The sequence below is a fragment of the Sander vitreus genome, chromosome 13, assembly GCF_031162955.1.
Source record: "Sander vitreus isolate 19-12246 chromosome 13, sanVit1, whole genome shotgun sequence".
In the NCBI taxonomy this organism is placed as follows: Eukaryota; Metazoa; Chordata; class Actinopteri; order Perciformes; family Percidae; genus Sander; species Sander vitreus.
The window spans coordinates 3,917,122-4,060,679 of NC_135867.1; the positions used below are offsets into that span (position 1 = coordinate 3,917,122).

The 143,558-nt window shown below is 40.8% G+C and overlaps 6 protein-coding genes across 8 annotated transcripts in view; 2 read left to right on the forward strand and 4 right to left on the reverse strand.

The window, feature by feature from the left end:
* The window catches only part of ttc3 (tetratricopeptide repeat domain 3), a 35,446-nt gene extending 3,722 nt beyond the window's left edge, over positions 1-31,724 (forward strand). For both annotated transcript variants that reach the window (XM_078265455.1, XM_078265456.1), the window contains exons 4-46: positions 2,714-2,873; positions 3,109-3,187; positions 3,748-3,801; positions 4,175-4,307; positions 4,571-4,656; positions 6,913-7,007; positions 8,389-8,451; positions 9,328-9,382; positions 9,839-9,995; positions 10,477-10,507; positions 10,596-10,683; positions 11,745-11,775; positions 12,045-12,096; positions 12,712-12,796; positions 13,081-13,233; positions 13,884-13,964; positions 14,426-14,535; positions 14,625-14,751; positions 15,943-16,065; positions 16,155-16,256; positions 20,897-20,989; positions 21,085-21,149; positions 21,500-21,636; positions 22,072-22,392; positions 23,147-23,422; positions 23,505-23,548; positions 24,316-24,366; positions 24,439-24,530; positions 24,628-24,783; positions 24,900-25,494; positions 25,611-25,679; positions 25,871-26,020; positions 26,332-26,471; positions 26,588-26,656; positions 26,745-26,841; positions 27,805-27,908; positions 27,999-28,083; positions 28,460-28,561; positions 29,407-29,606; positions 30,214-30,328; positions 30,466-30,591; positions 30,692-30,784; positions 31,456-31,724. In XM_078265455.1, coding sequence (XP_078121581.1) covers positions 2,714-2,873; positions 3,109-3,187; positions 3,748-3,801; positions 4,175-4,307; positions 4,571-4,656; positions 6,913-7,007; positions 8,389-8,451; positions 9,328-9,382; positions 9,839-9,995; positions 10,477-10,507; positions 10,596-10,683; positions 11,745-11,775; positions 12,045-12,096; positions 12,712-12,796; positions 13,081-13,233; positions 13,884-13,964; positions 14,426-14,535; positions 14,625-14,751; positions 15,943-16,065; positions 16,155-16,256; positions 20,897-20,989; positions 21,085-21,149; positions 21,500-21,636; positions 22,072-22,392; positions 23,147-23,422; positions 23,505-23,548; positions 24,316-24,366; positions 24,439-24,530; positions 24,628-24,783; positions 24,900-25,494; positions 25,611-25,679; positions 25,871-26,020; positions 26,332-26,471; positions 26,588-26,656; positions 26,745-26,841; positions 27,805-27,908; positions 27,999-28,083; positions 28,460-28,561; positions 29,407-29,606; positions 30,214-30,328; positions 30,466-30,591; positions 30,692-30,784; positions 31,456-31,566 — 5,156 coding nt within the window. In that variant the 3' untranslated portion in view covers positions 31,567-31,724. The remainder of the gene's footprint in view (positions 1-2,713; positions 2,874-3,108; positions 3,188-3,747; positions 3,802-4,174; positions 4,308-4,570; positions 4,657-6,912; positions 7,008-8,388; positions 8,452-9,327; positions 9,383-9,838; positions 9,996-10,476; positions 10,508-10,595; positions 10,684-11,744; positions 11,776-12,044; positions 12,097-12,711; positions 12,797-13,080; positions 13,234-13,883; positions 13,965-14,425; positions 14,536-14,624; positions 14,752-15,942; positions 16,066-16,154; positions 16,257-20,896; positions 20,990-21,084; positions 21,150-21,499; positions 21,637-22,071; positions 22,393-23,146; positions 23,423-23,504; positions 23,549-24,315; positions 24,367-24,438; positions 24,531-24,627; positions 24,784-24,899; positions 25,495-25,610; positions 25,680-25,870; positions 26,021-26,331; positions 26,472-26,587; positions 26,657-26,744; positions 26,842-27,804; positions 27,909-27,998; positions 28,084-28,459; positions 28,562-29,406; positions 29,607-30,213; positions 30,329-30,465; positions 30,592-30,691; positions 30,785-31,455) is intronic.
* A 705-nt stretch (positions 31,725-32,429) lies between these two features.
* Positions 32,430-39,467, reverse strand: vps26c (VPS26 endosomal protein sorting factor C). Its single transcript, XM_078265357.1, has 8 exons — positions 39,246-39,467; positions 38,206-38,349; positions 37,328-37,477; positions 36,116-36,196; positions 35,453-35,527; positions 33,793-33,943; positions 33,552-33,704; positions 32,430-32,718 (listed from the first exon to the last, which is right to left on the reverse strand). The coding sequence occupies exons 1-8, from the start codon at positions 39,375-39,377 to the stop codon at positions 32,636-32,638; spliced, it is 969 nt and encodes a 322-aa protein (XP_078121483.1). The 5' UTR covers positions 39,378-39,467; the 3' UTR covers positions 32,430-32,635.
* Positions 39,468-39,946: 479 nt separating this feature from the next.
* On the reverse strand, positions 39,947-47,424 carry kcnj15 (potassium inwardly rectifying channel subfamily J member 15). The gene is made up of 2 exons (XM_078265356.1): positions 47,182-47,424; positions 39,947-45,725 (listed from the first exon to the last, which is right to left on the reverse strand). The coding sequence occupies exon 2, from the start codon at positions 45,655-45,657 to the stop codon at positions 44,635-44,637; it is 1,023 nt and encodes a 340-aa protein (XP_078121482.1). The 5' UTR covers positions 45,658-45,725; positions 47,182-47,424; the 3' UTR covers positions 39,947-44,634.
* Positions 47,425-54,255: 6,831 nt separating this feature from the next.
* smg8 (SMG8 nonsense mediated mRNA decay factor) lies at positions 54,256-63,182 on the reverse strand. Its single transcript, XM_078266028.1, has 5 exons — positions 62,522-63,182; positions 60,578-61,481; positions 60,046-60,191; positions 56,977-57,861; positions 54,256-55,442 (listed from the first exon to the last, which is right to left on the reverse strand). Exons 1-5 carry the CDS (start codon positions 63,143-63,145, stop codon positions 55,230-55,232), a joined length of 2,772 nt encoding a protein of 923 aa, XP_078122154.1. The 5' UTR covers positions 63,146-63,182; the 3' UTR covers positions 54,256-55,229.
* Positions 63,183-68,221: 5,039 nt separating this feature from the next.
* ppm1e (protein phosphatase, Mg2+/Mn2+ dependent, 1E) lies at positions 68,222-114,805 on the forward strand. Its single transcript, XM_078265263.1, has 8 exons — positions 68,222-68,462; positions 68,586-68,779; positions 97,968-98,089; positions 103,757-103,956; positions 104,648-104,836; positions 105,760-105,903; positions 106,450-106,543; positions 106,697-114,805. The coding sequence occupies exons 2-8, from the start codon at positions 68,595-68,597 to the stop codon at positions 107,629-107,631; spliced, it is 1,869 nt and encodes a 622-aa protein (XP_078121389.1). The 5' UTR covers positions 68,222-68,462; positions 68,586-68,594; the 3' UTR covers positions 107,632-114,805.
* A 2,683-nt stretch (positions 114,806-117,488) lies between these two features.
* Positions 117,489-143,558, reverse strand: part of trim37 (tripartite motif containing 37) — a 28,218-nt gene continuing 2,148 nt past the window's right edge. Inside the window, exons 2-25 of one of the 2 annotated variants that reach the window (XM_078265846.1) lie at positions 143,533-143,558; positions 142,069-142,170; positions 141,004-141,044; positions 140,755-140,871; positions 139,758-139,845; positions 139,267-139,389; positions 138,594-138,717; positions 136,509-136,576; positions 135,399-135,523; positions 134,685-134,735; positions 133,373-133,454; positions 133,171-133,247; positions 131,865-132,044; positions 131,572-131,686; positions 131,233-131,424; positions 128,975-129,108; positions 128,621-128,703; positions 125,629-125,862; positions 124,521-124,829; positions 123,108-123,260; positions 122,256-122,457; positions 122,072-122,163; positions 121,011-121,121; positions 117,489-117,830 (exon numbers count right to left, since the gene is read on the reverse strand). The exon at positions 143,533-143,558 is cut by the window's right edge and continues 57 nt beyond it. In XM_078265846.1, the coding sequence (XP_078121972.1) occupies positions 117,778-117,830; positions 121,011-121,121; positions 122,072-122,163; positions 122,256-122,457; positions 123,108-123,260; positions 124,521-124,829; positions 125,629-125,862; positions 128,621-128,703; positions 128,975-129,108; positions 131,233-131,424; positions 131,572-131,686; positions 131,865-132,044; positions 133,171-133,247; positions 133,373-133,454; positions 134,685-134,735; positions 135,399-135,523; positions 136,509-136,576; positions 138,594-138,717; positions 139,267-139,389; positions 139,758-139,845; positions 140,755-140,871; positions 141,004-141,044; positions 142,069-142,170; positions 143,533-143,553 (2,877 nt within the window). In that variant the 5' untranslated portion in view covers positions 143,554-143,558 and the 3' untranslated portion in view covers positions 117,489-117,777. Of the gene's footprint in view, positions 119,568-121,010; positions 121,122-122,071; positions 122,164-122,255; positions 122,458-123,107; positions 123,261-124,520; positions 124,830-125,628; positions 125,863-128,620; positions 128,704-128,974; positions 129,109-131,232; positions 131,425-131,571; positions 131,687-131,864; positions 132,045-133,170; positions 133,248-133,372; positions 133,455-134,684; positions 134,736-135,398; positions 135,524-136,508; positions 136,577-138,593; positions 138,718-139,266; positions 139,390-139,757; positions 139,846-140,754; positions 140,872-141,003; positions 141,045-142,068; positions 142,171-143,532 lie in introns of both variants that reach the window. The other variant, XM_078265847.1, reaches the window with a different exon arrangement.

Below are 143,558 nucleotides of genomic sequence, written 5' to 3' on the forward strand. Positions count from 1 at the left end.
AGTCTGTTCGGTGTGTTCCGTGCCGTCGTCCTTCATTTTGGCTGATTTGACATGTATAATCAGCGGGGCGGGCACTGCCGGCAGTCGGGCTCAAATGACCCATCTGATTGGTGGAGTGCTAACCTGGAAACGGGGAGCGGAATGAGCGTGACTAGAGTCTCTCAAAATCTGACAAATCTTTTAAACTGACCTTTGTCGATCTGAAATGAAGACAGATTCAGCAACTGCACGGCCTATTTCTCGCTTAAAATGTTTTCAGAAACACGTTTCAGTGAAGTATTTTAGTAAAATATGAGATCGTATTCTGAACGAGCCGCCATGATAGTCTGGCTTTGAATTTCCGGAGAAACCAGAACCACGTGACGCGTTCGTCCAATCAGCTGCCAGTTTTCCTTTTTGGGCGACAATACAGATTAGCGCCGCCTGCTGTTATGGAGGCATATTATGTCTCGTCGCTTTGGTGTGTTCTGAGGCACTTTTTGGACCAATTTGGGGAGGCTGATTAGTCCAACTGCCTTTTCTGCCGATGTTTGGCCGTTGGCTCTGTGTCTGGGCCTTTACAACATAAGGTTTATTTCAACTGAACTGGTCACAATTGGACTGGACCAACATGAATAAATAAATAAAAGGACCATGTCTACAGGACATGTTTTACTGGTTGTACAGTATAAAATAAATAAAGAGAACAGGACACAACTTTTCTTTCGCTTTTCTGATTCGTTTTGTCTGTCTATTTCTTCACTTACACGGCCACTCTGTCAAAATAGGCACACACGTGGTGCAGTCCATAGGGTTTGTCACGTAGTGGACTAGGGCTGAATGATTTTTGAAAATAATCTAATTGTGATTTTTTTCAAAAAATATTGTGATTCAATATGCGATTGTTTTTTAAGCTCTTTGTCTTCTGTATTATTCAACAAAGACAAGCATCTAGAACATCATTCTATAGTATGAACAACACAAGATTAGATAGATTAAACAAACGGTTCTTTCCTGGAGGCCTGGATGTGATGATGCATGAATTTACATGAATGACATCTTTTATTGAACTATTTCAGTCACAGTAGTATACTGAGCACTGACCGCCTGGTGGAAACATTCATATTAAAGTCAGAAACAAATCACACTCAAGTGCCGATTGCAGAAATATAAAAACAAATATGTGGCTTTACCACACTTAGTATTTAGATTATTTAGTTGATTGCACATTTTAAATACTGTCTTTGAACTAGACAGTTAAATAAGTAAATACTATATATGAAACAGTGTATTTTTTTTACAGCGTTACACAGAGGAGCTGCCTCCAGCCCCTCTCCTCGTGAAGTTGCGTGCCGTGTGCATGACAGCATCACAACGTTGCACTTTCTCAGAAAGGCTAGTATCGTTACGTTAGTAATAGCATGTTGCTGTTCTTGCCGTGGGATTAACTGTACTAATAAAACCGTTGAAACACTGTGGCCACGCTGCTGTGAAAGCTCCCCGAACGTCATTTATCAGAGTCTGGTTGTTACCCCTCTCCTCCACTCCATAGATTTATAACAGAGCTAGCTAACTGGAGCTAACCGCTAATCGTTGCTAACCGAGCCTTCGGTTCTGCGAGCCCGTTTCCATTAACTGCATGTATGGACTCGAGCCTGAATAAAACCCTTAATTTTATTAAAATGGCTGTAAAAAACAACTCAAAGTTGTTTGAATGACCGAAATCTGCTCACGGTACAGCGTAGTGTTAGCGTGCTAAGTTGATGCTTTCTCTGCGGAGTGCTGATTTGCTCTCGCGAGTCGTGTGACCAAATCGCAGCCTTTGCGATTAGGAAATTGCGTTTCAACATATCGCGATATAATTGCAAATGCAATTAATCGTTCAGCTCTATAGTGGACCCGTGCTCTGACGTGCAAGTGGCACGGTAACTGGCCAATGAAACAGGATCGTTACAGCGTTTCAAGCGAGCTCTAAATCAAACGCAACTAAGCAACACAGCCAACGGACGGGACTCAGCTCTCCACAAAATAAACAAAATATTGCATACTTATTGCGACACTTTCGATGTAATATTGCGCAACGTGATATCGCGATAACGATATTGAGTCGATATATCATGCACCCCTACGATATGCCCTAATGTTGAATATCGCGATATTACTTTTACATTACAGATTAAAATGTACTCAGTTCTGCCTTTCTGCTGCTTAGTATAGTGTAGCCATGATGTGCTTTGTCAATTAAATCTGTTTTTGCCAAATGTTAACAGTTCAGCAGATAAAACACCTGATTACCTGGATCCCAAATGTTATTTACAACTTAACCCTAACAATCCGGTTAGCTCCGTTATAAAGATATGGAGCGGAGGTGGTGTGTCTGCGGTGTTACTGCAGTTTTATTAGTACAGTTAATCCCACGGCAAGACCCCCAGCAGCATGCTACTCCTAACGATAGACTCTGGGCCTGAAATGCAACGTTGTTGATGTGGTCATGCACGCGGCGCAAGACTTCACAAGGGGAGGGGCTGGAGGCCTCTAGTATGTGTGCGCTGTAAAAAATACACTGTTTGGAGAAAAGAATTAATTCAGATTTTATCTACGCCCACGTAGAACCTATGTATGGGAAACGCTGCTGAATATTTGGAGCCTCTCTTGCTGGCGGTTGACATAGGGAATTCTCTATGCTGCTCTCAGGCAAAACTAAGTGTATTTTCTGCATGTTTTTGTTTTTTAGAGGAGGTGTTTGAACGATGGAGTCGTATTGCTGTTGATATCAGAAGAGATGCTGGGGAGCGAATGAGAGTTTGTGCCTTCTGGCTTCCCATCCTGTTGCAATGGGAAGAATCCAGTATTACTGCCTGCTGGGCTTCAGAAATAGGCTTGATCAACTCAAAGTAAGTAAATATTGGCCCGCCGATATATCGGTCGGCCTCTAAAGTAAAGTTATGATTAGGATTTGAATTTTATATATATATATATATATATATATATATATATATATATATATATATATATATATATATATATATATATATATATATATATATATATATATATATAAAAATTCAAATCCTAATCCCCAGGATCCCCACTTTCAATGTTTAGACCTTCTGTTCCATCACCTTCTAGGGACACTGATCTAACTATGAAGCAGCTGTCGAGGATCGAAACGTTGGAAGCAATCCTTAGAGCCTTGGAGAAAGGAACTGTAAGTTTACTTTTTTGGTATGTCAGCCTAATCCAGGAACTAGAGAACCAGAGGAACTTAAACAAGGAACTAAGATTGTTCTTTTGGGATAATAATGAAAGTTAATAATGCAGGAATACATAGTCTGATAATGGAATTTATTTGAGATAAGGTACTCTATTTAGCCCTGTAGCATTACTGTTTCATTGCATTACTGTGCAATATTTAATTTTTAATACTCTTGATAACACCGATAATTCTGTGCAATTTCATTACTGTTCAATATCATTGTTTCACACTGTATACAAACCATATTTATCTTTCTATTTTATATGTATATAGCGTCTCAGAACCTTGCACCTTACCCCCCCTTTGCACTACTACAACAACTCATGTTGGTACATTTCTCTTACGTATATGTTGACACTGGAAAAGAGTTGCTTCAAACTCGTTGTACATGTGTATAATGACAATAAAAGGCATTCTATTCTATAGAGAATGAGACTAGATTTGGTTCGACAGTCTAGCAGACTGCCGTTTGATATTTTGACACTAAACTACTTGTTTGTTCTCTGTTCCAGGTGAAAAAGAACCAAACAAAGCAGGTTATCTTGATAAGTAACATGTTTAACTTGGTAAGTTTGCAAAAGAATAATTATGTGCAGTGAATATGCAAGAGGTTTACAACGAATACAGTAAAAGCAAATGTATTTAAAACAATGGCAAAGGGCCTTTGTGATAAGTAACTCCATTTGTTTATTTATACATCATAAAACCAATTCTAAAAGAGACAGGAAGCACATTTAAAGATGCTAAAACAGCTCAAATATACTCTTTATTTTTTATTTATTTTTTAAACTTGTTTTTTGTTATAACTCTGGTAGCTCCATTTTGTACCTTTTTTAGTGTCGTAAATACCTACAGGTACTATCATGGCCTACGTAATGGTCAGTAGAGATAGTTGAATGGTTCTCTATTTAACGCATTTATCTGACTTTGTACCATCAGCGTTCCCCAGAGGTTTTGGATGATGCGCTGCGTTGGTTGGAGCGAACAGGAGAACCTGGTATCCGCCATTGCGTCACGGATCTCGGCCATACACACACCTGCTTCCAAGCCCTGCATCTTATCTTCACAGAGTGTAAGACACAAAACCATTCAATAATGCATCTGACATTCTGCTCTGTTTTATCGACATTTCTAGTAATTCATGTAAAGAGGAAAACCTAATTTTTGGGGGCATTTAGTGGATTTCAGGGTCTATTTGTTATTCTAAACTCAAATAAATCTCATATTGTACAGCACATAAATATGAAGTGTTTGATCATGTGTGCGAACCCTGAAGCCGGTTAGAGCTCGTATGTTGATAGTAAACGCACACACACTCCTTTTATTTTCAATCAGTTGCCAAGTATATTCATGAAATGGGTACCAACTTGGAGAAGACGATGAAGTCACTAATGGCTCAACCGCAGGAGTATCAACTAGAGGTAAGACACTACAACATGATGTGATATAACTGGACGTTTGTTTACTGGGAAATCATTTACAAATTTCTGATAGTAACTGCACATGGTTTGAAAATTAAGACATGGAGTAACTAGTAATTATGTGAAACGTTTTTCACTGTAGATGTAAGTATTTGCAATATTTTAAAGTGATACACACACACACACACACACACACACACACACAGTGTCTAGCATTGGTAATTACAATAAAACCTAAAGTCACAGTCAAACTGCTTCTTTAGCTTCAGTAATGTGACATGAATCTGCAATACGGAGCTGTAGATGGCCTCCACCAGGGTGGGAAATTGGCACCAGCTAAACTTATAGCTTATAGGAGTCGCCAGAGCCTATCACTCTGGGAGTCGCGTTACGTTACTGCTAATGAATACCCAACATTTCCGGATGTTGCTGCTTCATAATAAAAACATTCAAATGCCAAAATAACGGAGGACTTTTATTGTGAAGAACTTATAGGAAATGAAACCGTTCACAGACGGGGCTTTGGCCACGCATATTTCCGTTAACGCCAGACTTTTGTCAAGTAGTTTCAGCGCTAGTCCGTGACACCATGTAGCTGAGCTGAGGTACAGACGAAACGAAAATTATCGGTTAAAAACGTGGTGACATATCGCTGGTGTTAAGAGGCCTGCCGCGGAGTCAGCATTAGCTATGAATGTACAAACTGTTGAGGGCGAAGTAAAGAAAGAGAAGGTAGCCTACTTTTCCGCATTGACAAATTGCTGAAAGCTGCTGCTGTTTTAATCCTGTCGGCTCTCTGCTGCTCAGTTCCACACACACACCCCCCCCCCCCCACACACACACACACCCACCCCCACCCACACACCCACACACACACACACCCACACACCCCCGCCACACAACCCTCCCCCCACACCCACACAAACACACACACACACGGTGGATGCAGGAAAAACCGGAGATGAGACGTACACGATAACCTAAATTAAGGACAGCTACGGTCGTTATTGTAAGTGCAATGATAAGTTAAAGTCCAATAAGTACTTTATCAAACCGTATGAATGTGTGTCCCAGGCCAGGTTAGGAAATTAACTAACACTGTTAAGATCAACAAGCCACTGACAAAAATGTTCACATTTGATTCATTCAATAAATTATTATATTTTTTGTCTTAAATCCACCAGCCATTTTCATATTATACCAACATTTACAGCATCCTGAGCCGTTTTGGAAAGGTTACCAGGAAAACTCAGCCCAGAGTAATTTTATTCTCCCCAAAATAAGTTTCCTTTTTATTTTTAAAGAACTATACAAAAAAGCAACTTTCACTGTCTCTCGCAACTTCATTGCAACAAAAATACAAAAGACATGGCAACTTTTATCGCAATTTTTTACAAAAGCTCCCACAAAATCAGACATTTTGGGCCGCAACAATCTCAAAAAAAAGGCCCCGAAATCCTGGAGGGACTGTTTAGTGCTATGTTACTGAGAGATAAACTGTTACTGAGAGATCATTAAACATGTAGGCCTGCAATTACTGCAGAATATGACCAAACTGACCAAACACAATTGTACCATGGTCTCGCAGGCTTTTTTTCACATCACTTATTTGCCTATATTAATAAAATATGTATTAATAATAAAAAAATAATGTATTGAAGCAATTCAAAATATGCTAGTGCACTTTCTTCTTTAAATTTGAATTCCGGAAAAAGTGTCTGGTAAAAAATATAAGTGGCTGGTAAAATTGGGCATCCACCAGCCACAGTGGCTGACGGCATATATACACGGGTACATGTAAACAAACACTTTTCTGAAAACTGACAGCTGTGCACGATGTTATTTTTGAAAACGGAGAGGTTGAAATGTCTGAAAATAGCCGGCCATGTGTAAATGTAGCATGAGGGGTATTGCACAAAACCAGGATAAGGGATTAAGCCGGGATGTTCCTGTTATCCTGGATGAATTGACTTGGTTGCAGAGGTACCTAAGTTACCATGGAGATTTATTCTGTGCAGCTAGCCTGCTCCTGACCAGGCTAACGTTTGGCAAACCGTTATGATGTGGTTTGCAAGGCTCCATTTCCCGTATAACAATAGCCTAGTTCATAGAGCAACAGGGATTCAGTGAAGCTGCATGAATTTGGACACAACCTACAGATCAAATGTTTGATTTTTTTTTTCCCATGTTTGTCCTTAAATGTTTGTGGGGTAAATGTGGGAATAAAATATTTGGTGTGTTGTGTTCCTTATCCAGAAAAGTGAAGAAATGAAGAAGAAAGGAAATGAGTTCTTTCAGAAAAAGCAATATGAAGATGCTGTGAAGTTTTACTCCAAAGCCATCAAATATTAGTGAGTACTATTTTAATATTATCTTTAAAAGATTTTCTCAGATATGATTTAATCAGTGTTGTTCTATTCAGTACACATAATGCATTTAAAGGTCCAGTGTGTAACGTGTTTAGTTGTTCATTATCAAAATCTGTGTTGTCTATTCACAAACTTTTGTGAGTCTTTTTTCATGAATATTTACCACCACCATCAATTCCAAGTATTCCTTTTGGCTTGAAATTTCACATTTGCATTCACATGAACTGGGGTAGACGCTCCATATTCATGCTCCATCTTGAAATACGTTAGCCGGTAAGGGACATACAGGACATACTGCTCCGCCTTTTGCGTTTTTGCTGTCTCCCCCTGGGGGGGTTTAAAGAAATTTTGTTTTTTTTAAAAGAACCTAAAATAAAAATCTGACTTCGTTAAAATAAACGAAGGTAGGCAGTTTTTTTTAATTTTATTTTAATTTTATTTTTTTTAATAAAATCTTTTAAATAGAATCATGTTTTCAATATCTTTTTAGATGAAGTTGTTACATTTCATTTAGGCTAAATAAAATGTAATCACATTTGTAAATAAACAACTTATCATAAAATTCAAAACAAACTGTCTGGCCTATTTCTAATACCATGTAGGATATCCGTCTAATAGCGAAAAAAACAACCATGTTAATTGTCTCAAGTTCTTTTTAGTGATAATATATTTGTTGATTTCTGCCAGCTGTTGCACAGCTTCGGCAGCGTCCTCAGACAGACACATGGACAGAAATGTGTGTAGGCGTCCCGAGATACACTCTAGACAGCATAACACAAACTTAGTGCTTCAGTTAACATCAACGTCTGGCTCAGGTCGGGTTGGCACGTAAAAAACGGAATGCTTGTTTTGTTTGGGCTTAGTTAATACTCTCTAATTCAGACAGAAATATGCAGCCCAAGCTGTTCACTCTCACTGTCGCCACTCCCATGCGCTGGTTCACACGGCTCTGCCATAGAACGTCAGCCTTGCTGCCAGGTAGCCCCTGGTGCTGTTAATGTAGATTTACATTTAAAAGTCTAGAACTCAAATATACATGCCTCATCTTTTTAGGCATATTTCCAGAAATCTTATATTCAGGCTTATACAGTATAATGGCACTGTCTTTGTAAAGCTTAGGTATTTCTGTTTTTGTTGGCACTGTCTAATTAATTAATTAATACATGAAGGGGACAGATTTTTAGAAACACCTCAATAGTACAAAACCACCCAAAAAAAATGCTTGATTTAATACAAAAATGTTTGAGTATTTTAACATAAGTTTTACAAAGACATGATTCATTGCAGGGCAGTTGTATAGGTGTAACTAATTGGCAGATCTGTGTACTTTTTTTAAAACTAATTTTATTTCTACTCCATCCAGCCCTGACAACCACATAATTTATGGAAACCGAGCCCTATGCTATATCCGATGTAAGAAATATCTGTAAGTACCATTTGTTCCTTTTTTTTATTTAATACTTTATCCACACTATATTATACTTTATCATATACTATTCTGGTGTACAGCGTTTGGGTTATGTGGGTTATCTTTGGGTTGGTGGTATCGTATTACTCGATACTGAACGTTGCTGCTATTTACCTCTTTCTGCACTAATATTTCAAGTACATCTCTGGTTGTGGTTACTGTTTGTATTAGGGGTGGGACAAATACCACAAACCAATACCGCAATTCATCGTTGTCCATCGTGCAATATGAGAATCAATACGCTGGTGCCAAAAATCTATATTTTAATTAATAAAACTAGTACAGTGATTTATTAGATAGTTATGCACTCTAGATTTCCCTGCTCCCTGCGTCACTACTTCAAGGCTTCTCGAGGTAGTGCTCAACACATGAATGAGGGAAACTTAAACATAAGTTAACTGGCCAAAGAGGTTTTTAACTGCGGACAGCAGTTTGAGGACAATAACAGATGCCCCAGCCATGTTTAAGTCCAAAGTTTGGACCCATAGTTGCTCTATAGTTCTTTAATTTTATTTTACAGACTGAAAAACTGCTTCTGCAGAATGCTGTTTTTCTAACAGTTTTGACTTGCAGTGAGTAAAGAGAGAAAACCTGCACTTAACCTTTTTACGGGAATTTTGTATTCATAGTTGGACCGATTATCGTGTTGTATCATTATAGGATTGTCTAGCAATATGTTGCCTATGGCAGAATTACTGTATCGTGATATAATCAGTATCGTGATGTACCCTCTGGTTCCCACCCCTAGTTTGTATATTGCTTGCATTGTAATTGTGAGTCTAATTGCTCTTTTATTTGTTCTATCTTTATTCTATTAACTTTTGGTTCTTACAGAAAAGCGGTTAATGACGGAAAACGTGCTACGCTGATAAAACCACGCTGGACAAAGGTACTAATCTCTTTTATGATCCGGTTACATTAATGTAGGACATGTAACACGGAGAAATTTGTGCGACATGTATTACAGACGTTAAGGATGTCCTGAGTCAAATAGCAGTGTCAGTACTAATGCGGAGAGGAGGTAAATTCAGTATGTTTAAGTTCAGAGTCAGTACAACGTTTCACACCCCAGTATCAGGTACCCAGGTATCAAACAGACCGGTGTCATGTCACTGAATTTTTGCATTGGATCGTTTCCTTTATGACAGCTTTTTGTTTCTGTAATTTGTATATTTTGCCATAAGTTAACTTTGTGAATGCTAATGAGGGAGAGAGATTCATATTGAGCAGTATGTCTGAAGTCACAACGGGAACTGTACTGCCTGCTGCTGTTGACACCAACTGTACTTCATGTCAATCAAACAATTATTTTGAGTTAGACGTTAATGACGGTTTCTGTTTGCAGGGTCACTACCGCTACTGTGAGGCTTTGTTCTCCTTGGGAGAGTTCAGAAAGGCAATTGAAGCCAACATTTCAGCCCAGAATCTTTGTAGAGACAACCACGAGGGGGTTAGAGACCTCGAACAGCAACAGCAGAAATTCTTCACTGAAATGCCCGAAGGTATTTTCACTGCACTCGTGTCATGCTAACAGCAGCACCCTAAATCCCATTATCTGAAACAACTAGTGCAGGGAAGAGCGAGAGTTTCCTGTAGATTTTAAACACATTTGTAACTGGTTCAAAAGTTTTGCAGCCTTCGCATCTACACAAGTAGTACAAAACATACATTACATTGTGTTTACTAGGCAGATTTACACAGATGTCAGTAAGCAGCCTCTATACTGAAGGAAGTCCACATCTTCTCATTTCGATACAGCTCAAAAATCAAAGGTGGAAAAAAGTAAAGAAAAGCAGGAATATTAAACAACTATACTTCTTGCAGTCTTGTAGGTTTGTTTTTCCATTTGAAGTTGGAGTGTGTCTTATTTTTTGCTTGTCATGGAGGACAAAAATAACTAGTTATTTAATCTGGGTGAAATCATCCATTCAACTTTTGCCGTCGGTCATAAACGAAAGCTGTGTTTCTGTGCTTTGATTTCAGTTGTACACCCTAAGAAAAAACACATTAAAAGGTATGTGTGCTACCTTACACATGTTATACAAACTTGATTAATAAATGCTGATAAACGTCTTGATGATTTTGTTTTTGGTTTTTTACAGATCGGAGAGCGCTAACAGAGCACGTGCAGTGGAGCCACAACTTTTTGTGAAAACTACTAAAAAGATTGATCCTCCTCCACAGAATAAAGTTAGTAAACCTTTTTGTTCATGTTGAATTAGCAGACGGTGTCAGCATCAGTTTATTTTTTTTAAGAGTTTTGTCTAGATCTGAAATGTCTAATCGTTAAGTTGATCGAAAGAATTATTAAATATTTTGATAATTGATCAATCAGTTAAGCCATTTTTTAAGCCAAGTGTCAAACGTATCTTATCTCCAGCCCCTCAGTTTTGAGGATTTGCTGCTCTTCTTTCTTGTGTGGTAGTAAAAACAAATAAGGAAATCAAAAGAAGGAAAAAAAAATGGATTTTAAAATGACAAATTGATATTGTAAAATGGCAATTTGAAAATGAAAAGTGAAGTTTAAAATCCTGTTTAAATCTTAAATATAACAACTCAAATTGTCATTAAAAAGGAAAAGATTGTGCGTGAGAAATTAATTACTAAGATATAAAGTTGTTTTTCTTCATTTAAGCATTTACATTTAAGTTTTTCTATTTCAGGATTTTAAATTTCACTTTTCACAATATCAGTTTGTCATTTCCACATATATCAAATTTTCTTTTAAACATTTATACTGTAGTACTAAAACATAGATGTATTTTGTTCGCCCTTTTCTCTTTTTTCTCTCTTTTTTTTTCTCTTTTTTTAAATTTTAATTTTGGGTAAATTATCCTGCATACCAAACCAAATAAATCGAGAACATGATCTTGAATGAACGGATCGTAAAAACAATCATTAGTTTCACCCATTAGTTTAGTCAGTGTGAAACACTAGCTTTAGAATATAATTCACATGTAAAAGACACATGAGTGTATTCAATGATTTGTATGGACTGTGTTTGTGTGGCTTTACCTGAAGTATTTTTCTTGCAAGCCAATCAGAGCAGATTGGGCTTTACAGGAGGGGGGGCTGAAAGAGACAGGCGCTAAAATGAAGCGTTTCAGACAGAGGGTGAATACAGGTATATTCAGACAGACAGTATGAAGAAAAAGGAGGTGTTTTTTGGAGATTAAAGCATGTAAACATGTTGTAGTTGAAACCCAAAATACAAGTGTGAACCTGTAAATGAGCATAATATGTCTTGACAGGTCTCCGACGTTAAATTGGAAAAGCAACAAGGTGAGTTTGTTTCAACGCCTTCTGACACACCTGACACTTTATCTGGCCCAGGTTCAGATCCTGGTAGCAGTATCTCTTGGTTGTCCAACGCATACAAGCTGAATATAACGTGTATTAGGGTGTACACAGTATGTTGCCCATATCCTTAACTACACATTGATTGATTTTTAAAGGTGCTCTGTGGAGTTTTGTTTTTTATACCCACCCCAAAATATGGACTCATGTTCATGACACTTAATGACTTCATGCCTAATATTTTCTCTCTCCAGTGAAAAATGAAAGGACTGCACAGTCAGATGGCACTACTAAAAACTCAAAAAGGTTAGTGGAATATTAATGCTTTTATAAAAGATGCCACTGCTTAAAACATCTGCTTATATAAGGAATATAACCACCTATAACCCTGCTTTCATGACAAACACACATTTGTTTGCCTTCATGAATAACGGCAATTCACCGCTTACTTAAAGTGTCATTCCCCCTGTTGCCTGTGCACGTTTGTTATAAGCGCATTATAGTAGTTTCTGATAAAAATCGCAATAGTGTTTATAGATTATATGTAATAATACAAAGTGTAAAGCCTTTGAGTTGGATAGGCAAGGAAACCCCTAAATTAGTGTGTTTTTTTTTTTTTCCTTTTCCCCAGCCAGCTAAAGCAAAGAGAGCCTGGACGACATGTTTTTCACTTAAAACAGACACTCTTGTAGCCGTAATTACTTGTATTTTCCATAAATCTGACTATATAAGAGCGGTGTGCATTTATTCAGTACAGACTTGTTTTTGTTTCTGCTGTGGGTCTGACCAACACGCGTGTTGAAATAAATCAGCTTTTAATAAGAATCAACATTGTGGCCTGTTTTATAGATTTCATCTCATCCAAAATCAAAGAATCTCCCTTTCAGACTATGTAGCTGATTAACAAGTCTGTGCTTCCAGTGAGCTTTCTTCAAAGAATGGGAAAGGAGAGCCCAGCACCCCAACAAAGAAGAAATCTAAGAAAAGAAATCCGTCTGAAGATGAGGTAAGGCTCTGCATGTAATTTTAGGTTGGGAGCTTGGCTTCATTCAACATGTTGCAACTGTCTTTAGTCATGGGTGTGGTGTTTAATATTGTAAAGCTTTTCCAGCACACTGTATCAAAGAAACCTCTGTAGAGATGATCATATCAGTCTCTCTGACACTTGCTGGATGGTGATGTACTGTGTTAAAAGATTGTATTAAATAGTATCTCAACTTTTTAGCACTTCCAAAAAGTATCATTAAATGAAATAACTGACTGGGTCTGTGCTTTGTTTCATCTGTTCAGAACCAGAAACTGGATGACCGTAAAGCGGATTTGTGTGAAGAGTTGAGATCGTTGGTGCAGGACGGACACACTGCTCTGGCCGACCTCCGCAGCCACAATGCAGAGCAGGCCTTCAGGAAGGCACTGGCTATACTTGGAATCAGCTCACCCAAGGTAATCCTATCACTGATGTGCAAACCAGTGCTAAAGTTGTAGCACTTTACACTGTCAACATTGTGCTAGTAGATTCAGAGAATTGTCACGTTTTTGATTGTTGTAGTAGTCACTAGGGGTGTAACGGTACACAGGAGTCACGGCTCAGTTCAAATTTGGTAAAGTGGGGGGGGAGAAGCATAAGAAATGCAGACAACGTATAACCATGTTAATCAATCAGACTTTATTTGTATAGCATTATTCATACATATAACATGTAACACAAAGTGCTTTACAGAATCTACACAAAGCGATGGGTGGCTTTGTAATGAATAAAACACTCAATAACAGCATTCACTACAAATAGAAAACCGCAGCTAAGAAAACGCTTTGATAAATCTCATCAATAAACTGCTTTATTTCCAGCTGGAAACCTTTTTTTTTTTTTTTTTTGCAATTCATCCCCTCTCTCTACACCATCAACTATCAAATACAAAAAGAATGCCTAAAATGTTGTAAAAGGCCTGTGAATTTATTCTACTGTGGCATGTTCCTGTTCTCTTCAAACACATCTTCTCAAATGATCTGCTGCAGTTTAAGAACCATATCAAAGCTACTGGATTTGCCATGAGCTGTAAAAGACATAATTAATTTTCCTTTTGCTTTCTCAGGAACTTGGACTTTCTACGCTGGATGTACTTTTGTTGCCGTATGGCCGCGCTACAGCCCTAACAGAAATCGGCCAGCCTGAGGTAACTCGTAGATAAATGTAGGCTTGTTAGCCCTGAATGGCAACAGCTATCTAGTTAGACCACTTCATGATGTCCATGTCTTAGCCTCTACCAAGACAGGAGAAGATAACTGAGTCCCACCGGGGGGGGGGATTCAGTTGTTGCAGCAGCACAAAGACAGAACAAATACAGATAAATGGGGAAGTAAAAGAGAGAAATAATAAGAGGTACATAAAACTAAAATAAGAATTGAATTAAAAAAAATGGAAACATGTATACAGGCACACATGGGAAAAAATAACCAGGTAGGGGGACAATAGTATGATTAACAGCAGCAGAGTCTCCAAACTAATATTATATAACCACTTTTTCCCCAGTATTTTCTTTCTTCCTGATGTAGCGACATTCTGCTTTGATTAATTACTGTGAGGCGAACATTAAGAATAGAATGTTCATTTCCTGTGATGCTTTGTTAAACACAGGAACTTAGAGAAGCACAAACACTTCTGGAGAAGATCAAATCATTTGAGGAGAGGACGTTTCAGTGTCTGGTTTACTACGCCATCGGGAGGGTGCATCTCAAAGAGAACAGGTACAATGGCTTCTAGTTTTTACCCGTTTTTGTGTCATTGATTCACACCTTTTGCTGTTTCAAACATAATGCTCTTCTGCTTCGGACAGGTTTGCAGTTGCTCTGCGGCAGTTTTCAGATTCACTGCAAATGGTCAAGAATCAAATAATCCCGGGTAAACTCACCTGGCCTTTAACGAAAGAGATTGTCAAAGAAACGCAGCCGGACTATTTCAAGGTATGTTGTCATTTTGGTTTGTGTTTATATCCGTTTTTAAAGATTATTCAGTTGCATGTTAGTGTTTGAACACCTCTGCTAATCAACTGAATGGAATCACATTATTTTTTTTACACTGATTAACAGAAAAGACTTAATGTAAAAACAAATTTAGCTAAATGGCAAATGTAGTATTCACCCAATTTACTGTTCAAGGTTCAGCTTTATTATCTTCTAACAATACAGGATTGCAGTTGTAGCCCCCTTTAAACCATTTTAACCATCATATATTCAATTATTTAAATAGCATAAATTAGATTGGATAATAAAATTAAAACATTAAAATACAACACCGTATATAAAAGTAGGGATGCACTGAATCCATATTTTTGGGGTTCGGCCGAATAACAAATCCACTGTTTAAGATTCTGCCGAAACCGAATCCTTAACTCCCATCCTCAGTCCATTAACACCGTAAACACATTAATGAAGTAATGAAGCTGGTAATGGTCGTCTGGTTAACGCACGTTTTTAGCAGTGACTGTCCTTCCTTTGCCGTACCTGAAGTTGCTGCATTTTGGCTGCTGTCTGTAGATTCCTTCATGCACAACTCTTATTCTTTCGGACATTTCATACGCAAATGTTTCAACAGCGGTGATGTTGTGTATTGTTTAGGGTCCTTGCCACCTAGAGACAAATCAGCATTGCAAATTGAACATGTATCTCGACTTGAATTGTCTTCTTTTGACTGAAAGTACTGCCAAACACATTTTCTGCTCCTGAGTTCCATTTTCACTTTCTCACAGCCTACTGCATTGAGATAGTACGTAAACGCATTCCCGTAATGACGGCGGCGTAATCAACGGCACCGTCATTACGTCGACCAGCATAGTGCAAGCGTAGGGTTCAGTGGAAAACAATTCTAAGGTTCGGCAGAAACCGAACCCCGTCAAAAAGCCCAATATTCAGCCGAATCCGAATCCTGGATTCGGTGCATCCCTGTATAAAAGTAGCACTAAGTTAAGAAATAGAAAGCAAATTTTAATTATACTATGACACCTAAATCACGGGTTTGACCAGTTCTTTTAGAAGTCTGAAAACCGTTTATAATCAAGTTAGGGTGATCTCGTGTGTGTGTGTCACATAAATACATACAATAGAATACACTAATTTTGATTGCATACTGGGCTTATCTTGTATTTTCTCTTTTAGGACATTTTGGAGCAGGCTATAGAGTTTTGCAGATTTCCTCCTAATCCGGACGCCATTTGTCGACTTGAGAAATGCCTCGGCCATTTAAAAGCTGAAATCTACTTTACTGACCCAGATTTTAAGGTAAGTGGCAGCCGTGAAACCCAGCTAGGTTAGTTTTGGAATTCAACTATTAACGTATCGTAATAACGAATGTGCCTCTTTTTATATAGGGCTTTATTCAAATATGCTGCTGTCGGAGCTGCATTGTTGAATACCACATCGCCTGTTGGAAGGCCCTCAAGACATCATCTTTCTGTGAAAAGAATGAAAAGGTACATTTTCCATATTTCAGTCATTTCAGTATTTTCAGTCATGATCATCAATCGAAAATGTCCAGAGTAAGTACTTTTTTCACTTGACAAAGCTTTAGCTGTTTTTTACGATGGCATATAATGGCCTTTTTGTAGGTTTAAAAAAAAAAATTCACAGAGCTGGAAAAAGTTGGGTAATATTCCTAGAAAAATACTCCCAGGTTAAATTAGTAAATTTCCCAGATCCAAATTTAGAAAAAATCTAAACTTTATGAGAAAAAAACTCAAATTCTCTGAGATTTTAAAGTCATAAATCTGCAAGAAAAAACTCTGGACTTTTCTGAGATTTAAGGGGAGACGGTGACGCGGTCCAGTTGGTCAGTTAGGACAGAAGACAACAACTTCTCTCATAAGGTGGTTTATTAAAGCTAGAATAATAATAGAGACTTGTATACAAGGATCTTTCCTGTTTGAGAATCCACAGGATTTGCTGTTTCTGTCTCTTCTTGCCCCAAAAAGAAGAAAGTCAGGTCCATAAATATTGGGACATCGACACAATTCTAATCTTTTTGGCTCTATACACCACCACAATGGAGTTGAAATGAAACGAACAAGATGTGCTTTAACTGCAGACTTTCAGCTTTAATTTGAGGGTATTTACATCCAAATCAGGTGAACGGTGTAGGAATTACAACAGTTTGTATATGTGCCTCCCACTTTTTAAGGGACCAAAAGTAATGGGACAGATTAACAATCATAAATCAAGCTTTCACTTTTTAATACTTGGTTGCAAATCCTTTGCAATCAATTACAGCCTGAAGTCTGGAACGCATAGACATCACCAGACGCTGGGTTTCATCCCTGGTGATGCTCTGCCAGGACTCTACTGCAACGGTCTTCAGTTCCTGCTTGTTCTTGGGGCAATTTCCCTTCAGTTTTGTCTTCAGCAAGTGAAATGCATGCTCAATCGGATTCAGGTCAGGTGATTGACTTGGCCATTGCATAACATTCCACTTCTTTCCCTTAAAAAACTCTTTGGTTGCTTTCGCAGTATGCTTCGGGTCATTGTCCATCTGCACTGTGAAGCGCCGTCCAATGAGTTCTGAAGCATTTGGCTGAATATGAGCAGATAATATTGCCCGAAACACTTCAGAATTCATCCTGCTGCTTTTGTCAGCAGTCACATCATCAATAAATACAAGAGAACCAGTTCCATTGGCAGCCATACATGCCCACGCCATGACACTACCACCACCATACTTCACTGATGAGGTGGTATGCTTTGGATCATGAGCAGTTCCTTTCCTTCTCCATACTCTTCTCTTCCCATCACTCTGGTACAAGTTGATCTTTGTCTCATCTGTCCATATGATGTTGTTCCAGAAATGTGAAGGCTTTTTTAGATGTTGTTTGGCAAACTCTAATCTGGCCTTCCTGTTTTTGAGGCTCACCAATGGTTTACATCTTGTAGTGAACCCTCTGTATTCACTCTGGTGAAGTCTTCTCTTGATTGTTGACTTTGACACACATACACCTACCTTCTGGAGAGTGTTCTTGATCTGGCCAACTGTTGTGAAGGGTGTTTTCTTCACCAGGGAAAGTATTCTTCGGTCATCCACCACAGTTGTTTTCCGTGGTCTTCCGGGTCTTTTGGTGTTGCTGAGCTCACCGGTGCGTTCTTTCTTTTTAAGAATGTTCCAAACAGTTGATTTGGCCACACCTAATGTTTTTGCTATCTCTCTGATGGGTTTGTTTAGATTTTTCAGCCTAATGATGGCTTGCTTCACTGATAGTGACAGCTCTTTGGATCTCATATTGAGAGTTGACAGCAACAGATTCCAAATGCAAATGGCACACTTGAAATGAACTCTGGACCTTTTTATCTGCTCCTTGTAAATGGGATAATGAGGGAATAACACACACCTGGCCATGGAACAGCTGAGCAGCCAATTGTCCCATTACTTTTGGTCCCTTAGAAAGTGGGAGGCACATATACAAACTGTTGTAATTCCTACACCGTTCACCTGATTTGGATGTAAATACCCTCAAATTAAAGCTGAAAGTCTGCAGTTAAAGCACATCTTGTTCGTTTCATTTCAACTCCATTGTGGTGGTGTATAGAGCCAAAAAGATTAGAATTGTGTCGATGTCCCAATATTTATGGACCTGGCTGTAGTTTCAACAGTCACAGTTCAATATATGAAAAATGTGCAGGCTATTGTGATTGGTTAATACTAAGGCGGGAGGCAGCTGTGGATTTAGACTTTGGCGCCTCCTCGTTGGTGCACAGGCTGGTCCTAGCCTCTTGGCACTCGATCCATCCAATGGTAGAGGACAACACCCTGAAAAAAGATTTACCGCTCTCCCTTCCACCACGGGTATTGTTCAGTCTACGAGGATGGTGGACAGTCTGTTTACTTGAGAGGAATTCAAACTGATTCTAACCAGTCTGACTGTCACCTCACCCTCAAGTGTCAGCGCTCTGTCACTATGTGTATGTGTCATTTTGCCAGGAACAGCCATTCTTTTAAGATGAGTGTTCTCTACTGTACTAGTAAATATTCCTAACAAATCCCTCGCAAACAACGGCAGGCAAAAACATTGTTTTTTTTATGCACTGGTCAATTTTGAGATTTTGGGCTATTTGTCTTGCATAACATGTCTTCTTTCGGACTTGGTGAAAAAATAGTCCAAAATGCACATTTAGGTCTTTATTTTACTACACTTTGTCTATTTGCGTCTGTAGATTTCTCCTAAATTCAACAAAATTGGCGTTCTAAGTAGAGATGGTCCGATACCATTTTTGGCTTCCCGATTCCGGTACCTGAACTTGCGTATCTGCCGATACAGAGTACCGATCCGATACCAGTGTGTCATATATTTTATTATGTTATAACAACTGTATACTACTATCCCTGTATGGATGATATATGATTTCTATCTTTGTTGTCAGTCTGGCTCAGGTTAAACTCTTTGTGAAACATGAACAAACACAAACGATGAACGCCACAGAACTTTTTTTTATTATCCAGTTTGACAGTCAGTTATAACGGAAAAAGAACACAAACTACTTAACGTAGATATCTTTAGGGCTTTGTTACGTGGTATCGGATCGGTGCATAAACTCCAGCACTTCCCGATACCAGTGTTTTAGGCAGTATCGGAACATCTCTAGTTCTAAGTCAACATGCTGCTCCGCGATCGCTGTCTGCACCCTGTCGTCACATACACCGTTAGAAAGCTCGCTCTCTCCTGTGCAATATTGTTGGATCCAAATATGGTCATTTCATTCTTATAAGCAACCAATTGTGAAAGTACGATGGGGGATTTAACTTTAACGTGATTCGTCACGTGACATGCTCTGACATTTCTGCGGGAGTTCAAAATGTCGAAAGAAGTGCGTCAAATCATCTTAGACGAAAACCGTTGTCATTAGCAAGAAGACACTGGGGATTACAAACTACGACAGCAGATGATGAAATGCCTTCACAAAGTCCGTTGATGCGTAAACTGTCGGACGACAGGAGTGTTCAGACAGCGGAGGTAATCGGAGCGCCACACAGTAGTGGCTGATAGTTCATGTAGTGCATTTGAATGAACTGATCAGTGGTTAATTTGTCCTAATGGAGCAGGGACAGGGCTTAAAGTTAGCATCGATCCACAGAATCATGGGTTCTGTAGCAGTTTACTACTAGAGTGCAGTCTTTGCAAAGATGTGTACAGGCAAAGTGTCTACACAGCTACGCGTCTTCAAGACGTATCGCGGAACGATGTAGCGTTTGATGTGAATGTGCGAATGGTGCTGTTAGCGCACGAGTTAGGCTTGGGATATGCTGCTCTCAGAAAAATCAGCAAAGTGTTAAAATGTATCAGACACCAAAGGAGAGTAACAGGTATGGAAACGCTCTCGCTCGCTCTCAAAGCAGTTTACATAAATTCATAGCCTACATGTCATATATTAAATATGTAAGTGTCACATACATACTACACTGTACTGATCGCGATACAACACACTAGATTACAAAACAATTACATTACACAGTTTTTGTATAATATAATTACTATACAATACTAAACAAATTTTGGGATCCTAAAGTGGTTGTGAGTCCCTCAGGCTGTGGCAGGCAGATACATATTTAGCTGTCAGTGGAGCTGCTGTCCCCTCTCCTAAGAGAACTTCCAGCTTCTTTTCTGGTGTTAACATTTGGAAGTTTTATTTTTTTCAAGGTGTAAATCTCTTAGTGAACATGCTTTTTCACTGACCCAGTTGGTGGTCACTGAGCCTGTATTTAGTCAGGATCCGTCTCTTCTTCTTCTCAACATTAGCTGACTGAGGGGACTGTTTTTAGGATTTGGCACTTGTATTTTTAGTGCTTCGAAATGGAATGTGTCTTTTTGACACACATTTAGATGTGTCCAAAATGTTACCGCTTGTTTCTGTATGTTTAGCAGTAATAGAGCAAATGTATGCCTTTTTATAATCTGAGAAAATATTAAGTTTTTTTTTTTTTTTCTTTAATCTTGGACAATCTGAGTTTATTTCTCGGAATATTAACCCCCTCCCCCGGCTCCGTAAATCTTTTTCTTTACCTACAACTGCCCTAATGCGTCACCGTAGTCTGCCCCTGCTGCTTCCAGTCTAATTTATTGTTGTGTTGCAGGATTTCCTGCAAGAGCCGTGTTTGACTCCAGACTGTGTCGGCCAAATCTGTTGTATCAAGATCTTTGGTCCGACGGGGTTGGTGAAGTGTAAGGTAAGATGATTCACTGCAGGTGAAGTGAAGCTTTTTAGAGTCACTGCTCATGAATCACAGGATCAGTGGTTGACCTAAGTCCTTTCTCTCCTCAGTTTGAAGCTGCCATTCCAAAACCACAGAATCCAAAGAAGCCCAAAGTGAATCAGAAATGTACAAGGTGAGTTAAGTACAGTTCATGCTGGTGACTGAGTGTAGCTGCAGGGGTTAGTGGGCCATCACAGCAAGTCATCCTGATTGGTACTGTTACAAATAACACTGAAAGAAAAACAGGTTGCTTATTTGGCAAGACATGTATTGATTCTGATTGAGTGACTGTATTATTGTTATCACTGTTACAATTCTGTAAAAACTGGTTTGACATTCAAATGAGGTGCTGCTAGAATTTAATTCACAGACAGTGATGTGTAAATTTGGTTCAGTTTTTGCAGACTCACTTTAAAGGGTAATATACTAATAAAGTACTTGATTTCAAAATAACTACCTTTGTCTATTATGATTTATTTTCAGTCTGAAGAAGTTAAAATCAAAGGAAGAGCACAGACTCAAGAGAAAGCAGCATAAGCAGTCATTTCAAGAAAAGCAGGCGATCAATGATGAGATTCTGCAGCAGAAAGAAGACTCCGCAACCGAGAGTCAACAGAAAGGTACTGCTTCAAATATCCTCATTTCTGAAATGTTTCTCTGACTGCACTTCTTCTAATTGTGGACTCCAGTCTTGTTAAGTCTGTAATTTTTCATCAGGGGATTTAATTAAATACATGTTTATAGTCACAATAGATCGTGATGATATTTCATATTACACCATATTGCACGATCCAGAGATTTGGTGGCTAGCCTTTGTTCTTAACTTTGATTGTTGGAAGAGTTTTGTAAGATTTTTTTGAACTGATAAACATAACTTGGTTCTTTTACTACCAGTTTTTCTGATGTCCACGATAGAGCCTGCCAACTACATCATAACTTACTAACCAGATTTGGACACTGTCAGGCAGCGGTTGGCTTATTAGAGCCGCAGATTTACTTTGTATTAGCAAAACAAATGTTGATCAGTCACCTTTTTGTTTTCACTGTGTTGTCAGCCTGGTTGCTGTACAGGGATAGAGTTCTTCTTCAGATCAGCCAGAACATGGAGCTGCTCAGAGAGGAGAAGGGCCTCCACGTGTCGGTCCTGACCGGCAGTCTGAAGCCCTGGCTGGAGCTGGACTCGTCGAGGGGGAACCAAGTAGCCGCGAGGATATTGAACTGGCAGCTGGCGCCGCTGGAGAATCTAGGTCAGGCCGTTGAGCTGCTACTGGAGAGGAAGAACCGGGTTTGGGCTCGTGTACTTATTCAACTACTCAGTACCTGTCAGGATATAAATCCTAAACTCAGCAACTGGGCGTGCCAGCTCAACAATGCAGGTCAGCATTTATCAGTAAATCTCTCTTAAATATGTGAGTCCTCTAGAGTTCAAGTTCAAATTTGTACAACTTAAACGATGTGTGACACGAAACATGGAAGGAACATGTGGATGCTAAATGGATGAAGAGTTATTTTACCAAAAGTACACTTGAATGTTTACCTGGGAGAAGTGACGCACACATTTAAAAGTTTGGAACCAGCTGTTGGTTTTTTTTCTTTCCTTCAATAACTACTTTAACAGAGATTAAAAACCATATAATGTAGACACCTATTTCTATTGTGATGTTTGAAGAAGAGCTTTGCTAAAGAAACATGTTGCCTGTTTACTCCAGCTTGTTATAGGCTGCCTTATAGTGCACTTGACACTGAAACAGGAAGCTGTTCCTATTTAAATCTGCACACATTTTGATGCTAAGCTTCCCATTTCTTTTACCAATGACTGCTGATTTCTTCTTCTTATTCAACTGTCGCTCAGAGGGATCTTTGTCTCTTTCTGCCCTTTCAGTTGTCAGTCTGGTTGAACCATTGTACAGTGTTTTCTTCTGTACAAAACAAAAGAACATACATTTGTAAAAAGGACTTTCTGCAACCTCAAAGCATCAAAGACCATTCAAACATATAGAGTAGTTCTCTCAGACTGGACCCAATCAAAATTTTGTGGCAGGAGATTCCAAACTTTCCAATGGTAGTGTATATTTGCGCAGATCAGTGCCATTTTGTGGAGTGTGACCAACTACTTTCTGCTTTCTTCAGGTCTGAATGCGGCCAAATCCTTCATTGAGCGCTACGCAGGACACTTGGAGCAGCTGGATCTGGCTTTTCTGCTCAACTTTGGCCCATTGCAGGACGTGATTATAGAGAAGCTCGGTACTAGGCCGGAGCTTTTTTCAAGCATTGGCTTGACTGTGACTGAATACCTAAAACAGGCCCCCCCACGTGATATGAGACTCTTTATCTGGACTCTGGAGGAGCATAGAGACGGGTATCTCTCCTGCCACCCTATACTTGATGAGTATTTTGATATGATGGGTATGTATATTTAACTTGACTTAACATTTGATTTGAAGGCTTCTTTATTTGTTGCTCATCACTCTAATTCTTTTATTTTCAGATGGACATTGTTCGGTCTTAAAAAAGTCTGATGAAAATCAAAATGTAAGTCTTTAGAAACTTAACATTTTGTTCAGTTAAGTTAGTTGCCTCATAAACTAAACCTTAAAGGACTAGGTCTACATTTTTGGGAAATGCACTTTGTTTTGCCTTCTTGCCGAGAGTTAGATGGGACAATCGATGCCAGTGTCAGGTCTGTACGGATACCGCCAGTTAGCGTGGCTTAGCATAAAGACTGGTAACAAGCCAACATCTGCTATGTTGCATTGTTGCCACCTTTTGGACTAGTTACTGTGTCATCAAGAAGTCAAACAGAACAGGACAAAGTGTTAACAGCAACCACAGTGCATATGAAGGGAGAAAACAAAGCTGATTTAACCCGCAATTCTATTTCATTTTGGTTTTTGAATGTTCATTGTAGTTTCAGTCGCTTTTATTTAAATAAACAAAATTATTTTCATTGTTTAGTTTTAGTCTTATTTTTCGTTAACTACAATAACCCTGATCTACAACAACAAAATGTAAAAAAAAATTGCATTATTACATTATTGAAGCCGTCTTCAGTATATTCAATATTTGACATGTCACATGTGTCATGTGACATGCTAATTCAGTACACTTTAGGAACAAATATTACTGGGACCACCGCAACAAAATGTAACGTTTAATATCCAGGAATTTAAAATATATTATATCCCATAATTCCTTTTTAAGTGATTTATTGTGAATGTGCCTGATCCTCATGGTAATAATACATGAATAAAACTGAAAGAAACTTGAGTAAGATGTCAATGAATTTGTTTTAATTTCAGAATTCTCCTATGAAGAGTCGAGGTCGGAAAAAGAAACAGAAAGAGCCAAGGGTGAGGAAAAAATGTGATGTCTAGTCGTTGCTTGTAAAGAGAATGTCTTATGTCTTATTTATGTCTTTGTAGCGTCCCTCTGAAGTGTGTCCTCTCAAATTCCTGATGAAAAGAGTAACTCCGAGAGATGACGGGGACCAAGACTTTTTTGAAGATGACTCTTTGTAAGTTCTCATCCTCCCGATTGGGCACACCGATTGTTATTGTATACATACTACAATAACTGTTTTATATAATAACGTTGAGATTTGCTGTCAACAGATCATTCCTTCACCCTGGTGATCCGTTCAGCGTACCGAGTCACCTTCGAGAGCAAGTGGCCGAATTTGAGAACCAGTACAACGGCACCAGACACAGAAGTCACTATAAAAACATTTTGGACAACAACCCTGACCCAACAAAAGAGAGTTTGTATGAGTAAGTGCAAGCTGCAATTCAGAGTAAATCTACTTGGTTAATCTCCACCCCTGTATATAGTAGTCCTCATGCATATTGTCCTTTTTTGATTTGAATATTTGGATGTCTCTCTGCAGCTACTTTGCTCAGATCTTGGAGGAGCACGGCCCGCTGGTTGCTGAGGACCCTCTGCTGGTTGGGGAACTAGGGAATTTCCCTTCAGTGGCTCAGCTAAAGATGAAGGAAGCGGGCGGCTTCGAGCCCTTCCTCCTGGAGTCCCTTCGCTTTATAAAGATGGGGAGGTGTATCGGCCTGGCAAAGCATGCCGTTACGCTGCAGCAGGCTGGACACGGGGCCAGCCTGGATGACCTGGATGAAATCCACTCAGACTCTCCCTCTCCTGATTTTGAAGCGGGTCAAGAATCTGCTTTCACGGGCTATCTAGACGCTTTTTCATCTGCACAGACTGCTGTCTATCCCATCCTCCCAAGTCCTTATGTATTTGGCTCCCAGTCTCCTCTGCTTGGTCAGTCAGCTAGTGGAGTTACTCTGACTAGGAATGATCATTTTTCCCATTGGTCTAATGGTGACGGTCAACAGCAAGCCTCTTTCTTTTTACATAATGGCTACGAGGAGCTAGATCTACCTACTAGTGAGTTGGATAATGGACTTTTGGAAACCTCTTCAGTGACAACTGAGGAAAGCTTTTTAAAGAAACATGCAGCAGTACAGGTTAATACCAAACATTTCACTGCCTTTTTAAATAAACTAGATGGAATATGTAAATACATTAAAGTGTGCTGAATTAGGTGTTAAGTTCAAAATGCTTTTTTGTTTTGTTCTCTCAGACGTGTCAGGAGACCATGAGGAGTGTAGCGGTGAATACAGAGATTCATGAGCGTTTTGAGAGCTGCCAGGTGAGTGGCTATAGCTTCATGGATTACCTGTAACTGTTTTTAAGTAGAGCCAGACCGATAGTGGATGTTTTGAGACTGATTTATTCAGATATTGGCTGGCCTGGCTGATTTTATCAGCTCGGTGTTTAAGTTGTTTTTAACTTTATCTGAGTTTTGCTGTTGACCCTTTTTGGCCTGGTTTGTTATTCCAGGGTGACCTCAACAAAAAGCAAAAGGGCAACAAGAATTTGGAGCAGCAGATCAAGAAAATGGTGAAAGGCTGTGACAAAGTCAATCTGAGACATGAAGAAGACATCGCTCTCCTCGAGGCAGAAGTTCAGAATATCACTGCCAATATACAAGTAGGTCCATAAGCAGTTATAATTAGACTGAATAGTCTTCATAAGATAAGCCTTTATTGACCCCCCAGAGGGGGTGCAGCAGCACAAAGACACACAGGGTAGAAGTAGTAGACAAAAGTACAAATAAATATAAAGTTTTAAGCTTTTGGCTCAAAACTCTGCTTAAAAACCAAAACGTAGCAATATAAATGTAGCCTAAATGGACGTTTGAATCATTTTATTCTTATTCTTTTGGAGCCAAAACTACTTACAACGCTTTTGAAAAGTGATGAGCTGAATCTGAAAGTGTTTGATTGTTTTCTGTTGTCCAGGTGACCAATAAGGAGCTGACGCTGTTCCAGCAGAAGCTGGAAGAGGAGGTGAAGAAGGACCAGAAGGAGAAGAAAGCCAACCAGGAAGGACTGAAGTCCCTGAAGTTGGAGATAGAGGAGCTGGTGGAGCAACACGGCAGGTGAGACTGAGGCCGATGAGGGTGGAAAGTAACTAAGTACATTTACTCCTGATGGTTTATAGTCTCAGCTAGTCACATTAAACAAATTATTCTGTTTTGTCTTTTTACATGCACAGTCTTACCCGAAGCATCCGAGAGAAGAAAACCAGCTTTGACGCAAAGTTGAGTGATTTCCTTGAGCTGGGGTAAGTGATGAACAAAGAGTTGATGAAGCATGAATTGAAAGCCTCGCAGACTTTGTTGTTCACTTCTTTTCTAATTGTTTCCTTTCAGCAATCAGTCAGCAGCTGAGAAGATGAGTCTGGAGGATGAGATCAAGCGCTGCAAGGTCTCCTTTACCTCGGCGACCAGGAGATCTCACACCGCTCAGGTAGGGCTTTAATTCTTTACACCAATCGGAGACCTTTCATTTAGAGTTAGTTGTTTTTCTTCTTGTTCTTGTGTGAAGCCCTGATAAACGTTTTACAGTCCTTCCAGAAAAATGCAGAGTTTTTTGTGATTGTTGCGGGCAAAAATCCTTGATTATCCAGCACGTTTTCTTAAAAAATGCGTTGGGATATTTATGCAGGATATTTATGCGATGAAATTGCTTGAACTTGCTTAAACTGCGGCTTCATCGCGGGGTTTGAAGCTTTTTGATCACGTCGCGTAATTACGTCACTTCATAACGTTACTTCATAACGTTCCCATGGCAACAGGGGAAAATGGCTGCTCTTGTGTGAAGTAAACGCAAAAATTTTTTGCAACGAAAATGCGGGGATTATGAAATCATGCAAGCCCTGCATATTTTGTGCGGAAATCTGCAATTTATGCGGCGAAAGTGCGGCGTATTTGAGAAAATGCGCCCCCTGCATAAATATGTGTATGCGGACTGTGGCTGATTATGCATCGAATTATGCGATAAATAATGGCTAACGTTAGCATTAAGCAAGTACAAATATGGGACTTTAATTTGCTAAAATGCTTGATTTTGAGTCTGTCGTCAGAGGTGTCCTTAATTAAAATGCATCAGTGTTTTATACTTTATACTGTGAATATAATCCAATTCATCTTATTTTGAAAAGCGGACGTAGTCACGCCTGTATCCTTTACCATAAAGGTCAGAATACGTGTGCACTCCAACTTTAGCAGCAGCTAGTTTGACCACAGAGATGCCAGAGACCGGGTTTCGGTACCCAACCCTAGCCCTAACTGCCACTACTATAGGAGTGAACACAACATGCCAAGCTTCCAGTCAGAGTGAAGCACAGCTTACTCTTTACAGGTTGTTCAAACTATTACTGCTTTTCAAGTTCAGTAAATGTCTTAACCCTCATCGTTTTTGCTCCTCCAGGTGTCTGTAGTGGAGAGCAGTCGGGATCAGGGTTTGTACGGCCTCTACAGAGAGCTGGCCAATGGCAAAGCTCTGCTGACCAAACTGGACGAAGCAGCACACAGGTTAAAAAGAGTGAAATCCCAGCTTTCAATCAGAATAGACCAGTTTGTGTTAGATTTATTTATTGTGTGACGTACGTTCATCTTTTCCAGATACCCATCTCCAGAGCTGGAAAGAACTAGAAATGGCTGTAGAGTTGATGTCCAAGAAGTTGAAAAGAAAATCGCTGCTGCTGAGGTACATGAATCCATCTCATACAGCAACACAAGTAGATCATCGCACACTGAGACTTCTGATAATGTCATATTGTACTTGAGTATAATTTTGACGTACTTGAGCATTTTCCTTTTCTGCGACTTTATACTTCTTCTCCACTACATCTTAGTTAAAAATCACAAGTGCAACAGGCTTCATCAGCGTCACTTTACAACCTACATCATGGTATGGATTTCACAAGACTCAGTTTTAAATGATCTATTTGAGCTGAAATGATCATTTGATCTACAGTTATTAATCTGAAACTACTTTTGTAATGGATTATTTTAAATCTGCCCAGATGCCATGTGTGTGTGTGTGTGTCCAGATGTTTAATAATACTTGATATGCTCCACAGGCACAGTACCAGGAGCAGCTGGATCAAGTGAGGAATGGTAGAAGAGTCAGCGAGTTGTCTCCAGTCAACGTCCACAACCAGCCGGCGCCTCCAGCTGCACCAGTAAGACATTAAGCAATTTGAAGACATTATTTTGGACTTTTTGTACAATTGTTCTATTCAGTGGATAAAAAGATTCAAAGTTAAAAAATTAAAAATTCCCATCTACTGCCACAACTACTACTGCTACTTCAGTTACTACTCCCACTATGGTATTTACTTTAAAAAAATATGTAATATATTGTACTGAAATACAAGTTTCACAAATTAATCATTTCTAACACTTTGGGTCATATTCATGTATATTATTGACCAAAAATCAGGTTTATTTATAAAGTCCGATAATAACCATTAATAGAGGAACTGTTTTACAGAAAACCCTTGTGTTGTTGGGAGGAAATAAACAAACACCTTAAGAAATAAGTAAATAAGTCATGTCGAAGAAAAAGTCAAGTCATAGTATGTTGAAAAAAAGTTTTAAAAATAACAGTTTAGTGTGTCGAAAAAGTCATAGTATTTACTAAGTCAAACAAATAAAATTAAAGTAATAGTATGTCAAAGTAAAAAAACAAAGTCATAGTATTTTGAAAAATGTTATGTCGGAAAAAATCATAGTATGTTTTTTAGAAGTTTTTAAAAAGTCATAGTATGTCAAAAAAAGTGAAGGGGGGAGAAAAAAAAGTGACGTCAAAGAATCATAGTATAGTATGTTGTGAGAAGTTTAAAAAAAAAAGTCATAGTATGTCAAAAAAGGTACTACTACTATAACTACCAAACGGGCCCATATTACTTTGTGTATCTCTAATAGTAGAATATGTCTATCAGAAACCATACAGTTGCAAAATCAATAATTTACAATAGAAAGGACTAATTAAATGTAAACTCTCTCTCCTGTCTTGATGTTGCAGCCGTCTGTGGCAGCCAAAGAGCTCGCTGCTCCACCTTCAGCCTCCCGCAGAGCTTCACCGATCATCCACCCGTCTGCAGCTGAAGCTCCGGCCTCTCTGCCTCAGCACAAACCTCCGACCAGGCCGCTGGAGTCGCCGCACAACACTGTGTTCGACAAAGCCATAGAGCGCCTGACCACCATTTTTCCTGAGAAAACGAGGTAACGCTGGACCACTGATGCCAAGTTATACACACTTCAGACCGGCTATACTTTCTACTAAAGGAGAAAGTGCTTTTTTGTTCATTTTCTTCAGGGTTCATACGTTTTCAAAAAACCTGGAAAAGTTTTGGAATTTGAAAAATGCAAATCCCAGGCCTGGAAAGGTTTTGGAAACATTAAAAGACCCAGAAAGTTTTGGAAAAGTCATGGAATTTTTTTTATAATATGTGATTAATCGATGTACGGTCTCTTCGGGGCGCGTTATTGCGAATCCCACTATGAACCACAGACATTGTCATTCATTTTATTGTTAAACCTCCGAGGGTAAACTGTAACAGATTTTTATTCTTATTGTATAATGTCGACTGACGTTTTCAGGAATACATAGTCATGGAAATTTGCGTATGACCCCTGTTTATTACACACAATGCATTTATTTTTATTGCTTAATTTTGATGTCCCATTATAAAATACCGAAACTGAGGTGGTTTTGGAAACATTTTTTCACAAGCAAAAGGTTGAAACACGACAACGGTGATAATTTAGACTGAAAATGTCGAGGTAGGTGGTAGGCATTCAAATGAATGTACTGTGCGTTTGTGTTCAGGTCTGACTTGATGAGGTATGTTCAGGAGTTGCGTTCATCCAGCGGAGGCAGCCTGAACAGCATGGCGTTGCAGGATATGGTGGGCGGAGTGACCCAGCTGATCCTGGACCATCAGGTAGGTTTTTAAAGGTCCAAATGTTTGGACCTGGTCGGGGTCAGAGGCGACCTGAGAAGACCTCTAGTATTGATTGGCCCAGTCATTTTTCATTTGAAAACGCATCACATGGATTGTTTCTCCTTCTTTACTCTCAGGAGAAGCTTAATGCTGCCAAATCGAACATGAGACGTGAGAGTTCAGCCAAGTATGTCACCCCACCTTTCGCGGCGCAGGTCTGGCAGCCACTTGGACCCCCCCAGAGAGCCACACACACCAATGCAGTAAGTCCAAAAATCTATTGGTGTGAACTGCACAAGAGTTTGACCTGAAGCAACACAAATGTTCTCCAGTCTTGACCTGTGTGTCTGTGTGTGTTTGCAGCTGAATGTCGAGGATCCTTGCATCATCTGTCACGAGGACATGAGTCCAGATGACATCTGTGTGCTCGTGTGCAGACACAGCTTCCATGACGAGGTGAGCGAAGCCACTCTTAGTGCTGCTTCATGTAACTGAAGCTGTGAGGAGTAAAATGTGTTTTAGAAGTTAAAATGAAATGCCTAGAAAGGGTATTTTGGTAAGTCCAGCTTGATGAATCTTTCTTGACACAAGTCCAGGGATTTAAAAACAGATCTCGTTTTCTCAGCACAGAATCAAAGGTCATTCAAAAGGTTTTATATGTTAAAGAAATATTTAAAAAGCATTGGTATAAATTAGTTAATTTATCATATAACGGACGCAGAGTAAAATTTAAGCATTTAATGAATTTCCCTCAAAAAGAAGTATTAAAACATTAAGTCATTTTAAAATATAAATTATAGCAGAAACTAAATGTGGTTCCAGGGTCACATTAATCGTTTGATTTATATTACAAAGACTTTTTGTTATTTACAGCTGACAAAAAATGCGAGTCAAATGTCAGTAAATAAATGTACTTTATAAATAATTGTAGGCCTTAGTGTCCCCTCTGGTTTTCGGTCATTTTGTCAGGTATGACCCTGAAAAAGTACTGAATTGAACTCTGGTCTTAAAAATATACTTTTGTTTATCCTTGAGGTATAACAAACTGTTAACTCTTTAGCCAATGGCTGCTGTTCTCGGTTTCTGCTGCTGGTGTTGATGTGCGGCCTTGCTGTGTTTGTGTTCAGTGTATACGGTCGTGGCTGAAGGAGCAGAGCACCTGTCCCACCTGCAGAGAGCACGCGTTGCTGCATGATGATTTCCCCGCGCTGTCCGCCAGAAGACGCCAAGCTCCATGATGTCTTAACCCTTTTCCTTCATGTCTGCTTTTATCTTCTTTCTTTTTTTTTTTTAATCACTTATTTCATTATACTCTAAAAACACTTAGATTTTTGTATCGTTGAAATGTTGACATTCAATTTCTATCCTTTGAATAAACAAAACGTCTTGTTTTGAACTCGTCTCTGCCTGATGTTTGTCACGTTTGGAAATTGTAAGAATTACAAAAACACTTTCAATCATATTCATGTATATTATTGACAGAAAATCAGGTTTATTTATGAAGTCCGATAACAAGCATTATTAGAGGACCTGTAGCATTATACAGAAAGTCCTTGTGTTGTTGGGAGCATCCAGTGCTGATGAGACTTCAGGGTTTCAGATTCTGCACAGCTTCAGAGGGAAGTTCTCCGTGATGAGGTGATCATCATGAAGCACGAGGACTCGTATTCTTCTGATATATAATCAAATATCTGAATCTGAAATATTGCTTATTTTTTTAAGGTGGAATTCATCAAGTTAGTCATAGTATATTATGTCGAAAAAAGTAATTCATAGTATAGTAAGTTAAGTTAGTCATAGTATGTAATTTTTTTTTTAAAGTCATAGTATTATAAACACGGAAAAGTTTTAAAAAAGTCAGTATGTCAAAGTCAAAAGGTTAGTTTATCAAAAAAGTCATAGTATAGTATGTTGGAAAAAAAACTTGCCTGTTTGAAAATTAATAGAATTTCTGCTCTTTTACCTTGAGTCGTGATTGTTTTCTTAAACTGTGAATATGAGCACTTTTAGGCACAACTAGTATATTAGTTTGATATGTAGATTTGTTTTAAAAACTTTGCATAATAACACTTATCATGGTCTGCAAAAATATTTCCAACAATTTACTTTTGTCATTTATTGAACTGAAATACAACTTTTTACAAAGGCATAATTTCAAACACTTTTGGTCATATTCATGTATATTATTGACAGAAAATCAGGTTTATTTATAAAGTTCGATAACAAGCATTATTAGAGGAACTGTAGCATTATACAGAAAGTCCTTGTGTTGTTGGGAGCATCCAGTGCTGATGAGACTTCAGGGTTTCAGATTCTGCACAGCTTCAGAGGGAAGTTCTCCGTGATGAGGTGATCATCATGAAGCACAAGGACAACGTTGACTTCAAACTCTAAAAAAGGACGTAAACATCTAAACGTCATGAGAACAGTAGTGCTTGAATCAAATATTAGTAATTTAAGGTGGAATTCATACATTTTGGGAAACATACCACTCTCATATCTGTCAAATATTAAGTTACAGCTAGCCTGGCTCTGACAAAAACTGACTTCCACCATTGGCTTTAAGGGCAAATTATAGTATGTCATAAAAAGTCATAACAAAGTCAGTATAGTATGTTAAATTCACAAAAATGTCACAGCATAGTATGTGGCGAAAAGTAAAAAAACATGTTAAAGTAAAAAGTCATAGTATAGTATGTTGAAAAAAATCAAAAAAATAAGGTCATAGTATGTAACAGTCATAATATAGCATGTCAAAAAAGTAAAAAAGGTTATATAGTATGTAGAAAAAAGTTAAAAAATTGTAGTATGTAGAAAAAAGTCTTAGTATAGTATGTCATAAAAAGCAGCATTCAGTCAGTCGGTGGATCAGTGATCGTGCTAATGGTTGTCCTTTTTGGATGACGTCAAATCTAACAGGATTCCACAAACTACACAGAATCCCACTGCACGCCTATTATTCTGAAATGGGCCGTTCCGCATAATGAGTTCTTCCACTTGGTACTTTAAGTACGTTTTGATGCTTATACTTTCGTACTTCAAGTAAGACTTTGAATGCAGGACTTTTACATGTAACAGTATGTCTACACTGTGGTATTAGTACTTTTACTTAAGTAAAAGATAGAAGTACTTTCTCCACCACCGTTTACGGCCCGTTTTTTAAGATTTACCAGTGGAACCGGTGGACTTAGGGACTTAAAGCAGACTGGGAGGCTTCACTGACCGACTTTGAAGTTGGTGGTCTCCAGTGTGGGGCAGGTGAACAGCCTGGGGAACACCATGTAGATGGGAATAGGGAGGCCGTGGCAGACATCGCCTTCAGCTATCTGGATGTTCTGGATCTCCGTGGCATCTCTGGCGTAACCCTCAGCACAACCTGAACACAGCGGACGCTTAGGGAAAAAAAAAAAACAGCAGCTCTGCCGTTACGACAGAAATCCAATCGTCTCACAGCATGAACTCACCGCAGGTCTCTACTCGCACGAGCTGCAGTTCAATACTCTTGATGGGGACGTCGGAGTTCTCCACCACCACCTCTCCGGTCAGCGGCTGGCTGACCACACAGTTGGTGGCGTCTAAATGGCCTCGGACCAGAAACTTTGGCAGTAAACTCCTCTGAAGACGGCAAGCAAGTTCATAGTCTCAGTAAAGATTTAAAGAATAGTTAACCCCAAAACAATACAAATATATATAGATATAATACTTGTCTCTCTATGATCCCAGAAAAAAAGTTTTCTATTGAATGACGTTGAGCAGAGCGGAGCACCCAGTAAAATGAAAGCATATCAGTGCAAACAGACCTCGACGGAGTCCGAACAAAAAACAGCAGAAAAGGTTATAAAACATTAAAAAAAAAAAAATCTGAAAAATTCCTGTACAGCATAACAGAAGGCCCCATCTTGTGCCCGGCGCAGCACAAAGCCCGACGCAAGTGTCTTTGCTAGTTTAAGACTGACGCAGTTGTCAATTTCCCATCCAGCGCCCACGTTGTTTAAATAGCAAATGCACCTGCGTCCGTCTGTGCGCCTATGGGCGTGCTGGTCTTACAGGGAGGTGTGTTCAGGTGCATTCTGGGCGTATTGCTATCTTGAGGCAGCGGGAAGTGATCGCACCATTGACCAACAAAAACCTGGTCTAAAGTCAATATATTGCGCAGCATTTCATTGTTATTTTAACAGCGCATTAGCAAAATGCGCCTAGGCTCGTGCACAGCGCGAGCACACTATGCTTGTTACACACACACACACACACACACAGGGACGTGCAGCAGCACACAAACATGCAGAAGATAAAAAATTTAAATATTACAATGTAAATTAGTATTAAGTATTATTCTTCTCCTGAAAATCTCTCCTTCCTGCTTAGCAAATCCTCCATCATAATAGCTTTTAAAGGGAATGGGATATGAATCTCTGATTGGTTTATTGCATGTTACGCCCAAAACACACCTATGATTAATGAAGACACTAAGTACAACCCTTTTGAACCATGCACCCGGCGCACGGACCCTTTTTCCTGCTGTTAAACTAGCAAAAGTGGATTCGTGCACGCCCTAAACGCACCTGAGATCATTAAAATAGGGCCCAAAGTGTTCCATTTCCCGTGATAGAATTTGCTGTGCACGTGAAATCCGAAAATGCTTTGTTTAGCGATGGTCAGGGTTTTCCCTGCCATTACATGGCTAAAACGTGTTTCATGCTTCTTGCGGACAGCGCGGTCGGGGCGATGCGATGTCTTCCGGTCTGAGCGGCGAGCCGTGCACCTCCAAGATTTTGTAACGACCTTGAAGGTGGACCAGCTATTCTCATTTTAAGTGACAAGCTGCTCCTCTGAAGTATTGCTTCAGTGATCTCTCCCTCGCTGCAACCGACAACCACTTAGCTTTATGAAAATGATTGTGCGATGACGTCACTAATAAGCAAACGAGCGCATGACATGACATGACAAAACCCAGGGAAAACCCTAAACGGTTTATCGAAAATAGTTGTATTTGGATTTCCATGAAGTCATGAATGGATACAAGTCTAGGGAGTCTAGGGAGGCGAGTACTTCATACAATTGATATTGTTTTGGGTGAATTATTCCACAAAATGAGGCAAAAAAAATGAACTTTTCTTTTCTCACCTCACGGATGTTCTGCAGCGTATCTGGAGTGATGGTGAACTTAACCGGAGTGGGGACAACTTTAGCTTTCTGAGGCTGAAAATCAAACAAAATAAAAAGTTTTTTAAACACAGCTAACATCTCATCCGAGTTCTTTTCTCCATTAATATTAAGTCAATGACGTGTTCCCAGAGCCCAAGGTGACTTCTTCCAAATGTCTTGTTTGACCAAAACCCAAAAATATTCAGAAAAAAAAAAAAAAAAAAAAACATCACATTTTAGAAGCTGCAACCAGAGATTATTTGCTTTGCTATTCTGTCTGTAATGCTGATTAATCTAATTCATCTGTAAGGATCAGTGAGGTTTTGATCTAATCATTAGGACGGAAGTTCAACCCTGCTAACATCTCAAAAGCGAGAGAGAGAAACGACAACAAAAAAAAAGGACAGAAATACAAAAAAAGCTTAAGTAATTAACATAAGAGACCTGAGATCAAATTGAAAAGATACACGTACAAGTACTTGAGTAAATTCCACCACTGATCCAAACGCAGTTTGTAACGGTAATGTAAATAGTACAATGGTTTAAACCTTGATTACAGGTATATAATCCTAAAATCATGTCGGTTCAAACAACACATCGTCTTATTCACATCACCGCAGTAGTTTATCTAAATGAACTCACCTGACAGTGCACGATGAACTCACAGTTCCTGCTCAGGTCTTTGGCCAGCAGAGAGCGCTTCATGTCACAGCGGAGGGTGTACTGAGAAGAAAACGGGACCATGTACTGACAGGAAAATGTACTTGAAATGTACCACAACTATTTGAACAAGGGCTGTACCGAATAGTCCAACCTTTTTATGACGTTGATATTGGAATCAATCAACATTCAAATGCTGCACAGCTTCTTTTTTTTTTTACATGTCTATTCATTCTCTTTAAAGCTATAGTGCGTAGTTTCTGTCGCCCCCATGAGGAATTCTAATTAATGATAACAACACTGTCGGCGCGTCCACATGATACAAGCCTTCTGTGATCGCTGATCCGTTTATCTTGCATTGCAGTTGGATTCTCGCGGGATCTCATATCACACGAAAATCCATCTTTCTTTCAGGCTTCAAGTAATGCGTTTGTGTCTGAACAGCAGCTCATCAAACCAATCAGTGTCCGGTGAGGAGCTACTGGCAGCTACAGGTGTGGTTAAGGTGTGTGTGTGTGTGACGCGTTATTATTATGGAACCCACGCAACTTTTAGGCAAGACCCGCCCTTCAATAGCATTCACACACTACTACTGGCCAGGCGTCCATGCTTACGCAAGGTAACGTTACCTGATTTGTTCAGGTCCTATCCCCTGACCAATCAGCTATCCTAACCTTAACATGCCTAACTCCAACCAATCGAGCTGCTTTGTAGGGCGGGACTTGCCTAGAAGTTACGTGGGATCCATGATAACACGTGTGTGATGGCTGCGACTGTTGGTTCAAAACAACAATGGCGGAAGTGATAGACAGATGCTTTATCCAATCACCTGCCAGGTATTTTTTTGAAAGTGCCTGCCCTTTTCCAAACAGTTTCCAATGACGGCTTCTCAAATGGTTCTGGGTAACAGACCATCTGGAGCATCGGGTTACTGATCTGTATGAGTGGAAAGTTTCTCCCGATATATCAGAAGGTGAAAAGGAGTTAAACTAGACGCGTGTTGAATTTGTGTCCTACTCCGTTTATATAAAAGTGAGTAAAAAGACTGGAACACAGAGACCACTGTCCTGTATTATTACAGTACAGAATGTCTTTTTTGTCCTCTCTTTTTCTGGACTAAACATGCTCATAAACAGGAATTTCTTAGTGAGCTCTTGTGACAGCAGATTCAACCTCTGTGCCCCCCCCACTCACCTGAATGTTGACGAAGACGCCGTGGTAGGTTTCGTACAGCACTTTGTTGCCTTTGGTGTTCAGAGGGAACTCAAAGGGGATTTCAGTCTTGCCTCCTGGGATCTTTCCTGCCTTGGCCACCTCGATGTTACTGCTGATCAGCTGGATGGGCTGCAAACATGGCAGGCAGGGAGGTCGGATTCATGTTAGCAACAGTTTATTGACTGCTGTGTGCAGACATTTTAAATAAGAAATATCAAGGAATTTTTACTTGATAAAATTACTGACATGGCAGATTCGCACGGGATTAAGATCACAGACGACCTCCACAATTATTACAAGTTACTAGAGGTCCCCAGCTGATACTCGTCCCGTGCACATAGGGCTTTAGTCAACACACAAATGTAGTGGCGAAAATGTACAACATTTTCACTTGTAGTGGAGTAGAAGTATAAAGTGGCATAAAAAGGGCTGTAACTAGGATTTATTTTTCATTAGCCATTAATATACATAGCCAATTATTAATATAAGGTCCATCACCTGTTCCCAGAGCCCAAGGTGATGTCTTCAAATGTCTTGTTTTGTTTGACCAAAACCCCAAAAAAGTCAGTTTACACTTATATAAAACTGAAGACAAAATAGAAAACCCTCACATTTAAGAAGCTACAACCAGAGATTCTTTGCTTTGCTATTCTGTTTGTATGCTGATTAATCTAATGTATCTGTGTGGATCAGTGAGGCTTTGATGTAATTATTAGGACGGAAATCATCCATTTAGACTGCAGAGGGACAGTGCATATTACTAAACAGGTCGGTAAATATGCCAAATTTAGCCAAAAGGCAAGTTTTCATCTGCAGTCTCTGGCCAGATGTTACAACAGGCTCCCTAAAAAGCAAACCTTGACAGAGTTGTAGAAAGCCTCGAAGACGCCGACGCTCTTGGAGCTGAGCTGCAGGTTCACCAGCCCCTCCATGCTCAGAGAGATGCCATGGTGCTGCAGCGCCTCCTTACACACCAGCAGGATGACACCGGCCACCACTTCCTGCACACAAAACAGCACTGCATTCAAAATCTTACTCCAGTAAAAATACAAAAAGTATTTGCATCACAATACACTTTAAATAACAAAAGTAAAAGTACTTAGTATGCTGAAATTGGAATGGCCCATTTCAGAATAATATATTTATTATATTACTGTGTTCATCGCTTTAATGTCATAATGGCAAGTAACTTGTCATCTAAATGTAGTGAAGTAAAAAGTACAATATTTGCTTTCAAACTGTAGTTAAGGGTATACGTGCAGTTTAGTGTCCCAAATTCCCCATACAATGTCCTTAATTAATTATGAACCTGCTAAACCACCTGTGGTACCCTACCCCTAACCCTTACCCTACACCTACCCTAACCCTACCCTACCCCTAACCCTTACCCTACACCTACCCTACCCTACGCCTATCCTGGGCGTTGCGTTATGGTTTTAACCCAAACCTAACCCTAACCTTAACCTGTCTCAAATAAGACCCTCATAATGTGGGACACTCAGTTTTTGGAAGATAATTTGTGACACTAAACTGCACGTAAGCCGTAGTTAAGTAGAAGTATAAAGTAGCATAACATTTTAATACTTAAGTAAAGTACAAGTACCTCAGAATTGAATAAATATATAAGTAAATGTACTTAGTTAAATTCCACCGCTGATATTTGATCAACCGGGTGACAGATTCAGTAGCAACAACCCGCTAATCAGCTGATGGTCATGTGCGAAGAGGAAGACGACTCCTAGCTAACTTACCTAGCTTACTATTATCTTAAAAAAAATACACTCTTTTACTAACAGTTACGCTAAACACTATGAGAGTAACATTATTAAATAAACAGCACATAGAAGCAGCTTGTTAGCTAGCTAACGTTAAGCTAACTGTGGTTAACGTTACTTACCCCTTCATGGTAAACTTTGTTGGCTCTTTTCAGTCTTATATCCAAAGTGACGCTCATCTCTGACAATCGCACATCAGACAGACATTTAAAATAAATGGTCCCAGTCAGGCTCCTTTTTGTTAATACAAACATACAAACATCGTCTTATGTTTACATCCTCTTTTAATCTCCTCTGGTTTGTGTTCCGCTCGGCAGCAACAACCAACAATACGACTTCCGGTCCAAATCTTTCAAAAATAAATGCGTCATCTCAGCCAAAAATACTTCCTGGACGGAGTCCTTCAAAGTAAAAAAGTTTTACTGTGAATAATACACATATATTCCCAATGAAACCTGTTCAGGTAAAAGTGAGTGTTTCAAAACCAATACAGTCATAACCAAAACAATCTGCATGGCTACATACCAATCGAGGTAAGCAAGAAAACATGTTTTTTTTTGTATATGGGTGAACCAACCCTTTAAAATGTGCACGTAATCTGCCAAAATGACACTTAAAAATACTCCTGCTGCAGTTGAAAAGAAAAATAATTTAGATTAAAAGTTTAAAGATTAAAGATAGGCACAATTACTTTTTGATGGTTAATGCACTAAATGTCAAAAGGTTCCTCTTTACCTGTAAAGTCAAAAGTTTTCTGTACAGTGGTGACATTGTTGACATTATTGTTTTAATAGAAAAGAAAGAAGAAAGAATATTAACTCACTGGCTGTAATCTCCATTTATTTATTCATTGTATGTTCTGACATTAGGACTGCAACCTCGAGATGCATTTTCTAGCTAAGCTATTTTTTTAACTAAAGTTCAAATTGTGACCCCTATGTCTAAAAGATAAGTTGTGTTTTGTATTTAAAGATTGTTTTTACCCGATACAGTCGCCGCACAGCAGTGTGTTGCCACAACAAAAGCTGAAGCCAACACGAGACAGGATAGCAGGTGGCTGAACATGTTTTATCTTTCATTCATCTGTTCTCGAAACACGTGTCCATACTGGGTTACTGGATGCTATTCCAGCATAAACTGGGAGGCATTTATTTTTGCAACAACAAAATAAATGTCATTTTAACTTCAAAGAAATATTTATTTACAAAACAAAAACCATTTGAAGTCGACATTGCATAGCCTACCTCTCTTGTACCACCATGAGCCGTGAATTACTACTTCACTATCTGTTTGTCCATCCTAATAACATAACAAGCAAAGCTAAAAAAAAAAAGAAAATTCCCAGGAATCATGTCATGTGTAGATTTCTGCTGTCCCCATAATGGCTTTTTGTCATCATATAGAGACCCATGGCATGTGTATGTGGGCAGCGTTATTATAGTGAACTGAAACTAAAACGAAAATAAGCAGTGAAAAGTATTTTGAGTAAACTGGAACCAAATAAAAACCAAAACCATCAAGAAAAACTAAACTCATTTCAGTTTTTGTTTTTTACAGAAATTGAACAAACTTAATATTGACATTCCAGGTGAGGTCGCTGTGCTGTAAGTTCTTCACATCAGACACTAAAGTAGCGTAATGATTAAACACAAAACATCATGGCCATTGCTACACATTTCTCCATCCCTGTATTTTGTATACATATGTAGCTACATACGTCTGAGTCATTATACCTGACCATGACAAAAACAAACTAAAACTAAATGTAAAAAAACTAAACCCTTCTGAAAAACAAACTAGCAAACACAATCTGAAAACTAAATAAAATAAAAACTAATAAAAAAAATTCAAAACTCTAATAACCTTGTATATGTGCCTAAGGTTAATGTGGCCTACATGTATGCAAGTTAACGAGGACCCTGTGTAAGTGCTCTGATGTATTATTCACTTCTCTTATCTTTGAAACTGTTCTAAATTATTGCGCTACATCAAAAGAAAAAGAAGTCAATGTGAATATGTTATTTCCAACACTGTGTGGTGCTTCATTGCCTCGTCCAATGAACACCACAGGATGGCGTTAACACACAAGCTGCAGAAAGTAAGTCACACTGCTCCTCACTTTGTTTTACAGTGAGTAACGTTATCTCCCGTTCGCGGTTTGCGGAATTTTTTGCAGGGGAAGAACCTGCTCTACTCTCCCTCTGAATGGCTAGTACTCGTTGCCTGCTCTGGTTGGGTTGGTTAGGTTTAGGCAAGAGGAGTGGGATTGGTTATGGTTAGGGTAAGAATGTCAGGGCTAGCCAATCAGGGATGAGTTCCCTAATGAATATTCATGAGTCTTCCCCTACCACCCTGTAAAAAAAAATATCGCTCGCGGTTCAGGTCGCTAACGTTACTTCAGGCCGCGGCCGACAGTACACATGGCGGATAATTGTTCGTAAAAATATTGTTATGGGGACAATGACATGGTTGGGTAGCTAACTTGTCTTGTTTTAAACATACTGTCAAATTATATTTACTGATTGCCAACTCTACACAATGTTATTGACTTTGAATCTTGCTCGTAGCTGTCTGAGCAGAAGGATTCTATGAGCTGAGCAGACTATAAATATCTCCCGTTGCTAAGGGTGTCAAGTCATCTACGGCCCGTCCTATTGCATTGCATAAGAACCTTATGGGATGGGAATGATTGTTCCAGGTATTATTCAAACCCTCAGGCATAACCACAGAAACAGAGTTACTGTTTAGAAAAACGTTTAGATTTTGATTGTAAAATGCATTAAAATATAAAATAATGTGGCCATGGTATAAGCGGTTTAATGCCCTTCACGGTGTCCAATGTTAGGTATTAATGAACTTCGGCGGAGGCATCCCAACCGCCACGCAACAGACGGTTCGCACCACGCCGTCGTCCATTAATACCTGAAGAAGGTACCTCGAAGGGCATTAACCCTTACTTACTTAGGCGGAGGGTGATGTTATAGGCCTATGTGTGAGGGGGAAGAAGGGAGGAAGGGTGGCAAAGAGAGATGGGGGTTCTAATGTTTAAGTAACTGTATAAAAATTCAATAAAATAGTATGTGTTTGAATAATGGGTCATTTCCATGAGGAAACACTGACTAAGTAATGCCGCATTTCCACTATACTTTAGTATCGATCCGCACATCACTAGTTACCAGAAGAAAACATTAGCTAGACAGTGACAGTAGACCGTTATGATGGCAGAGATGAAGTTTACGAGGTGTTTGCTGGAGTTGCCTAAAGTATCTGTTAATGATATACGGAGGGTCGTCCGGTGTTCTGTCGATCTATGCTACCTATCGAGATGTGCTACTTAGCGGTTCTGCTCATGCGCACGACCTACAAGTGTGGTCTGATTCCCCGCCCATAAATCTATGCAACCTTGCGGTCGGACATGCGGTCGATACTGTTACGTTTACGTTATAGAAATAACACATTGTACTGTGTTTGTGGTAATAATAAATGTTTTAATAGAATATCAAAATATGCTCCTTATCTCCTGACAGTACACATGGAGTGAGTAGTGGTGCAATATATAATGATTCTGTTGGGGGAGCATTATTTGATAGGGTATATTTGTCTATCAGAATACGCTACCACTGAAATATTCAATAAAGATATAATGGAGTATCAAAATATTCTCAAATAAACATAAGATGTCAATACTGTTAGAGTTATACCTCTATGGGATTCAGCCTGCCTGCACAATTGGAAATGGGAACACATAAGGAAGCACATTTCGATAGGGCAGCGCGACTCGATAGACTCTACTATCGATTTGCGCTACGGTAGCATTTTTCAACAAGGCAGCATATATCGCCAGAACACCGGCCATCCAGTACAACACCATAGCAAATTAAATAAAGGCTTAAAATTTTACGTTTCATCATTTCTTTGCAACTTTGAAGGTAATTTGCTAACGCTAGCTAGCCTGAGCTAGAAGCCTTGCTTTTGTGTTTTAAGTCATGAATCCGTCCTGCTTCAGGTTAATCATGCTTTAAATAAAGTTTAAGCATGTGTATACCTCTCACTTCATGTGTTTGTACTTCTATGAAAGTGTCAGGTAAAAACAGGGCTACAAATGAGATATCTGTGAGAGACCAGCAAACTCCTATCAAACTATTATGTAGCTCAATGCTGGACATTTCACCCCAAATTCCGGTCACTTTACTGTATTTGTATTTGTTTAGTATTTGGTTTAGAAGCCTTTATTGGTGATTTTTTACGGTACAAAGTCCTGCTACATACGTACATATATAGCTAGCTATATATGCTCCGCTATGTCGCGTTAGCATGCAGCTACAATAGTTAGCTATGTATGCTAACGTTAGATTGTAGTGGAACGAAGCAGCACTTTCTAACGTCAAAAATCGCAGATAAAGGCTTCTGAACCAAACACTACACAATCAGACATGTTTCAGCAGGAATGTGACCCGGAATTGGGGAGAATTTAACAACACTGCCAGCTAATATGACATGTTTACTGCCGTTAGCATGTAGCTACTGTAGAGGTATACAGCAGTGGTGGCTGGAAGAGCTGTCATCCCGTCTTCAAAAGGACACTTATGTACGTTTACACTTCATCGCATTAATAATAGACAGTCTATGGTTATTAGTCAAGACAAAGTATTAAAAGTAAAAACATGAACATAAATGACACAACAACGACGTCGCTACATGGTTTTGGATCAGTAAGTCTCGATTGTTTGTAGCTATGACTATTGTAATAATAAAAAAGTTGTGATGTTTGGTCGTAAAGTGTTTCAACGCATGCGTGGTACAAATCGCACAGGGACATTGTTAGTTTTCTACTACGTAATTATGCGCATGCGCAGAACGGCTTTTTACAGGCGGTACAGATCGGGTACTGACAGAGATGGGCTTGATTCCTGCCGGTTACATAGTGAGAGCGTCGCGTCAGAGAAATTTTGGGCGCTGCGGCATATTAAATATATTATAAATACTTTTTCCGCGTGAGAAATACAATGTGTGGCGGGAGTGCGTGACAAAAGACCGAAATGAGTGACTGTCACGCTCAATGCGTGATACTTGAGAGCCCTGTATTTGGTTTGTGGAAAGTTCCTGGTACCACCTCGGTCATGTTCACGGAAACGCCTACTGAAGTGAGAACAACAGCTCGGAAACTCAGGAAAGATTTTGGTGCCCGAATTGGTAATAGCTAGTGTTGAACGGTGTACTGCTACTAGAAAGTTAACATGATACTCCATCGTTAAACAGCACCTAAACATTCCGACTTTGACTTTGATGAATGCACAAGATGTCAGTTCAGAATCTCGCCTACACTAAGGGGGGGGGGGGTACAATCCACAGTGGAAAACGAAATAGAGAAAAGCATCTGGTACCAAAAGTGAGTTGAGTCGAGCCGAACCATGCATAGGAATAACTACTATAACGTATACTGGTCAAGGCCAAACTAACATATCACTGTTACATCAAACAGGAGCAACACAATAACAACACATGCATCCTTTATTCTTTCTTAAAGCCCTCTCCCAGTTTGAGCTTCTCTGTGTTGTGACTGAGGAAGGCTGCATCGTTACTCCCTTGCACCTTGTCAAAAAAGTTGAAATCTGCCACATAACGGCCGCCTGTGCTGCTGAACAGCACCGGCTTGAACTCGTAGCCCCAGAGGATCTCCTGAGGGATGTAGGAGGTGCGGCTCTGGCACGTGGCGGCCGTCGACTCCATGGTGGCGTTGAGGGTCACCAGCAGTTCAAAATCACGAGTGTGCAGGTTTTCAGCATTGAGTCCTGCCAGCGGGCTGTGCTCGTCCAGAACGTGGTAGAAGGTGAGCGGAAGGATGAGGAAGGGGCACTCTGCAGTGGAGTCCATGTGAAAGTCCACAGAGCTCTGGTGGATTTGTGTCTTCTCACCTTCCTCTGTCATATTGGAGTGGAGGAGCTTTCCTGTTAGCTGGCACTGGATCAGAAGGCTCTTCCTCATGTTGGCCACTCTCACCATCAGACACAGCTTTCCCTGTAACCGGCAGATCACCGCAAACTGGCTGAACTTGATGGTCTCTGCCCGTTTCTTGGGGCGAGCAAGTTTGGCCAGGAAGGCCCCGGTGATGAAGATCTCTGCCAGGCCGGTGATGACGAGCTGAGCCACCAGAGTGAAGATAGCCAGAGGGCACTCTTCTGAGATATAACGGAACCCATAACCGATGGTGGTCTGAGACTCCAGCGAGAACAGGAAGGCTCCGGTGAGGGTCTCCACGTTCACCAAGCAGGCCGTGTGGTTGGCGTTCAGAACGGGCTCAAAGTCTCCGTTGCCCATGCTGATTAAGAAAAAAAAGACCCCGAAGATGAACCAAGTCGTGACAAAGGTGGAGGCAAACAGAGTGAGTTTGTAGCGCCACTTCATGTCCACAACGGTGGTCCAGATGTCGTGCAGGTACAGCTTCACCATGCCCTCCACGTTGTCGATCCGCACATTGTTGTGGCCGTCCTTGGACACAATCCTTCGCTGGAACTCAACCTTCCTGGTCGCCATGTTGTTCTGGGTCAATTAAAACTGATAGTGACTTTTAAGGTCTCAGTATGGCATCGCCAATGTTAGGACTGACAAAAGACACAAAAACAATGTGATTAATATACAGTACAAATACTCAAGTAATTTACTTAAGTGGTACTTTATAATTATACGGCACTAAATCTCAGAGGGAAATATCATACCTTTCACTGCACTACATTTATCTGACAAATGTAGTTACTTTGCAGATTGGCACACAGAACATACACTTCTAAAAATTTTAAAGCAGAGAGGCCAAACATTTCATGGTTCACAAATAATCAGATTCAGAGGCATCGTTAGACCTGGGTGTCCGAGGCTACAGCCCCTGAATGTTTTCTGAACAGCCATGGATCTTAAAAAAGAAGGATATACTGTATCTATAGAGAGAAAGAGAGAGAGCACACACCTGTGAATGTGTGATAATCTTAGTAACACAACAGCCTGTCAAAATAAATGCAGATCTTTGTCTCTGTGTGTGAGTGTGTGTGTGTGTGTGTGTGTGTGTGTGTGTGTGTGTGTGTGTGTGTGTGTGTGTGTGTGTGTGTGTGTGTGTGTGTGTGTGTGTGTGTGTGTGTGTGTGTGAGTGCGGATGGCAGACGGTTAGCACTGATTGACACAAATCACTGCAGGAAGAGTAAAGGAGAAATAACAGAGGTACAGGTCCAGGTGGAAAAAAAAACAACTCAGTCTTCTTGGTTATAAATTTATATTTCCAAAAATAAGGGTAAGAAGTTAGAAATTGCCTGTTGATTTATACTATGAAGTGCATTTCTCTTTATTATGATTGTAGGTGGTGTTTTATTTTATTTTACAAACCTTACGTTGCATAAGGTTATGGTGTGACCCCCCCCTACAGAGGTCCGGGCTAAGCCCCCCCATGTTCTCAAATCCTAGATACGCCCCTGATCAGATTAGCTGCTTTTCCTTTTAATAACGGTAATAATAGTAATGTATTAGTAATAATGTAAGGTTTGGACTGTTGGTTGGACAAAACTAATTTTGTAAAGGTGTCACTTTGGGCTCTGGGTAATTGTGACGCCATTTCTCACTATTATCACTGTTTTTACAAACCAACAATCAATCGATTAATGGAGAAAATCACCAGCAGATGAATCCATAATGAAAATAATCATTAGTTAATAGTTTTATAATGAGCTCCAGCTCAACTAATCTAATGTTAGAATATATAATAGTATAACAGTCACAGGGGACGTTTGTATTCTTTTAATACTTCAACTACATTTTCATGATTAAACTTTTGTACTTTCACTGAAGTAACATTTTTAATGCAGGACTTTTACAGTGTGGTATTAGTACTTTTACTGGATCGGAATACTTCCTCCACTGTGTCTACTGTGTGTACAGATCGCTGCGTGTCACGGTTAAAACAATGACAAAAGTTGAAAGTTAACCTCTCAGTAAACCATTGCAGGAGCCCGAGGAACATTCGCTGAAACTTTAAATAATCTTTGATTCCTTGATAAATCTGTGTATTATACTCACATCCAGCTGCACTGTTGAATCGTCTCAGGGCCTTCACCTGTCTCAGGCGTGTCACACACAATCTGTAAGATGAAGCTGCTAGAGAACATCTAGTTCATTGTCTTCTTTCTTTCTATTGTCCTGAGTTGTGAGCACTGAACTTTGGCACAGTCGTATTCAGGGTCGAATAGAAATGAGAGACAAAAGCCGAGCTGTAAAGTCTGATCTCCATGTGGGTTGGCTTTAATTCCTCCACCTCCCCTTCTTACACGTCCACAGGTGGGAACACTTAAGTTTGTTTTGATCACTTTAATGGCTGATGTTGATTTAGATAACACACCCATATTTACCGTTTCCAGTTACCTGAAGGCCATGGCGACATCTTGGGAATCTTTTGGTGTCAGTACAAATTAAAATAAGTACATAAAAATGACCTGACGCTGTAAGTGAAAAACTAGAAAATGATTTTAAAAAATGTTGAAATTTGTAGTTTCTTTGTTGCTTCTGAAATGTCTTTGTGTGACAGTAACAGCTGAAAATGAAAGTGACCGACTGAAAGAAGTACTAAAGTAGTGAATGACGTTTAAATAAGTTAACGTTCCAACACTGAAAGGAGTTAAAGTGAAGGCACTGAAGGAAGTTGTGATGTCAGTTGAAGTGAAGTCCTCAAAAGAATTGGTGGCAGTTGAAGTGTCATTTGAAGTATGTGAATCTATCACACATCATAATACTTACAAAATAGAAATCAGTTTAAGTTGACATGTTGAATGACATTCATGCGTTAGTTTAAAGAGCTGAGTGAAGTTGAAGAGTCAGTTGAAGCTCCAACACTGAAAGGAGTTGAAGTGGAAGCGCTGAAGGCAGTTGTAATGTCAGTTGAAGTGATAAAAGGAGCCAGAAGTGCCAGTTGCAGTGTAAAAACTTATAGCAGATGTAATTTGAAGTAAATCTATCAAATTATACATATCACGTTAAAACAAGCAAGCACTGAATGAAGTGTCAGTTTAAGTCACACCGTGACCATTTTTATTTATTACAGTGTACACTGAATGTTTCTTTAAATCTTGACCACTGGATGTTAACATTTATGACCTTGAATCACACGTCTTACTGTAGCTTTGTTATTAACCTCATTAACATTACCCCCATTCCTGAAGGCTCGGTGTGTGTGTGTGTGTGTGTGTATGTGTGTGTGTGTGTGTGTGTGTGTGTTGCTAAGGTACGAGATCACTAATTGATTTCCCTGTTCCTACACATTAATCTCTCCGTTTCAAGTAGCAAAACTATCTTACAGTGTAATTTCATTGTATGAATAAGGTACCATAAAATACTGAATCAGTTCTACTCAAGATTTGAAGAACAGAATGACACAGTAGCGAGGAAAGCCACCCCTCCACCCAACGACCAGGTGCTATATCTGTCCACCTCTGAAGTGAGGAAAACTCTGCTCAGAGTCAACCCGCGGAAAGCTGCTGGGCCAGACCAAATACCAGGTTGAGTGCTGAGAGAATGTGCAGACCACCTGGCTGACGTCCTGACCGATGTCTTCAACATCTCTCTGAGCTCCACTGTTGTTCCTACCTGTTTCAAGACCACCACCATCATCCCCATACCAAAATAATCCACAGTGACCTGTCTCAATGACTACCGCCCAGTTGCACTTACATCCACCATCATGAAGTGTTTCGAAAGGCTAGTCATGAGACACATCAAATCCCAGCTACCTGTCACTCTGGACCCCATGCAGTTTGCGTATCGTCCCAACCGGTCCACGGATGATGTCATCACCACTGCTGCTCATCTGGCTCTCACACATCTGGATACAAAGGACACTTATGTCAGAATGCTGTTCATCGATTTCAGCTCAGCATTCAACACCGTTATTCCTCAGCAGCTGGTAAAGAAACTGGATCAGCTGGGTTTGAACACCACCCACTGCAATTGGGTCCTGGACTTCCTGGTAGGAAGACCGCAGGCAGTCAGGAAACAAGACCTCCATGCTGAACACAGGAGCCCCTCAAGGCTGCGTGCTCAGCCCCCTGCTGTTCACACTTCTAACCCATGACTGTGCAGCTACACACAGCTCAAACCACATCATCAAATTCGCTGATGACACAACTGTGGTGGGTCTGATAAGCAGAGACAATGAGGCCCTGTACAGAGAGGAGGTGACACAGCTCAGTGGGTAGCTCACACAGAACACTACATACATCACAAAGAAAGCCCAGCAATGCCTCTACTTTGTGCGGAAGCTGCGGAAAGCACACCTCCCCTCCCCCATCCTGACAACCTTCTACAGAGGGACTATTGAGAGTATCCTCAGCAGTGCCATCACAGCGTGGTTTGGTAACTGCACTGCTGCAGAACGAAAGGCCCTGCAGCGGATTGTGAGGACGGCTGAAAAGATCACTGGGCCCTCTCTTCCCTTCCTCTCTGACATCTACAACACCCACTGTCTGCGCAAAGCCATACACATTGTTAAGGACACAACCCACCCGTCCCATGCACTCTTCTCTTTACTGCCATCAGGTAGAAGGTACCACAGTATAACTGCCCGCACCTCCAGAAAGGGGAAGAGCTTCTTCCTTCCTTCCTGTCCCTTGTCTGTCTTAAATGCTCTACTTTAAGTAGTAATTGCACTTTATGTAAAGTCTATAATGTGTGTGCACTAAATGTAGCCTGTCTCAAATGTCATTTGTATATTCAATTCAATTCAATTCAGTTTTATTTATAGTATCAAATCATAACAAGAGTTATCTCGAGACACTTTACAGATAGAGTAGGACTAGACCACACTCTATAATTTACAAAGCCCCAACAATTACAATAATTCCCTCAAGAGCGAGCATTAGCGGTAGCTATTGCGACAGTGGCGAGGAAAAACTCCCTTTCGGGAAGAAACCTCGGACAGACCCAGACTCTTGGTAGGCGGTGTCTGACGGTGCCGGTTGGGGGTGTGATGAACAGTGGTAGTAATAGTCACAATAAAGATAATGGAACAGTAACTACAATGGTAGTCGTAGTAGTTCATGTCATAGTAGGGCACAGCAGGGTGTTACGGGGTGTAATGTGGCACAGCACAGCATGGATGGACGCGGTAGGACGCAGCAGGACGCAGCCGGACACTGCAGGGAATTGCAGAGCGTAGCAGGGTGTAGCAGATCCCTAGTGACAGCTGCACCCAAGACCCAGGTCTTGGTGCCACCCTAATCCAAGGCGATATTCTGGGTGAAGAAGAAACATAAGGACTCCGGGGAGTAAACTCCCCAGAGCTACAGTAGGTTAGTAACAAGCATTTCTGGGAGAAGAATGCACATAAAAGGAACAAATGAAAAGAGAGATGAAAGAGCAGCTCATTGTGTCATAGGGAGGAAGGAAATTCCCCAGCAGTCTAGAATTATAATAGCATAACTAAGAGAGGCAGGCTTAAGAGAGGTGCCGGGTCGGGCTTGAACTCTCCCCTGCCGGAACGGGCTGTACTTCCTGCCTCCCTCTACTCTCACTATATTATTGATTATATGATAGGTAGATCTGATGACTATGAGGAGAAGCAGAGGGAAGCTGGGGTGCTGTGTCTGTAGCTATACACCCTGCCCCGCCGGTCTACTCCTCACTCCCTAACTATAAGCGTTCATTTGGGGAGATTGTTTTTGAGGAACGTTGTCGTTTGGCCGATCCAGGCAGTGTAGGCCACCGGACCGTCTGACTACTGCATCCCTCAGAAGCTTTCGCCGCGTGGTAGCAATTCTCTTCTGTGACGACGGCTGGTCAGACGGCGTTGAAGGGGGGCGAGCCCGGCGAACCGCATCGGCCGCTACCGGTTCCGACTCCGGCAAGGATAACCGGTGTTGAGCAAGAAGATGGACATTGGCAGGCGGCTGAGTCCCATGGCGCAGTATCCTGGGAGGCCGCCGGGAGAGATGAGATCTGGAGCGACTGATTATGAGCCACGTCCCTAACTATAAGCTTTATCAAAGAGGAGGGTTTTCAGTTTATTCTTAAATGTGGTGAAGGTGTCTGCCCTCCGAACCCAGACTGGGAGCTGGATCCACAGGAGTGGAGCCTGGTAGTTGAAGGCTCTGGCTCCCATTCTACTTTTAGAGACTCTAGGAACCACTAGTAGCTCTGAGTTCTGGGAGCGCAGTGCTCTAATGGGACAATAAGGTACTAAGAGCTCTTCTAGATATGATGGTGCTAGACCATTTAGAGCTTTGTAGGTCAGGAGAAGGATTTTAAATTCAATCCTGGATTTTATAGGAAGCCAATGCAGAGAAGCTAGTACAGGGGAAATATGGTCTCTTTTCTTAGTTCTTGTCAGAACACGTGCTGCAGCATTCTGGATCAGCTGGAGAGTCCTAAGGGACTTATTTGAGCATCCTGATAGTAAGGAATTACAGTAGTCCAGCCTGGAAGTAACGAATGCATGGACTAGTTTTTCAGCATCGTTTTTAGATAGGATGTTCCTGATTTTGCCAATGTTACGAAGATGGAAAAAGGCTGTTCTTGAGGTTTGTTTTAAGTGGGCGTCAAAGGATAAGTCCTGATCAAAAATAACTCCTAGATTTCTGACAGTAGTGGTGTAGGCCAGGGCAATGCCATCTAAGGTAGCTATATCTTTAGATAATGAAGTCCGGAGGTGCTTGGGTCCCAGGACAATAACTTCAGTTTTGTTGGAGTTTAACATCGGAAAATTGTAGGTCATAAGGTATATAATGTCGTTTTCATATATTTTAAATGTGTAACACCACTTGATCCATGCTGAAACATTGTCTCGTTTCACTGTATACAGTGTATATGGTTGAAATGACAATAAAACCCACTTGACTTGACTTGACTTAACCGGCCCTACTGGTACTTAAATGTAACAATTTGGTATTTTAGAGAAAAAGAGAAAGTATTTTGTAAGTACTGGGGCTGCCTCTTCTTAGTCAATTATTCGACTAAGATCTCTTTTTGTGTGAAATAATGTATTTTTTTGATGTGTTTTACATGCTTACTGTATTTCCAAGAAACTTATGAGCACATCTCTGGTAAACACAATATCTAAAGTGGTGCTTTTGAATGATTCTTTGTGAAGAAACTCAGTTTCACAGATCTGTCGATGAAATTAACTAATTGATTATTGGACAAAATCGTATGAATCGACTGAGAATTTCAGCCGTAGTAAATACTGCGTACCTACCCCAGTATTTACAGAAATACTTGCCATGTATTTTACTTTTTCTCTAAATTGTTACTCCCTTTTATCTTTTCTTCTTGTCTCTACATTTAAGGAACCAGTAGGAACTCTTTTTTTCTTGGTACATGATTCATACAACAAAATTACTTTTTCTGTCTGGCAGGTAAAATTAAAGTTCAATATCAATCTTATTGATTTAACATTTTTCAAACTATTATTCTTATATCATTATTATCCGTACTACTCCCTACTACTACATGCCTCTGCAAATAGCCCCCTGGGGACAAATTAAGTGTTTTGAGTTAACTCTTCCAGGTTTAATTTGTTCATAAAGTGGTTATTTTTTCAATGTGTTGTGTCATCTAATACAGAAATATCATAGAGAAAGATGATCGCAGCCCACCATTTAATGTAAATATTTTTGCAGCACATCAATAAAATGTTTCATGTAAACTAAAATTATTATTAATAAGGAGTTGTGTTTGAAAAGGGGTGAGAAGTCACCACTCAGCCAGTAAAACTTCTTCTGGGGCTCTGAAGGGGGATTTCAAAAGTTAAGGCAAAATCTTAAGGCCTTACAATTACATATATAAATACATTAATAAGAAGGATTTTTTATTCAATTAAAAGGAAGCCGACGATATGGGAATGCTGTGGAGTTGAAGAATTTTGAACTCACTCTATAACACTGCATGCGTGTGTGTGCGTGCACGTTGCGTGCATGTGTGTGCGTGCATGGGTGCAGGTGTCTGTGTGTATGTGTGTGCATGGCGAGGGACAGATGTGTCAGATGTTTGTTCATATTGTGTCATGTCTTTTTGATAATTGCAGGTGGGTGACCTTACAGATGTTTATATGTTATTCTGTCAGTTGTTAGAGCAGGTGATGAAAGGGAATGTTCTGTGTGAACAGGCAATAAAGATTTATCTTATCTTAACTATAAAAATATGTACTGGGGAATAAAATATTACAACAAGGGCCATCTCTTTGTCAGTGGGTCCAAACTTTAAAAGGGTAATTTGTCTCCACCGATGGCTGTTTTAAAAGAGTCCAACACCCCCATCTAGGGGAACTAATTTATACTGAACAAAATTATAAACACATCACTTTTGTTTTTGCCCCCATTTTTCATGAGCTGAACTCAAAGATCTAAGACTTCTCTATGTATACAAAAGGCTTATTGTTAATATTGTTCACAAATCTATCTAAATCTGTGTTAGTGAGCACTTCTCCTTTGCCGAGATAATCCATCCACCTCACAGGTGTGGCCTATCAAGATGCTGATTAGACAGCATGATTATTGCACAGGTGTTCCTTAGGCTGGCCACAATAAAAGGCCACTCTAAAATGTGCAGTTTTACTGTATGGGGGGGGGGGGGTCTGAAAACCAGTCAGTATCTGGTATTAGGGTTAGGGTTCATCCGTGAAGAGTACACCTCTCCAAAGTGCCAGACGCCATCGAATGTGAGCATTTGCCCACTCAAGTCGGTTACAATGACGAACTGCAGTCAAAGAGAGAGAGAGAGAGAGAGAGAGTGATGGACCCCCCCCCCAATACAGTAAAACTGCACATTTTAGAGTGGCCTTTTATTGTGGCCAGCCTAAGGAACACCTGTGCAATAATCATGCTGTCTAATCAGCATCTTGATAGGCCACACCTGTGAGGTGGATGGATTATATCGTGCTCACTAACACAGATTTAGACAGATTTGTGAACAATATTTGAGAGAAATAAGCCTTTGTGTACATAGAAAAAGTCTTCAGCTCATGAAAAATGGGGGCAAAAAGAAAAGTGTTGCGTTTATAATTTTGTTCAGTGTATAAGGCAATATACAATGGTGAAAACCTGAGGATTTTTTTCTTTCAGGCTGCCATTAAATTAAATAAAATTAAATAAAAACATCTGAAAAAGAATGTCAAACAATTATTTTTATTTACAGAAAACATTAACATGTACAGTAATCATTGTAAGAGTAGTAGGATACATGTGTTGTGATACCATACTACACATGATGCAGAATACAGGTAACACTTTACTGGAGGTTTCCCTATTTTTGTACTTACAAGCAGTGCACAAACCTTTAACTAAAGGTTTATATCACACTACAATGCAGATATGAGGTTATTTTTATTAATGTACAATATTCGTCAGCAATTATAACTTCTCCTATGAAGATATTTCATATTACAAGTTTTACTATATTGTCATAACGTATCTGTTTGTACAGCAGCTTCCACTTATGTGAGCCCACAAGAGGTTGTTTACAAATACATTAATAAACAATTATATCTGCAACATATCTACAACTACATTATAGTGTGTTATAGACCGTTTATTAAATGTTTATATACTGCTAATAAATGCTAAATAGCTGGACTTAAAGTAAAGTGGTGCAGAATACACATCAGTTTAGCATAATTACTGACCCTCGACTTTAGCCTCTGTCTTATTGGCTACTCTAGCTCACTGCTGCTGACCTTTGTTATTTGCTACTGTACGTCCACATTATGCTTTTGCAAAACCTGTAAACCTTAAAACGTTGGCTTGGTGTTTGAGTTTGTATGGGGTAAATAGAGCTTTTCCAAAACCATGATGTAAGCTGGCCACGGAAAGTTACAGAAATGGGGGGTTTAAAGCACTGCAGAATGTGTTCTTCTTCTGGGAGCATGAAAGTAAACTTGTTTGAATTATGCAACAAAACTTTTAGAGATCATCAAAATCAATGGGATTTAATGTGTAGGAACTGTGAATATCAACAGCTCTTTAAAAAGGAAATCCAACCAGATTTTGACCTGATGAGGTCTGGGGGTCACAGACTGACAAACAAAAACATTCTCAGCCTACATCAGGAATAAATAATAAAGCCTTCATACTGTGAAAGGTTTAAGTTTACTGTGGTGGAGGGTTAGCAGTCGTGGCCTTCAGGATGCCTCGCAGCACCTTGTAGTTGTTGAGTGGTTGGTTCTCTTTGGGGGGGTAACAGGGGCCGCGATCTGTTGCGTAGGAATAAGGGAACCGCAGAACCCAAAGACCATCAGGTGGCAACACTATATCTGTCTTTTCTGGGTGGAAAACTGGGCAGGGAGGAGGACCGGGCAGTACCTGAAAACACAGCAGGAAAAAAGCACATTCATTCATACATCTCTATTTTTACTAAAACGTAAATACATATTTTGCTACCAGACATCTTACAACTTGAGCCCCGTTCATTTAGGGTCTTTATCGGTTTATGGTATGGTTGTACAGAAAACTATCACTGGATTACTTTGATACTGAAGAAACGCGATGATTCTTAGGCAAGTCCTGGAGTTATAAGGAGTGTCTTTTTTTCCATGATTTCTAAGCAGATTTACAAACGTTTATCATCAGAAATAAGAATATCTTCGGAAAGTGTAAGTCACACTGAATCTAATAATCGTTCAGATTTGACTGAGTTATAAGTCCAAGAAGATGTAACTTAAGTACCTCCATAAGCTTTCACATCCACACTTCAGCAGGTCAAACTCAAGAAGCAACTTCCGTGCCTGAATAGTGAAGCCAATGTGGAAGTGCCTTAAAGCTGCATTCAATCTAATTTGAGCAGGGGAGACTCCACTGGCTCCAAAAAGAAATCTGTTTCTATAGAAGTCTATGGGAAGTCTCACTTTGCCAGACCCTCCTCCAAAGCGCGCTGAGGGAGGGTCTGGCTACTCCACATAGCATTCAGGGATGGGAGGAAAACATGCTCTGGTTTAATGGCATTTCTTTAAACCAATCAGAATCATCATGGCCTGCGCTAAGCTCCGCACAGATCCGCTGCAAAATAGTCGTGCGAGAGAAAACTCAGATTGGACAGAGAGTCTAGCTAACTGGATTTACCCTGCAGAGATCTGAGGAGCTGTTAACCATAGTCCTCATGAATCCACCAAATTTAAAATTCTAACATAGAGAAAGCGGAAGGAAACGGAAAATCCATGCATCCGGCGGAATTTCCTTTAGCACCGGAGCAATCCCGGAAGTGGAACATCAAGAATATAGACTAATGAGAAAATGACCCTACCTCTGCCTCGATTTATTACCTCATTAAACATTTTCATAATGAGTTTATGGTCTCAATACAGCATGATGTTCGTTTTATAAATTATGGTCCCATTTATCTTAAAATAGACGATAAAGTAGGGGATGCTTTAGGGCGTGGGTACACGCCGGCCTGTCAATCAGGACAAAGGCTTAGCAATGCTAACCGTGGCACTGTGAACATTGAAATTACCTAATCTTGTTACAAAATACCAAGATGGTGAAGGCCAAAATGCAAACTCCTGGCTTCAAAACAGCAGTCCACAAACCAATGGTTGACTTCACGTCACCGATGCTACGTCCATCATTTTTACAGTCTATGGTCAAACTACAATAATTAACTTCCTGTTGTGTTTACCTGTCCCTTTGACCTCGCTCAGTCTCTTTTACAACAGCCATATGATGCTGGCTGAGAAATATGAACTTTTCCAGGGTATCCGCTGGCTGCCTGTTATGAGGATGCTTCATTTAGTGTCTTTATTTAGTGCCTTTATTGTTAAAGATTAAATACTTGCAACTGTAGTAGCTTAATTGACAAAGAAGTCATAGAAGTGAAGTGGAGTCACATTCAACTGTTTACCTGTGGGTTGAGGGTAACCTCCAGTGGGGCGTCCGGCACCACAACAAAAAGGCGAGCCAGCTGGGCAAAGTGAGGCTTCAGGCCGCGGCCCTGTGAAGGGGACTGGATGTTCAGCGGCATGTCGGTGTTTAGCACCCTGGTGGCAGGTTCTTTGGCGCCCCCTGGCCCCAGCACCTTCACTATCTTATCCGGCCCGCAGCTGATGAAGCGTCTTCCTCTGCTGTCTTCATACTCAAACCCCACAAAGATCCGAGCCATGTCATCCCTCCTGCGACTCCTACCGAGCCCTCCGGTGCTCCCTCGCTTTCCCACCAGGGTCTTGTTTGGGGCTGGCCACGAGGAGGTGCCTCCATCCAAAGGCTCTGTCAGTCCGGTGTCCTCCTCCGACCGAGAGCGGATCACCAAGTCCCACGGTAAGAGGAAGGAGGAGCCAGGTAGGAAGCCTGGCTGTTCCAGACCGGTGTGGCAGTTGTATGACTTGGCTGGGCCCAGTTTGACCAGCGACCAGCTGGAGAACTTGGGTAGCAGGCCCTTGTGGCAGCCAGAGTGCATCATACCCGGGAGATACTCCACAGTGGAGGGCTGGCGGTCAACAAGGCTTGGCCTCTTTTGCTGGACTTGGGTTTCGGTGCCATCTCCGTCCGCGTAGGGCCCCAGGCTGTCTGTGGACTGGCCTAGACTGAGAGCCAGGCTGAGGCTGGGGTCTCCAGGTGTGTGGCTCTGAGCAGTGCTTGGCTCCTTCAGCCTCTCTGCCTCACCAGACCCTGAGGCCTCACTTGGGAGTCGCTGAGCTTGGTTGCAGGCCGGAGCTGGGTCAGGAGTGCTGGGCTGGAACACCGGAAACTCAATCCTCTCCAGCTTCCCGCAGCATTTCTCCTCCAGTATCTATTTAGGAAGAAACCCATTAGAGAACATGTGAAGACGTGGAGAAACTGATATTTGAGTGTGAGCAATGTGACGCTATACGTGTTGTGTCTCAGATTTTATTTAAAAGAGGCAATAACCAATATTTGTGTGAATGCTGATTGATTTTCAGCTACAAAAAACATTCAAATATCAAAATGTTCAGCTCTTTAAGCACATGATGGGACTTCTTTAACATTTGTTTAGCTATTTATACTTTTTAAAATATTAAGCTTTTTTCATTTTTTTTTCTTTTTACAATTAAAGTCAATGAGAGCAGGCTTCAAATCCTTCAAATCCTCTTCTACTTCAAAATGTATCTCCTCCTTCATACTTTCACCTACAGACGCAATTCAAACTTTAAACCATTCATGAAACATTCAGCTATTAGGCTATATCTCAGCAGTTTGATATCTTTTACAGTTTTTGTGAAATCACTGTCAAAGTTTAGTGTTCATTTCAGGATTTTTCTGTGTTGATAATGGGTGTGTATTGCGTGACTTTAAGTGGGTGATGTCATCGCTAGAGCACGGAGCCTTAAAAAAAATCATCTTAGTCCCTTCTCTATAAATTGCTCTCACGCCCACAATTTTTACTTGTCATACATGATTTACATTTTATTTAGGACTTAATAGTTTTTGAATTATCTGCCTCAGAGAGACAAGACGGTCGGTGGATCTTTCATTGACGATAATGTTATTTATCCTCATCCACTCTTGAGCCAAAACGCAGAGTATTTTGAAACTGCGATTTCAGTCATTTTTTTATTTTTATCTACACAAATGATATACCAATACGTTCGCAAAGGCCTTCTGGCACTCACTATGAGGTCATGTTACTTATGCCGCCTATAGTTTAGGCTGTCTGAGGCAAACCCTTACGTTTTACACAGCATCAGCTTTTTTTAATACAGCCAGTACTTGTCAAAAACCGTAGCTCACACTGCGAGCTGTGTACACTGTGTTGTTGCGGAGATAGGTCTGGCAATGCGATACACAGATGTCCTGCCCCTTATACCGCTTTCACACCAATGACCAGGGTTGTCTGATCAGGGTTCAACCCTCCTTTTGGAAATTCAAACCGAGCCAGTCAACATGGGTATATCCCTGGTATGACAATTCAGAGATCACCTGGGTCAACCTGGGAGCACTACATAACAATTACCTCAAGTTCTAGAAATGGGCGGGGCTTTACACGTCATATTCAGTGAACAGCTAACATCACATACTCCTGTCCAGCTGTATACCAGCAGAACTGTTTTGTAGCTACTTGAAATTGTCATTGTACATTAGAGAGAGAGAGAGAGAGAGAGAAATAAAGCTATTTGATGATGGTTCCGCAGTGATTACATTCTGATTTCTCCTCCTCTGCATATTTATTGCAGCAGCTGAAGGTTACTCTAGTGTCGATTTTTGACCATTTTAAGACGACGGGAGAACATTTCTCTTTGTTTGATTTCATTTAAAGTAAAGATGGGCTTTGCTGTTGTCTTCACGACTCATTTTTTAAATAGACAGAGAGAAAAAAAGAGAGAGATTTGCGCAACGCAGCAGCCGCACTGAACTGCAGTCTGCAGTTTACCACTGTGGTGCCGCGATGTGTGCCGTATGGATGTTGCTCACTTGCCACTTCTGTGCCACTGTGGGGGCCCACACCTACAACTTTCATACAATATGGCTATTATTCAACTTTTAAAGATATCATATTATTAGAAAAATTATCACTTTCCCACATTCTTACAACTTCACCTTCTTCTTCTTCTTCTTTTAACCAGCAATCCAATTTAGCTTTAGCATTAGCTTTTCAGAAAAACCATGAATTATTCCACATCTTTTTTTTACATTAGTGGTGTTATTCAACTTGTCAATGAAATTCATACTTATTAAAACCATTCCCACTTTTCCAACTATTCTCACTACTAACTTCTTAAGGATTTAAGCTATTAATCCAGTTTAGCTTTAGCAATTTAGCTATTCAGCATTCACGCGCATTTTCTGCAGGAAATGCATTTTCTAGTTTACAATAAAAATCTGGCGAATAAAAGAGGTGATGAACCACTCGACACTGCAGCTCCCCTCAGCTTTACAGAGCTTTATAGAGAGTTACAGTATGTCATATTTGTCAACCAGTAGAGAGAAGCAGCTGCTCTGCTGTGTGAATCCTGACCTGGTAGAAGTCATAATTGGCAGCCTGGATGTCAAACGGATCCTCACGAGGAGCCTGTTTCCTGCCGCAGTTACAGGAGCTGGTGGAGCGCCCCCTGCTGTTGTGGTTCATGATTGGTGGATTGCGATCCAGGTCTGGCTTCTCTCCTACAGAAATAAATGTCAGATTTCATGCGTGTTAACTAGGGCTGTCAAAATGAACACGATAATAATGAGTAAAGACAAATTCCTTTTAAGGCCACTAATTCTTGGTGTTTTTAGAAGAGAAAAGGACCGGAGTGCTCGGAAATTCAAACAAATAAGAAAGGTGCTCTTTGGAAGAGAACACAAAAGGTCAAAGGCACTCTTTTGGGAAAACAATTCTGGAATAATAAAAGGGGAAGAAGGTTGTTTGTACCGCTATGTGTGGGTTGTTACTCAGCTCTATTTTAACATGTAATTAGCATGAAATAGCTATCTAAATAAAGGCTTTTTAACGTTTTGCCAGAAGAGTGCCTTGGACCTTTCTTCTTTCTTTAGTAGAAGGTGTTCACCTGGCTGAGGCAGCAGGTGGAACTTGTGAACGCAGTGTTGGTCAGTCAGGCTTCGCTCCTCACACAGCTGGTGGCCGTTGCTCCAGAACTTGTAGCAGTCCTCATGAAGCTGCAGTGCGTAGCGCTGGAAAGCGACTCCTCGGGCATGCTGGCTGTACACCCGCAGAGCCTGCGCCAGCTGGTTTTTGTGCACTGTGGTGGTGTAGTTATGGGGAAGGTTGGACTGGTAAGCGCTGTGAGCCAGTGGCAGAGCTTTCTGGCACCTGTTCTCAGAGAACTTTGTGTCAGCATCGAGAAAAGCCTCTAAAACCTTCAGCTGGCCTTGCACTTTCGTGGCTAGCTCGGCTAAGTCTTCTTCTGTGTTGCTAATCAGGACTTGGTGGAGCCTGGAGGCGACCTGGACCCATTTGGAGTAGGTCGGCAGCTCAAAGTGGGAAGGTTGTGGGTTGCGGCCGACGCTGTCGTCAAAGCCTTTCTTGGTGAGCACCAGCTCCACGTGCTGCCAGAGGAATTCCTTCAGGCTGCAGTCCACCAGCTGACCGCCCATTGACATGCCGCCTTGGTCTCCGCTGAAGCTGGACTGCCGAACTGAACGTCGCATCTGCTGATAACGCCTCGGTCCTGACACCACCGTGACGGTGTCTTGTTCACACAAGATGCAGTTGGACCGCAGCTGACCAAGCAGGGCACCCACAGGGTCCTCGTCTACTGCCGGTATGACGTACACAAACGCTTGGTTGGCGGGCACAGTAAACAAGCAGTTGCTGCTCTGGTTGGTCAGGACTCTGCTTTTACGGAAGATCCGATAAATTTGGTCCTCCAGGGCATGCTGTAACCTCCTCCTGGGAGAGTGCTTTTTGGGCTTGTCTGGGTTTCCCCCAGACTCTGAACCGTTTGCAGCAACCTTTGGAATAACAAACAAAAGAGATGTCAATTAAATTCATATAAAACTCAACCAACCAACACAATGCAGTTTAAGTGATAGTAATATATTTTACCGTGGTCAGGGCTGTCACTTAAAAGAATAGTTTGACATTTTGTGAAATACGCTTGTTCACTTTCTTGCAGACAATTAGAGAAGAGGAGGGTTTGTGGTTTTACTAATCTTCTCTCCGATCTTAAGTAACTAAGTAAAATGTATTCATAGAGCGCTTATTACAGATAAAAACACAAAGTGCTTTGCATTAAACATACAAGATGATACATATTAAAACACAATAGACAACTAAAATTACAAAGTAATACATACAAAATATAGTGCAGACAGGTCAACCAAAAGCCTGTTTACAGAGGTAGGTCTTTAACTGATTTTTAAGAGTCCACAGAAACAGCAGACCTCAAGGGTGGAGGCAGAGAATACACAGTCTCGGTGCTACAGACTCAAAAAATCGATCTCCACGGGTCTTAAGCCGGGTGCAATCTTCTCACCCGACTATCAGCACTCTACTTCTGGCGTTTCTGCCCATTGCAGCTTTAAGCCTCCCTCCTGAAAAATTCCAGTTTGCTCAAATGGGTCTATGTTTGCAGATCTCCCGCAGTCTGTGCCACGGAGGATCTGCACCGTCATTGCAACCGGGGAATGACTGTAACAGCACTGTAGCGGCACTTTCTACCTATATATAGTATAGTTGTGACATCAAACTGTACAGAAGTAATGATGGCTCGTTTAAAGGCACAGTTTCTGAATACAGGCTGTGTGCATTTCTCTGTGAATTGAGCATTTTTATACTTTCACAGTATTTATATAGCACCTCGATCTGCTTTATAATTTAAAAAAAAAAAAAACGTGGAAATCTCACTTTTTACAATATGGGACCCTTAACTAAAAGATCCGAGTACTTGTTCCACCACTGGTACACATCTGTGGGTTCTGGGACCCCTGAGTGTATTGGTACCCCCGAGGCAGTGGCTTGCTTTGACCACAAGATTGATAAAAAACCAGACCTTCAGAGAGCCGTTCATCTGGAAGACGAAGAGCAGGCGTGGAGGGCAGGGCCGACAGTTCACCTTCCACTCTTTGGATACCGGACAGTCTTTGATGGCAGCTCGGATCAGAGGCAGCACCTTCTGTCGCAGGGCGTCCAGGGCTCTGAAGAGCCGGTCGTAGGTCACATCGAAGGTCTGGTTGGGGTGGACGAGTAGGAGGACGTGGCACACGGAGAACATGTAGAGCAGATGGAGGCAGTGCTGTCTGTCCAGGCCTTTCCAGAAGTCGTGGGCGTCGGAGTGGCCGGTGCCGGCGCTCAGAGACTCGCAGGCCCGCAGCAGCTGCCGGCTGTCGCAGACGGAGGAGAGCAGCAGGTACAGCACCCGGCTCTCCTGGTTGTAGAAAGCCTGGATGTGGCTGTCCGCGTTGCCGCCGTCCTCCGGTCCGCCGAACAGCGAGAAGATGTGTTTGTCTGCCAAATTGTTGATAATAGACTCCTTCGGCAGTCCGGGCTGCATGTTGCTTTTACCGAAAATACCGACAACACACAAGCCCTCGTCCCGGCTAGCAGCGTCCTCCTGAAGGTCTGCCTTAAGCAGAGCCCCCATACTCACAGGGAAGGACATGTTTACTTCCTTCATCTTGAAAATCGGGGGAAGAACAACAACGACGCACGCATTTCCGGTTTCGTAAACTTAAATGTCCGAGTAGATACAACATATGCGTTACAGTTCCCCTTTTGTTTTTTTCTGTTTCACCCATTAGTGGAAGAATTATGCCGCGTTCTATTTACCTCGGAACTCGGAAGCCGGAGCTGGGAATGACGTCATACCAGAGTTGAATGCGTTCTATTTAAAAGTCGGATTTTCATTGTTTTCATTAGCTCTAGCCCGGTTAGCTATTGTTAGCAATACCAGTTGATAACAACGCATGACGCCGTTTTTTGTGCATGCAAACAGCGTAACAACATGTCCACAGATAGAAGTTGGACATGCCTGTGTGAACGACTGATTTAGTGACACAAATAAGACAGAAGTGCTTATAACTTTATGTTACTGCAGCTTTTCACAACTGTTGATACAGGGGGCAGTCATGTTGGATTTTGAACTCGGGCTACTGCGAGGTTGTCCGAGTTCCGAGCTCGTAAATCCGAGGTCAGGGGGCGTGTTTACGACTTTGACCTCGGAAAATCCGAGTTGCGAGGTAAATAGAACGCGGCATTATATCAGAGCGGGGTGTGTTGTCACACTTTTCACATTGTCACAAATAATGAAAATGAGTATAAATGTCATACAAAATGAAAGAAGGAATTCTCAGATGGGCGCATATTTTGTATTCATTACATCTTCATAACTTAACTCATTATGGAGTTGTAGACAGTTGAATATTGCGTCGGGTAAATTGTCACACTGTATTATCAACAATAAGAACACTGCTGCTTAATTGTGAATACTGATTTTAATTTTAAATTCAAACCAGAACTGAAAATAAAAACAATCACGCCTAGAGAATCTGGAACATCCATTCTTTCAATTAAACAACAACACTGGCAGAGGACACAATGACCACTTTACTTTGAACTTTGAAATCGAACGTTCTCTGGACCGCACAGATCCATGGTAACTGAATGGAATGCTGCAGATAACTCGCTCAAATGTTGAACTTCTTAACAAAACAGATGCGATGTTTCAACACACTAATGCCCTAATGTAGCCTACATTTTCTGATGACATACATCTGTATCAACTAATTAGACTCATCTTCACAGTTCTGGCACACATAGCCTTGTGTGTGTGTGTGTGTGTGTGTGTGTGTGTGTGTGTGTGTGTGTGTGTGTGTGTGTGTGTGTGTGTGTGTGTGCTTGTTTAACTATATTCGTGGGGTCTAAAAACCGAGAGTCCAGTACACTTGTGGGGTCCCGACAGCTTTGTGGGGCCAAAATGCTGGACCCCACAAGTTTAAAGGGCTGTTTGAGGGTTAAGACTTGGTTTTAGGATTAGGGATAGAATTAGGTTATGGTTAGGGTGAGGGTAAGGGTTAAGGTTAGGCATTTAGTTGTTAAGGTTAGAGTAAGGGGCTAGGGAATGCATTATGTTATGTCAATGACGGGTCCCCACAAAGATAGTGCCACAAACCTGTGTGTATGTGTGCGCGTGTGTATGTGTGCACGTGTGCGTGTGTGTACTCAAGTACAACTTTGATAGACTGGAAGACTTGTGCATCTGGTGATGAGGGGTTGCAAGTAGATAAGCCACTACACAAAATCAAATCATTTAGGGAAACATGGTGGACCAATTGTTTAAAAACGGTTGCGATAAACATCATAAGAACTTCCCTGACCCCAAATGTATCAAATATAAAATAGGGAAACACTTTCAAAATCTAACATGCAACAGCAGGATTAGAAACACTTTTTCTATTTACATACATGATTTGTTGGATGAAACTTTCAAAACACCGTTATATAAAAGCCTCCGGGTATGGAAACACAAAGTGTTCTGAATTAAGTAAATATGTAAATCAATGATTCATATTCATATACATTCAAACAACATACCATATTACCAACACAATTGTGAAATAAACCTTTGCACCTTATACAAAGAATATAACATACAGCCCTTGAAGTATCTCACAGTTTAGTGTGTGCCAGCAGAGAAACAAAAACCAGGTTAGCCAGGAACAAGTGAAGGAATGAGGACAGACGGAGTCACCTCCAAAATCTTCACGTTCATCTCGAAGAACAAACACATGATACAGAAACAGGATCTGTTCTGGGCAGACTGTAGATAAAGATCCCATCCAGATATGGTTACAGATTTATAAGAATGTTCTGCATTAAATAATAATTAATTAACATTACATTACATGTCATTTAGCTGACGCTTTTATCCAAAGCTACTTACAATTAAGTGCTTTCAACCCTGAAAGTTCAAACTCCAGACAACAAGTAGTAAGTGCAAGTACATTAGCTTTAAATAAGCAAAGCTACAAAGAGCCATATAAAAGTGCAGCTTCAAGAAATATGTATATATATATATATATCCATCCATCCATCCATCCATCCATCCATCTTCATCCGCTTATCCGGGTCGGGTCGCGGGGTAGCAGCTCAGCAGGGGACCCCAAACTTCCTTTCCCGGGCCACATTAACCAGCTCCGACTGGGGGATCCCGAGGCGTTCCCAGGCCAGGTTAGAGATATAATCCCTCCACCTAGTCCTGGGTCTCCCCGAGGCCTCCTCCCAGCTGGCCGTGCTCTGAACACTCTCCTAGGAGGCGCCCAGGGGGCATCCTTACCAGATGCCCGAACCACCTCAACTGGCTCCTTTCGACGCAAAGGAGCAGCGGCTCTGCTCCGAGCTCCTCACGGATAACTGAGCTTCTCACCCTATCTCTAAAGGGAGACACCAGCCACCCTCCTGAGGAAACCCATTTCGCCGCTTGTACCCTGGATCTTGTTCTTTCGGTCATGACTATATATATATATATATATATATATATATATATATATATATATATATATATATACTTTTTTATTTTATTTTGTATGTTATTTGAGGTTGTAGTCGGAAGAGATGTGTTTTTAGCCTTTGGCGGAAGATGCGTAGGCTTTCAGCCATCCTGATGTCAGTAGGGAGGTCATTCCACCATTTAGGAGCCAGGACAGCAAACAGTCGGGATTTCGTCGAGCGATTAGTTCTCCTTCGCTGTGAGGGGGCAGCAAGCAGGTTGGCTGATGCAGAGCGGAGTGGGCGGGTTGGGGTATAGGGTTTGACCATGTCCTGGATGTAAGCTAGGGCTGATCTGTTCGTGGCCCTGTATGCAAGTACTAGTGTCTTGAAGCGGATGCGGGCAGCAATTGGTAACCAGTGAAGAGAGCGGAGGAGCGGTGTAGTGTGAGAGAACTTGGGGAGGTTGAAGACAAGTCGAGCTGCTGCGTTCTGAATGAGCTGCAGGGGCCGGATGGCACATGCAGGCAGGTCAATCAGGAGGGAGTTGCAGTAGTCTAGACGTGAGATGACTAGAGCCTGAACCAGAACCTGAGCCGCCTTCTGAGTTAGAAGGGGACGTATCCTTCTGATGTAATGCAGCATGTATCTACACGATTGGGTAGTTGCAGCAATGTTGGCAGTGAAGGAGAGTTGGTCATCAAGTGTCACACCCAGGTTTCTAGCAGTCTGGGTGGGGGCTACCACAGAGTTGTCAATTGTTATAGTCAGGTCTTGGGTAGGAGAACCCTTCACTGGAAGGAAAAGGAGCTCAGTCTTGTCGAGGTTGAGTTTCAGATGGTGTGTGGACATCCAAGAAGAAATGTCAGTCAGACAGGCCGAGATACGTGCTGCTACTTGAGTTTCAGACTCCGGAAAGGAGATAATTAGTTGGGTGTCATCTGCGTAGCTGTGGTAAGAAAAGCCGTGCGACTGAATGACAGACCCAAGAGAGTTGGTTTACTTAGAGAAGAGGAGGGGACCCAGGACTGATCCCTGAGGAACTCCAGTTTTGAGTGGACAAGGTTCCGAGGTAGATCCTCTCCAAGTTACCCGGTAGGTTCGGTCTGTCAGATAAGATGTGAGCAAAGAGAGCGCAGAGCCTGAGACACCCAGATCCTGGAGTGTCGAAATGAGGACCTGGTGGTTCACCGTGTCAAAGGCAGCAGAAAGGTTCAGAAGGATGACGACGGAAGAGAGAGAGGTTGCTCTAGCAATGTGAAGCTGTTCAGTGACAGCAATTTGTGTCTGATGTTGTTTTTTTGCAAAAGAATCTTGAAATTAAATCCACTTCTTTTTCTTCATTGAAAAAAAAACTGCTCATGTGTTATATTTTAACTTCTGAACTATTTTATGTTTATTCTCATCATCAACAAATCATGAGAAAAAGGCCAGAAAACCAGAGTCCAAAGTAACAAATTCAAATATATTGTTTTGTCTGACAAAGAATTTAAACCCCAAAGATATTCAGTTCACTGCGATATAAAACAAATGCAGCAAAGCTTCACATTAAAGAAGCAGGAACCAAATATTTTTCTTTGACAAATTTATTTAGCTATTAATTGAATATAAAAATTGTTGTCAAATGATTTTCTTTCAGTTGATTGATTGATTTGTTTCAGCATTTATGCACAGTGAAGATCAAACAATAAGAAATTCACCTTCTTGAGGGGAGGGGGACTTTAAATGTATAAACGACATCAAATATTTTCCAGACATAAAAAAAAGAAAGAAAACGCTCTACATCCACTTGTGCATTCATTCATATGATCAGACATTTCAAGCTATCATGCTCTTCATCAGTTATTCAAGACTTTCAATGCTGCAGCTAAAAGCCTCTGAGACAGGTCACATTATCACATATGTATACCTCCCAGCTGAAATGAAGCACACTCATTTGTTAGAATCCTGAATAGAACAAGAATCTAACCACATTTACTTCAGTTTCCTGCCTACAAGTGAATTCTGACGTTTAAAGGTATTCATATTGATTATTAAAATACCTTTTAAGTGTATACAATTCTGTTTTAGTTTGACATCATAAAGACCTTTTTTCTTTTCTACAGAGGTATAGGGTTACGACATTTACATTTTCTAATTGTTTTTTGTTGTTGTCTTTAACATTAGACACGATGCTGCTATATTGTTTAAATGTATTAATAAAGTGGAGGAAACACATCCTTCGTGTCTGCAAAAAGATCTCCCACGTCAGACGACAGGAGGTAGCGCTGCGTGCGCGTTCACGACCTGTATGTAAACCGCTGCGTTCTCTCGGACGTCATCACCATCCGAAATCCCTGATAACGCGATGCGCATTCCCGCTCTGTTCTGAATGGGGGGCTCAGTCCAGCTTCTGACAGCGAGTCCAGTAGTGTAACGTTAACCGTAGACGGTCCACTCATCCCCGCTGCTTTCAGACACACCGGAAGTCAACGAGCCAGCCTCTCCGGTAGTACACATTCATTCAGGTAGTCTGCTCGTGCACTGACAGTCCCAACTAGTTCGGTCCAGAGTGTACTGACTCTTGTCTTCTCAGCCCGGGAAGTTCGTGTAACCGTTACTGACGGGAGAAGCTGTCTCTGTCTGTCCAGGAATGAGAGATGATGGCCGGCTCTATAGCAGAGGAGAAAACCTTCCGACGGTTCCTGGAGCTCTTTCTTCGGGAGATGAGAATGCCTCTGCAGGAGAGCGACCCTCCGCCGATGCGCCCCTTATCGGACCTGGTGACTGAAGACGAGGTGGAGGGTGAATGCCTCGACCTGTGTCTCCAGCACCTCTACAAATAGTTAAGTGTCCACTTTATGTTAAGGAATGTTGTCATTAACCGTGTGTGTAACGTCTGTGTATTAAATTAAGTCACTGTAGCAGCTTAAATGGCCGTGTTTTGAACGGGGCTTAGAACGGGGAGCTGTGTTGACCCTGGCTGGCTGGGTCCACATCAGATAAGCCGGGATGCCTCGCAGGATGCGAGCTTCCTGCTTCATGCCATGCTGGGTGTGTCCAACACGAAGTTTAGACAATTGTCTTTTACTGAACCGTTACTAGGAAGTAAAGATAAAGCACGGTAAAAACCTGCATCCGCCAGGATTGTGTGGTATCATGCTACTATTTTGTATTATATATCTTTTGTTTTGCTTTTTTTTTAATGCCGCAAATCTACGCCAGCGGTGACGGTGCTGGAGGTCCACAAAAGGTGAACCCCTGGCTCATGACGTCATGATGGCGTAGGAGGGGGAGGAAGCCATCGCCATCACTGCTGAGCGCATTTTCATGCAGGCTAAAAATAACCCCGCCGGTTACGTTATTAGCCTCAATCGTTAGACTCTTAAAATCCCATTCACAGACTGAATTGTGGCGGACTGAAATGCTGCTTTTCTGGAAATAATTCCAGTTCATGACATTTTGCACTTAAGTGTCTAAATCACAGTGGTTCTTTAAAAAAAAAGGGGGGGGGTTGCCAAGAAAAAATTTAAGCATTATAACAACCACATCCATACGTTATTAAAAAAGGATGCTCTAAAAGAGCTGCAAAGATTATTTGATTAGTTGTCATCTATTAAATTAATCGCCAACCATTTTGATAATCGATTCGTCGTTTGAGTAATCCTTTAAGAAAAAAATGTCAAAATGTTCTGATTCCAGCTTGTGTGAATATTTTCTAGTTTCTTCACTCCTCTGTGACAGTAAACTGAAATCTTTGACTTGTGGACAAAAGCAGACATTATAAGACGTCATCTTGGCCTTTTAGAAAACACTGACACATTTTTCACAGTTTTCTGACATTTTATAGACCAAACAACTAATCGAGAAAACAATCGACAGATTATTCAACAATGACAACGATCGTTAGTTGCAGCCCTAATGCTCCACTTATCTACTTATAGTATGCATGATTCTAATGAATTATTAAACTCTTCAGAATCTTTAAAATACCTTTGCAGAGTCGGGCGGAACGAGTTCTGCCCTAAGCTTTGCTGCCTGGCCTGGTTTTAAATCCAAAATAGGTGCAGAAACTGTGCTGGGAAGAACAGGGTGGAACTGGACTCATCTAGGGCAGTGAGTGGCAAGGGGGACAACATGTACTGTATGTTTGAAAATGACTTGTACTGGCCAGTTTGCCACACAGGCCCTATGTTTGCACTTACACATCTCAGAAGGTCAGGATGCACTCCAGCAGTGATAGAGAGCATATGTTGGTGGCAGGATGGATCACATTGCAGCCAGTAGTGCTGTCAGGTGTTTTCACCAAGATGGAGAGCAGACCTGTTGGAGCAGCCACATCCATATCCCTATTAATTCACTACACCTTCATATCGTTTTTGTCACGATGTCTTTGTCAGGTTTGATTGGCTGGTGAATATAAGGTAATCTTGTACAGCGAACCCTCTCCCGTCCAATTCTGTGCAGACAGCACACACACATTCCCGTTTACTGTTGATGACAAACAGTGGAAACATTTGAATAGATTTTTTTAGGTTTTGTGTTTAAACACATTTGGTACATTCAATGTAAACTTATGTTTTCGTTTAAATATACACTACGGCTTGATTGAGTCCAGCCGGATGTCTGAGAGAACTACTCCTTATGTTTAAAGGTCTTTCATGCTATTTCACAATATAAACAAAAGGTTAGTCTAGGGTTAGCACTGTTGGAATATCAGCTGAACATACTGACACATCCCGGTTTAAACCTCTTCAATCTAACCACTGAGTAGACTGCAGAGGGCCCAATGAAAAACACAACTCAATAACCTTTTCTTGTAATGGAGTATATTTCACATTGTGGCATTTCTACTTTCACATAATTAAAGGATCTGAGTACTTTTTTCACCAGTGGAAAATAAAAAGAAAGTCATTTTTTTAACAACTCTCTGGGCTCCCTGACAACTACAAGTCTTTTGATGTTGAACAAAGCTGAAACATGTAATTAATTAGTGGACAGTTGGAGTGGTGTGTGATTCCTAATGTCAGCGTTGCTTCTGCTCCTCACCCGGTTGCCACAGTCATTTAAAATGGAGTCTATCCAATCTGGCTTTGTGAAACGGTCATTAGCCAAACTTACCAAAATAACTGCAGCTCACCGCCTAAGTAAAATATCCCTCTGTCTCTTGTCCCTGGCAGGGGTAGCATCTTATACAGTGCATTAAGCTTGTTGCAGTCTATGAATCACAGTTTGGCCTCTGTCCAAGGAGCAGTTTATCTCAGGAGACCCTACCAGGAGCTGGCTGTTCAAGCTGCTCACAAGGTCAAAAATGGGCACTCATTTTTTACTGTTTTTTGAACAAAGACTTTGTTCATAAGCTTTACACCGTTTTTTTTTTGAGCTGGTAAATTTGGATATGATGCTACAATCATGAGGAGTCATCTTCTGTTCTGAATATCCCATACTGTCCCCTCCCCAGAAAAACAAGCACATCAGTCATTTCAGCAAATGGCCAAAAACGTTATTTGATTACACTGAAGTGACAGAGAAAGTGACAAACAAATTATGTCTCTTTTCCGTCGGGAACAAAGAAGGAAGCAGTGTGATATTATTATTATTATTATTATTATTATTATTATTATTATTATAGAGGCACAAAGTCTGTAGAGGGATGGATGTGTGGAGAGGTCAGGGTGGATGGGTAGACAAAATGTCAGATATTTCCAACCGACAATCAACGTTGGTTTCTTATATCCGTGATTTTTACCAAACGTTAACAAAGTAGTTCTTTTTTAGTGTGCAAACTATACCATGGCTTTTGGGGGAGCTCACTTTTCTTTTTTTGAGAGGACTGACCGTGACTCTTGCAGTAAAGAAACATTCATAGCTGCAAGCATGTAGGTCAGCACTTCTGATATATAATAATCATACCTCCACACGGGTATCAAAACCAATCATCACAGTATGAAATACAGCCAACTAAAGCAGGAGTGAGGAAAGTGTTTGACATTGGACTGCCGCGGGAAGAAAAGCATTCATGCCGGTATCTAAATTATAGTGAACTAGTGATGACTCTCCCTCATGCATGAATCACAATCAATAATAGCCTAATTTTGATCCATGATGATGAAGTTACAGAAAAATAGAAATGCATTGCAAAAATAGCATTTTGTCAACATTCAAAAATGACAATGGGAAAGAGGTCGTTCGTAGTGATAAACCTGGAGATAATGATCAGCTGAATCTGCAGCTGCCCTCGGCTTTACGGAGCTTTGTAGTGAGTTTGAACTTGTTTTTCTGTCCGGCTGCAACTTTGTTTCTTCCGTTCTGGTTCACTCCACTGTACACGACCTGCTCAGTAGCAAACAGCAGACAGACACAGTTAGAGACTAGCTGGTGAACACAGTGGAGCATTTAGCAGCTAAAGACACAGATATTTCCCTCAGGAGTTGGTGGAGACCAAATATGGAGCTCAAAGAGAGAAAATATTGGACTATCATTCATCATCTGGTGGTTTATTTCATCATTTCCAGCAGGGATGCACCTATCAGATACTAACCTTGTTTAGGGCCTGTCTACACGAATACAGATATTTAAAAAAAAAAAGATATTTACTGCTACGATTTGGCTTCTCGTCCATACGCAAACTAAAGGTTACTCAAATGGAGATTTTTTAAAACACCTTCTAAGGTGCAGATTTTTCAAAACTCCTGTTATTCTGTATCCATGTGGACGATGACCGTATATAAAGATGGACGACATGTCTCCTCTTCTTCCTACTGTACAAAAGTGAAGCCAAAATATCTTGGAGACATAATTTTGGAGCCAGTTTCTGCGCAGAAGTGATCGTGCGGTGGACCGCGGTATCCAAGTCCCGCCCATACACCTGTCCGACCAATTGCGAGTCAATCCCAGTTGTCAATGATGACACTTCACCCCGCTTTAATGGCATCAAATAACTAATAAAAAACAAACGCATCATCAGACAACAAACATCAGCGTGATACAAACTACTGCTGTTGGTTGGTACCAAAAAAGTATTGAGGTTAGTCCAAATAAAACATGACAATAAGAATACAGTGATGTTGGTAGTTGGATATAAAAAAAACAAACACGCATGCACATAAGATTCCGTTTTTTCCCCTATATATTCCGAAAAAGACGATATTCCGACTAAGCTGTTTACATGAATAATGAAAGTGAATATTCTACTAATATTCCCGTTTACATATAGCCGTGCAAAACAGGATTTTTTAAAAGTTTACCAGCGGTGGCGGACTTGTTGGAGCGTGCGAACACAGCGTCCCTCTTTTATTCCTTCAACCAGCTTCTTGAAAAGGTCGGCGTAGCGATGTGTGTGCGTCTTTGATAATGTAGCGGGTCTGCAGCCTTGCAAACTGTTGGCTGTGGTTTGTGTACAGCAACCATAGCAACGCAGAGCTGACCATAAGCCATAAACAGACAAGAGGCCATAAACTGGGTGTAAACTGCGGTAAAACCCCCCGATTGAGACGCATATTCCGAATGTGCTGTATACATGTCCAAAGAATGCCTCTAAAACCAGAATAATACCAGAATATATGTCTTAATCGGAAAATGCTATATTTGGAAAAAGGCCTTATTCAGAATATCCAACCAGAATATGTCGTTTACATGACCTGAATCAAATTCTGAATATTGTCATATTCAGAATAATAGTGGAATATTGGTGTGCATTTAAACATACTCAATGTGTTCTGGACGTTAGATAAAGAGGTATCGTACGTGTTGGAGTGAAAACCTGCAGACACGTGGGCGTCAAGAGGTTTATGGGTGAGAACTTTTTCTGCGTCTTGAAGCAGACTGATGGTATGAGTGTTTGTGTGGTGGCCCCGCATCCTACATGGCTGTCTACTGTAGCCATGCTGTGAGTGTAATGAGGAGTTGGAGGCAGCAGCTCTGGTGATTCATCCCAACGTGTCATTAGTTTGTCTCTGGGTTGAACAGCTAATAATAGACTTCTGCAAGAAGAGAGATCCCCTCTGTGTGTGAGTGTGTGTGTGTTAACAGGGGGCGGGTGAAGCACTTGGTGTGCTAGAGAGTGTTTGGGGGGGGTGTGGACAAAGCGCGTGCGTGCGTGCGTGTGTTAAAATGACGGCAGTTAGGTTATAATCCATTTTCCTCCAGGCAGCTGGGAGTCACATCTGAACAGAAGAGGATGCAGTTGACTCCCTCTAAACACAGTGTGATCTTCAGTGTGTGTGTGTGTGTGTTTGGAGGGTTTACCCCCAAATATGATTTAAATTATGCTGCTGTGTGTGAATAAAACAAGCGCACGATAGACGATTCCGGGCTGTAGGCAGAAGTAGAGGAGAAGCTGCCATTACTGCACCTCATATGTAAATCCTGCGTCTAACACTGTAAATTACGCACATTGTTTTACTTTTTAAGTGCTTTCCCTTAAAAAATAAACTGTCCAGCAGATCCTGTAGAAAATACATCAACGCCGACATCAAACGCCATTAAAATAAGTCAATAAGACAATAGTAAAACTCTCAAAGACAGACAAAGTGCTCTTGCTGCGGTAACATTTTGTCCACTGACACTTTTGGTGAACTATTTTCATTGTAAAAAATAAGGAACATTTGAAACACTTTTGTATTACATTGCTAAAAGGATTTCTTTCCTCACCGCCGCTGCAATTAGTGCAATTGCTCTTGGGAGAATTGTTGGGTGTATATTATAAAGTGTAGTCTAGACCTACTCCATCTGTAAAAGTGTCCTGAGATAACGTCTGTTATGATTTGACACTATAAATAAATTGAACACTGAACAAACGTGTCCCCAAAAGGCAACAGGTTACAACAGGCTATTAAACTTAAAAGCATCTATTATGCTATGAAACTGAAAATACAAAATCAAGATTGCTTTGGAACTCGTCCCGGTGATCGACACATCTGGGCGATGCCATCGACTGTGCGTTGGCACGTGTTTCCACCCCCCACACACTCTCGGTCCGTTACTGTTGTAGCCGACCGGGAACCCTCATATGTTTCTGACGGTGTACGGATAAATGTTTCTGGGCAGAATTTGCGCTTGTGAACTCTAGTTCTGCATTACGTGCATTCAAATCCACATACCGTGTATTCTACGTGCGGTGGACTGTGACCCCTGTACTTTGACTGTTCTGCACAAATACACAAACTGTTACAGCCTCAGTATCAGCCCTAAAAGACAGATCACATTATTCTTTATTCTATGAAGTTAAAATGTAAAATGAAATGTACAATACATTTGATGCACAATTTTGTTTGTCGTAAAGAAACTTCTCGCTGATGAATTGATGATGACTTGAAGAGGAGTAAGAGGGGGAGTTAAATTACCACACACACACACACACACACACACACACACACACACACACACACACACACACACACACACACACACACACACACACACACACACACACACACACACACACACACAGCCAGAGCTGATAGATAGTAATTGAGGGGAGAGCCTTTCTAGACCTCATTAAACTGAAATGTCTCATGCAGCTGAAAAGAACTAGGGGGTAGATCCGGCTTCTCACTCTCTGACACACACACACACACACACACACACACACACACACACACACACACACACACACACACACACACACACACACACAAAAGACAGTAGGTGGTGTTAGAGGAGCTGCTGCTGACGGATTTAATAAAGGATAAACCACAGACTGTAAAGATGCGACATGTATGTTGTCTTGTCCCCCATGTTTTTATTTGCCTTTATTTGAGACTAGGGATTATAATCATTATTTTTGTTTATCAATTGTTTAAAAGACTTATTGATGGCTCTGCCCATAATCAATTAACTGTTTCAGTCATTTGTCAAGCAAAAATGCCAAACAATCTCTGATTTTAGCTTTACAAAGGTGAGCTGTTTGGACTGTTGGTCAGACAAAGCAAGGGATTTTAAGATGCCACCTTGGGCTCTGAGCAAATAAATGACTATTTCTTTTACAATTCTGATATTTTGTAGACAAAATTATTGATTACATCAAGAAAAGAATCGTTAGTTGCAGCCCTAGATCAGTCAGTGGTACTGAGTACATTTACTTAAGTACTGTACTTAGTACACATTTGAGGTACTTTACTTGAGTATTTTCATTTTATGGATTTGTACTCCACTTACATCTCAAAGGTAAATATTGTAGTTTTAACTCCACTACCATTCTCTGACAGCTTTAGGTACTTTACAGAAGACAGTTGTTCATCCCCTTCCTGTCCAGTGAAAACCACGTATCTCCAGATGTGTTGATGTTGAATGTTTGTGATAAACTGAAGGATGAAGTGTTCCTTCATGTGTTGAGAAGATTCTCCTACTTCTTAAGATAAATCAAGTCTTTAAAAAGCCTCTCGGATCAGCTGATAAAATGCATCGTCACAAAGCTGAAAACAGGGCTGTTATTCTGACACCATGAAAAGTTTTAAACTTTGTAGAGATACGTGGTTCTCACAGGACAGCGATGCTGCGACATACAGTCATGTGAACAAATTAGGACACCCATGCTAAAGTTGACTAAAAAGAGGAATAAAAAAATCATCTTTAGGAAATTGATCTTAATGCCTTAATTAAAAAAATGAGGAAAAATCCAACCTTTAAGGACACCAATTTTCTTTGTGAATGAATAATGTATCATAAATAAATAAATGTTGTTCCTTAAAATACAGGGGGCATAAGTGAGTACACCCCTATGTTAAATTCCCATACAGGCAGGCAGATGTTTATTTTTAAAGGCCAGTTATTTCATGGATCCAGGATACTATGATCCTGATAAAGTTCCCTTGGCCTTTGGAATTAAAATAGCCCCCCCACATCATCACATAGCCTTCACCATACCTAGAGATTGGCATGGGGTACTTTCCATAAAATCATCTCTCAATGCAAATCAAACCAGCTATTAGGCTAACTGAAATAAAACCATGCCAATCTCTAGGTATGGTGAAGGGGATGTGATGATATCAAGGGAACTTTATCAGGATCATAGTATCCTGGATCCATGAAATAACTGGCCTTTCAAAATAAAAGTCTGCCTGCCTCTATGGGAATTTAACATAGAGGTGTACTCACTTATGCCCCCTGTATTTTATGGAAGAACATTTATTTATTTATGATACATTATTCATTCACAAAGAAAATTGGTGTCCTTAAAGGTTGGATTTTTCCTCATTTTTTTAATTAAGGCATTAAGATCAATTTCCTAAAGATGATTTTTTTTTATTCCTCTTTTTAGTCAACTTTAGCATGGGTGTCCTAATTTGTTCACATGACTGTATGATGATCTTATAGAATATGATGCATTGCTGTAAATTAAACTACCCAACAGTCTACAGCAGTAAAATGCAACACACACATGGATGCAGCAGGAATATTAATCCAGAAACATCAGATAGGATAAAACACTTGCAGGGAACACTTAACTGCACAATGAGTACTTTACTTTAAGTAGTTTAAGTACGTTTAGCTGATAATACTTACAAATGTTTACTTAAGTAAGGTTTTAAATGCTTTTGCTTGTAGTGGAGTATTTTCACAGTGTGGTATTTGTACTTTTAATGCAGTAAAGGACCTGAATACATACTTACAGTATTATTTTTGTTATGTTAATTGTTATCTCCAAAATGGATAAAGAGGCTAGCATTATTATATGTAACCCTACTTTGTTTTATTAAGATGATCATCATTCAGTGATTGTTGAACCATTATTAGTCCTGTCCTCTAGTTCAAAGTCAAGTGCATGCTTTGTTTGGAACAATCAAACCCCTCCAGGGCTTTATTAATGAGGACTTCCCTCAGGCTGTCCTGCAGAATTGGGATGCTGCACTCCGGGGCGGTGTTCACACTTAGCTGGTGCACCTGAAAATTACTGTCCATTTCATCTGTATTAATATGAAGCAATTTGTACAGAATAAAGGCAGATTAATTAATGAGCAATAAATACATTTCTGAGCAGTAAAATGGCATTTCTCATCAACGCTGATGCTGGATTAATTACATAATGAATGAAATAGGAATTAAATAGGGATAAGAGATGTATTTCTTCATATTGTGTGTGTGTGTGTGTGTGTGTGTGTGTGTGTGTGTGTGTGTGTGTGTGTGTGCGTGTGCGCGCTATGTAGTGATTTTAATCCTCTGTGGAACACTTTGGTATGTGATTTTTGTTCTCCGACCCCATAATCACAGCCCCAAATAATTTACCTCCTATTGTCATAGCACACTTGTTGTAGTTGTTCTACTTCATGATTTTAAGGTTACGTCTATGCTGGCAGCTAGCTTTTATTTTTAAGGGGCATCTGTGTGTTTGCATGTGCACAACCTTCGCTACATCTCTACTACGTTCTAATTTTCATCTCCGTGGACACAAGAGTTTTAGCTCCAGTAGCAGAACTAATCTCCGTCCATATTAACACGTCTGACGGTGCATATCCCACGACCATTCACATACACCGGGCACGCCTGTGCCGTCGTAAACAGGAAGCAGATTGTCCAACGTTACTCTGCGGTTGAAAATCATGGATGTATAAGTTGAAAATTCAGAAAATACTTTGGAGAAAGAACAACAATGGCGAAAGTAAGACCGAGGATTTATTTGCTTGGACCGATGATGAGGTGGAACCGTTACTAACAAGGTATGTAAGCCTTCCTAACCGAACGACGTGTTTCGTCGTTTTTAAAGGTCTCCGCTTGAGCCCGTCCAGACTACAAAGCAACCCCGGAGTTTTCAAACCAGAACGAGGCAGCAGTGTTTCCAAACGTCTCCATTTTAGGAGCTCGGAAATGCCCGAGTAGTGTGGAAGCGAGGCGTTGACGCAGCAAAAGATATTCGTTTTTAAGCGGAAAAACGTAGTAGTGTAGATGTAGTCTTTGTTTGCTGTGGATAATGAAAGAATACACATTCAGTCGTACACTTGGTTTTATAGTAGGCTGGGGCTGTGATGTCTCTTAAGAACCATCTCTTGTATTTTGAAGCTGGCTAACATGCTTTAGTTTCTGAGGAACTGTGTTTTTATCACTCACGTCCCCTTGGAATATTAATTGCGTCCCACTTGTGCACCACTTTGTCATTATTGATGATTCTGCTGCAACACAGAACGGTCCTATGTAGGATGACTCTGTAGTAAAGACTTAATATGAAGACTGCTGAAGGTGTAGTGAGGGTGACTTTTAGAAAGTTTCACCTTTTTGCACCAACAATAAAACATTCTGTAGCCAACTGGCTGTTAGATGGACAGACATTTTTCTAACCAATTTGATGTTTATGTACAACATGACACAAAGACAGTAGTAAAACGCGACATTACCCGACCAAACTAAATTGGGTAGAGAGAGACAGAGGGAATGACATGGCAACAATGGTCCCGATGTTGTCGGATATAGTGGTTCATAGAATGGCACCTCAAGCTTTTCATTTAATAAAAGAGGTCCATTAGCCTTCAACCAGCATGATGAAGCTGTATACATGGAGCAGAATCTTGAGTTGATCTGACAATATGTTCCCGTTTTCTGCTTTAATTAGAAAATCAAAGGTCACGTCCAGAGCGGACCCAGCAGATGCTTCATGCACAATGTCATAGAGAGATGTACTGTGTGTATGAGCCAGAGTAAAGTTGCAGTCCAGAGCTCAAATTGGACTTTTTCTGCAGTGAGCAAATGTTAGACGATTTCGTCACTCCTCAGCAGACAAATCAGACCATCCGCGGAAGTCCCTCATGTACTGTCTCAGAATCAAGTGACCTCCTTTTTGAGCTGAACTAGTTTCAAAGACAAAGGATACGACTATCATCACATTCAAATGTACATAAAAAAGCTTCAGACTGACACCACTCTTGGGAAAGCTGCCTCTCCCCAATGAAAAAGCATTACTGTGAGCAGACGAAGCTTTAAATTAAAGTCAACATAGGCTCCGGCACAGAGAGAGTGTTTAACATGGAATATTTTGAAAGTCCTGGTTTTTCACGATGCCATCTGTCTGTCCACTGGCTTTTCACTGTTTAATCAGAGCAATATGAAGCCAGGAGAGTTGATCCCCTGGAGATATACATCCTTTGAGGCTTCTGGGACGTAACTGTATGGCTTTCTAGAGCACCTCTGAAAATTGAGGCTGCTTGAGGCTTTGTCAGCCTCCTTTTAAAGAGGGGGTTTTCTGTGACTTTGAGGCATACTGTCTTAGAAAAACGCCAGCCTGGTAATGCACACAAAAAAAAGTCAGTACTGGAAGCCTTTTCAGAGTGACCACTGCTTATATTTTATATTATTTTCAACATGTTTTGGGTGTTTTAACACCTCAACCTTGGTTTGGCAGTTTTTTCTCAGTCCAGTCATCCATAAAAACGTCTCCTCTTTTGTCTCCTAGCCTGTCCAAGCCTTTGAAATTAGTTCCAGGAGTAATCCTTTAATCAGTGTCTCGCTGGTATTACCACAGAAGCCAGTCTCAGTTACTGTCCTCCACCACCACTGGCAATTGTTGAGCCTGCATTATTTAATGTACATCCTCCAACAAGTACAACCATGAAAACAATTATGGTAAACCAGAGGGATGTGCAAAAAAATCGGTTCACATTCAAATCGTGATTCAAGCTCTACCGACTCAAAATCAATTCATAGAATTCCAAAAATCGATTCATATTTTTTAATAAAAAAAAGATATATATATATATATATATATTTATTTTTTATTTTTATTTATTTATTGTATGTCTACTGCAATCACATGGGAAAAGTAACTACATTTACATACTGTGAATTGTTTTTTTAATTGAATCTTGAGCCTGAAAATCGATATTGAATCAAATCGTGACATTTTCTGAATCGTGCACCCCTAGTAAACAATATGTACAAATGTGACTTTGCCCGCTGCAATGTCAGTGTAATGAACACTTTGTCTTGTGACGTCAGAAAATAACTAGTTTCCTTTATAAATAAAGAAATGTCGAATTGCATTTTGGGTAATGTAGGCGCCAGGTTTTGACAGAAAGAATGTTTGGAATAAACACGATTTCTGTGGTTTGGTTGCATCAGTTTAAATACTTTTTATGATTCATTATTCAGTCTGACTGAGTTCTTTTTTGGGGTCAAAAGAGATCAGAAATCAGATCTGAAAGAATTTAATGGAGTTGTACTATGTGGATGTACATTAAGGTGTTCAATCATTTGACATACCATCCTTTAACTGGGGATTTAGGGCTATCCCAGCATGCACTGGGGAGACGGCAGAGACACAGTCATGACAATTTTAGAGTCTCCTGTTCATCAGAACCGTGGGAGGAAAGCGGTGCACCCGGAGGCAAACCATGCAAATACAGGGAGAACATGCAAACTGCACACAGACAGGACACTAGAGCCCTCTTGTCATGTGCTACAAGCTGTTATACTGCTTCACACACAACACATCTTGCAGTTTAAAAAGGGACACTCTGTGTCTGTGTGCTGAAGTATAGAAAAACAAAGTCATGACGTATAAACTAGCTTCTGTAACTCAAAGTAAACTCTCATCCAGCTTTCCTTTCATCATGTCTTTCATGGGGTTTACTTTCATATTCTACTACACCAGTTGCTACAAGAAATCAAAACCTTTTGATTTTGACAAAAACATTTTTTTTTTTTATTTGTCAGCACAGAAAAAAAGTACAGCTTCCATGAACAAACTCCATATGAATGCAACTCACCAACACTCTCTTTAAGTAATATAACAATATTTGCTGTAAAAAAAACTCTCTTTCCTGCTGTTTTCACAAACATGTCTGAGCTAGCCGCTAGCTAGCGCGACAAAAGGTAATCGTCATGCAGCGGAAATGACTACAAACAAATGAAGATTGTGGTTTGGATTAAAACACCAGTTCCCTTAACTAGTACTCCCGGGACACGAACATGCGTTTCGTGGGTGAAAGTCTTGTGTTTTCTCCGGGACACAAGCTCAAAAACGTTGAATACGTACTAGAGGTGTGAATCTTCACTGATCTCCCGATTCGATTACGATCATCATATCTTCGATTCAATATCTCGATGCATCACGATGCGTCAAATAAATCTTTACTATTAGAGCCATATAGGATATTTAATTCATAGCTTTTCAAGCTTCAAAAACAAAACATTCTGCAGTGCTCTAATACTAAATACATTGGATACATAAAACTACAGCACTGAGCACATGGCACTTCCTGAATGTGCAAAACATAACGGAATATGTAAACAGAAATGTCATTAGGCATACATTAAATTGTAAACAGAAATAATCGATTATGGCCCGGCCGATTATCGATGCAGCATCATCCACGTCCAGGATTCAATGCATCGATTATTTGATTAATTTCAACATCTCTAATACATATGAATTACAGTGCATTACTTTTTCGAAGCTTTATGTTTGAATGGTTCATGAACAGCCAGTTGCAGGTTGACAGCAGCAGCAGGGACTATTACAGTCCAGTTTTACAGTCCGTAGTTGGTTCATGGTTTATAACATTGTAACACTGGACTGTGAAGAATGAGAGTCATCCGTCTTTCCAGCAATGGCTCTCATTGAAGTCTCTAAAAAGGGCGCCTTAATTAATTTCAGCTCTGCAGAGGCCCCATTTTTGGAAGTGCAATGACCTTCAAAAGTGTGCAGTGTCCTCCTTTCCTTCTTACAGCTTTATGGATCGACACTTCTGCACAAGCTGTTCCACTCTGCTGCTGCTCCAAAGTGCCAGGCTGTCTTTGTTCACACAAGGTGCCCATTAATTCAAATGATGAGTCACATGTTTATGGAGCTGAATGCAAAGCAGTTCAGCAGTCGTTATAGTCCAGGATCCTCTACCTGTCTGACCTTGAAAAATGTATTTTAAAGCTGCTGAATAGGTGGAGAGAAGAGCAAGATGAGCTAAAGCAGCCACACACACAATCATTAATTTATCTGAATCTGAATGAGCGCCTGGATAAAAGGGCAAAAGTGATGGATTTTATCTTTTTAAAGACATTAATGAAAGACTTTAATTAATTAATTAATTAATTAAAGACTTTATGACTGGAATTTAACCCATTTTCGGCTTTATTGTATATTAATGTAAGGCTGTCTGATGTCACTGTCGGGTGAAAACCCTATATGTCCAAAACTGTTGTTTTTCAGGAAATGAAAAAGGCAATTTTAAAAACATTTTATTGAGCTATTCTTCTCATCATCGTCACTGTTTAAATATTTGTAAAACCAACAGAAGGACGTAAAGGGTGACCAATAGCGTCAATTAATGGGAAAAAAAATATAAAGATAAAAGGTTTCTGCCCGACAGCTATGATAAGGAACAAGGTCATAAATAAAATCATATCAGCTCACTATTTTATCAAATCAATAGTATCGCTTTGCCAGACCTTCCTTCACAGAGCTGTGGAGGAGGGTCTGGCTAGTCCGCACAGCATTCCGGGATGGGAGAAAAACGTGCTCTGGTTTATTGGCATTTCTTTAAACCAATCACAATCACCATGGACGGAACAACGGTGCCTCTGCAAAATATCCTCTGGAAGGAACTAGTTTTGGTGGAACATGTTCGTTCAAAAGTTGTTTTAGTTGTGCAACAGAAAACTCAGATTGGACAGATAGTCTAGCTAGCTGTCTGGATTTACCCTGCAGAGATCTGAGGAGCAGTTAACCATAGTCCTCAGAAATCCACCAGAGTTTAAAATTCCAACACAAAGAAAGTGGAAGGTGACGGACATCCGGGTGAAATGAGGGACATCCGGCGGAATTTTTGGCGGCAACGGAGCAATCCATAAGTGGAACGTCATGGATATAGACTATCAAATCAGTAGCTCTGTAGTTAAAAGTGCCACTATCTCTTAGTTAATTTAATTTTTATAGGATTTTAGGTGGCAAAATTGACGACATACTGATTACTTTATTGAACTATTATGTTAAGTCTGCCCTGTGTGTGGTGCTAGAGGGAAGCAGCGGGGTCATTAAATGAAAACGTTTTAATCTTTTAAGTAGGGGCTGCAACTAATGATTATCTTTAGTATCGATTCATCTGTCAAACATTTTTACCAGTAATCTTTTAATCGTTTAGTCTGAAAGAGAGAAAAATGCCCATCACAAGTTCTCCGAGCAAAACATGCTTGTTTTGTCAGTCCAAAACCAATTTACATTTTATAAAACCGACTGTTTAAATATTCACATTTTAGAAGATGAAAGATTAGATCATGGACACACTGTGTAGTGTATTAAGAGGGGACTCCTAACACCTGTTACACCGCTGAACGGCATGCTGGGGACAGCCTGCTCTCGGTCGCTAGCTACAGTACATTTAAGAAAACAGATGAAGAAAGAGAGACCGGAGATGTTACATTGTAGCAAACTCAAAACATTTCAAGATTCAGTGATGTATCTTTCAGAATTAATACTTGTGTTTCCAGTAATAGCCTGGTCCCAAATAGCTAGTTTTAGCAAATGACGCAAGTATGTCATGGCAGGTGTATTGCTCAGGACGTTGAGTGTGACGTTGTTTGGATGAGCGGTTCTCCAGAAAGCTGAAAGCAGCAAAACCGGAGTGAAAGCAACCAGCTGGTTCTTTCCTATGCTGAGCATGAAAACCAGACTTTTAAAAGATTACATGAAAAATGAGCTGCTTTAAAAATGTCTATGATTTTATTTACAAAGTAAGATTTTAAATTGAATTTAAGTTTGTTAAGCATTACAAGTGTGAGGTTACATTTATTTAGGAGACATTTCACAACAGCTGTTTTCTGCCAGTAAGCAGAGAGCGGTTCACAATCAACGAGCATTTTCGACCTCTAAGCAATTTGTTGAAACAGATGGTTGGGAAAGGATCAAGTCAGCATGTTGAGGCTTGAATTTGACATTTCTTTTACACACTAAAACATTTGACTTTTGACAGCCATGAAGGAAATCTTGTGACTGTGGTGTGCCGGGGCTACATGTCTATGTAGAATATCAAGGTATGATAAATGAGTCAGTTACAGAGGAAATGTTTGAATCCTGGCTGTGTCTGCAGCAGAGAGGATGAACAGGCCGAGGGGCAGGACAGTGTTCAAGTCAAGGTTGGTGATATTCTATTATCAATTTTAAATGTCAAATGATACAAAAAAATACAAAAAATACCAAAAACCAACAATGACTTTATCCCTCCAATCCATATCTCCTTACTGCGCCATAGATCTCCATACATCCACAGCTGAAAATAGCCCCAACAAAATCGCTGATTAGTCCTTGTTTACTGGTGTATTGAAAGCCATGCGTAGCCTATAGCGTCAACTTCTGACCAAACTTCACTGTAGTTCGCTGTATTCACTTTAATCCAGTTGATGAAAACGCCCCTAATTTTGCGACGTTTCAAAAGTTTTTTAAAATTAGCTTGACAATTGAATGGAAACACGGCTACTGTTATGTGACTCACAGTTGGCAACCAAACAGAGGAACGTCTGCACTTAATTGTACGGCGAAGTGTATTTAGTGTACAGCGTAGTTTTGCGGGCTGCCATTTAAAAAAAACAATAAATAAATCTGGGGTACCAGGTACTATTGTAACTCTAGTTATTGTTAGCGTTAACTATTAATTCGTCGTTATGACATACAAGTACTTTCGGGACGTGGATAGAGCAGGCGCATGGAGACCGCTTTGACTGTGTAACTTGGTCCATTTTAATGACACTCTCTTAAAATGCCCATATTATGAAAAAGCCACTTTTTCTGGGATTTGGGGAGTTATTTTGTGTCTCTGGTGCTTCCACACGCATACAAACTTTGAAAAAAACCCATCCACGCTGTTTTGAGTGAGATACGGTTTCTGAATGTGTCCTGCCTTCAGTCTCCGGGCAAGCTGTTCAAAATCGGCACGGCTTGTGACGTCACAAGCCGAAACGAGCTGGCTAACCGCAACCGTTAGCTCATAGCGTTAGCATGCTAATGCTAATGCTAGCATGCTACCTCGTTCTCAATAGCAAAGCACTGCTACAACACACACAAGTTCACCATAATCTACAAAAGAACTACTTACATGCACTCATTTAGAAGTCTCCTAGCTAATCCTGCCTTGTAACTGACCGAAGTTGGAGAAACAGTCTTTCTTTTACTGTCTATGGAGCTAGCTAGCTGACATGATCTACATCTGAGCTACTGCGCATGTGCGAGTGCAATCAAAGATAGTACAGAAGAAGAAGAAAAGAGGTCTCACTCTGTAGCTAAAACAGAGACCAGGTGAAAAGAGGAGCTGCAGCAGTGAGAGAGAGCTGTGCAGTACAATAAAAATATGGTGTTTTTTGAAAATTAAACCATATAAACCTTTTCTGGTACAACCTCAAAATACAATTATGAACCTGAAAATGAGCATAATATGGGCGCTTTAAGCGTAGGACAACTCAAGACTCATAACAAAACGTGCTTCATCATCTCCTCATCATATCCCTCCGCCAACCTAACTGTTACTGAATTACATGTTAGATAGCTGCCTTGTTAACTCAAGGAACAGAATACACTATGAAGCTACAAATAATGGAAATATGTGACTTATTTCAGTAACCCTAAAAAAGGTCATCCTAAATATTCACAAAATAAAGCTCATCTTACATTCCTCCCTTTCTTCAGATGAAATGTCTACACTACACTATCACTATCTATCACTTACACTATCCACAACTTTCGCTCGTGAAAAACAAAACAAAAATGAGTCGATAAGAGTCAAGTCAAGCCATACCATGCAGTGGAAAAAGGGCATTATACTGCTCAAGACGTGGCAACTAACGCATTGCTGACATAGAAAACACTATTATTTATGTAAAAATTGGTAAGAAATCATTACATTACGAAAGAAACTTCCAGAGATAAGTTACGTTCAGGGCATGATGTGGCTCTCCCCAATCCACCAATAATCCAGCTGGTAGATTACATAATACTGCCTTAAGGCTTTGTGCAGAGTAGCGCTGGGTCTGCTCAAAAACCTCAGAGGGAATAATTACATGCAACTTCTCCAGTCTATCTGTGGAGGCTGAGCAGAGGCTGCAGGCAGATCTGGAAACTGACTACACTACAACAGAGACACAACACAACCATTTCAAAACGCCTCATTGTTCTTGCAGTGTGTCACCTTTAATTCCCCAGTTGCTGTTATGTCTTGTTGAAATAGTAGACCCACTGCCTAAACAACTCTCAAGAGATGTACTGCAGGTTGTGTGGAGGTTTTCTTTCTAATTTTATGACAGATTAGACACGCCTCTCTGCAGCCAACATTGTGCACTTCATCGTTAAGTGGAACATGGCATTGCAAGTGCATGCAGCAGCACTCTGTGACGTCTGCAGTCACAAGTCGCTCCATCATTTCCTCGCTGTTTGAAGTGCACAGTGTTACATCAGCAGGGCTCCGAAAAACATCCAGAGGTGTACTTTGATTTAAACCACTGAGATGGCAAAACACACTTTTTGTTGACATCTGCTGGTCTTCAGCTGCCGGATAACCACGCTGGTTAGTTTTTACTGTTTACTGAAGATGTAAGACGGTAAAAAAAAAAAATACTCTGTTACAAGTAAAAGTCCTGCATTGAAAGTGTTCCTTCAGTAATAAGTTTAATCATGAAAATGTAGATAAAGTATTAAAAGTATAAAAATGTCCCCAGTGACTGTTATACTATTATACTGTATATTCTATCATTAGATTATTACTACTCATCATTAATGTAAAAGCAGGATTTTACTGTTGGAGTTGGTTGAGCTGGATCTCATTATAAAACTATTAACTAATGATTATTTTCATTATGGATTCATCTGCTGATTGTTTTCTCCATTCATCGATTGATTGGTTTGTATAATTAGTGAAAATAGCCAGAAATGACGTAACAATTACCCAGAGTTCAAAGTGACACCTTCACAATGTTTTAACTGTACTCAGCTGTACATTTTTTGTGCAAAAAATATATATATAATCTTAATTCATAAAGTACCTACAGATAATAGATATTTCCCGCTGAGATGTAGTGGAGTAGAAGTGTAAAGTGTCACAAGAAGAAATACTCCAGTAAAGTATAAGCACCTCTAATTTGCACTTACAATATTTGAGTAAATGTACTTGGTTACATTCCCCCCACTGGTGAGACAACACATCTGTACAGAGCCACTTTTGTTCTACAGTCATGGAATAAGTCAAATTTTGACGTATTTCATGCCCTGTTGAAGTGTTTGTATGAAAACCGTCATTATGTTCACATCAACAACTACAGCTCTACGGAATCTCCACTACGGAGGTGTTGTTATTAAAGAATATGTCTCGTGTTAATCTGTGATTTTCTTATATAGTCCACAAATCCAATGAAAAGAAGAAAACCAACAATGAATTGATGCTACTAACAAGTATCGTCTGTGTAGCCAAAAGACTGATTCCTCTGTGCCATAGAGCTCCATTGTGATCCAAAAACCCCACTTCAATGAGCCACACTGTTACACTGGGTGACATGTTCCTTCGTTACAATGAACACGCACGCACGCACTGTTGTTTTTCTGACACCATTTCTGACACTTTTGACTTTTTAGAGATACGTTGTTCTCACAGGACAGCGACGCTACAAACATATGATGATCTTATAGAATATGATGCATTGCTGTAGATTAAACTACCCAACAGTATAAAGGAGTTAAAAATTAACATTAAACATCTACAGCAATAAAATGCAACATACACATTTAGTGCATTTTGCTGATAATACATACATACTTTTACTTTGGTAAGATTTTACCCTTAGTTGAGTTGACAAAGATCAGTTTAGATGAAGCATCAGTGGATTCCTACCGCTAACCATTAGATAACCAGAAAACCAAGCAACAGACTAGGCCACATTGTGTGTGTGTGTGTGTGTGTGTGTGTGTGTGTGTGTGTACGTACTAAGGAGACACATTTATTCATCAGTCATTTGAAAGCCATCTTAGAGGAGAAGCAGTAAAATGCTTTGATTTAAGGGTTACTGGCGCTCTGTGTGTTATGTAATCCTGTTATGCCCTCTTGAGAATACTGTGCTCACATAACCACAGTTGTTAGAAACACACTAAATTCAATGTTTTTCTTTCGACCACATTCTGTAAAACTGGAAAAAATAAATATTTGGGATTGGAAAGAGCCAGAGGATTTTCCCTCCTTTCTAGAAAAGGCTTCTCTTGGTTTAATATGAGGGATGTCTGGTACAAGACATATCAATAGAGCCGTGTGCGTTCCAGTACATCTACACTCTCACCTCCACTTGGCACAGAAAAGGTTCAATATTTAGAATAATGAAGTGGGAGCCTGTTCTCCGGTCTTGGCAACAGGACGACCGACACCATTTACTGTCAGTCCTTCACTTCTGTGTTGCTATAGAGACAACCTTGTTGCTCCACACCGGGGCTAATTCTGTAGAAAAGAAAAAGCTTGTAGAAAGCAAAAAAAAACATGGCTGCATGCATGAGTCATCTGCTAACACATACACTCAGAGCTCTCCAGTTTTATCACTGCGAGCAGCCTGTCAAAGCCCCCCTGCACGATTATTGTAGCTAAACGCACCACACGAGAGAACAGAAGCAACACCAGACTGTGCTAAAGACCACCTCTGACTCCAAATGTTCTCAACAGTCAAAGCTGCAGCCCTGGTACGTTTTAACCAGGTGGGCCTGGGAAAATAATATAATTAATTAAGGGAATTAATCAACAACTATTCTGATAATCAAGTCAATGTTAGGCGAATATACCAAATATTAAGGATTTTCTGCTTGTCTCTGTTTTATATCAGAATGACCTAAATATCTTTTGGTTTTGGGCCGTTTATAGTTGAGAAAACAAGACATTTGAAGATGTTACCGTGGACTCTGGCAATCTGGGATGGACATTAGATTAGATTCAACTTTACTTTTGTCATTGCAGAGAAAACGAAATGCAGTTCAGCATCTAACCAGAAATGTAAAAAGCTGTAGAAATGCTAAAGTAATGGACAGTAATTACTTTGCACTTTTGCATTTTATTGACCAAACAATACAATTAATTAAAAAGAAAATTGATTGATCAATAAACATTGGGAGAAGATTATCGACAGTGAAAGTAATTATTAGTTGTAGCCCTAACATTTTATTCTTAAATTCACATTTAATTCGTCATGATCTTCTTCCTTCTCTATGTCCAAGCTGACTCCCAGACACTGAAGGTATTTGGGCAGAGAAAGTGAAATAATAAAGTCAAATACTTAAGCAAATAGCTCACGACAGGACCGGCAACTAACCGATCAAGGCAGCGGTAGAACATCAACTCCCATGTTCTGCAAGTAAAATTACTGTTTTTGTCAAAGTCTGGTGGCTTTGAAGAGAGCCGAGTTAACAGCTTCAGTTCCCCGTCGTAAAGGGCTGTCTGACGGTAAGGTAAAGCGGTGAAAATATTGTAAATAGCGTACACTTAAAGGGATACTTGGCCGATTTTAAACCAGCTCCGTATCCTGGCAGTGTGTGCAAATGAACGGCTTCCCTCCGTGGCACTCAGTTCGTTAGTTGTTAATGTTTTTTTCTCAGACGCTGAATGATAATTGTTAAATCATAGCCGTTGTATATGGTTAGTATATCACAGCTATGAACCAATCAGATTGATTGATTTGAGCTACCAGTTTCATAATAGCTAAATATATCACTGTAAACTGTGGTATTAAATGCGTTAAATTCAAGAAATATTCGGATTAAAATTGTTTAGCGTACCTCAATAGTAATAGAAGAAGAAGAGCATTTCATTGTTTTTTTTCTTTTACTTTATTCATCTTTATTGGCAAATTGTAACATTTTATGTTTTATTGCATAAAATGTGACTAAATTTGGATGTGACTGTAATGAGGAGATCATATTGTGTTTTTGTGTCGAGGTCTTTAAATCTGAACACTGTTTTCTTTGATTTTAAATATTGAAATCCTGACTCTAGCCAGAACCGGCTTTTATTGTATTTTATTTATAACTTGTTTTCAAAAGATTGTGAAAGTGCACTCCAACATTTGATCTTATTTTGTGTTTCTTCTTCTCTTACTGTGGTCTTTGTTCTTGTGAGCTGTGTATGTGGGTGTGCCTGGGTCTTCTGCATGTATTACCCACCATAGTTATTTTCAAATATTCAAATTAAAATGAAGAGAAAGACAGAAGAAAAGCCACAGAAGACTTAGTAAAATAGAGTTTGGTGAAAAAAACATCACGCCAAATGTATGATTGTGATGACCAGTTGAACCAGCACTGGTCGTTTATCAAGTCAGTGGTGTTGTTGCAGCGTGATGGTGTGAACTGAGATTAAGCTCTCCTTTTAAGCCTCCTCCGCTCCACATGACCTCACTGTGATGCACAAGCCATGGGGAACTGCCATTGGTGCGCCATATGTTCTCCTGCATGACCTGCAGCCAATCAGAGCCTCTCAGCTCAGCATCCACCCCCACAGGGCAGCCAATGGTGGAACGAGGAGAGCAGAAAGAGCGAGAGATGACAATGTTTCTATGAATGGAAACATGGAGGAGAGGACACTTGTGACGAACAAACCCAAATACTGACAGTCAGACTCTCCCTACACCCTCATCTCTTCATTTTATTTATTTCTTCCTTTATCTTTGCTTTTTAAAGCATGTAGTATAATGTAGTAAACCGACACAGTGACTAATCTTTCATTTGCATCTTTAATTAAATTCCTACCTACGAGTACCTTCAATTTATTGCCCTGTGCAAATCATTCACATTGGTTAACACTGTACGTTTCTGTTCATAGAGAATACTGCAGAGATCAAGCCTTAAAACTAACTAAAATATGGTTCAAAGGATCAATTTAAACGTTCATTAACAGGGAGATAGTCTCACATTGCCAGACCTTCCTCCACAGCGCTGCAAAGGAGGGTCTGGCCAATCCACACAGCATTCCAGGATAGGAGAAAAAAGTGCTCTGGTTTATTGGCATTTCTTTACAATTGTCCTGGGCAGCGCTATAATAATGTTACAATAATATTATAATAATGTTACTTGTATCTCAACTTACTTTGTGATCTATTCAATCTGCTTCTCATCATTTTCACCCACAGCTTTCAGCTAAAACCGTGTGCACGGTGGTCTGAAGTATGCGTGAAGAGCATGCATTCTCACCGCACATTCTTCCTTTATAAATACCAGTTTCTCCCACAGGTTATTTGCTCAAGCAGCAATTACAACTCATATTTACACTTATAGTGGCGGCGCCCTCTAGCTCTAGTGGCCGTCGTAATTATGACAAAAGCAAAGCAGAAAGTTGAAGGTTTGGGTGGTGGATAAGTAAAAGAAACACGGGACTTTCACCCAGGAGATTGGGGTTTATATCCCGTTTGAAAAAAAAAATGTAAAGGGCGAGTTTGTTTTAACTTTACGGAACAAACGGAGGTACGTCACGTCAGCTTCACGTGTGTAACCGGAAGTGAAGTAACATCTGATTTCAACCCAAACCACAAGGTTTTTCTAAACCTAACCAAACTGCGACCGTTTCACAACTTTAACATTGTGTTTAAAGCTTTAGTGCGTAACTGTTTTATATTAATGAACGTCCATTACATTCAAGCCATCGCCTAATTAAGACAATCAGCTCCACAAAACTCTCTCTGTATTTCTCAGTATGACTGGTTCAGATATGAGGACAGAAAATGCTCCTGTGGGTCGTATAAGAGGGTAGGAATAAACAACCTATATCATTGTATGGTTTGGAGGACTTGTTGGTGGGAAAAAGTGTACGCTTGGTTTCCGTGGTCTCCTTGTCAATATTTCTTTGACCTGATGGTGGCACCGGACTGAGATGTCTGTAAATTTATGATTTAATTCATGATTACTCCTGTGATTCAAGAAGAAGGACAACAAATATAGCTGCCACATTTTCAAGGAGGTTACTGCATTATGGGGTCATGCTTTCGCTACTCTGTTCCTGATGTTCCAGCCCTTGACCCAGTTTGGAAAATCAAGGACCCGACGAAAAATAAGTTTCTAAAGTGAGGCAGAAATTAAAAGACTGGATTTGCATATGTCTGGTCCAGATAACCTTATTTATGATGCCAACAGTGGCAGCAGTTTAAAAACGTTGACACTTTTAACAAGAATAACCCCAATATACTGCTACAAGCCATTTTAACCATTTTCTAACTGGAGATTTTCTGCATTGGTCCGCAAATATGTAATATGTACCAAAGTTCTAGGGATACAGGGTTATCCAGATGACATGTTAACACCAGGTGTGAACTGGATCTTACTGTCTCTGACTCTTTATGGTTAAAATGTCCATACATGATGTGGAGAAAACGCATCACGAATTGTCTCGATATATTCTGATACAGTGTCAGGAGGGAATGAGTAATTGCCTTTTTAATACATTTAACTATTTCTGAATATAAGATGGTCGTCAGTGGAGTTATTTGTAGTTTCAGTGGTTGCTATGGAGAGAGGAACAATCCCTGTTGTGTCTCAACTTTACATTTGAATTTTTTACAACACTACAGCATACGGAGTAAAAAAGATAGGAGAGGCAGATTGTAACTGCAGCTATGAAAAGCAAACTAGTTTCTTGTTTTCTTTTGTTGACAATAGCAAGACTTTTGATATGGCATTTTTCATTTCAAGGGAAATACAAAGACCTTTAGCAGTGTGTTTACAAAATAAAAATCAAATGCAATTTAAAAAACCCCAACATAAAACAAGGTAATCTAATGTTTTTACTAAGCTTAACTTTGGAGCTGATCTAATGGCAGTGTCTCATGTGAAAGCATGTCCACGTTGACTCATTTTAACCAATTTGAACTGACTTTTGTTACATAACTTATGAAATACCTATGCATTTTGTATGCCACGTACGTAACAAATGAAACAAAACAATCTGTTACTAAACGTAACTAAGTAGTTGTGTTGCCTAAACTGGTTCTACACTGCTACACTACATTGGACTTGTGCAGGCGCACTGATCCCTGTAGTGTAACTGCAGTTGAGTTGTGTGTTTGTTGCTGCGCTAAATTATAAATTATGAAACGGCATCACAAAATCCTGTAAAATCATATGTGGGTTTAGATGAGACTATTATTCTGAAAGGTACAGATCAAAACATCTTTTTCCCTTGACTCCTAAACTGTTGCTAATATATGTATTATTTAGGGAAGTAAATCATGTAGAATTTGTACACTGTATGTGCTGTTTTACTTCCTCTTTTTTATTCCGGACTTTTCTCTGGGAAAGCACAGAGAGCATTTATGCATCAGGACACTATGAAGGCTTTGTATCTCTACCCATTACAGTTTCACCAACTTTGCATGTTTAACAGATGATCTAAATAAGAGGTCTGGCAGGCCCGTATATGACGAAGCACGTCAGAGACACGCTATGAACAGTGTTTTTTTTAGGATTTTTTTAAGCAGTGGGGTTAGGTCTGTCCCCACGCAGCCAAATGTTTTACGTATGAAACGGAACTGACATGCTCAACACAAACTAATATATTTATTCACCTCTATTCACACACAATGAGGCATATTTTGTGATTGAACTGTATTTTTTGAGGAACTATAGGGCACTTAACATCTACAACAGGTCTACACTTAGAACGGACCCACCGCGGTGACGTTTTTAGTGGAGCTGTTTGTTTAATAGGTGACTCGGAAGAAAGCAAACGTTTTGACAATAAACTGGACGGGCCCAATAACCAAAATGGGGGGGTGCATTATGTCGGCAGGATAATTTAAAAGGCAACCGCGACTAAATCTTTTGTACAGCCCTATTTCTGATACCGTGGTGGCAGAAATTTTGCCATGGTGGGCCGCTACTACAAAATCAACATGGAGGAAACACTGATGAAACAAAACCATGGACAAGGATTCATAATCAAATACTAACATGAACTAGAAGCCAATGTAGAGATCTAAGGACTGGTGTGATGTGACCACATTTTGCTAAAATACTCTGATGCTAGTACATAGTCGTACATGTAAACACAAACATTTTCTCTTCGTTAGTTAGTTAGCAAGAGCAGAGCTGAATTCATTAAAGCTGAATTCATTAAAGATTCATTGATTACACCCATGGCATTTTACATAAGAGACACAGAGGCCATTTCACACTTAATACACAGCTTTTAATTGTAGAATATGTCCCTGTGTTGTACTCAGCCAACCCAAGTTCATTTATTTGGGTAAATGAAATGCACTGCAATGACTAATTCAAGTGTGCAACATCACACCATCCAGCAGTTACTGAGCATATATTTGAGGATTCAGCTGCAGCTTTACTACATTTTAAATTAATATGAACCAGCGTGGGCTGAATTTATGGTTGTATGAATTAAAATAATAAACTAGAAGGGCACTCGAAGAGCACAGACCCCCGCCAAGGCCAAATGCCCTATCTCGTAATGTTTAAGAGAGTGAAAAATAATTTGTGTATCCACAAATGTAATGCTCCAAACTGTAATGGGTTCTTCCTTTGCCCATGCTGCCCCCTTCTACCAAATTTCATGAAAATCGGGCCAGTAGTTTTTCCGTTATCCTGCAAACAGACAAACAAATCGAACTGAAAACATGAACTTCTTATTTAAGGTAATAAAAAGTCCAAAGAGGTTTTTTTGTGATGTTATGTTTGTTTTGATCTCATGATGTCATAAGGAGGAGATTCCAGATCGGCCCATCTGAGCTTTCATTTTCTCAAAGGCAGAGCAGGATACCCAGGGCTCGGTTTACACCTATCACCATTTCTAGTCACTGGGGGACCATAGGCAGGCTGGGGGAACGCAGATTAATGTTAAAAAACCTCAAAGTGAAATTTTCATGCCATGGGACCTTTAAGAAGAAGAAATAATTTTGTACTTGTGCATTATTCCAAATGTTTCCAACAATGTCTCAGAGAAATCTGTCCCTTTATTCAAGATAACGGTCCGTTCCATTTAATCAGTCCTTCAAGAAAAATGCGGAGTTTTTTTGTGATTGTTGCAGGAAAAAATCCTTGATTATGCGGCACGTTTTCTTAAGAAATGCGAAGGAATATGTGGGATATTTATGCAATGAAATTGCGGGAACTTGCAAAAACTGCGGTTTCATCACGGTTTCATTGCAGCTTTTCGATGATGTTCACGTCGCGTAATTACGTCACTTCGTAACGTTCCTATGGCAACAGGGGAAAATGGCTGCTCTTGTGTGAAGTAAACGCAACATTTTTTTGCAACGAAAATGCGGGGATTATGACATCATGCAAGCCCGCATATTTTTGCGCGGAAATCTGCAATTTATGCGGCGAAAGTGCGGCGTATTTGAAAAAATGCGCCCCCCCCGCATAAATATGCGGACTTTGGCTGATTATGCATTGAATTATGCGATCGCATAATCACGTTTTTCTGGAGGGACTGACATTTGGTCACCTGTCAATGGCGTCATATTCCCTTTTGTGCATGCGTTAGCGTTGTGGTTGTCATAGCTGTCATTGACGTTTCATCAGGTTTTAAGCCCTATTTTTTGTTTTGAACTATATATTTTAACCAGATGAAGGATTTTAGTCACCTCATGCCTGGATCTAAAGTTATCAGAGCAACATGCTGAGCAAATGTTAGCGGCAGCTTGCCCCTCCTGGGACATCTTTTGTTCGCCGAACAGCGTCGGAGAAACAGCGTTAATAACGGTTTTAAACTTTGATTGATGAACACTGAAGGAATCCTAACCAGGAGAAGTGCACTGCAAAGACGGTAATGATCCCATGCTACTTCATAGCAGCACTCTGTCTTTTGTTATAGCTTTGATTGAGAGACCCCCCCCCCTCCTCCCACCAAAGGCAGAAAATTAGATATGGTGCTTTTGAATTGAATGTAAAAGGGCCAGCATCCAGAAGTTGGGTTGCCATGGTTACCTGCATCTGGAGGTGACCCAGTTATCTTGGTGAGTCATGTACAGCAAGCCTTCAGTCCTTCAAACGACCCCCCCCCCCAACACCCAACACTCTCGTTACCGTTAAGAGGAGACACACCTCCCTCCTCCAGCACAGATGCACACACAGCTCTGCCACTCTCAAACAGAGCTGTTATATCATTTTAAAAACTCTTAAGGCACAAAATACTGGCACCAGCTCACTCCAGCTGGCAGGATATCGGTGGGTCTAACAGGAAGTCCTAAATAAACTCTGTTAAAACATTAAAAATGTAGTAATGAGAGGGCTTACTTTCTACATATTAAGGTGTAGCATCCTCACCCACAGAGAGCTTTATTCAACAGTACTGGTAGTGAGTCCGGTTGGTTCGGATAAGTTACTCTGGCAGATTTTAGAGCGGCGAAGAAGAATTGATTTTCGTTTTGGTCTGCTCGCGGAGAGTTTGAGTAGTCAGAGCTAACGTTAGCAAAATGTCAGCTATTTTACACTGGAAAATCCCACATGTAAAATGGCAATGTGTATAGTATGCAAAGCTTCTGTTATGAGGGCTGGCACTAGTGTTGCCAATATCTGTTTCACTACTGCGTTATGCTGTTACTGTACTATTTGAAATTTTAAATGTCTTTTATTTTCCTAAATTGTGGCTGCACAGTTTTTTAGAATTGTTCTTTATTTCTAGATGTATTTATTTACGTTCTTTTTTCAGGTATGACTGACTGTCAAACTTGATAAGAAAAGAAAGTTCTATGACATTCATTCTCTGTACGTATTTGTTCTAATTTTACAAAGGGTTTAACCCGAGCCAGGCCATACAACACTGATGGCAATCATATCACATCCATACAGGGTTAGTTGTATACAGCTAATAGATTTTATTTTTAACACGCTGGCATGAGATTGGTACTCCGAATCAGGAAGGAAAAAAATGGTATTGGAACATCTCTAATAATATCTGCCATGTCAATGCCTTGGTCTGTTCTGTATTAGAAAGGAAAAGCGTATTTCTATTAAGGCTCTAAGAATAACAAAACCACATTGTTATTCAGTCCGGTCAAATAAACCGGCTGAATGATAGAAGACATTGTTGATCTCCACAGAGGATTATCCTAACATGATTTCTTTTTCCCTGACCCATTCATAACTGTGTCGTCTCTCCCCACAGTAACTGCCCTTGCTCCCTGGCTGCAGCTCTAGCCAGGGCCACAGCGGACAGCCTCCTGCAGACTGACCTCTCCATCCACCTCCTCAATAAGACGGTAGAAGATGGAGCTGACCCATTACCACGTGAGTCCCAGAAGTGCCCACGAGACTGCGCTCTCTCTCTCTTGCACACACACACACACACACACACACACGTATAGAGGCGCAGACAAATTAGGTCTCCCACACACACACACACACACACACACACACACACCGCACGCGTCCAACCACCAGGGCTTTGTCCCAGTTCTCCCTCGCAAAGCTGCATTAAGTGGTATTTGACCGCTAGAGGGCAGAACTCCAAAACATACTTACAGGCCAACAGATTCTCATTAAAATGTTCATCAGACTTTGTCTAATTACTTTCCCAGTACGCTGGTAGTTTTAATACTATTATAAATACATCAACTGTACTAAACATTAGGTTTGGTTTAACGGATAAAGACTTAGATATCGTTGAATTCTATTACAGAAAATACAGCATGCAAATATATACAAATGCACGAGATAAATCTCACCACAGAGATTCATAAATTATTATCTAACTTTGACTTGTCCATCCATCCATCTATCTTCGTCCGCTTATCCGGGGTCGGGTTGCGGGGGCAGCGGCTCCAGCAGGGGACCCCAAACTTCCCTTTCCCAAGCCACATTAACCAGCTCTGACTGGGGGATCCCGAGGCGTTCCCAGGCCAGGTTGGAGATATAATCCCTCCACCTAGTCCTGGGTCTTCCCCGAGGCCTCCTTCCAGCTGGACGTGCCTGGAACACCTCCCTAGGGAGGCGCCCAGGGGGCATCCTTACCAGATGCCCAAACCACCTCAACTGGCTCCTTTCGCCGCAAAGGAGTAGCGGCTCTACTCCGAGCTCCTCACGGATGACTGAGCTTCTCACACTATCTCTAAGGGAGACACAAGCCACCCTCCTGAGGAAACCCATTTCGGCCGCTTGTACCCTGGATCTCTTTCGGTCATGACCCAGCCTTCGTGACCATAGGTGAGGGTAGGAACGAAAATTGACCGGTAGATCGAGAGCTTTGCCTTCTGGCTCAGCTCTCTTTTCGTCACAACAGTGCGATAAATTGAATGTAATACCGCACCCGCTGCGCCGATTCTCCGACCAATCTCCCGCTCCATTGTCCCCTCACTCGCGAACAAGACCCCAAGGTACTTGAACTCCTTCACTTGGGGTAAGGACTCATTCCCTACCTGGAGTAGGCACTCCATCGGTTTCCTGCTGAGAACCATGGCCTCAGATTTAGAGGTGCTGATCCTCATCCCAGCCACTTCACACTCGGCTGCGAACCGATTCAGTGAGAGCTGAAGGTCGCTGGCCGATGAGGCCATCAGGACCACATCATCTGCAAAAAGCAGCGATGAGATCCCCAGCCCACCGACCTGCAACCCCTCCCCACCCCGACTACGCCTTGATATCCTGTCCATAAATATTACAAACAGGATTGGTGATAAAGCGCAGCCCTGGCGGAGGCCAACCCTCACCTGAAACCTGAGAAAAGGGGAACCACCACCCTTGTCTGCCACTCCTTAGGTACTGTCCCAAACTTCCACGCAATGTTGAAGAGGCATGTCAACTTTCAGCATTTCTGGATGGATCTCATCAATCCCTGGGGATCCCTTTCCCACTGTGGAGTTGTTTGACAACCTCAACGACTTCCACCAAGGAAATTGACGACAATCCCCCATCATCCTCCAGCTCTGCCTCTGACATAGAGGGTATATTAGTTGGATTTAGGAGTTCCTCAAAGTGCTCCTTCCACCGCCCTATTACTTCCTCAGTTGAGGTCAACAGTGTCCCATCCTTACTGTATACAGCTTGGATGGTTTCCGCTTCCCCCTCCTGAGGTGGCGAACGGTTTTCCAGAAGCACCTTGGTGCCGACCGAAAGTCCTTCTCCATGTCTTCTCCGAACTTCTCCCACACCCGCTGCTTTGCCTCTTTCACGGCAGAGGCTGCAGCTCTTTGGGCCCTTCGGTACCCTGCAACTGCCTCTGGTGTCCTCCGGGATAACATATCCCAGAAAGACTCCTTCAGTCGGACGGCTTCCCTGACCACCGGTGTCCACCACGGTGTTTGTGGGTTACCGCCCCTTGAGGCACCTAAAACCCTAAAACCATAGCTCCTTGCCGCAGCTTCAGCAATGGAAACTTTGAACATCGTCCACTCGGATTCAATGCCCCCAGCCTCCACAGGAATGCCCGAAAAGCTCCGCCTGAGGTGTGAGTTGAAAGTCTGTTGGACAGGGGCCTCCTCCAGACGTTCCCAATTTACCCGCACTACCCGTTTGGGCTTACTAGATCTGTCCAGAGTCTTCCCCCACCCCCTGTCCCAACTCACCACCAGATGGTGATCGGTTGACAGCTCTGCCCCTCTCTTCACCCGAGTGTCCAAAACATACGGCCTCAGATCAGATGAAACGATTATAAAATCGATCATTGACCTTTGGCCTAGGGTGCTCTGGTACCAAGTACACTTATGAGCATCCCTATGTTCGAACATGGTGTTCGCTATAGACAATCCATGACTAGCACAGAAGTCCAACAACAAACAACCACTCTGGTTTAGATCAGGGAGGCTGTTCCTCCCAATCACGCCTCTCCATGTGTCTCCATCATTGCCCACGTGCGTGTTGAAGTCCCCCACTGGAGCCCCATGCAGGACTCCATTCAAGGTCTCCAAGAAGGCCAAATACTCCAAGCTTTTGTTTGGTGCATATGCACAAACAACAGTCAGAGTTCCCCCCCCCCAAAAGAGTCCAACCCCTATCCAGGAGTATGGTTCCAGAACCGAGACTGTGCATAGAGGTAAGCCCCACCAGATCTAATTGGTAGCGCTCCACCTCCCGCACAAGTTCCGGCTCCTTACCCCACAGAGAGGTGAAGTTCCACGTCCCCAGAGCCAGCCTCTGCCGCCCGGGTCTGGTCTGTCGAGGCCCCTGACCTTCACTGCCACCTGTGTGGCAGCGCACCCGCCCCCAGCGGTTCCTCTCACAGGTGGTGGGCCCATGGGTTTGGACATGGGTACAACTTTGACTTGTACACATCATAATAAACAAAAATGACAGCAGTAGTGGAAGAAGTTCTCGGATACTTTACTTAAGTAAAAGTAGAAATACCAAAGTCTTAAAATATTCCACTAAAAGTAAATGTCCTAAATTGAAAATCATATGTGTAATTCACATATGAAAATGACAAACAGCTTTCACCCGGGCGAGCGTGGATCGCGTCCCGCGTGTGGCGTTTTGGTTCCCGTAGTCTTCCTAATCACAACCATCCCGTTATTGTCGCGCGTCCCCAGCGGCCGTCTCCCGGCGTGTAGGCGCCCTTTCCCTGTAGTGTTTTTCCTAAACCCAACCTCCGCCATCCCATTATTGTGGTGCGTCCCGCGGCCATCTCCCGGCGTGTGAGGCGCCCCGTCCCGTTATTGTCGCGCGTCCCCAGTGGCCGTCTCCCGGCGTCCCTGTGAACACGTATCAATAGATTAAAAATAACGTGACATTTACACGAACTGCCTTGAGACTGGGTTGTCCTTAAACAGGGAGTACACTGTGGAACGGAACACAGCTCTAGTTACTGACACCACTTAAAGATGGACACTAAATTTGTGGGGAGCCATCTTTGTCGTTCTTCTTGTGCAAACATTTTTGGTTATCTTGCCGTAATCAGGATGGCGATTGCTAAAAACATAAGCACTGTGCACTGGAGAGCAGTTGTGTGATTTGGTTAAATTTTGATGGACTCAACTGTTCTCCAGCTCGCTGTGAGAGCTTTCTCAAAGTAAGTGTTGTATAACAGCCGATCAAAGCCTGTTTGATGTCGCTTCACTGCACTCATGCATTTATTTTCTTCCTTCAGTTATTTGCATTGTGTTATGGGTAAGCCAAGATGCCAGACGCATTGCTGAAACATCTTCATTTTGGAGCCAGAGGGGGGAAGGGGCTGAACACAGTGAATTCTAGTATTGGGCTGTTTCATGTGCATGTACTTTTAGAAGGTGGAGGGAGAAAATGGGACACAGTGAAGGCTGGTCTGTCTCTATCTCACTGATACCGTGTTTGGGAGAGCAGCGTGAGAGAGAGGACAAAGGCAATGACAGGATAGACTATTATACCTGCAGCTAACATTAGTAGGTCAAGCCCATGCACACACACAGCCTGTGTCTTTGTTATTAGAGAGAGATGAAGCCCTGATGCCACTTGCGGGCTTGCCTCTGTTCCACTAACTTCTCAATGACAGTTTCTGAAGAAGTAAAACAGGTCCGTGGGGGGTGTAATTTTCACTGGGGATGGGGACTTTTCAAAATGTGATCCTTGATACAGCAGAACAATTTTAATTAAAACCTTTTAGTTTAATTTACCTCCTAAAATTTCTCTAAACCGCATCACATGACTGTCCAACTGCTAAAATCCAGATGAGAGAAGATAGGAGCTGATGTAAATCATGACGTTGTGCTCACAGCAATTAAGCTTCCTACCTTAAAGGGACAGTTTGGATTTTTTGAAGTGGGCTTGTATGAGCTACTTCTCCATAGTCAGTGTATTACTACCTACAGTAGTTGGCGGTCGGCACGCCTCTAGTTTGAAGAAGCAAGCAGGGGTACTGACACAGAAGCTAAGCGATGTACTGCTGTGGGTATTTTAGTTCAGTTCAGTTTAAGTTTAAGAATATGCTATATTTAGAATATTTTCACAACTTTATCTTGCAGTCAGACAGCCATTTCCGACGAGGAAGCCACCAGACTCCTTTGACAAAAACTGTAATTTTACCTCACAGAGCACAGGAGTTGCTGCTCTACCACTGCCTCCATCGGTTAGTTAGTTTGTGTTATTGTGTGACTTTGGTTTTTAAAGGGTTAGTTCGGGTTCACCTAAGTCACACAATAACACTAACTAACTGACCAATCGAGGCAGTGGTAGACCAGCAGCTCACTGTTCTGCGAGGTAAAATTATAGATATATAAATATATAGACACTGAAATTAAATAATAGTTGTAAACAATTTTTGTTTTGCAAATAAGTCTTTACATGCACCATTTCCTGTGGGATGTCAGAGATATGAGGAGGTGACTACAAGTGCTATGCCCTCTCAATAATAAATAAAACCTATAATATATAGAACACATAGTTAAAAACCGAGCAGCATGTTAAAAGAATAGTGCACAATAGTGTCTAGTGCCACAGTAAAAAGTGCAGACAGACTTAAGTCTCGGAGTTCATAAGCCTCACAGCCTCGGGATGAAGCTGCACTTTAGCCTCGTTAACACAACTTGATGGTGAATCGTCACAACAGATCAGAAACACACGTAAACTCTGTGATGCAGGTAAGCCACACCCACTTCAGCCTGGCGGCCAATAGGAAACGATTATGGCATTACTACCTGCACACCTGTAGTGTTAATGTGGTTATGTGTTATTTAACTTCAGCCATGGCTGGCTGACTGGGATTGTCTCTTAGGATCAGGAGGTAGACACTGAAATTAAATAATAGTTTATTTTTTTTTATTTAAATATAGTTAAATAAGTCTTTACATGCACCATTTCCTGTGGGATGTCAGAGATATGAGGAGGTGACTACAAGTGCTTTGACTTAGTTACCTTGTATACAATTGAGAAGCTTTTTGACTGAGAGTGTGTGTGTGTGTGTGTGTGTGTGTGTGTGTGTGTGTGTGTGTGTGTGTGTGTGTGTGTGTGTGTGTGTGTGTGTGTGTGTGTGTGTGTGTGTGTGTGTGTTAGAGATGGAGTCTGTGAAGCTGGCCTGGCTGGTGTTTAACAGACTGTTTGAGATGTGCTGCCTCTGGCTGAAGGAGCTGCCTTTCCGGCGCCGTCCACAGCCGTACTACGAAACCTCCATCCATGCCATCAAGAACATGAGGCGTAAGATGGAGGACAAGCACGTCATCATCCCCGACTTCAACTCGCTCTTCAACATTCAGGTAGCTAGGACATGTCCGTGCAAAAGCTTCATATTATAGCACCACTGTCTGGCCAGTTGGTGTAAGTACATTTTCCTTTTTACTGTATTTCTTCCTTTAGTGCTGGTTTCATATAGATTGTTCTATTTTATTGTTTATATTCTATTTTAATTGATATATTTTGAATACCTGCCGTTGTACTTGTATTTGTTGTTCAGATTCAGATTAGTTTATTGTCATTCAAACATGTTAAGACATGAAGGAACGGAATTCGTTACCCAGGTCCAGCAGCGTACACAATAAATAACATTCCCAGTGTCATAGCTAAGATAAAAATAGACCCTCTCAATAATAAATAAAACCTATAATATATAGAACACAGTTAAAAACCGAGCAGCATGTTAAAAGAATAGTGCACAATAGTGTCTAGTGCCACAGTAAAAAGTGCAGACAGACTTAAGTCTCGGAGTTCATAAGCCTCACAGCCTCGGGATGAAGCTGCACTTTAGCTTCGTTAACACAACTTGATGGTGAATCGTCACAACAGATCAGAAACACACGTAAACTCTGTGATGCAGGTAAGCCACACCCACTTCAGCCTGGCGGCCAATAGGAAACGATTATGGCATTACTACCTGCAGACCTGTAGTGTTAATGTGGTTATGTGTTATTTAACTTCAGCCATGGCTGGCTGACTGGTATTGTCTCTCAGGATCAGGAGGAACAGGCTTACTTTGCTGTGTTTGACGGTCACGGTGGTGTGGACGCTGCCGTTTATGCTGCCAACCACCTCCACGTCAACTTGGTCCATCAGGAGTCGTTCAACCAGGACCCGATCGAGGCACTCTGCAAAGCCTTCAAAGTCACTGATGAAGGCTTCGTGAAGAAGGCCGCACGAGAGGTAACCTCACCAGCAAACAGTATTTAAACAGAGTATTTGTTTACTAATTATACTACTACTGTTATTATTATTACTGCTACTACTACTACTACTACTTTGTGTTGTTGTGTGTTTGTCATGTTTTTTACACAACAAATGACTTAAACGATTATCAAAATATTTTCATCTGTATGTATGTATGTAAGTACTACTTACATAGTAATACACCAATAATATAAAAGTATAGCACTCAGTGTAGCCACTCTGCATAATACGTACTTTTACTTATGATCAGATACTTTTATACTTTGGTATTGCTGCTTTTACTTAAGTAAATGATTTGAATACGTCTTCCACCTTTAGTTGTTTTGTGTTTAAAAGTAACGAATAACTACAGGTGTCAAATAAATGGATTTGCGTAAAACTACAAAATTTTCCTCTGAGATGTAGTCGAGTATTTCAATTCAATTCAAACTTTATTTGTGACTCACAAGAGGGTCCATAGCAAAAAGACAAAACAAAAACAAAGAAGTATAAAGTGGCATAAAATGGACATACTAATAAAATTGTACTTAAGTACAGTGCTTGAGTAAACGTACTTAGTTACATGTCTTCACTGCAACATTTAACTTTAAATTTAATTATATTCAGCCACCGTCTTTAAATAGTAGCATAACGCTTAAAAAAGCAGCAACCAAGGATTCCTTCTGGCATGCATTAATCCAGAATTATATTCATTTATAAATTAATCAGGACCACTGAAACCACACTAATTGACCCATTGCCTTTTATTTTTTGTGTTTATTTTGCTCCTTACAAAAATATATGGAATTTCTTTTCACCAATTAGTAATCTGATGACCCTGATCCAGTATGAAGTAGTCGTGGTGCAGCAGCTGTTGGGTGTGCAAGCTGAATACTGTAACGTGTGTTTGTGTTTGGCAGCACCTGCGTTGTGGCACGACGGGCGTGGTGACGTTCCTGCGGGGTCGGACATTGTATGTGGCCTGGCTGGGAGACTCCCAGGTCATTCTGGTCAGGAAAGGACAGGTTGTTGAGCTGATGAAACCACACAAACCAGACAGAGAGGTAACTCACATATGAACACACACTATCCGGCACAAATCTATCACTTCCACTGTACACATGCTGACATGAAGAACAATAGCTGAAAGTGGATTGGTAGATTATATAGTATCATTATTTTACATACGCTACAGTTCAAAAGTTTGTAATCTCCTGCCACAAAAGCTGGTCTGCTGGTCTTTCATGCTTTTACGTTGTAGAAAGTCCTCGCTACAAAAAGATGTTATTTAGTTTTGTACATGGAGAACAAAAAACTAATTCAACATCCAAGTTCAAACAGTATTATCCCATCATGCAACACTATGGGGACATCCACTAAATGGAAGTTTGAATCTTTTAATTCTTCATTTTTTAGGGCCAAAATTATTTCAAAAACATTTCATGTGTGAATTAAACATTTTTATCTGTTAAAAAGTTATATTGAACAGCTGATGCCAAACTTTTGAACGGAAGTGTATTTACAAATTTCACATTATTGCATTTTAACTTATAACTGGGATATAAAATGACATTTAACATACTTACTATGTGCTTCGTGTGTGTCTCCAGGATGAGAAGCTGAGGATCGAGGCTCTGGGGGGCTGTGTGATCTGGTTTGGTACATGGAGGGTTAACGGCAGTCTGTCTGTATCCAGAGCAATAGGTGAACTATTGATACTCAGTATACCACACATAGTACATATACTCATTCACTAGACTGTCATATTTGTTTTCACTTTGCTGAAACAAGAGAATCTACTAGCTGAATGCCAGTATGAGCAGGCCCTAACAGAATAACTGTTACCTGTGTTGACAGGTGACTCAGAGCACAAGCCCTACATCTGTGGTGATGCAGACCATGACGTCTTCCCATTGGACGGTTCAGAAGACTACCTGATTCTGGCCTGTGACGGATTCTGGGACACAGTGGTTCCAGATGAGGCGGTGCGGGTGGTCAGCGACCACCTGGAGGAGAACTCTGGAGACACCACCATGGTAGCCCACAAGCTGGTGGCCTCGGCCCGCGATGCGGGCTCTAGTGATAATATCACTGTCATAGTGGTCTTCCTGCGGGACCCGCGCTGCCCACCACCCACTGGCACAGAGGACGACGAGGAGGGCGTGGCGGAGGGAGAGGTGGGGGAGGAGGAGGTAGCGGAGGTGGAGGAGGAGGAGCAGGAAGAGGAGGATGAGGAAAGCGAGGCAGTCAGGGCAGAGCGTGATGGTAGGGAGGGAGGCAGCACTGCGGACATGGGGGGGAAGGGTCGCGGAGGCTGGCCCCTGCAGCAGTGCTCGGCCCCCGCTGACCTTACCTACGAAGACCGAACAGACTCGTTGACGGACAGAACTAGCCTCAGCCTGCTGGGGCCGTCGCTGGAGGGCCGCATCTTCCTGAGCGGGGTCTCAAGGCAGCCCTGCCCCGACTTTAGCTCCGATCTTTTCACAGCCTCCCACATCTATCGCGAAAAACGCCCGCTGAGGCGCAGGTCCTGTATCCCCTTTCAGGAGGCCAGCATCTCTAGCTTCACAGACCCACTGTGGCCCCAGACATCCATGCTGTTAGGCCAGGCAGTGAGGCAAAGCCGCAGGCTCGGTTATGGTAGTCGCCGGTGGGGTCGGAGGAGGCCAGGAGCATCCAAAGAGCTGCTAGGTCTGTTACCATCCGGCCACTTGCTGCCGCACACGGCGCGCCACTCCGACCAGAGGCTTGGAGTGGCGCTGCCTCACCTGCCCCACGATGCCAACATCTAAAGAGATGACCCAAACCAAACCTCTCCTTCAAATCAAATCTCCTTCATTTATTCAGTCCTGGCCCACACTCCACACCCACTCACCTCTGCCTTCAACAACACATCTTTCTTTGATAGTAGGTAGTTGTGGCTCCCGCAGACGTAACGTGATTATTGACTTTTTGTCGGAGTGGTGCTCTCTGTCCTAAGCCGAAATGTTTCCAAATGTAAGCCGGCCCACTAAACACAAGCCCTGCTCCTTAATGCTGTAGGTAAAGCCGTAAACTGCATCCTCTCCATTGTGACCATTGATCAGTGAGATTGAAGCCAGAGCTTGAAATGCAGGTTCATAAGATGTGTTCAGACTGAATGTGAAAGGAATCTTGTATACAAGAGGCTGGGAAAAGACTTTTAAGAACAGGCACAGTTTACTGTTGGCAGTGGAAATAACAAAAAGAATGGAGTTCCAGCTAAATCTTAAAATAAATCTGCGTGTTGTAAGCTAGCTGAGTCTGTATTGGACTATAACAGCTCTTCAGTGATAAGAGAAGCAAAAGTTCTGTTGCATTTAGTCTGAACACACATTTAAGATTCATTTATATGCGTTGACGCTCAACACTCTCGGCAGCGTCTTTAGACAGAAACGATGGTTTTGAACAGGAAGAAAAGTAAGGAAGTAAGTAAACTTTATTTATAAAGCACCTTTTAAAACCAGGGTTACAAGGTGCTGTACAGTGCAACAATGAATAAAAATAGAAAAACGGGAGATAACAATATAAAAACAAAAGAAAACGTAATAATAATAAAAACTATAAAATACAATGCAAACCGAAGTTAAACACGGTTTGTAATGAACTCAAACATGTTTGGCATTCTATACTGTAATTTCTTGTTACTTATCGGATGATATATATATATATATATATAATACGCCACTACCCAGACATGTTTATTACGCTAATAGTAGCCGAAAATATTGTCCGTGCCGATGAATGTGTTGTGCTTTAGTTGAAAAAGGAATCTTCAATCTGTTCCCACAAAGTTGAAAAAAAACCTATTGTCTAAAATATCATTGTAGCTGTAGCGTAGCATTAAGATTTCCCTTCAACTGGAACTAAAGGGCCAAACCTTAAAAAAACAGCCCTAAACCAAAAGTACAACAAAATACTTTTGTGTTAATCTTTTGTCTTTCCTCCTATTTAATGTCACATTTCTTTTGACACAGTGTGAGGTGACACATTTCATTTGTCTTGAGACAGCTGTCGAGCGACCGAGCATTAAATTAAACTCTAATGGCGTAGTTTACTTCAGCAATCCCTTGGTGGCAGATGCATAAAGCTCATAGAGGAGGCCGGAACAATTGTTGCTCCTGGATTCTGGGACTTAAGGCACATGCTGTTCTTTCCGCTTCCCCATACAGTCAATGACCCAGCCATTATCCAGCCACAGTATGTCTACAGATAAAAGCACTTAAAACCAGATTATAAAAGATTAGCAGTCAATTACATGAATAAATGCGTCATGTAGTCCAGTATTCCAGATGGTGATATACTCTGGAGATAATGTTTTTGAAAATGGAGGGGTATTTAAAAATATATTGTTTGTCATACTGTAGTTGTTGTTGGGCCACATAGCAAAGTATCCAAGTGTAATTACTTTTACACAAAAACCCATTTAACAAAAGTATTTTCCAACAGGCTTCATAGTGCAAACCATTTAATGTTAGGCCTTGATAGTTGAAAGCTGTAGAACACGTGCCTTTCACATGTGTTACTAAAGCCTACTTTACACACATATTCACTAATTACTGAATTCATGTGTTAATAATTAATCATCAAGGACAAGTCTGGCTTTCAGTCAGGTCGTATTATGACTCTGTGCCACTTTAAAGGAATAGTTTGACACTTTTCGGAAATAGGTTTATTTACTTTCTTACCAAGAGTTAGATGAGAAGATAGATAGCACTCTATAGCTGATTAGCTTAGCTTAACATACAGACTGGAAGCAGGGGGGACAGCTAGTTTGGCTCTGTCCAAAGGTGAAAATAAATGTTTTTAGCAGGATATATGTTGCCATTAAGAGCCATTTACCTAAAGACTTGTAGCAAAGGGGAAACCGGAAATCACTAGCTTGGAGTACAAAAAAATCTGCCAACAATTTGTGGTATTACATTTCTGTTTGTGTATGGATTAAACAAACATATAGCGTGCTAGTTTCCAGTCTTTATGCTAAGCTAAAAGGCTGCTGGCAGTGTACTAGGTTTACTTTTAGTGTACAGACATGAGAGTGGTATCAAAATCTCATCAAGAAAGCAAATAATAATATTTTCCCAAAATGTCCTTTAAGATTCATTCAATTCAAATAACAAGATATTCTGCACCTAAGAGAGTAGTTTTTTTTTTAAATCTGTAAATAAAGTTGTGGCGTTTACAGCAATAAACATCCCAGTCAGAACCAACTCCAAGATAGTCCCCCACGTCAGAGTAAACCACCGAGGCCAGCTCCTGTGGCCTCACGGCGCCAATTATAATGGGATCTTTCTCTGATCTGATCTAGATTCAACAATGGAGAGCCCCCCTCTCTGCTGTCTAACACGCTGCTGATAGTGCTGCTGCCCTTCTGTTATGTTAGCATTAATGTTCAAACTCCTTTTATAAGACTGCACTCGTCTGTAAAACCTGGCTGAGACATAATAGCCCCATCGACATTCATTGGTTTCATATACCAAACAGCGATATGGCAGAGTTCCTCTTTAATGCTAATTCATAATCATAATTAATAAATGTAATCATCAAATAATACTGATTTATATAATATAATAATAATAATAATAATAATAGCACCAATACCCAGTTATGTAGGTGGGACTGATCTGTGGAAAGACTTCTGTCACTTTTATTTAAATGCACACAATAGCATTACTGTATCTAACCATACATAATGACTATAAACTAGCTATACTACACACTTACTATGAAAACTTTGAAATCATAAACCCTGATTCACCTTCAAAGTCACTTTCAAAGTACTAAATATGCTTCGGTTGCCTCTTTCTGCTAAATATTTAATTTGCTGTGGGAACAAGTGACTGTTCTCTAAGCCCCGCCCTCTTTAGTTACTGTTGTTATATTCGTAGTAATTATTTCAAACAATGGCTTCTCGATTTTACATCAGCTTCTCATTTCTGACCGCAAACTGCTTATTGTTGATGAAGTAACAACTGTCGCTAACATATTTTTTATTGAGCTAGCTAGCTAATTAGCATGATCTCCATGAGTTGGTTGAAAACTCTTTGTCCCCTGTACCCTGTAAAAGTATCTTTATACAGTATATGCCCTGTTAGCTACATACTGTAGCTACATGACATAATGCTAAAAGACTGAGGCTAAAGCTACAACGTTAGCTGGGGTTGCTGGAGTGTAAACCTCCACAAATCAGAGCAGGGATGCTAACGTTACACTGAGATATAGCAGCATCCAGTACCGGTGGGTAAATACTACATAGTAAGTAAGTCCTGAAGGGGGCTTTTTTGAAAATAACCTGTAACCGCACAAATGAGCGAATGATATTCTGCTTTGCTTTGGATATAACGTTACATTAGTGTTACTAAGCTAGTTAGCCGGAACTGCTAACGTTTACGTTAGAGAAGACAAACATTCCTTACACTTATCTCTTTTGTTTTTTAGGTTTGGAAAGGCTAAAATAAACGACTCAAAAGCAGTGTTACCAACTATTTTCCAATGAAAGTAGCTAGCACTAGCTCCAAAAGTCACATATCATTTTTTATAGAGCCAAGTGGCTGTGTCGGATAACTTCCTGCTGCTCACAGTCGAAGGCGAGAGGCAGAGAGATTCGTGCGGTTAGCAGAAGAGCCGTGGATTGTGATTACTACGAGCAGCATGCACGGGAAAGAATTACAATATATCTCGCTTTTCCCCTGATGGTCTGAAGTTGCTAAATGTATCACTAGTCGCTTTTTAGAAATACAGTCGCTAAGAGGGTCTGATAAGGTGCTAAATTAAGCAAGAAAGTCGCCAAGTTGGCAACACAAAAGTCGTTATATACTAAGTATGTGGAGATATTCAAAGTTTGACGGACCTGCCGTGGCTAATTACAGTCTCTATGTAAGCTACGATTGGACAATTGCTGTTCAGGGGCGGGGTTTACCGAACGGTCATTTTGGACACATATTCCCTAACATCCTCATTCCCCAATTCTTTAGTTGATACAGTGAATTTCCAAACGTCAGGACGTTAGTAGTCATGTTTCCATCTAATTGTCAAGCGAATTTTAGGCAAACTTTTAAAATGTCGAAAAAAAGAAAGAAAAAAAAGCAAATTAGAAGCGTTTCCATCAACTGGTTTAGAGCAAATAAACTAGACTAGGCAAAGCGTAGTTACGTCACAAGTTGACGTTACGCATGGTTGTACATTGTACACACTAGCTTGCTAAATCAAAGAGTTTAGAAGCTAACTTCTTTAGCTAAATGGAGAGAGGTAGCTTTGTACAAGTTGGCCACCTGTGCAGAATACATGGTTGTGGCAGAGACATTTGGTGTCAGCGAGACAACCGTCCACCGCTGTGTATACGCGGTGTGCAGGGCCATACGATTCAAGCTGTTGAACCCATTCGTCAGTATACCCGAAGTGGCTGAGGCACAGGCTATAGCGCACCGCAACTCCACTACGCACCTTGTCCCACAAGTGTCCCACTGGATGGGACCCGTATCCCGATCCTTCCCCCATCCGATGGATAATGGGACTATAGTCATGAGAGTTACATGTTCACTACGTCACAACTTATTCGGCAAAGCTATCTCCCATTTTGCACATTCTCTTTTTCAAAAAAGGCAAAACCCACCTCAGGCGAGGGTAAAAACTTTTTGTTTTTGAGAATTTGAGGAAGTTTTTTTCGAATTTTGCCGTTTCCATCAGCATTTTCTAATGCGATGCTTAAAAATGCGCATTAAAAATACGTTGATGGAAACATGACTAGTGACGGCCAGGTTCTGTAGATCGTGTTTCCCTTTTCCTGCCCTTTCACACACAGAAGGTGTGGTATCAAAAACGTGATTCACCAGACAAACAGGTACTGGTTTAAGGGGCCATCGCCATCACCTCCCCCTTCCAGTCTTACTGGTAGATAGAGGCTCACTCCCCTGTAAACCATCCTGTGGACCGACTCGTGAAGCGCATCGGTGGAGCTGAATGTACCTCATGTGTCCCAGAATGTCCTCAGAGACTCAGTGAAGTGTGTTGACGTGAGTTGGTGTTTTTTTGGGGGAGGTTTGTCTTCCCAAAAGGCATCCTATCAAATGAGGAATGAACTGCCGAGACACTTAACAAACTGAAGCCACTGGATCCCTCTTGTGGAAGTATCACTGCAGTCTCTAGAAACGATGATCGATACCCGAAGAAGATCAGAAAACAATGGAAATCACAGTCATTTTAATTATTGCGTGCGTATGTATATTATGAGCGAGTGCTGGAGGAGTGTAAATATAATAATTCTGTCTTGTAAATCAGCAGTTTTAATCCACGAGGCCCGACAGTTGGGTCAGATGTTGGATCTGGATCTCAAATCTCCCACCACCAGGCTGATGGGGAGGTGAGGATGTTATTGAACAGCCTGAGAGGGGCATAAGTCTATAAACACTGCCGCTGCCTTCAAGAGCTGCCAACGTATATAAAAAGGTGTTGAACCAGTCTGGCTTTCACTGGAAGCGATGTAGTGTTCTATCGTGGCCTGGCTGCTGTTTCACCCTTTCTTACCCCGACATGAATAAAAAAAATCTGGCTAAAACATACATTAAGGTATTATCGGCTTAAAATACTGTATCTCCAATATGCAGCTTTGACTTTACCATTTTTATCAGTAACAGCCTTAAAACGAAAAAGAAAAAAACATCTCGCCAATCAAAATGTAGTTTGTAGGTTTTAATTGCATCTGTGCAGGTGTTGGATGATAAGCATGGCGTCGATTAGAGACGAGGGTCATGAGTGAACTGAGCTGCTGGGTTGTTTGGAGCGAAATGGAGTTTCACTTTTAGATAACAGATTAGATCTTTTACATGGATCACACAGGGCAGTAAACTCTAGAGAAGCACAGCTGTCACAGTTAAAGAATTTGTCTCAGGATCTTGTTATAATGACAGTTTTCTTACATCAGGAGTCTTAATCAAGGAGAATGACTGACCACATTTACAAGGACCCTTTTATCCCAAGTTTAATAACCACAATAAGAGCTCAATCGGAGTAAAAAAACCATTTCAACAGGCTTATTCAAAAGAAACTTAATTCTGTTTTCTGTTTGTGTTAAAGCTGTCGAAGACCACTAAGTCCTGAAAGATGCGAGTTCTCTTGTGCAAATGAGATGAGATAGATAATGAAAAGCTAACACAATTCAGCCTCAGGGGAACATGAATTTTGGTACCAAATTTCATGGGAATCCATCCAGTAATTTCGCTCGTAACCACAAATGTCAACCTCATGGTGGTGCTATAGGAAAGTCAGAGGATCACCAATGTCATTAGGATTCATCCTCTGGGGAACATGAATGTATGTACAAAATCGCATGGCCATCCATCCAATAGCTGTCGAGATATTTCAGACCAAAGAGGTGGACCGAATGACATCTTTTAAAAATATCTTTAGGGCTTTTGGGCAAAACTTCTCTCAAAATGATTTGTTTTCCTCTTACTGTGAGATGCTTTGTCATTATAACAAGATACTTGACTGGGAAGTTGAAGCGTGTACTTGTGGCCACACCTCAGAGCAGCTGTGAAGTAGTTTTCTGTCCGCTGTGATTCACTGATGTAGTTTCACAGCAGGTGTTCAGTGTTGATGTGAATAATCCTTTGCGCTCTGGAGGTACAGTGACAAGGATCCATGGTTTGCGTTCACCAAAACCTTTACCTGTGAATCAGTTGTACAGCGTGACTCATATTGCAAACCGCCAGAAGTTGTCACTATATACGAGCAATAAAAACATCACACTCCCTGTGGTGAATCCTCTCTCTAAGCTCGAGAAACCCACACTTCCTCCCTCACTCACGCTCTGCTTGCATTAAAAAGGTTCCTCCGGATTCGGATGTTTCCCTCCCCTGATGATGAAGGCAGCTCTCCCATAATCACCGTCTTAACTATAGAGGGCCCCTCCATGAATCTGCACTGTGTGTCTATGTACACACACACACACACACAAAAATAGCTCTCTTTTTTTCTCTGTAAGCAATAATGATGTTGCATTAGAAGGCTCTCTGAGGGTTTGTCTTCTGCTGAAGGATGCAACAAAAATGTTGTTCTGTCAGCAGGAACTTGAAAGAGCAGAAAAGCCACCTCCCCCCTTTAGAGAATAGGATTGTGAGTCATACTATGCTGCCTGTTGTAAGGTCCACTTAACAAAGCCCTGCCCCTCCTTGTAAGAAGTCCTTCGCTGGCTAGTTTTAGAGTTCAAAATTCGAAATGATCTTCACGTTCGTGGAAAAATTAATGTGAAGCTTTCTTCTTCCCGTGATAAAGGAGACATTCCTCAGCAGTTTGGGTACATTTGACTTCTTGGACCTGTGTGCTCTGTTCTCTCACTGTATGCTAACGTGGCTAATGAAGGGGTGGGGAGGAAATAAGATCACTGAGGGCTGTGAGTGGTCCCTTCTTCTGGTCCTCCAAACTTGAAGACAAACCCTATGATTGGCTCTTCTTCAACATGCAGGTTAAGTTAAAAAAAAAAATAACCACAGTAAAACACACGTTGAGTACCTGTATTATGTGTTCCTGTAGTATATAAAATGTGTACTGTAACTGGTGACTAATTATCATGTATATAAAGATTAGAACAATTCCTCTTGACTGATGCCTTTTCTTTCCTGAAGAGTTGTGATTGTGTGATCTCCATTTAATGACCCAACGTACATTTACTCAAGCACCGTTGACCCGGTATCTAAAGTGAGTCGAGCTGACACGTGCAGCGGAAATGAGGCAGAAGATACTGACTAAGCACTAACATTCAAACCAGCCCTTTAAACAGCTGTTGGTGACATCACAGATGCTCCATCTTTGGATTTCTTACAGCCTAAAAAGAAAAGAGTCTTCGTCTGTGGGAAACTGAAATGCAAAGGTTAGCTCGTTAACTTATTCATCGGGCTCCCGGCTCAAGGGTTATGAAAAACCACACAGTAGACGGGTCACCAGAATTAGAAGAAACCTGAACAAACTATATTGATGTAGCTGAGAGAAATGGCAGCCAGGAGCCACACACAGTGAGGAGCCATGTGATGCAGTAAGAGCATGTGGAACAGGGCCGTCTGCTGTTACATAACAGCTTCACTAAGAAGTGAGCAGTCCTCTACATTCTTTCTATAAAAAGACTCATCAATCATCATTTCAGCCCACTCGTAATCTGGCTTTATTCTCTCCATTCCGTTAGTTTGGGCTTTTTAGAGAAAAAAAAACAGGGTGATAAAAAAAACACTGTGGGATTACATTTACCGTCTGTTCTTCAGTTAGCAGGGTTTTGTTTAAATGTATTCAGTCTCATCGGCCAATGTGACATCCAGCTCCCCTGAGACTTATGGACAGCGGTGGAGGAAGTATTCAGATCATTCGCATAAGTACTAATACCACAGTGTAGAAATACTACAAGTAAAGGCCCAAAACGCACTGAAAGCGTCTGACACCTATTTAAACTGGTCGATTTTAAAACATCAAATGAGGACCCAGCATCCAAAGGATGTTTTTCTGCAGACAGTGCCTGTTTGGAGAGAGCTAAAATGAATAGAAAGGTAAGGATTTATTCCCCATAGTTCAATATTTTATTAAAGAAATGATTATTAACACTAAAAGTCCTGCATTCAAAATTAATATTAGCATCAAAAATATACTTTAAGTACCAAAAGTAAAAGTACTTACTATGCAGAATAATATACATAATTGGATTATAATTATTGATGCATTAGTGTGTTAATGTTGCAGCTGGTAAAGGTGGGAGCTCATTTTAATTACTTTATATACTGCTGGTAATCTATAATAATACAACATACACTACCGGTCAAAAGCTTGGGGTCACTTAGAAATGTCCATTACAGACAGAATACCAGCTGAGATCAGTTGCATTGCTTTTTTAACTATGGCAGCAGTTTTCAGATTACATTATGTTCTTACATCATTGCAAAAAGGTTCTCCAATGTTTTCCCAGTTAGCCTTTTAAAATGATATCAGATTAGTAAACAGAATGGGCCTTTGGAGCATTGGATGAATGGTTGCTGATAATGGCCAATGGAGATATTGCATTAAAGATCAGCCACTTCTTTCTACAACAGTCGAGAAGCCTTTTGCAATTATGTAAGCACATAATGTAATCTGAAAACTGCTGCCCTGGTTGAAAAAAACAATGCAACTGATCTCAGCTGGTATTCTGTCTGTAATGGACATTTCTAAGTGACCCCAAACTTTTGACCGGTAGTGTAAATAAATTGTTAGTTGATTCATATTTTGTTAACTGAAAAGTAACTAAAGATATCAAACATGTAGCGCAGTAAAAAGTACAATATTCACCTCTGAGATGTATTGGAGTAGAATTATAAAGTAGCATAAAATGGAAATACTCAAGTAGAGTACCATGAAATTGCACAAACGTCCAGTGCTTGAGTAAATGTACTTAGTTACTTCCCACCACTGCTAACGGGGCAGTCAGACGATCCGACAGGTCAGAAGCAAACCTCCAGGGTTAGCCAAACTTATTTGGAAGAGAAAAAAAAACAACAGGTAACACAACCAAAACCATCAATAAGAATTAGCCTCTCATCTTTACGTACACATTCTAATTCTACATTTTAACATTCAGACATGACCAAGGGAGACAGAGGACACGAGAATGTGGTCATTTCCAGGTTCGTAAAACATTTTATTTATTACACAATAAGGGGAATGTACACATCGAATACAGTGCATTCTGGGAACAAAAAAAAAAAAAAAGCAGCGTTTGACACAAGAATCACAAATAAGAGAAAAAGGTTAAGAACTGGTGAGAGCCTCCATCATGTACATGAACATGTAAAGCAACAGTAACAAAACCACATGATTAAGAAGACTGGAGAGATGAACACATCTCAAAGATTAGCTTCGCTCTAGCCGATGATTTCAGTTTGACTTTACACGTCTTCTGTCCTCCTTCAGTCCAGCCGGTAAAGCCATGCACTTTCAGCAAGCTCCACGTCTGAACATACTGTAAGATATTTACAACATAAACTAATGACTGTACAAGTGTACCATAATGTCTATTCTTTGATCCAAAGATTAAGTGACCTTCTAAATAATAAGATGTGGCTCAATGAAGATACATACAGTCTTACCAAAGTGCAGAAAGGTCTTAAACTTCCCAGTTCCCATGTTGTACTTAAACTAAGTAAGCAGCCTTTGACACGTGTTTTCTTGGGATATATATATATATATGTGTATGTATGTATGAAGAAAAGCCAGTGAAGCTGTGAACCATCAGTGCAGCACAAAGCACATGTTGCATAATCACACGGATTTTAAACCTTTGCTGTCAAGCTCTTCAATGCACCGCAGTTTCAACTTGAAGTCTGTTCACCCAAAAGTACAAAAAGCTTTTTCTCTTTTATCTCTTGCGGTATATAACTGCAGACAGGTTTGGTCTTATTTGTCCAAGTTTGGAGAGATCTGTCTGACTGTGGTGTCCACAGGAAGGAAGGCAAAATGTAATGATTAAAATCAGAAACATTCACTCTTGCCAGAAAGAATGTAGCTGGTACTTGTAACAGTAATCCAAAGCCTTCCTTCAAAACAGGAGTTTCATTATAAAGTGGCAGGTGGATCTTGCACTTTTTCCTCACAAACTTATTCCAACTTGTGGCTCTTTTAGCCACTCTACCGAGTATGAAGTGTGTCGTAATGTTTGGTCAGTGATGTCCGAGGCAGATGTGGAAGCTAAAACACCTGCTTGGACGCTGTTGAGTCTGATCTGCAGCGTGCTTCGGAGTTTCCGCCCACAGACATCAAAGCAGCAGCACTTTCATAATCTGTGGGATTCAGTGACCATTTAACCTTTTCAAATGTCACATAAAGACAGACATGGTGGCTGCTGTTGTGGTTATTAAGAGAGAAGATCATTACATGAATTACCAGAAACAAGCTCTAAACAAGGGTTCCCCTCAGAGAAAAAAGCAGCAGTGTCACTTAAACTGAATATTTGAGGAGGAGTGACTAGTCTTTTTGGCGGCAACGCTGGGTGGTGAGCTCCTATCGACAGGCTGCAGATTATATGGAGTTTCTGCTCAGACTCCAGCAAATATGCCGTAGACTTGATTTACAAAAGCATTTATACACTGAGAGGGTGTGCAGATTTGCGCAGATTAAAGTGAATTAAAGTGACTAAATGCCCTGTAGCTCAGGTCAAATGTAAGGGTTCAGGTTTGCAAAATAAAACCAACGGAGATTCAATCACTGCACAAACAGCTGTGGACGCATGTTTTCCTCTGAAGTATTTACTGAACTGTCCATGAAAGAACTGACTGAACTTATGTCCCTTATTATAAATATAATGCAAGAAATACGGTGAAAATCCAATGTTAAAAAGAAGGTGAATAGATTGAAATGTTGGTTCTCTTTTAAAAAAAAAAAAAAAAAGGGGGACAGTTTCACTGTATTCACACAGTATTAATGACATTGATATTATGTGGTCACCTGAACTGTTAGCCATCTGAAATACTGGCCGTCGTTATCGTTTGTCATTTCTGAAAAGATTCAGGACACCAAAAGAAATGTGTCTGTCTCTGGACAAGCAGGGGAGTCGTCGTGTCGTCTTCATGCGTAACAAGCAGTTTCTACTCTACAGATGGGTGTAACAGTAAGTCTGTGCGCCGTCTCCGGGCCACAGTGTGTTTCAGAGGGAATCACCTGTCAGCAGGCAGACTCATGTCATCAGACAGAAGCTGCTCTCCTGGAAGAAGGAAGAGGAGGAATAACTTATGGAAACAAAAGTGCGCGTACAGAATTTGACATCCACATATTGTGAGGGGGTTGATACAATAGAAGCGTCTGGACAAGACATGTAAACAGGGCTTGACATTCACTGCTGACTGGTGTGCTGCAATTTACTTGAACTAGATTTATAACCCTTTTAAATGTAAATGAATACCCAAATTAAGACATAAAATGTATAACATCAAATATTCAGCTCTAATGAGGATTTTATGCAAGGCTTCTTTTGTACGAAAACACATACCCGATTAAGTTAAAAAACAGAATATGAGGCTGATTATAGTCCCACCCGGCCGCTGCAGGGCGTCAGCTTGGATCCATTGAATCAAAATAAAACGTTCCTCTTATTTGTGAAAATAAGCATGTGACCCGTTTCAGCTCCACCCCTCACAGAACCGGAATAGAAAGGAAGAATGGGAATTGGAATCAGAGTTGTTCAAATCCAAACCTAGTCGTAGTAGACGACAACCGACGCCGCGACAGAAAGACTCCCATGTTAGAACGTTTTATTTTAGTTTAAAATAATTCATTTTAGTTTCCTCACGTCAGTGACTTTGACCAACAGGAGCATAGAGCGCTCTGTAAACACGGCGAAACGAAAGGGATGATGTGAAAGATTAAGATATTGCTGGTGCTGCAGGGGGAACGGTGAAACAGAGGAAATCAAATCCTCCTGCGCAGAAAATTATCTGAGTGGAAAAGACGGAAATTAATAAAAAAAAAAGATGAAATATCGCAAAAACGTTTTTATTATTTGCAGAGGTGGGAAAGTTGGTGTATGGACAAAAGCAAAATGCAACCGAGTTTGACAGAAACAGGCTGAGTGAATAATGACGACTGAAGAGCTGAAAACAGAGGAGAGCGTTTCATGAATAATGTGAGAAAGGTTACAAACAAATGACATCTTTCCATCACCGTCTCAACATAGTTTTTTTCGCTTGACTATCGTTCATATCATCTTGTTGGGTCCCCTTTCTCTGCAGTGTTTTTTTTAATGCAGCTGACTCAAAGATTAGCACCGCCTACTGTTTATCTCGACGGACCACCTCTTAATATTCGCATAAAAGTAGTTGCCAACTTTCTGGAAATTTGGTTAACATTTGCTCTAAATTTGGGTGGACTGGATTTGGTGACTGTCTTTTTCTGGCATCCATATTTACCGTTTCATTCCACTCTCACCACTCTCATTTTGGGGATTTTTGTCTTTAATTTAGACACAGAAGCTCTAAATCAGCTGTTGGCTGATGCGTCTCCCAGCACACCCCAAGGTTTCACCACGTTTGTCTGACAAATGTCTTCTTTTATGTAGGACATCCCAAAACCTACACACAGTGCAAAGAAGCTTTGACTGTTGATATTTGACCGTGTGTGTGTGTGTGTGTGTGTGTGTGTGTGTGTGTACCTGTGCAGGGAGGAGTCTGGTTGTCGTAGCGAGAGTTGTTGCTCTGCAGAGCCTCGTCCTCAGAGTCACTGTCGCTGCTTGTTGCTGCCACCAGGACAGACGGCGACTGATCTACAAGAGAGGATGAGATTATCAGACCTGTTCAAACATTCATTAAACATTATATTTTAGTATTTTTGTGAGAAGTTCAATACCAATCTTTTTTCTTTTAAAGATTATTTTTTGGGGCTTTTCCCTTTAAATCGACAGTGACAGTGGATAGACAGGAAAGGGGGAGACAAAGAGAGAGGATGACACGCAGCAAAAGGCCGCAGGTTGGATTCAAACCTGGGCCGCTGCAAAGGACTCAGCCTACATGGGGCGCACGCTCTTACTGGGTGAGCTAGAGGCCGCCCCACCAATCTTATGTCTGTCCATTTGATATTAAGGCCTTAGCCAGCAGCCGGTTAGCTTAGCTTGTGCCGGACTATTTTCTCGGCTCAGAGCAACCAGCGGAGACTCCAGGAAGTTATTGGTCCCAGCCAAGAAATAGCCCAGTACAAAACCATAAGCAGCAAAATGTCGTTTTTACACTTCAGTTTTTCAGTACAGAAAAATACTTTCCACGTCTATAACGTGAGAGAAGTGCGTCGGAGAGAGAGAAGGTCAAAAGTTGCAAAGAAATGTGAATGAATGTTATGTATCTATGCCTTTTTTCATGTGGAAGTTGTTGATTGGTGCAGGAAAACAGTCACCTCCTACAAAAGATGGCTTCTCAGGAGGATACTGATGATGGTCTGTACTATTAAATATATTCTTTTTTGCAAGTTAGACGGTGTGCGGGAGTTTCTTTGCAACACTTCAGTTTTTTTTGAAAGTAATAAACAAATAAGATATAACGTGTTATTTAGAGAGCTTTAGAGGTGCTGCTAAGTGGATTTTGTTTTTGTTGGACAGAGCCAGGCTAGCGGTTTCCCCGTTTCTAGTCTTTATGCTAAGCTAACTGGCTGACCTTTTGTGATTGCTGCGCATGCTGAACAAACAAAAAACTCCTAAGGGTGGCGGTTTGAGGTTAAACAGACCTTCATTTGACTGTGGCTGTGCAGACGGTCCCTCCAGCAGGGAATGATGGGAGTTTCCTGAGCTTTCAGGTTCACACTGCAACATGGCTGCCCTGCAGGAAGAGAGACATGGAAGAGCGTTTGTGAGAGTCCGAGTTCTCTCAGACTACATTATTCCTGTGTGTGATTAGTCCCTGAGACACACCCCAGGGTCCTACTGCCACAGTTCTTGCTGGCAGTCATGTAGCTCGGCCCCCCCAAGGAGAAGATGTCGTCCCTGGACCCCGAGGCCCCGTACAGCTGCTGCTCCACCGAATACTGCTGCTTGGAGGTTGAAGCCTGCTGCTCTGACGAGGAGCTGCTGAGAGACACGAGGGGGCCCTGGGCGGTGTCAGCCTTCAGCCCACCTGGAGCAGAGTAACACAGCGGGAACACATCAGTCTTGTTTTGTTTGTCATCCAGTGTGGGTGTAGAAACCAAAAACAGGCCTGCGTTAAAAACATGTAAGGGGCTGCGCGGGTGGAGGCGTGTTGGCTCATGTACCGCTGAGATGATAAAATATGATCCATCAAGTCCAGCTGGACTAATACTGTAGATCCACAAACTTGTTTTAGGATGGGGGAATGAAGGAGCCCCTGATCATTTTGAACATATTTGTGAGTTATTGTTAGTAGGTGGGGTGGGAAATGCGAGAAGGTTTGTAAAATTCTATAAGCTGGTGTTTCGTATTCCATTTGCATTGAATTGTGTTATTCATTCATCTATCTACCAGTGTCAATGATTGTTTTTTAAAAAAAATCATTTAACCCTGGAGTTAATTTTATTCTGTTGCTTTTATCTGGTCATTTATTTTACATTTTATTGTCTTATTGTTGTAATTTTTAGTCTTGCTTAAAAATTTTTATCGTTGGTTTTTTTTCTTTTGTTTTTTTCCCCATTTGTGTTACCATTTTGTTCTGTGAAGCACTTTGTGCTGCATGCTTGAATTAAAGGTGCTATATAAATAAAGTTGAGTATATACAGTATATACTACTTATATGTACTACAAACTACTGACCGTCTGCACCTCCCAGCCCATCTTTAAGATGCAGGCTGAGCTCTGTGGCCACATCGCCCCCCCTCACGTCCTTCTCCATCTCCTCTGGACTCCTCCTCTTCAACACCAGAGAGCTGCTGCTGCTGTCCAGGACAGGAGACAGAGATTTCCTGGCTGCACACAGAACAAAAATAGAGACAAATATGCAATTACCACAGACCGACTGACCCCTTATAACTGTAGAATAACATGTTAGATATTGACTCTGCCTGCACGAGTCCTGTGAGCCTCGTCATCTTGAGACTAGTCTAAAGAATGGATGCATTATGAGAACTGGATACAGTGTTCAAAGCCCGGAGCACTTCCTGGGGGGCTGGGACTAAATACAGTCATCGGGGTTCCAGTCTCAGTATCTCAGGCTCATCTGGAAGCCGAAGAACATGAGATGAGATAACTCTGGGAGCCAAATACACTAATCTGTAGCCTTTTTAAATCGATTGTGAGAAAGGAGTCTGCAGCAGACAATGATACATGGTTTAGATAACGAGGATTATGAGATCTTCTCTTATTATTGATGTCAGGTTTGTTGGAGCTACAGAAGCAGCACATGCTGACCTTCAAGTTAGCTTTGACTGTAAATAAACCTCATTATGTAGGAACAGAAGATCCACCAATGACCTTATTTCAGTTGCAATAGTACAGCTGGCTCCACACGGCTTTTGTGTTAAATTTGAATTTAGTGACACACAACCGTGTTGCTGACAAAAAGAAAGTTATTTATATTCCCAAAAAAAGAAAGATAGTCTTTTAGCTCATTCATAACTATTATTTTTAGCTATAGTCTGCAGGTGATGTAGCCCATAAACTTTTTTAATTCATGTGGGGCTGTTTAGTATCTAAATGCCCACTTGGGCTGTAATGTTTTTAAGATGTTACAGTATTTGTTGATACTGTTTGCAGTGTTGAGTGTGAGCTCTTGAGATCTATGGGACATATTTATTAGTAGTGGGTTACGTACACACTGTGCAGTGTATTTAGGGGGGCAGAGCATTTTGGGTACAGCTCGCTCTCCTTCGCTCGCTACAGTACATTCAAGAACAGACCGGAGAGTACGGAGATGTTGGTTTCTCTGGAGGCTGATGGATCTCAAGTTATAAACTCAAATTTTACAGATGAAATTCTGTGAAAACGTAAACGTTGAAGTTGCATCGTTTTTGCACAGCTTGCTATTTTCTGGGATTTTTCTGAAACTCAAAACAAGCACTCTCTTCGTCAAAAAGAAAGATGATGAGAATCGTAGAGGCTACCTGACGTGGGTGTAGCTGGAGAATGAGAGTATTTTCAGCTTGTGCTTATGAAGTAACACTGGAGCACTCTAAGAACTGAAGCGTTATAGCAGCTTAACATTATTATCAGCAGTGTAGCAGTCCTCACCGGGGCGGCAGGGCCTGGACCGAGCTGCAGCTGCCCTCCCCAGCAGCTCCAGCTCACTGGGCTTACGACAAGCCGACAACTCTGAATCAGCATGATGAGACGGTGCTTCCTCCACACTGAAGCCCCCTGATAGGCCAGGCCTGGGCTCTCCAATCCCCCGAGCCTCCAGCACTTGACTCTTGACGTCAGACATCTTGCTGCGGACCTCTGCCATCTGAGCCTTGAGGCGGATCAGGACCCCCGAGTCTGGAGCCGATCGTCGCACCACCTGAGGCCGCCGCTCTCGTTCTTTCCTGGAGTGAGGATGAGCTGGAAGAGACAAGAAACAGGAACAAGAAATGAGAGCAGTTGAAAAAAATACATCCTCCGTCATTCACATCTCAAGGCAATCTTAAAGTACATCAAATGTCATAAAATCAAGAATCAGTATTTAATATTTGAGTCAGTATTTGGTTACAAAATGTTTTTTCTAACTACCGAACCATGTTGCCACCCAGCTATGATCCCCATTACATAAACACACTTCATTTGAGTCAAGTCCTTTTAAAAACACACTTCTTTAGTTAAACAAGTCACGCAACTCTTGCATTGAGACACAAACAAAACAAAACATTGCTCCATAAAGCTACTTACAGTCACAGGGTCACACCTTTAATATTGTTTCTTTTGATTGTTACCACCCTTGTTAGATTTCTTTTGTTTGTTAAGATGCATAATCCACGCTGAAGTTCTAGCTCTTTGAGTCTTCATATTCAACTCTCTCTCTGTGGCTGCTTGAGTTTTGGGGAGGTTGATTTCATTTCATGTTTCTGCCTCAGCCACCTCTACACGGGCATAACACATTACTAACATCGGTAGATGGTCTCAGTCACCGGAGAGAAATTAAATGAAAAATGCATTTGTTTTCCTTCAAAAAAGGGGTCGAGTGAATGCATCAGCTGTGTCCCTTTAAAAGAGAAACCTCAGTCTGTCTATAGCTGCAGTACAACTGTGATTCCCCAAAGGGATTATTTTGTTTTGGAGGGACCGTGTGTGCGAGTTTGAGTATTGATTCTCAGTTTAGCTGGAATGATTTGTTGTTATATGAGAGCGGAGTGCGTTTACAGACCTTGGCTGTGCAGCAGAGATACGGGAGGCCGAGGCTGGAGCCCCCACAGAGACTCCACGCTGTTGCGCTCCTTTAGATCCAGCAGCTGGATCAGAATGACCGGGTCGATATCCAGGAGACTGTTGCTGCCTTGACCAACAGCACCACCAGCCGCAGCTCCGCTACTACTGGCGCTACTGCGAGGGGCAGCAGCACTGCGATGTAAGGCACACAAGGAAACGGAGCTGGATCCACCTGCAGAAGATAGGGTGTATATGATTCACTTATGGTTGTACTCTTCTTCATGGTTACAGCTTGTAATAATCCACGGCCAAAGGAATAATGTATTTTGGTACATTGCTTAAGGACATCAACATGGTGCAAGGATCAGATAAGGTAATGCTCTGGTATAAGACAGAAGGGTTTGAAGTAAGATTTTTAGAACCTTCTTCTCAGACCTCTTTCGTAAATAAAGAGATCTTATTAACCCATCTACATCGCAAAAACTTTTCTTCATCAAATAATTTATTTTGAGTCCGGAATACTGAATACTAGAATACTGAGGTTCTATTTGATCTTTGGATAACTTTGTGGTGCACTCACTCCTTGTCTGATGTCACTGAGGTTTCTGTAGAATAAAAAGGTTAATCCAAGTTTCTTTTCCCACCACAACTTTTTCTTGCTACTTCTCATCTACGCTACTTTTACGCCTGCTTTGGGTACATTGAAAATGTTCCACACAGACCTATCGCAAATCGTGCGACTTGAGTATAATACATAATAAACCTTTGTTATCTTTTCTCCACTTGTTATTTGAGCACACACGCTTTTTAAATGATTAGTAAAACAGAAGGGATTCTCTCTGATTGGCCGGGTTCCAGCTCAATCTCAGTAAATGTTAATATCCTGATAAAACGTGATAGGATAAAACGAGGCTAAACTTTATCGGTTTAACAGCAACAAACTTGATTATGGGAAAAAAAAAGATCACAAAACTGTGCGACCTTAAAGGAACGCGCCGACTTATTGGGAATTTTGCTTATTCGTATCCCCCAGAGTTAGATAAGTTGATACATACCCTTCTCATCTCCAGCGCTAGCTAAGCCTAGCACAGATCCAGCGAGGTAACCGGTTCCATCTAGCCTACTGCTCCGAATAAGTGACAAAATAAAGCCAACATGTTCCTGTTTACATGTTGTGATTTGTATGGTCACAGTGTGTACAAATAATAAGGTCACTATGCTTTTACTATCTAGTAACTGTTGACTCTATTACTCCAACTCTGAGTGAACTCCAGGCGAGCTCTCTGCTCCTCACCACAGGGCTTCAGGTGCTGCTAGCAAATCACTCCGCCCAAGTAGCAGAAGTAGCAGTGCTTCCCCTTTCTGAGAATATAGTTCCCAGTTTATATACGGTTAGAAGATGGCTGTGTCTCATATGACCTAGTTATTTGTACACGCAGTGACTATACAAATCACAACATGTAAACAGGAACATGTTGGCATCATTTTGTCACTTATTCGGAGCAGTAGGCTAGTTGGAACCGATTACCTCCAGGATCCGTGCTAGGCTTAGCTACCGGTGGAGCCGTTGGACAGAGTTACAACACGCACGGAGATGAGAAGGGTATGTATGGACATATCTAACTCTGGGGGTTATGGTGAATAAGCTAAAGTCCCAATAAGTCGGCGTGTTCCTTTAAGAATGTGCAACAAGGTTATGCTGAGCTTGACTCTTACATCGAACAGAGTGAATACACACACGCCAAGTGTTTCTATATCAGAATGCTGCAAAGCGGGTACAGTGCACTAACAATGACTCATCCTCTTCATGCCTTTTTCAACACCAACAGTCAAACACACTGGAGGAGCTGCTCTGAGGCCCACTATCGTATCACTATGTTCTGCTTGTACAGCTGCCAAACAACACAAATAGATTTGGTTCCGTAAAATCTCAAATAGTGGCAGAGGCTTTTATTTGAGGCGGGACATTAAATATTTGATGGTTACAGCTTCACAAACATTCAGGATTTGTTGCTTCTCTTTGGCTTTTGCAACAACTTCAAAAGAAGTCACCTCCGGCTCTGAAAAACTGTGATGGACATTTTCTTTTACCATCTTCTTATTTTAAATCAGCTGATCAAATAATCAGCAGATTAAACAGTAATGAAAAATATTGTATAACTGCAGCTCTACTGCTGTTAAAGCAGTTCACCAGAAACTAGACATTTGTAGTTACTCCAAACAGCAGCTAAGCACAGAAAGTTAAATACAAATCATTATTGGTTGTATTCATGTCAGAGTTTTCATCCTGACTCCTGTACTGGTAATTCATACTGGTTGGTTTGTGCACCAACTGTACAGTTGGGCTTTGTGTGTAAGCTTATCGCTGGCAGGTGAAATAAAGTGTCCAGCAACATAATGTCTCATGGAGCTAGAGTTTAGATTCTCTGCCCAAGCCCGAGCTTGACGCGACCTGAGGGCCGGGCCCTTGATCAAGCATTTGTGTTTTTAATAATTACTTCATTAGCCTAATTGGGTGGGGAGAAAGCCATAATCATGTGCAGCGTCTCCTCCACTCGCACGCATCACACCGGGCCTGCTGTGCTGTATTACATGGAGCTTGAAGATGTAAAGAAAAAAAGAAAAACAGGAGAAGTAACTTTGAGCAAGGCTGGAGGAAAGTCAGAGGAACCATTTGAAACAAGTCGTGGGCAGTAACAACATATGTGTTGGCTTTGTCGAGTGCATTAAGTGCGGCATGCTGCTCGCCTATGACGGCAAAAAAAACAGGGACGATGAACAGACACATGAAGCAGGCTTGCCATGGCAGAAAAGATGATAGTCAGCCTTTCCACCAAGCTGAATTCTGCTGACAAGTTTTTGAGATAAAGTATCTGCTAACAAACAGAGAGAAGGATCTCTTCTGAGCTATTCCCTACAAAACAGGGTAAATAATTGCAGGATTTACATTTATAATAAATGATCTATTTATAATGGTGTATGAATTATACCTGTTGCTCCCGCCAAGTCATCAGGAAGCTCTCCTTCTTCGGCCTCCAGGTTCCCAATGAAGTCTACATCATTCTCTCCTGACCTGTGCAAATATATACAAACAAATAGTGATGCATTCAGTAATTATAAAAATAACTTTTATTACAAAATTGCCCTCTTTGTGTTACTGCCTCTCTGCCACAGCTTAGTGATGAAACTGAGGCCTTTATGTTCTGATCACTGCTATTCGTTTTCATTTTCATCCGCTCTCATTCGTTTTTTTAAAAAGAGTCACGGCAAAGTGAATGAATGATTAGACTTTCTGGAACTTTGAGAGTACGTCACAGTAAGAGAACGGGAGAAATTCTACTCACATGGTCTCCTCATCAATGTCGTTCTCCTCGGTGTTGCTGGTGGCCGTGGAGCTCCCTGAGGTGCTGCTGCCATCCAGCGGGTTCACCTCCTCTTCGGTCAGACAGTCCACCTCCAAGTCACCATCCGACAGTTCCTGAACAACACAATGGCGCCATGATCACACTAAGCTTGCTTTATAGTAGAGTAGTCTATATCCACAATGTTCCACTTCCGGGACTGCTCCGTTGCTGTCAGAAATTCGGCCGGATTTCAATCTTTTAAGCCGGATGTCCGGTACCTTCGGTTTTGTTTGTGTTGGAATTTTAAACTCCAGTGGATTCATGAGGACTATGGTTAACTGTTCCTCAGATCTCTGCAGGGTAAATCCAGACAGCTAGCTAGACTCTCTGTCCAATCTGAGTTTTCTGTTGCACGACTAAAACAACTTTTGAACATAAAACAAGTTCCTTCCCGAAGGCTATTTTGCAGAAGCACCGTGGCTTTTCCCGGTGCTTAGCGCTGCCCATGACATTTCTGATTGGTTTAAAGAAATGCCAATAAACCAGAGCACGTTTTTCTTCCATGCCGGAATACTGTGCGGACTAGCCAGACCCTCCTCCACAGCACTGTGGAGGAAGGTCTGGCAAAGTGAGACTAAAATGGTAGAGAAATCCCCATTTCTTACAGAGGAACATTGAAATGTACCAAACATACAGAGATAGGGATGCCCTGAGCAAATGCACAGGATGAGTGCCAGCTGATCGGAACATAAAACGTTGTTCGAATGACGTAAATATTGCCAGAACGCAGTTTGGCGGTTGTTTTTTTTGTCATCGCAATAGAAAGAATATAGATAAGTATATATAATACACATTTTTATATAGTTTGGACAATATATATCACCCAGCCCTAGCTGTAACCGATTGCACTTTGGTTACACACCTGTATAAACATCCCGTTACTACAGTTAAACACTGGGACCACTTTGATCCAAACGACAGTTTCAATTAAGTTACAGAAGAGCATTGCATTCAGGAGAAAACATTGGAGCGGTTACATCATAATTATGAGACCTGGATGTGGTAATTATGAGATAAAGAGAAGAGACCTTTTAAAGGTCCCATGACATGCTGCTTTTTGGATGCTTTTATATAGGCCTTAGTAGTCCCTTAATACTGTATCTGAAGTCTCTTTTATATAGGCCTTAGTAGTCCCCTAATACTGTATCTGAAGTCTCTTTTATATAGACCTCAGTGGTCCCCTAATACTATATCTGAAGTCTCTTTTATATAGACCTTAGTGGTCCCCTAATACTGTATCTGAAGTCTCTTTTATATAGACCTTAGTGGTCCCCTAATACTGTATCTGAAGTCTCTTTTATATAGACCTTAGTGGTCCCCTAATACTGTATCTGAAGTCTCTTTTATATAGACCTTAGTGGTCCCCTAATACTGTATCTGAAGTCTCTTTCCCGAAAGTCAGCCTTGGTGCAGAATTACAGCCACTAGAGCCAGTCCCACAATGAGCTTTCCTTAGTATGTGCCATTTCTGTGTCTGTAGCTATTGAGGAGGAGAGGGGGGGGCAAGGTGGAGGGTGGGGGTGTGGCCTTGACCAACTGCCACTTTGCTCGTTTGAAAGCCATGATGTCTCTCTTTCTCATGGGTGGGCCAAATTCTCTGGGCGGGCAAAGCAGAGAAAGGGGAGGTAACCTTCCTCCTTATGACGTCATAAAGGGAAGATTCCAGATCGGCCCATCTGACCTTTCATTTTCTCAAAGGCAGAGCAGGATACCCAGGGCTCGGTTTACACCTATCACCATTTCTAGCCACTGGGGGACCATAGGCAGGCTGGGGGAACTCATATTAATGTTAAAAAACCTCAAAGTGAAATTGTCATGTCATGGGACCTTTAAAATAATTTTTTTATGCAATTACGTCTCCTTTTTTTCCTCTTTAGCGATTGCGCTGCTCTTCCGCACTGTGCAGAGCTGCATTCAGTGAAAAAAACAAAACAAAGAATAATGATTTTGGATCTACAGGAATTCGAGCTAAGCAACCGAGCTAAGCAATAAATATGGGATCAGACTTATCAACAGTACTGGAAGGACTTGACAGGGACATCCCTAAGTTTTGATAAATTAACAATATGTTCAGTGAAACTACATTATTGCCTCTACAGGGCAATACTTCGCATTTCCCCCTTTTGCTCGCCCCATATGCACAACTTCAATTAATCAGGAGGACCCACTCAGTCTGATGCAGTATATTCCATTCTTACATTTGAGTCATCGTGCTGCGTCCTCTCTTCTTCTTCGCCTTTTTTAGCGTTGGTCAAAGTGGTCTGGATGTCGTCGTTGCTCTTCACCGAGCGAGGGTCTCTTTCGGAGGCTGTGGTGCCTGCGGCGAGCCTCATCTCGGGGGGCGAGGAGCTGCGCGACGTCTGACGCCGAAACAGCTCGATGGCCAACCTCTGCAATCAAAAATTACATACATTTTAAATATAGACACTTTTTCTTTTAACAATGTTTGGGTGAGCAACATGATTTTGTAATGACTGATGTTCTCACTTTGAAGTTTTAAAAACTCAAATAAATAGAAGCACAAAAACACACGGGACCTCTTTGAGGTTGTTGATCTGCTGGATGTAGCCGCTCTGGGCCGACTCCAGCTGGCTGATGTACCAGTACTGATCTCTGCACTTCTGGAAGAAGGTGGGTGAGCGAACCTGGTAGCTGTGCAGCACACACATGAAAACACGCCGTTACCCTTTTGACAACAGAACTGCTTCGCTGCTTGTTTCTATAATATCAGTCATGCAGGTGAGCATGCTCTCCAGTGTGTGTGTGTGTGTGTGTGTGTGTGTGTGTGTGTGTGTGTGTGTGTGTGCGTGTGTGTAATGTGTGAGCGCACCGGAGGACCAGTGTGTCCGTCTGCATGTTCAGGTAGCCCTCGCTGGCCAGAAGGTCCAGTCTGAAGAAGCGGTTGTAGCCCCAGCATTCACCAACCTCGAAGTCAGAGGCAAACTCCCGAATGATGTTCTTGGTTGGGTCACTGGAGGCCTGATGGACCATCTCCACACGGTACTCGTACCTACACAGAACCAAGACATTACATTAGTACCACACTGAAAACTTTAACTTCCTCTCCATAAATGCTACTGAACCCTCTTTTCATTTAGGTTACAAATATTTTCCTACATCTGAATGTCATCTTAGAAACACATAATAATGGGAGACACAACAATAAGGCTAGCAATATTCTATTTTTTTTAAATTATTATTATTGTCAAATCCAATGTGCTAGTAGTCCTTTCCTCAAAACTTTCTTGACTTCTGTAATCTGTCCATGGCTTTCAGTCCCAATAAAAACATACTTTCATTAAAAAAAAACAAAGGCTAAATGATTCCCTGAAACAGCTGGTGGTCACTGTACTTTCTAGCAAAATGTTACTCAGACAGGAGAAAATAGTGCATTTGTTGGGGATTATTTTCATCCGAGGATTAATGCTCTACACATTTGGTAGTCTAGGAAGTATTTCCAGCAGCAGGACGCTGTGGGTAGAGTTCTTTTTATTGCCACGTAGACAACAGTTACAGATATGCTCTAACAGATATACTTAAAAAATGTGTTTAAAGAAAAATCATGCAGAGGTGGAACAAAACCTAATTTTAATCTAAGACAAAATAGTGCAGCAGCTCAAATATAGTAATAAAATATAAGAACAGGCACATTATATATGTACTACATTACTGCATGACCCGTTTCCATTACAGTTTATTCACTTTTCTATTACTCACCAGGCTACCACACTAATATTTTCCTTTATATTTTATTCTTATAGTTTCTGTAGGATTGACTCACAATAAACTACAGTATGTGTGTTCATGGTAATGAAGAAACATGATCAATAAAGCTCTGCGGTACAGAGAACGATATCTCTGGCAGTGGATTCTACGAATGTGTGCGATTAGTACACTAGCTGATTAAACGTTGCTACCCTTGGTTAAACTTATTATTAAAATTATTATTTTATTAATCTACTCATTCAAATTACATATGGACATAATTTGCACTGATATGGCATGTCTTCCTAGTCAAATGTTGCTTTATGAAAAAACGTGTGCATTTGAAAGCATTTAATTTAACCTCAGACTTGACTATAAACAAAGACTGTAGAGAAAGATTTCTAGGAGATTTATTATGAAATAATTCATACTTTGAGGTTTCAGGGAGTCCAGCAGACAGTTCCAAGAACACAGACAGGTAGTTTCCACGGACCACACCGTTACCATCCTGGGGAAACACATTTAAAGAGTTACTAACACACAGACATATTTTACAGTAACCAAATATCAACATATCAATATGAACAGTGTAGCAAGAGTTTAATGGAAAACATCAGTAGAAGGGAACCTCACTGGGTAGACTTTGAGTCTCCAGCAGAGCCCAGATATCTGTAGAGGAGGGCTGTAGACTGGGTCGGCCCGCTGCCTCAGGGTGCTACAACCACACACAAAAAAACACACACATATCAAACCTTGAGGACACCAATATACACCCTATAAACTTTGCTCTTTTGATGTATTGGTGTATCTTTTTGGGGGGGGGGGGACTGCTTCGGCCCTCCAGGTTTAGGTCCAACTTTCAAGTGGACAAAGCTCTTGAAATACATTCAGTGGTGGGTGGAACTGCTTCAAAGCGCTCCTCATCCTCTTTGTCAACAACCACTGAACTCGTTTCAGATACACAGCTTTTAATTTTTCAGTATTTTAGTTTCTATCTATTTTAATTGGAGTATGCATTGGAGAGTTCCCAAATTAAGCCCCTCTTAGGGTTTTTTGCATCTCTCCATCAAATCGTTTATTGATTATATTAGAACAAATTCTCATTTGCAACAACGACCTGTCACATTCATACCCGGAAGCTGCCCAGTACAACCACAGTCTGATCTGCTGGCCACTGAGCAGCTCCACTGGAGCGGTTGGAGTTAAGGGCCTTGCTCAAGGGCACACATAACACTAAACTAAACTAAATAAAGAGAAACAAGCAGAAGTTTCTTGTTTGTTCAGAAATCTGATTTACACTATATCAAACAAATGATTCTCCTACAGATCTTCACTATAACTAGAAAATGCAGTGTGAATGCTGACCGCTAAAATACATTTCAAAGCACTGCTGGAAAGGCAAAAATGTGAAATGAATTGCATGAAAAATCTTGATGTCCAAATGCATTGCACTGCAGAAAAGTCAGGAATTGAACCCTTGACTCTCTAGTCCCACAAGGTGTGTGGGCAGTAGTAGTAGTAATGCACATTGCTAAGATGGTACAGCAATCAATAGTTATATAGCATTACACATCTTCATACTAAGAGGTCATTTTGACATTTGAATGGTTTCTGTAGCTCAAAATATGCAGAAGTAGGAGTCGAAAAACGTACGAATTACACTAACAATAGTGTTCACACTATTTTTCATAGTATATAACTAATTTAATTATAACTCAGATATCCCTAAAGGTGGGAGTATGCTTCAAACCAGCTGGTTCATACGAATGTTGTCTAACGAAGTCTACTTCAAACAATGTCAGCTGAATATAAACATACAAAGATTGGAAGAGCTGTGTGAATCTATTCAAGATTATACTACTAAGACACACGCAGCTGACAGAACTGTTAAAAGCACTGAGGTCTTTTTTATTGTCAGATAAATACAACCAAAGAGAGGACTTACCTGAAGTTGACCAGAACAAAAGTGCTGGAGTCATAGGCAGGAACCAGCTCACTGAAAGCACACAGAGGAAGGTTGATTACACACACTGAACATTGTTAACATTACAAGATAGGGCATGTGGTGTCAGAAAACTGGGTTCCGGACTGGGAAAATTCCCACTGCATGACATTGGGCGATAGGGTATGCCTTGGCAAAGGTCTGCGCTCTCAGAGTGTCCTTCTAGTTCTCTAGATTACGGTTTATTCTGTACATCAAACTTCGTTTCGTTGTCTCGGCATTGTACTCTTATCTAATCGAATCAAATTTGCTTATCAGAAAATTACTCAAGAACAATTTTGATAATTGATTAATCATTTATTAAGCAAAAATGCCAAACATTCTCTGTTTTCAGCATTTCAAATGTGAATAACTGCTGCCTGCCCTTTGTGCGTTTTATTACTTTGGGTTTTGGACAAAATGGGCTTTTTAAAACTATTTCTGGACAAGTTATAGTCTAAATGATTGATAGAAAATAAAAAAGGAAACAACAATAATAATCATCGTCATCATATCCGTTAAATGCTGAGATTTTTTTTTTTCCTACTATTATTTATTTCTGTTTTACGATTTCTTTTTTTTGTTATTGATATCGCTTGCTCGGATGTATTCTACTGAATATGCCTTTTTGATTGTGAAATTTGAATAAACGAAGAAAAAAAATGCTGAGCAGATCACCTGGTGAAGTCTGGAGGGACCGGCGTGGTGACGAAGGACTGCATGGGTTTCCGATGGACCTGCTGGAACATGAGCAGGATCTCTGGGCTCTTGGAGATCAGTTCACTCTTACTGCACGAGTGAAGCTGTTCAACAGACAAACGGCAGAAATCAGCATGGTGCGGCAAATCATCAATGATGGCACACTGTTTTTGGCCTGGATGAAGGAAACAGTTTAATCCAGTACAATGTACATTAACTAATATCAGATTTGAATACGTATTCCAGTAACTGAAGATTACTAAAAGACGGTGTATTAGAATGTCATTAGTAAGCTCTAAATGTAGTGAGTTTTGATGGATTATTAAAAAGGATGAGGCCTCAGCGATATGTTGATGTTTCCCATGAAAAGACCAAAACCAACAATGCGTTAGTCTGTCTGAGTACTTTTGGACTTCCCTATCCTGCCTGTAGCCCCATTTCCATTGGTTCCTGCTCAAGACATAAGACTTTAAAATAATCAATAAGCTCTCTCTAATTTAGGATATGCACCTTAATACTGAAACTATTTCTGTAATATACTAGCAATTTAAGCCTACATTAAATTACACCAAGTTAACCAAACTACATGCTGCTTGAAAATGTGACATGCCTGCTGGTCTAATTTGTAATATGACATGACAGAAATACTGCCTTAGAGCTCCACTAAAACACATTTGCAAAATATGAGAGAAAAAAAATTCTCAACAACTCTGCAGAGAACACAACTCTCTCATTGTTTTGATTTTACAGTTTGCAACTTAAGTAACTAAAGCAGCAAATATTGTCAGCGCTAAATCCGCCGGCTTGTAGTTCTTCTGCCTGCCAGAAACACAGTAATTTGGTATTAAATATAGTTACAATACAGCTGTCCCACTATTAAAATATTAAATCTGATCATTGTTTTGAAGGCAGGAGGGGATTTAAGATGCATCTTACAATTTATTGCAATCAAACAATACAACACACTACATCCATACATTTACCATAGTGTTGAATCAACTGACACAGCCCAGCAAACACCAATAACAAAACAACACCATGCAGTACAGCTAAATGAATCGAGGCTTTGAGCTGCTGCAGACTACCAACCTGATGCTCCACCTCCTGCAGGAGAGACTCCAGCAGCTCCGTCTCCTGGGTCAAAGACGTCTTCTGGCCTAGAGGGGAGGAACACATTTCTATTTTCAGCGTACTTGTGCTGAATGTCAGCCCTGACGGAGGCTGGTGAGTGTAAGTGGTCGGGTGTGAAGGTCGTGGGCACTAAGTGCATGCATCCACTCAGTCCAGATAAATATTTCATCTGTATATTGCCCTATAGCTATAAAAAGGTGCCTCTCACAGCTTTGCAGCAAAGAGCCTGCATATTTTGTGGGTTAAGATCTCAACCTTTGGACACATTGGACCAGTTAAGGTGATTTGCTTCAAGAGCGCTTTCAAACAAAAGGTGACTTTTACATTAATGTCCCTTATGGCTTTATTCAGACTAGGGTGTCAATGGTTGGGTAAATATCCGGACAATTTCCAAGGGAATATTGCACAACTTCAAACTATAAATCTCTTATTTGCAGTGGGGTACACATAAATAAGCAATACTAGGTTTAATGGCATGTTTTGGTTACAAGAATGCCCATTTAATTGAATTGTAATCATAAACTTCATTCAGGAGAACTCTTCCATCACATGTACGGATCATTTGTCAGCATCCCATTAAATATAAATTCAGCTTGAACAGTGAAGATAAGACATCTATGAAGTCCATGGAGAGGATATAGAGGACTGAGAGAAACATTATTTTTTGGAGAGAAGTCTTTTATTTTGGAGGCGGTCATGGGGAATGTTTTTTTGTTAAATGAAAGTTCAATACAATGTTTAATGAGTCAACTCATTGAAATAAAGCAGTGGTAGGCAGTATATTTTTGGCGTGGTTTGGGCAAAAGTGCCATAATAATCTTTCAGCATATTGTAATTGAAGTGGTCTGAGAGAAAAATAGACTTCTGAACCTCCTTTTGGCTCCGTTTTTTTTTTAGGCTTTAGAAAATGTAGCCCGTGACGGGAGACTTGGGCCAATCACGTCATTTCAGAGAGAGAGCTCGCGTTCCTATTGGCTGTTCTACACATTCAGCCAGAGAGGGGAGAGGGAGAGCTGCAGGAAAAGGTCTCACTCTAAATGAAATTGCAGCTTTTTTTGCTTTCTACTTACAGAGGCTTTAAAGTTCAGCTCAACTAAATTGTTATTTTTCTCATTTCTATTAGAAGGATTTACAATTATGTCACTTATGATGGTAAATAGATTCCCATTCATTCTCATGGAAAGTTCCCCCCTTGAATACAACCTTAGACATGACATTTACGTCAATTTTTTTCTGAGGTGGACTATAACGTTTATTAAATCAGAAGCCACACACTCTTGCAGTATTTTATTTGTTAATGTATTTAAATATCTACAGTCAACTCTCTAAAAAGCAACTTATTTTAGTTTTACCGTGAACCTTGTTTAAATCTTTGGCATTGTGTACATTTTGGATGTTGCAAATTTTGGATACCTATTTATTGATTGTTTGCACTCTTTCTACTTTGTACTGCAACAAAACAATTTCTCTTGGGATGAATAAAGTTGTCTTATCTTAGTATTTGGCAACCGTCTTGAATTTTCAAACTTATTTTGCCTTTAAAGCCTTCATTATTGGAGTGTTTTTCACAGCGTTTCCTGGTTTATTAAACTGACTTTATTAACTTTGAGCAAAGAAGATGATACTGAACGCGAGAAATTTATTACAGCGATCTTCATCAAGAGCGAACAAGATGCATATTTTGTGTGTCCGTTTATTGTGCTGCTGCAGCCGTTACGTTAATCTAAAAACATTCAATTCAGACTAAGATTGATGACGACTTGGATGACTTCCACGTAAATTGGGCACTGAATCAGACCAACATGTAAAATTGCCAAAACATTTGAGTAATGAGGGCTAAGGATTCAGTGAAATTGAGACTAAGGATAATAATTCAGGTAAAATTGGTCTAAATGACATAAACCAGATTTATTTTAAAAGCAACTGTGTTTCACCATTTGAGTTCAATTCTGGATTGAAACTACCAATAAATAGCAATGTAGGAAAAATAAATACTCATCTTTTTTATACATTGTGACAGTGATCAGTGTCCTGGAGTCTTACCCATGAGGGTGATGAGTTTATTCTTGAGCTGGTTGTCCAGACGAGCGATCATCATCTCCACAGCGTTTCGGATCTCTCTGACCCGCTCATCTTTGGCTCCCCTGACAGCCTCCACGTTCCTCTCCTGAACACACACACACACACACACACACACGATAGTGGGCCTCACGTAAGAACTGCTTATATGAGCCGATTTGTTCTTAAGTGGCACATACGAGTGATTTAAGACAGATTTTCTCACAGCTACAAATGAATTTCAAGAGTGGTCCAAAAAACTAAATAAACTTGTTTCAATTAAGATTCATGATGCCTTAATCTTAATCTATTTGGGAAATGATGAAGAAAATCAACTGAAATGAAACCAGACACGAAAATAAACTAATCCGTTAACCTTTTTTTTAAGATCTGATTTGTTTCGGCACATTTTGGCAGTTTCATTGTTGCTAGGACAATTCTCAGTCCGATAGCTGCCCCAGGACCTTAATGTAGCTCGCTTTCACTTACTTTGTTTTACTTTCCTCTTCTCTTTAGGCCAGTTGTGTTCACATATGACAATTTGGCCAGAGGGTGGCACTACAGGAAAGGTTTCATCCTCATGTGCCCAGTAAACGGCATGGCCACTGGTCTTTTAGATTTTTGCATGTCTTGTATGAAAGCAACAATCAGTCCTCACCACTTCCTGCACCAGACTGATGAGCTCCATGAGGCGGCGACGGAGCTTGGCGACCTCCTCCTTCACCTTGGTCACGTGCTGCTCGTAGATCTCCACCAGAGGCTTGAAGGTGTGTCCGCCGTGCTGGACACAACAAAAACACCAATCTGTCTCTGGTTCCAGTTTCTCCAGTGTGTAAAATGTAAATTGAATATTTGGGGGTTTTGGACTGTTGGTCAGACAAAGCAAGTTATGTAAAAGACATCATATTGGGCATTAGGAGGGTGGGACATTTTCAAGACCAAACCATGAATCGATTAATTAAATAAATATTCTGCAGATTAAACAGGTCATGAAAATAATACTAAGTTCCAACCTGACTTTTACTGCCTGGAAACGTGTTAATTGCCTGTGATTATTGTGGGTGTTTTGTAGCTTTACAAGCAAACTGTAATAATAATTTAAAAAAAATTTAAAAAAATTTAAAAAAACAAAAAGATATGAAACGTTACCATGCCTCCCCACAGAGCACACTGGTGACAGATGCATTTCTTACAGGTCCAACAGAAGACACTCAGCTTCTCGTGGTGGTTCTCACATCTGCAAAGGAATAAACCAACGACTCGTCACCAGCACGTCATGCAGAAAGGTAAAGCTTTCTTGGAAACTTTTTTAAACTTTTTACCACACAAAAATGTTGGCCTGCAGTGTTTCTACAGTGTATAAAAACTCACAGTTTATAAACGCAAAAGACAGAGGAGGACAAAGATTAATATTGTGAAGGAGGGGGAGGAGGAAGAAGAATATTTCATATTTTCCGTGAAATTTTGCCAAGGGGTTGGGGGGTTGTATGTGTACGTGTGTTCACGCACTGAGGATTATGTACTGAAACAAAGACAAATTCTCCAATTCGTGGTGACAGGCAGATTAAAGGATTAGTCTTCCTAATTAAGGTGTTCACATGTCTCTGAAAGTAATCCAGGGTCTTGCAGAAACTTCAACACTGATAAACTGTTCGTTGCCCACAACTTATTGTATGTAGCATAACACAGCAGCAGGATCGATACGTGTGCATTTTACACACAGATGGCACAGCACCAGTAACTTCATTAATTATCTGAACCTCCCGACACTGTGGCAGCAGCGGTCAGGAGGTCCTGTGATTTTTTTTAAATACCAGACAGGTAAACCATTAAACACAGACCCCACGTTAGTTTATACACCACTCATTCAGAAGGTCAGACAGTTACCAGTGTGTTTTTTTCACCTCAAAGACAGTAGAACAACAATTCCTTTTTAAAAGCAAACTACCACATTAACTAACTAATATGAAATAAATAAAAAATGATCTGCAGTTTTGTGGTTAAAAATCAGATTTCATTCATGGCAAGAAATCCTGGTAATATTATCGGGAAGTATTCATTTTTAAAATCACGGGAAACCCTTCAACCCTAATCACCACACGGGTGGAGAACGACAAAGAGTGGGGGAGTAGCAGGAGGTGCTCACCTGTCCTTGTCGTTGTCCTCATGCTTGGTGAGGTTGCAGAGCTGCAGGGTGTCCAGCTGCTGGGTGACCTCTTCTGCCCAGCGACAGTTGACCAGCTCCCTCAACTGGAGCGGAGCCCTTCGTGTTGACGTACACACACACACATTTTAATATCTTACCACATGCTTTACAACAAACATTCTTGTTTTGTTTTATTTATACTCAAATTCCAATCAAATACGTCGATGGCAATAAAGTATTGAATCTTACCGACAGTGTGGACACTGGGCTCTCTGCTCCGTCAGCCACCGCTGTCAAACAAGAGATTACAGTTTAATGATAACTGCATCCAAGTACAACTGCTGAAAACATGCTGCCATTGTCAAATACAAATTATTCTACTCACGATACAGCTGCCAATACTCCATATTTTTTATTATCATCACTAAATCCCATGAATAGACCAAAACCAACAATTAATTATCCTAACAAGTACATGTGCAGCCAAAGTCTGATATATCTTCTTCCTTTGTGCCGTAGAGCGCCATGGTTCAATAAGTCACATGGTTGCACTGAGTGCCATGTTACTTCAGTACCATGAACATGGGTAAAGTAGTTCATGTGGTAATGCTGCCATAAATACTCACTCGAGCATTCAATTGATGAGGGGTGGGGAAAAAAGAAAAGCTTCGTCCCACTCCTTTTCAGACAGATTGAACATATGGTTTGTAACACTTTATAGATATTGTTTTCCTTTAAGTGTGATGCTACTCACTTATTGTGTTTTTATATTTTGTTATTTTTTGTACGAAAGAAAGACAATTTGTATTAATCCGCTGCTGAAAATAGTCCCCAACAAATGCACTACTTACTCTGTTAAACATATGAAAGATGTGGGTATCTACCAGGCAACAAGGGTCTAATGAAAAAAAGACTACGCATTATGGGAAATGTAGGATACAGTGTTTTTGGAGCTTGCCTCATACTACGGACTAAAAAGTCTTTGTCTCTGCTATTTTGATTTTTACCATTCTTGTTTTTTTTTTTTTAACAGTCTCTTGTGAGTCCCCCAACTTTATGGAAGTGCAATACTAAATCACTGGAGTACTCACAAACCTCTTTCATGTTAACTTTTCCCCATTCAGGGTACCAAACGGTATATGCACCTTTCCTTTAAACACCCAAAATGAAGCTTACTGTATCTCTGTCCTGCTCTGCCAGAACTGATTCTGAGAAATACAGGATATTAATATGCAAGCATAACTAACCAGTTGTTAACTACTAACAGCGAGTGAGGGAGAACCTTTTTTTGGTCCCGGTCTGCTGGAAACTTACTCTTATGCAGCTGAAGCAGCAGAGTTTGGAGCAGTGTGGACAGAGACGAGCATCCCTCAGTTTCTCCATGCAGATGAAGCAGCGAAACACCTCGGCAATGCTCTACACGTGGACAGGAGAGAGGGGACTGGGCTCAGTTTGACACTAACTGCAGCTGCAGAAATTCTCACAGGGTTGACTCAACATCACTCAGATACAGTGTCAACAGAAACTGAACATCACACGTTTCAGCAGGTTTATGCAAAGCCGTTTTACTGAATCATGTTGGATTGTATAATTGTACTTAATGTACAGTGGAGCGTAAAACAGATGTATACATAAATGGTACTGAAATTGAATTTGTTCAATCTTATAAATATCTGGAAATGTTGGTTAGATAGCAGTCCTATTTTTAAACCTGGTGTGGAACAAGTAGCACAAAAACTGAAGATAAAAATTGGTTTCTTATAATCAGAATAAAACATGTTTTTCTCTTGAGGACAGGAAAACCTGTCTCTGTGCTCGACTATGGGGATATTCACGCTCCTCATTCCACTTTAAAAACAACTGCAGTTTACTACTGTGCCCTGTGTTTCATTACAGGAGATACATATTGTACACCTAACTGTGTACTGTATGAAAAAGCTGCCTCAGAATCTCACATCGCTTCTCAAATATAAAGCCACTGTTCATCAGACCAGATCCCAGGACTGGCAAACTCCTGACACCCCATGAGAAGGCCTAAACACTGAACTTGGGAAAGAATTACAGTGGACAATAAAACTATAGAAACTCTCATTCCATTGGATGCTAAACTTTTAATTTTGGACCTCTTTAGAGAGGTCTGCCAATGTTTCTGATGCTGTTTGTTTGTGACTGGCTGTGTTTTGTTGTGTGTCTAATGTGTTATATGCTATTTCTCTCTGCTGAACTCTTGCTTAAAAAATATCTTGATTACAGTGGAAATTAGCTGAGTAGATAATGGTTATACTGCATTTATCAAAATCAATGTCCTTTGTTATCATAATCTGTTCTAATTACAAGGAGAAATTGCTTTTGGAAAAGACCTACAGGCTATAATATAGCCGTTGCTAACAGTAGTTAAAACACTTTAAAATGTTTTTCTAACAACCCAGGTGGCTGAATCTGAAGGCTGATATTTCACCCAGCAAATGGGTTTTTTTGGTCTCAATATGATGATTTATTATAGTATAGTTACTGTAAGAAGGCTAAGAAACACAAATTGTTAATTTGCCCTTTATCTTTAATAGCAATACAGAAGCAACAGCCTTCAAATCACTGGCTTCAGTCACAAAAGGTCAGAGCAGATCGGGTCAACAAATGTGAGTATATTAGCATAAAATGGCCCCAGTCTGTTATCCAGAACAATGCTTGACTTCTCTGTTCCTGCCTCTACAGCCGGCACAGTCCTCCATCAGGCTTCATCATCCAGCTGTTGGCCTTGCCTGATGTGTGTGTACATACCTCAACACTTTGTTCATCCATTTCGG

What these genes read in the sequence shown, in the direction of transcription:
- vps26c (XM_078265357.1), bottom strand. Translation starts at nt 39,377, where the DNA reads ATGTTTGTATTAACAAAAAGGAGCCTGACTGGGACCATTTATTTTAAA. An exon ending in CTTTCTACAACTCTGTCAAG is followed by an intron (nt 37,478 to 38,205) that starts GTTTGCTTTTTA and finishes CCATGTTTGCAG; the next exon opens with CCCATCCAGCTGATCAGCAG. An exon ending in GACCACCAACTTCAAAGTCG is followed by an intron (nt 32,719 to 33,551) that starts GTCAGTGAAGCC and finishes GTCCTTTTTTAG; the next exon opens with AGTTTGAAGTCAACGTTGTC.
- kcnj15 (XM_078265356.1), bottom strand. Translation starts at nt 45,657, where the DNA reads ATGGCGACCAGGAAGGTTGAGTTCCAGCGAAGGATTGTGTCCAAGGAC.
- smg8 (XM_078266028.1), bottom strand. Translation starts at nt 63,145, where the DNA reads ATGAAGGAAGTAAACATGTCCTTCCCTGTGAGTATGGGGGCTCTGCTT. An exon ending in AGATGAACGGCTCTCTGAAG is followed by an intron (nt 61,482 to 62,521) that starts GTCTGGTTTTTT and finishes GTTATTCCAAAG; the next exon opens with GTTGCTGCAAACGGTTCAGA. An exon ending in CCAATTATGACTTCTACCAG is followed by an intron (nt 57,862 to 60,045) that starts GTCAGGATTCAC and finishes CTTCCTAAATAG; the next exon opens with ATACTGGAGGAGAAATGCTG.
- ppm1e (XM_078265263.1), top strand. Translation starts at nt 68,595, where the DNA reads ATGATGGCCGGCTCTATAGCAGAGGAGAAAACCTTCCGACGGTTCCTG. An exon ending in TGGAGCTGACCCATTACCAC is followed by an intron (nt 98,090 to 103,756) that starts GTGAGTCCCAGA and finishes TGTGTGTGTTAG; the next exon opens with AGATGGAGTCTGTGAAGCTG. An exon ending in ACTCGCTCTTCAACATTCAG is followed by an intron (nt 103,957 to 104,647) that starts GTAGCTAGGACA and finishes ATTGTCTCTCAG; the next exon opens with GATCAGGAGGAACAGGCTTA.